This window comes from Aplidium turbinatum, chromosome 1, assembly GCF_918807975.1.
Source record: "Aplidium turbinatum chromosome 1, kaAplTurb1.1, whole genome shotgun sequence".
Taxonomy (NCBI): Eukaryota; Metazoa; Chordata; class Ascidiacea; order Aplousobranchia; family Polyclinidae; genus Aplidium; species Aplidium turbinatum.
In genome coordinates this window covers 34,965,373-35,109,551 of record NC_137472.1, presented here as the reverse complement: position 1 = coordinate 35,109,551, position 144,179 = coordinate 34,965,373, and the positions used below count along the sequence as shown (strand labels likewise).

Genomic DNA, 144,179 nt, shown 5'->3' with positions numbered 1-144,179 from the left:
TGCTAGGCTACTATGCGAACTCCTTTTTTGTGAAATTGAGGAGAGGCGATCACTAATCAAGTTGCATTTTGATAAATAGCCTAGGCCTAAAAGTGAAGCAGATAAAAAATATTAAAAAATACTTAAAATAATTTTGTAAAGCCAGTCAAAGGGTTTGATTAGTTTAATTGAAACCGCTTTTGATGTCGTCGTCGTCAAAAACAACTTTCAAAAACACAAAAGAGGTTTAGCCTAGCCCTAGCCTACAGCAGGACAAGTATAAGGGAGTTACCAACAAACCGATGTCATGCCAACATTGTTTGTATCTGGGTATCTTACGCAGGAAAGAGGAAATTAACTTTCTCAAAATTTGAGTTGAATTGTTTTTGCTTTGTCTGAAATCGCACCTTTGTCATTGTCATGAAAAACTTTTGCAAACCACTCATTCTTCCCTGCTTTTGGCGTTTTTTAACTCTGCCATCTTTTTCGTCCATCTACCTCAAAATAGTAGGCTTGATCTTGAATCAAATTCAGAAAGCGGTAGCATATTATCTATGTTGACGTACAAGCAGTCACTGATAGTGATAGTTTGATGTAGTAGCAATTGTCTTCAATATTGGTCTTAACTTTGTTGTAGGCCTACAGCGAGACGACTCGCTCAAGCAATCAGCAGAATGTGGCTTGTAACTTACACTAGAAAGCGACCAAGTAGGCTAGCTAGGCTACAACAGCTAAAACATTACGTATATTCATCGCAGTCTCCTACCGAATAAGGATTTTCTTTTGGTTCGGTAAGTCATCATAATCCATCGTCGGTTTGTTCCCCACTAGTGGGGGTGGCCGATTGTTTCCGCGCAGCAATTGTTTTTATCCCTTTTCTCCATTTCGCCCTGTTCCTTGCATCTTCCTCCTTCAGTCCGATTTTTTTTAATTCATCCTTTACTTGTTGTTTCCACGTTCTTCTTGGACGACCGCGTTTCCTCTTCCCATCCACCTTTAGATCTAGTGCCTTTCTAAGAAATCTTCCTTCCTTCCTCCTTCTCACATGTCCATACCATCTTACTCCATTTGCCCTTGCCATTTGGTCTATGGTCTCTCTCATCTCTAGTATATCCAACAATTCTTCAGTCCTTTTTTCCCTTCTCGTTTTCACCCCACACATTGCTCTCACCATTGACCTTTCCGTTCTTCTCAGGATTGCCAGTTCACTCTCTCTCAATACCCATGTCTCGCTACCATATAGCATTGCAGGCCGCACACAGCTCCGATATACTTTTCCTTTCATCCTTAGTGAAATTTTTCTGCCATACAACATTTCCCCACATTCCCTGAACTTTGCCCAGCCCAATCTTGCCCTTGTTGTCACCGCTGCTTCACATCCACCACTTCCATCTATCCGATCACCCAGATAACAGAAGTCTGTCACTGTTTCGATGCCATGGCAGAACTCATCATCATGGCCTTCCACTTTATTCCTTCCTTTACTGCATTTCCCACAAACAAAACACTTCGCCAATCTTGTTGCGGCTCTCTTGACATTAGCACATCTTGCATGTACCCACTTTCCACATTCCTTGCATTGCATTGAATTTCTCATCACTCTCTTGCCACATATTCCACAGGGATCTACTTTGCTCTCAACAACTGTTCCTTCTGCTCCACTCACCATCACTTTTGTTTTTTCAAGATTCACCTTCATACCCTTGGTTTCAAATGCTTCTTTCCATTTCTCAAACTTTCTCTCCAGTCCCTCCATACTATTACTTGTCAAGACCAGGTCGTCTGCATACAAAATTTCACTCAATAAGCCCTCCCTCACTCCTTCAGTTACAACGTCAACCACAATAGCAAATATCAGAGGTGACAAAACTGATCCTTGGTGTACACCAACCTTCACAAAAAACTCGTTTGAATAATTTGATCCAACTCTCACTTTTGTTCTTGCATACATAGACATCACAGCTCTCACTAATACCTCTGGTATACCTCTTTACCTCATTGCCCACTCCATCACTTTCCTTGGTACTCTGTCAAATGCCTTTTCTAAGTCGACGAAACACATATATAGTTTTCTTTGCTTCTCTCGGTATTCCTCCTGCATTCTTCTCAATATAAACAGAGCATCCACTGTACCTTTTCCTGGCATAAATCCAAACTGCATATCATTTAATTTCACCAATGTTCTCAACCTCTTTTCTAGTATTCGCTCCACTATTTTCATTCCATGCTCTAGTAGTTTTACACCTCTATATGCACTGCAACTTCTCACATCCCCTTTTCTCTTGAACAGTGGAACAACAGTACTATGCTTCCACTCATCCGGCATTCCCTCTCCATCTAATACCCTTTGGCTAAGTTGTAGCATTACTTCAATTCCCAACTCTCCACTTGCTTTTATCATCTCTACGCTCACTTCTGATGGACCGGCTGCTTTATGCAGTTTCATTTGCCCCATTGCCTTCACCACTTCATCACGAGTCACCTTTCCCACTGGACCCTCCACCAGATCAACCTCTGTCATATGATCCCATAAATTCTCCTTATTCATAACATTTTCCATATGTTCCTTCCACACTTCTCCTCTGCTTTCCGGGCTGAAATGCAACTTCCCATCTCCACTCCTTATACATCTTCCCCCTACAATATCTTTCCCATCCTTTTTCATTTGCTTTATGAGTCTGAATACTTTGTTTTGGCTTTCCCCCATTTTATTAAGTTCTTCCTCAGCACCATTCTTCATAGCTCTTGCAACAACCCTCTTTGCCTTCTTTTTCATACTCTTATACTTCTTTTTATTCTCTTCTGACCCATGTTTGCGCCACTGCTTGTATGCATCTCTTTTCTGTGAAATCGCATGCTTCACCTCTTCATCCCACCACCATGTGTCTCCACGATCCCTCCTAACTTTCTTTTTCCCACATACTTCATCACATGCTGCTAGGACACCTTTCTGAAATGAAGCCCACAAGTCCTGCGCACTTATGTTTACCAGCTCTTTTGCTCTTTTCACAAACTTAATTCTCGTTTCTTTTTCCTCCAGTTTCCACACATTTCTCACAAAAACTCGTTCTTACTTCACAATTTTTTTCACTTTTTTCATATTTAAGTCTCCTACTACTAGTCTATGCTGCAACTCCCACGGAATTACTTTCACATTCTTCAAGTACTTTCTCTGTTCCTGCCCAACCACAATAAAATTAATTTCTGACTCATGTCCTCCTGAGCTGTAAGTCACCTTCCTTTTCTCTTTCTTTTTAAACCATGTGTTGGTAATACAAAGTTTCCTTTCATCACAAAATTCAAGTAGCATTCTTCCTTCCATGTTTCTCTCCCCAAAACCATACCCTCCATGAATGCCCTCGAACCCATTTGCTTGTTTTCCAACATGTCCATTAAAATCTCCTAATCCAAACATCAACTCTTTTGAACTCCGTAAATCCCATTCCTCTGCCAAAACATCATAAAAACTTTCCTTTTCTAAGTAATCCCTACCACTTTGAGGTGCATATGCACAGATTAGCCTCACTACCTCCTCTTCAAAAGCAAGTACCATTGTCATCACTCTGTCACTCCTTCTTCTAACTTCTATTACTTTCTCACACAATTCCTCTTTTACCAAGAAACCAACACCACCGATTCCCGTGTTATTTCCTAACCACCATAACTTATATCTCCTCCCATTGGCACCTAAAAACCGCGCTGACTGTCAACTCCATCTTACTTCTTCTAGGCAACATATATCCACCCTTCTTTTTGTTAAGTGTTGTAGCCTATTTCCAGACGTTTAATATAAAATAAACAATAAAAACACTAGTAGCCAACCAAGTGAGAAATCCATTTACCTCTTGTACTTACTGACTTATGTGCACAAAAACAACTCAATATATAGTAAGAAAGAAACGCAAAACAATCAACTGAGGAACGTGGTACAGAACGCTTAATTGATTACACGCGCAATGCGGTGGTAATCAATTCCAGCGTCTGTACCAGAAAACGCTGAATGTTATTATGTAGTGAGGCAGGCCACAAGACCTGCCTCAATAGTCTATGTAAATTGCAGCAACAAATTGCCAACCAAGAACAACGTCATCAAGATCAAATTCAACTCATCCAATCAAATGCCAACCAACAACTTGCCAAACAAGAACAACATCAACAAGAACAAGAAAGGCGCCACCAAGAACAACTACGAGAAATACGAGCCCAAACTGCGAGATCACAGCCAACAACAATACAACAGCAGGTATCTTTACCTAAGTTTGTAACGTTCAATGCCACCACTGAACTGTGGGCAGACTATTGGAAGAGGTTTAACACGTTTGTAGCGGCACATTCAGTCGCACAAGACAAAATGCCGCAGGTTTTTCTCACCAATCCAAGCATCGGGGGATGAGAAGATAAGGTTTTCATTATACTAAGCCAGTGGTTCTCAACCGGGGTGCCATTTACGTTTCGCAAGGGTGCCGCAAGTTATTAGAGTAGCGTTATCAAATATGCCCGCCAGACATTAAAAGGATTTGCACTAAAACTCAGCGCAAATTTTGCACTGACTTTGTTTGAAGCGAACTTCATTAAATCATACATGATATGATACGGAGCTGTAGTTAGTTTTGTTTTTGCAAAAACTCATTTCAAAGTTATTTTTATTTAGTGCAGAAACTTTTTGGTTTGGTTGTGGGTGCCGCCAAATTATATGGTTGTTTGCAGGGTGCCGTAAGCCGAAAAAGGTTGAGAACCACTGATGTACTAAGCCTTCGGCACAAACGGTAGCCTATCTGGTACGGTACGGTATCTCAACACAATCTTGAAATTCTCGAAATTGAATTGACAAATTTACCAAGTCAAGGCCGAACTCAAGAGCAACAGATTTAAGCACATCTTTAATTTCTTCGTCGGTGACAGTAAATTTGGTGAAAGGTGAAAGATTGGTATATTTTTAGAACAAAAGAAACTGTCTTTGTGTTTTGTTTTTTGTAATATTATCACTGCCCATTTTGTTGTTTATCACTGCATAGCCTAATTTCGGTTTAGGCTATTAGGCTACTGCACAAAATGGTTATCACTGGTCACAGCGGTAACCATATATCTCCGTGGGAAAGTTGTAGGATAAAATTCCCAAATCCTCGTCTGTATGCGATGACCGAAAGAAAACACTCTTCTGAAAAAGTCCTTTCACGAAGTGTATTTCAAGAGAGCACAGCAACACGGGCTGTTAAAAATAGCACGCAACACGTTACGCACTAACGCACAAAACAACTTGTCATCAACAAGACATATTTCCGGATAAAGAACGGAAATTTCGTCTAGCGCAGTGGTTCTCAACCTTTTTTCTTTCGTGGCTCATTTTCGTCGCACAAAAATTCTTATGGCCCAATAATTGTTTATGCAAGAAAAAGCTGCAAAATAGATTTAAAAACAAAAAAAAAACAGCAGGAAATGTTCCAAAACATATTATAAGTTACCGTGCATCAACGAGATGCGTGCTCCTGAACGTTATTGACCAACTTGTAGTTACAATAGTTCTCAACATTTATGCCGCATTCCTTCTTTGAAAGACACAACTATTGTCAATTTCTTCCCACAATAATTCACAAAAAAATGCTAAAAACAGATCTGCACAAATTTCAGTGGGCTACCGCTTTCAGTTAGGCTATGACTTCATGGTAATCACAAAGTGGTCTATTACATCATAAAGTGTTGTAAAAACTCGACGTTGATCTAAAAGAGTGGTTCTTAACCTTTACTAACCTGCCGAACCCTTACACTAATCTGCAAGCTTTCGTTGAACCCAAATTTTCGCTGAGTCACAAAAAACAAAATCTACCACGTCTGTATCAATGAGACTTCTATTGTTGTTTTTTCTGTGACCAATAGTGAGATTCGAGGCTTTGTCTCGAAAACAGCAATTCTCATGTCATTTTCGCATGCAAGCCGGTTTCGTTTTTTTGCTTTGACACATAGCCGTATGAGCCAGGGGGGGCAGCCGCCCCCCTGTTGTTTCAAAACGTCGCGAATTCGGGCAAAATCTTGAAATTATTAGGGCAAAAATTGCTATATAAAGCGCTACAAAATTGCATAAATTAAGAAAAACTATAAATTAGTATCTTTTATCTATCAAACTAAGTACAGCCTCTTATTTGCACAAGAAATGTGCCGCAAAATTTTCATTTGGCACACCCATATTGATATATTGTATTGCATGGTGATCAAACTGCAGTACGAAATGCATTTAACCAACTGCATCATGCCAATTTGGGCAACCACCAAAATATGTCTCTAATACTTTTGTGAAACTGCCCAAATCAAAACGCAAAATTTGCTATATAGCTAATTTTATTAATTTTCACAAATGCATCGTGTTGATTTGGGCAGCTGAAAGCATGAAATTATTTGATGAAACTGATTAGTCTGTTTATGCAACTGCCCAAATTAGCGTGAGGCAGTTTCCCCAAAATGAACAAATTCATTAATTTTCCCATTTACATAACTATATCGTTTAGATTTGGGCAACAAAAAAATATGAAATTGCAGTATCTGATCATAGTCTATTTATAAAACTGCCCAAATTGGCATGATGCAGTTGCCTCGGCATCAACATTTACAAAGTCTTTAAATTTTTTCATAATATCCATAAATGCATCATCTTGATTTGGGCAACTACAAAATATGAATTTATATAAATCTGGTAAATACTTTTATAAAACAATTCGGGTGGGGAGGTCACAGTACTTTTTCAACCATAAACGAACATAGCTAAGCAACACCACAACATTTAACAAAAACATGTTATACCTTTTAAAAGTAATGTTAAGGTGTTGCTTAGCTTTGTTTGGTTACTTTTATAAAAGGTTCTGCTACTATTCGGCGAGAGCCTTTTTCGGCGAGTTCCCTATTCGGCGATTTTTTGAAAATCCAACGACGCCTTCTGCAAATCCGATGATTGAATATTATTCAATATTCAGACATTGAATCAATGTAAATACGTACTGCTAGGTTATTTGGGTTCTTTGAATCCTACGTCACCGTCTGTATGCAAACTTAGAATATATCAAGCTTAATTATTTTTGTCATCAAATTACCTAGCCTAACTATATTTTTAGAAGTAGTGCTGCCAGACCTTTTTATTTTTATACTAAAATTCGTATCATCAAAACTACTTTAATTGATTGAACAACGTTTATTTGAACAGAAGTAGTATGTCTGTGTTTTATTACATTTAATCATAATTTCTCTATTGTTATGTACTTTTTTCTGAATCTGCATGGTCCCCCTGAGCCGGTCTCCTGCAATGTTTATTTTTTGAGTCTTTTATGACATCACAACTGAATATTTAAGTGGCGTTGTTTATTATTTGTGGTGTGTAAAACAATATTTGTTACTCCTACTTACCATGCCAAAGTGCAGAAGCATCGAGCAATGCACAAGCAAGGTATCTTCAAAGATGAATTCAGTTGTTCTATTTTGATTACTTTGGTAAGAAATTCTAGCTAGCTGGTGATCAGTGGCGTAGCCAGGGGGGTGGGTGGGTATTGCAAAGAGCGAGTTTTGCCATTACCAAACATTCAAATATCTCAGCCAGGAATTAACAACAAGAAAACATAGAAAATTGTAGCTTTATTTCCGAAAAATGCCGAAGAAAACATGATCTTATCTGTTAGATTTTCAACAGGTCCTTGAAAGGCCTGCCTTTCGTTTTACCGCATTACTCCCGTTAATTTGTGTATTCGCCACCTAGCGTCGTTTCCCCTTCATTGTTATGTTATCGCTCTTTGCAAATGGCAACACTCACCACGAGATTGTCTATGGAACTTTCGAGACGTTTTCGTTTTTGCTGCTAGTGAGTGCTAGTTTGCCAGCTAGCCGAACTTGTTAGTTACTGTAGTTTGTGACTGAAAGTTGATTGATTCATGTTTATGCTTTGTTAGCTGCTTCTCTGTTATGTATTTCTACAGGACTTAAGTTTGACAACTGCTATGGTAATACTTATTTGCGTGTAGGCTGAATTCCATATTTGCAGCTTGCTATCTCTCAAAGTTCAACTTACTGGTGAGCGTACTTGTGATGTAATAATGTTTTTTGTAGCTGAATGTTGACTGTCTACCGTAAACAAACGTAACGTATCTCTGATGTGCGTAAATTGTTGTTAGGCTATAATACTTCAAACTTAAATATTGCAGAGTCAATCACTATAGAATCCTTCGCGTACAAGTGCATCATTTGGCATTACTGATCCGGTCATACTACCGGTACGTTCATTATTCTGAATTGTATGATTGATTGATTTGTGTCGTGAATTGTGGATTTATGTTTACTACTGAATTATTGACCAATAATTTGTCAGCCTAATGGAAATTAATTCTCGTAAACCGATCTTAACTAGGCCAAGTGAATTGCCACGTTTCTTTGTTTTTTAATGATTATTGACCTAGCGTTATGGTTGTACGGTACGGTAGCCTACGTAATAATTGTGTAAGGTAACATCGCGAATTTATTTATTCAGTGCGTCATTGGCCAACCTGTGGAACTTGTGTACCGTACAGTGGATTGAGAACTGTTTGTCAACAAATTTGGTACGTTTATCAGTTCGACTGTTGTGCTTGCTGAATTGTGACTAGTGTCTTATGTTGTGTTATTTCTTGACAGAAAAACCGTATAAACTTCATTGCTGCGAAGCAGTCATTGGAAACCGAGTGATTTCTTCAAGTTGGCGTGCTTTAACAGTGCTCAGTCCTGCCGGGTGGATTAGGAAAATCGTGACGTCACCGGCGCAATTAACTACCGCACCTGTTGTGTTCGCGTCGCACACAACATCGTTTTTCAAATTTGGCATCAAAGCTTGACCATCTTTGAACTGAAGCTGATTTCGTCAATTGTACTGAACTGCTGATCTTCACCAACCTGACGATCAAATTTGCGTTTACTTACCAAGTTCCCATTAGTGTTACGTGACATCTCTCATTTGCTGAAGTTAGCTTATGCTGTTACGAAGCGGATTTGCATACACAGTTATGGATTCCAAAGCCGAAGCTATTCAACAAGCAGCTGTAGCTTTGAGAGACAGCTACAAGCGTGGTGAACAGCTGATGAGCAAACGTGAAAACCTCACAGAAGTACAGATTATCCTGTTAGAAATTGATAAAAATTATGCTTCTTTAATGGCGCTTTGTGTCGATGTCCCTGACAATGAACAAATTCCAGGAGGTCTTTCAACCAAACGGGATTACATTCAAGGTAAAGAAGAATTTGCTGATAGAGCCAAACAGTGGTTCACGGAATGCGAGAGGACAGACACTAAAACTCCTCCACTACGTTCACATCACTCGTCCTTGCGTACCCATTCTCACCGCTCCAAATCCGGAAGCATTCGGTCATCGAGTACAACGTACAGTTTGCGTCAACGTGAAGCACATGCCAAATTGGAACTAGCTCGTTTGACAAAACAACAGAATGATGCCAGGCGACGAGAGGAAGAAGAACTAGTTCGCATGGAACAGGAGAAAGCTCAGATGGAACAGGATAAAGCTCGCTTGTTCGCTCGCATGGAACAGGAGAAAGCTCAGATGGAACAGGATAAAGCTCGCTTGTTCGCTCAGTTGGAACAGGATAAAGCTCGGTTGGAGCAGGATAAAGCTCGCTTTGAACGTGAGAGAGCCGAAGCTGAAGACCTGCGTCAAATTAAAGCTGCCGAAACTGAAGCCGCACTCTGGCAAGATGATTCTTCTTCGGTTATCAATATTGGATCAATGACACCCGTACGATTGCCACAGCAAACCTTCACTCACAAAAACACACACCTGGAACCTCTGCGTCACGGTGATGAGCGGCACAAACAAGAACCAACTGCAACATCTGCAAGAATGCCAGACCAAAAGGTAAATTACCCTTGTTATTATACTAGCCGACAACCTGATCTTTCAGAACGACTTCTACCTAAACCAGATGTTAAGAAATTCTTTGGTGACCCACTCGATTTCTGGGCTTTCTGGCACCGTTTTAAGTCCCATATTTCTGATTGGTTGACACCCGACAGGAAGATGTCTTACCTCATGCAGCACTGCTGTGATGCAGTCTGTGAACAAATAAGGCACCTTGCCGACAGCAGCGAAGGTCACAACTGCTATGATGAAGCGTGGGAAGAATTGAAACGGAGGTATGGCCAACCTCACGTTATTGCGCATGCTTGCGAGGAACGCTTGAGAGCTGTTACCAGAATTTCTCACCACGAACCCGAACAATTGGAGAAGTTGTCCGTCCTGTTGAAAAGATGTTGTTCATCATTGAGCTCAAACACCGAAGCTTCGAACTTGGATACCGTGCAGTTTATCACCTGCCTTGCAAATAAGCTGCCAGTGTCTTTGAAAGAAAAGTGGGTAATTGAAGCTCTGAAAATCAATGATGACACTGGAAAAGTGGCTGGATTCCAACACTTTGCTGACTTCATAACGAACGAATCTAGGATTGCCAATTCAATCTATGGCGTGAAACTCTTTTCATCAAATGTCGACAAACTTAACAAGCCTGACACCAAAGGGAAACAAAAGGCTGCACTGTTTAACGTAGTGACAAAACCTACTGAAAGATCTGGACAGCTCCGAATTGGCAACAAGCGACTCATACAATGTATCCTGTGCGATAATACACATTATTTGCAACACTGCAAAGAGTTCAAAGCCCAATCCGTCACTGAACGTGAGCAATTTGTAAGGAACAACAAATTGTGCTTAAACTGTCTTGGACCAGATCACATACGTGCCGACTGCAGAAGCCGAGGTAAATGCACTGAATGCGGAAGCTCATCACATCATTCTCTTTTACATCGGTATCTGGTCACAACTGGAGAACAAATCCAGAGACGACACCCTAATCCCATTGCTAATAGAAGAAATGATAGCCAGCCAGATGATCCCGTAAGAAGACCATCAGAAAGGAACACAAATAAAGTTGTAGAAACCTTCCATTCCAGAACAAGCAACGCGGCAACTTACTTGGACATCGTTCCCGTACGTGTGACAGGAGAAGGAAAGGTAATACATACTGTACTTATGCTCTCCTAGATTCTGGTTCAAACCGCACCTTTTGTGAACAAAAACTTGTAGAGATGCTTGAACTGAAACCTGAGCCATCTGGTGACTTCCAGGTGCAAACACTGTCTTCGAGTGGACCATATTCCTTTAATTCTTCAACTGTATCGTTGAAAGTTCTACCAGTAAGTTGGCGGCGAAGTGCAAGAACTGACAGATGTGATCGTCGTTGACAAGATACCTACCAAGCCAACTCCAGCGCCTTCTCCGGAGTATCTGCAAACGCACAAGCACCTCCAAGGCATTGACTTGAAGCAACTGGACCATGGTACAGTTACACTGTTGATCGGAAATGATCATGCTGTCGCCCACCGATGCATTGAAAGCCGCTTTGCACCTAACCCGAAGCAAGGACCTGATGCAGTCAGGACACCCTTAGGCTGGTTGCTTAGAGGTACTCGTCCGAAGGAGAAAGGCTTAGGCAATTTCGATACTGAATCCGACATTTCAAATTTTCTTGTCCGTGACACGAAGCAGAACCCTGCTGACCAAGCATCAAGGGGCATGACGGCCAAAGCCTTGATGAATTCTGGGATGTGGCTCAATGGCCCAGATTTTCTGAAGAAACCCCCAGAAGAATGGCCCAATCAAACCGCTCAGAAACCACAATCTGAAGATATCTTTGCTGCTTACAAACCAAAGAGGAAAATCGAAACCTTTACCATTTCTACAACTGAAAGCCAAGAAACAAACAGGCTAATCTCCTACTTCTCATCTCTGCGCCGACTGAAACTATCAGTAGCCTGGTTCCTGAGATTCAAATCGTACTTACTGATGCGCATGAAGAACGAAACCCAGATTACACTGAAAGGACCAATCAGTGTGCCAGAACTTGATGAGGCAGAAATTGAGTTAATCAAATACGAGCAGCGTCAGAGTTTTCCAGCCTGGATCAAATCTCTATCCAAAGGAAAACATCCAAACATGCCCAAAGCCAAGAGGATCCCACTCGAAAAACTCAGCCCTGTCCTAATGAAAGATGTTCTACGTGTTGGCGGAAGAATCGACAGATCCGACTTACCGTTCGAAACGCGACATCCTGCTATCATAGCTCCAGAGCGCCACCTAACGGACTTGATAATTGAACATTGTTATACCAACGAATCGAAGCACATGGGTGAAAGCCATACACTGAACAATATTAACCGAAAATACTGGATAGTTAATGCCAAAGTTGCGGTTAAAAGGGTACTTGCAAGATGCCTGCCTTGCCGGCGAAGGACCGCAAAACCTAGACAACAGCTCATGGCAGAACTGCCAGAAGCAAGGTTACAAATGTCACAGCCACCATTCTCACAGACTGGCGTTGACTTTTTTGGGCCGCTAAATGTCCGAAACAGACGAAGTGACATTAAGAGATACGGCTGCCTTTTCACATGTCTCACAACTAGAGCCATTCACTTGGAAGTGGCACCAGACCTGACAACTGGCGCATTCATAAATGCCCTACGGCGTTTCATAGCTCGCAGAGGCCCCATCAAGAAAATCTTCTCTGACAATGGAACCAACTTTGTGGGTTGTAAAAGAATCTTGAAGCAAGCCATCGATGAGTGGAATCAGAACCAGATCCACCAGAGCCTTCGACAACAAGGAATAGAATGGTCATTCAACCCCCCAACAGCCAGCCATATGGGTGGAGCCTGGGAGAGAATGATTCGCACAGTACGTCAAATTCTTATGAACATCTTACCAAAACAACCACTCGATGATGACACATTGCACACGTTACTTCTTGAAGTGGAAGACATCGTCAATTCAAGACCACTCACCGATGTGAAGCTGGAAGTTGATGGCGACTTACCTCTTACACCTAACCACTTGTTGAAGTTGAATTCTTCAGCGAATTTACCGCCAATGTTAAGCTGCGACAGAGATGGCTACCGACCAAGTGATCGATATCGCCATGTGCAGTTTCTGGCGGACACCTTTTGGAAGCAGTGGGTTAAGGAATACCCACGATCTGTGATGTCAAGAACGAAATGGCTTCACAGAAAGGAAAATATCCGAAGAGGAGACATCGTCCTTTTGATTGATGACTCTGCTCCCGGACAACGATGGCCACTAGGCAAAGTAATTGAAACATTTCCTGATCGTCACGGAGTTGTTCGTTCCGTAGAAGTGAAGACTGCAACCGGATCTCTGAAGAGACCAATATCCAAACTTTGTGTAATTGTCCAAAGGGAAGAAGATGATCCAGATGAAGATGAGACACCAATAGACACCGTTGAGATTTTGCTGGAAGATCAGAGCGATGAGGAAGAGACTAAAGACTGAACTGTTACATAACAATAGACTGTTGAAAAACTTTTATTCATGAAAAGAATGACCCAGTTTGGCCCTTCTTTGGCCCGGGAGTGTTAGATTTTCAACAGGTCCTTGAAAGGCCTGCCTTTCGTTTTACCGCATTACTCCCGTTAATTTGTGTATTCGCCACCTAGCGTCGTTTCCCCTTCATTGTTATGTTATCGCTCTTTGCAAATGGCAACACTCACCACGAGATTGTCTATGGAACTTTCGAGACGTTTTCGTTTTTGCTGCTAGTTTGCCAGCTAGCCGAACTTGTTAGTTACTGTAGTTTGTGACTGAAAGTTGATTGATTGATGTTTATGCTTTGTTAGCTGCTTCTCTGTTATGTATTTCTACAGGACTTAAGTTTGACAACTGCTATGGTAATACTTATTTGCGTGTAGGCTGAATTCCATATTTGCAGCTTGCTATCTCTCAAAGTTCAACTTACTGGTGAGCGTACTTGTGATGTAATAATGTTTTTTGTAGCTGAATGTTGACTGTCTACCGTAAACAAACGTAACGTATCTCTGATGTGCGTAAATTGTTGTTAGGCTATAATACTTCAAACTTAAATATTGCAGAGTCAATCACTATAGAATCCTTCGCGTACAAGTGCATCATTTGGCATTACTGATCCGGTCATACTACCGGTACGTTCATTATTCTGAATTGTATGATTGATTGATTTGTGTCGTGAATTGTGGATTTATGTTTACTACTGAATTATTGACCAATAATTTGTCAGCCTAATGGAAATTAATTCTCGTAAACCGATCTTAACTAGGCCAAGTGAATTGCCACGTTTCTTTGTTTTTTAATGATTATTGACCTAGCGTTATGGTTGTACGGTACGGTAGCCTACGTAATAATTGTGTAAGGTAACATCGCGAATTTATTTATTCAGTGCGTCATTGGCCAACCTGTGGAACTTGTGTACCGTACAGTGGATTGAGAACTGTTTGTCAACAAATTTGGTACGTTTATCAGTTCGACTGTTGTGCTTGCTGAATTGTGACTAGTGTCTTATGTTGTGTTATTTCTTGACAGAAAAACCGTATAAACTTCATTGCTGCGAAGCAGTCATTGGAAACCGAGTGATTTCTTCAAGTTGGCGTGCTTTAACAGTGCTCAGTCCTGCCGGGTGGATTAGGAAAATCGTGACGTCACCGGCGCAATTAACTACCGCACCTGTTGTGTTCGCGTCGCACACAACATTATCCTTTTGCTATGCCACCGCACAGTACCATTATACAGGAATATTCATAACCACATTTTTGTTGAAAATACTCTCAGAATGCACCAAATTCAAAGTAATTTTTCAAAATTTTGTTGGGGAGGCCCCCCAGACTTCCCGCTGCTGGATGTCGCCATAACCGAAACACGCCATCAAAACCCCCCCTTTCAAAATTACTGGCTACGCCACTGCTAGTGATCTTGTTATGTTATTTTTGATACAGAACATGAAAACAGGTGTTCTTAGCTGAATTTGGGGCGCTGATTTCAAATATGAAGTCAGATTTTCTCTATCACGTCACGTTTCTGAGATACCGACATGAACCAAATTTTGCTATTTTCAGCATATAGCAAAAAATTCGAGCGCTAAAACAATCATAAAAAGTCAATAAGGATAAAAAAGTTACCGACCATTCAACAAGAACGTAAACAATCAAAAGCAGTCAACAGTAATGTAAACAGCAATGTAAACTTCAGTAGGTGATCAGGGGCATAGCCAGGGAGGGGGAGAGAGGCACCATTGTCCCGCCGAATTGTAAAAAGCTGATTGATTAAGAGTGGTCTTCTTTCATACAACAAAGATGCCTCCATTTCCACATCTGTGTTCTCCTCACTGCTCATCGGTTTATCGCTAAATAAGAACTCCTCATTTCTTACTGGAGGAAGCGGAATAGCAATATCAGTACCATGGATAACGGGTAGAAGAGCTGAAGGGCAAACTGGATATTCAATCTTAGACTTGTTTTTGCTTGAAAACCTTTGATGTTGGTCATGCAAAAGTAGCCTAACAGTCTGAGTGATGGTTACTTTGCTCACGCCATATCATTGGCACAGCAAAAGACACAGCCTTCCTTTTACCATCAAGCCATAACAGAAAGCCTGTTCTGCACCGATTGCAGCAAATGTGTGGGGCCCAGCTCTTGTCTTGGTCACTGACTTGACATCCAAAGTAGTGCTTGTACACAAACTTGACTCTGGTGGAGAGCTTCATAGTGTGGGAAAGTGGAGTGTATTCTCCACATATGTAACAAAACTTGTCTGGATGGTTCAAGCAAGCTCGCCTTGAGCTGCTTGGTCGAGAACTCATACTTCTTGCAGTCTCTATTGCTGACTAAGTTAGTAAAAAGTATACAATAACCTGAAAAAATACAGCTTGAATGAACTGAAAAATGAATTAACAGCTTGAATGAACTGACGATGCACTGAATAAGTGCGAAATATATTTCTGTAACATCTACTGACAACTGATCCCTGTTACCTTAGCAATTGAGGTTTTAGCTTTCTAGATATGGAACAGGAATCGTTTCAGAATAAGACTAGGTCAGAAAGCGAGGCAGACTCCGACGCAGCTCAGCATCAGCCAAGAGCAGTTAGCTACTGAAAAAATACATTGTGAAAATTATGCCTCCAAACACAATAGTCTACTAAGCTTAACCAAATACATTAGTTGCGCATAACTGCAACACAAACGCCGCAACAACCTCAAAACCAATGATACAATCACTTGATGTAATACTTAGAACTGAATGTAACCAGCTGTCCATTATGACAGATTATGATGTCACAAAAGCAAAAAGCCAAAGGTTATTATTACGTCATTATTTACCTTTGTTGGAGACAATTAACTGTAGAAAAATTGATTTTTTTTGCTAAGAAACGAACAAAAGTGTAATTATCTTGAAATCCTGACGTGATAGGAAAATTCTGACTTCAGATTCGAGCTCAGTACACCTGAATTACCTAGAAAAGGTTGTTAGACTAGGTTGTAAAATTTTCTTGTTGACCTGTGTGTTCCAGACAATTGTTCACCTAATCAAACGTCATATAAAAACCGTTCAAGTCTACTGAATCTTACGTCATGGAAATTCCTAAAACATGAGCCAAAATTGCACAATCGTTCGTAAGACTTGTGTCAAACCTGTTTAAACCTGTTTCAGTTGAAACCTGTTTAAACATGAAATATTGCGTCACACTACTGCTGACGTGCCTTTGAGTTATCACAAATTTTTCTGATTCATTCTCGAAGTTGTTTGTTGGAAGTCGGTCGCACATTTAACTGGTTTATTTGGTGCTTGCTAGCTGGACAAATTCTCCGTCTTTTATCCAAGTAATCTGTATCGTAGTGACAGTTTTTAGAGGTGTACGGCATTGTATCTCGATTTCGATAGCCGCGGGCTAATTTTACAGGAATACACTTATTGAATAGACGTTTCAAGGAGTGTTTCTTTTTCGGTCGATACATACAGACGAACGGATTCGGGAATCTTATGTTACAATTTTCCCACGAAGAGATTATGGTTTACCGTTGTGACCATAAAAAATAAAAGACGAGTTCTTGTCAGTTGGTAGGTCAAGAAGAAATTAAAGCATAAAAAAATAAAAGACGATTTTTGTTAGCTGGTAGGCCAAGAAGCACTTGAAGGCATAAAAATAAACGACGTGTTTGTTGTCAGCTAGTGCAGAAGAAATACTTAGAAGTACAAGAAATAATAAAAGAAGATTTGTTGGTTGGTAGTCTACACTCTTACAGAAGCAAAGAAAAGTAAAGACATTTCTTCTCAGTTTGGTACTGAAGAAAAATAACTTTGACATTCATTGGCAAGAAAGAAGATTAAAGACAATCCATCTGTGCTTGTAGATTCAAGTGGAAGAATCCAAGCAAGTTTTGTGGACTTTAGGACTTCATGCCCGTACAGCTACGGTATCGTGCATTTAAATTCTTTTTTGTATTTTTACGGTCTTGGCAGTTAAGTTTTTTATAACTACTGTAGCCTAATAATTTTGTGTGTTTGTGTAACTTATTTTTTTTAATTGTTAAATTTAGCCCCAACATTTAATATGTCTACACTCGGTGGCGACAGGGACTCGACCGCCGTAGACTCGACTGAGTTTAAGCCTGATGATGTTCTTTGCGGTCGGGCAGGCCATTCTGGGGAGGGACCCAGTAACGATGAGGCTAAGTCAGTTCGAGAAGCCCGGCATCTTAGACGGGATATTTTGACTCAAATTGGGGAACTTTCTGTAGCCCTAGGTTCTTTGAGTGATAAGCAGGAACTGTTAATTTTTAGATCTAAGTTCTCTACTTTAGAAGAGGAATTACGGCATTTCCATGCTCTTTTGATTAAAATTTTTAACTCTGCAATCTTGCCAGAACTTCGTGATAGGGTAGATCCCGAATTTAACTCGTTAAAAAATAACTTTGAACAAAAAGAAAGTGAGTTCTTAGATATGTTGGATGCTGACATACATCCTGAGGATAGCGCCTCAAATGTAAGCACTAGGATGTCTAGGACTTCGTCTCGGATAGTGGCACAAACTAACCTACAGCTAAGACGAGAGGAGCTCCAGATCCAAGCTGAGGCCGAAGCAAGAGCTGCTGAGGCCATCGCGAGAGCTGAGGCCATACGAGCTGAGGCTGCCGTGAGAGCTGCTGAGGCTGTACGAGCAGAGGCGCCGCGAGAGCGGAGGCCGAAGCGAGAGCTGCTGAAGCCGCCGCGAAAGCCGAAGCGAGAGCTGCTGAGTTCGCACTCAAAGACGCTCAGTTGAGGGCTGAACAACGTAAAGAGGTAGTTTTAGCTGAATATCGATCAGAGGCGGGCTCCCGGCGTAGCTCTAAGAAGAGCTCTTCTAGGCATTCCAGAAATGAACATCAATCGCAGTTTAATTTACATAACCTTTTCCAAACGCCCGTTCAACCTGTGAGTGGACCAGGGCAATCCACACGTTTTTCAGCTGTTTCAGGAGGTCTCGGGGCCGCGGCTAAGGGTCTTCCGAATGCTGTAGAGCCAAGGTCTGTGAATTACAACCGAACTCCTCCCCCAGAGCGTACAGGTCACGGGGCCGCCATTAGCAGTAATGCTTTGCCCCCTTCAAAGTTTTCTGCGCCGCTAGTTGTGGATCGCCCAGCTACACGTAATTTGGGTGGTTGTGAGAGGCGTATCGCGTCTCCTGATTTTAACGTTTGTGAGGATCGTGATCGGGCTGTGCATGTGACTGAGCCCCATCAGCCGCTTAAGGGATATAGCTTGTTTTCTCCCGCTAAATCGAGTTCTCAACAGCAGGATTGCTTTTTTGAATACCAAAATAGTAGGACGTTTTTCGATAAGGCGGCCTTGATTGGTTACGATGGTAATAATATGCCATTTATCTTCTTTAAAAATCGTGTTACGGCCTTAATGGCAGCTTCGCCCTTTAAGGGGACTTGTTTGACTTTGTTACAAGCAGCTTGTGTTAGAACAGCTGCGCAAACGATTGCTAATTTGGTTTCTGACACCCCTGGCTTGTCAGAGGAAGACAGGATAGAAATGTCGTTAGCTCGCTTGTCCCAGCGTTTTGGGGTTCGTGGAGGTCTTTTCGCAGAACCAGAAATTAGAAAGTATCGCTATGGTAGCAAATTGACTTCGACCTCTTCCAGTGATCTGAATAAGTTTAAAGATGAATTATCGCAGTGTTTGCTTTACGCGCAAGCTTATGGTCAGCGTGACAAATTGGAAGGACGTTTTGTTTTGGATTTGGCTAAGCGACTCCCGTTTGACGCTAAGCAGCATTATCTTGACTTTTTAGGTGATCAGTATGGTGGCACTAATGAGCCTACTTTTCAGAGTTTGTTCGATTTTGTTGTACGAGAGGAAACGCGTAAGTCGACTGATTTTAGCATTATGCTAATGGGCGATTCTGGTGAGTCGCAGCATTTTAAAAAGTTTGGCAAAGGAAAATTGCCTTCATGTCCGGTTAGGCAGACGTCCGTAAAACCCCATGATGATGTGATGTCAGGGAGTTCGCAGTACTCGACTGTTGTTGGCGCACCGCGCGGTGGTGAGGCTAGACGTAAAGACCTGCCGGCATGCGTTTGTTGTTCGTCACGTGGTCAAGTTGAATATCATTTTTTGTCTAATTGTAAAGAATTTTTGCGCTTGACACCTAAAGATCGGAGAGATGTCATTGTGAAAGCTGGCAAATGCTTGAATTGTTTGCGCCAGCATATGGTTAGGGATTGCGTTCATGCAAATAACTGTCGTAAGTGTGGGCCTAACAACGATAGGAAACACTATTTTCTTCTGCATGATTTTTATGTGACGTCACGTGATTCTCTGGATTCGGTTGGGAAAGATGATGCTCGTGCCAGAGTTCCTGTGCGTAATGTTAAGATTGGAAATGTTAAAGCAGCTTTAACCGCGTTACTGCTGCTCGTGTTTTGAATCCAATGACTGGCAAATCGAAGTTGGTGTATTGTCAGCATGATCCTGGTTCGCAGTTGACGTTTGTTTCGAGTGATTTGGTGTGTGAACTTGATCTTAAACCGTACGATAAAGCGTCGTTTAAAATGGATACCCTGGCTGGTCAGAAAGCTACTTGTGCTGACCTTGTTAAACTCAACATCCAGTCGTTAGAGACAGATGAACTGTTTTGTGATATAACTTCGGTGGTTAACCCAGCTTGGGCTGACGATGTTAAAACTTTACCGCATAAACAAGATTTAAATGGTTTCCGTCATTTTCATGACGTGAATATGTTTCATTTGAATGATTGTAGTACCGTACTGTAGATGTACTGATTGGCAACGACAACGCTTATTTGATGTGTGCAAAAGAAGAGCGTGTTGGTGAAAATCGTAGTGAACCGCATGCTTTACTCACTCCTCTCGGCTGGTTGGCTTGTGGTGGTAAGTCACCCTTAGATGAAAGCGTTGCTAACGTGTGCAGAGTGCAGACGTCTTCAGAGTCGGATGTCATCTCTGGCTTTCAGCGTAAAATTGAGTCTCGCGATATGGAAATAGCAGACCTGAATAAAGTCATTCAGGATTTGACCTTGCAAAATGAAACCTGTGAATTGTCTCGCAATGACATTTTGGCTAGAGAACTTGTTAAACCGAATATTGAGTTGAAAGATGGTCGATTTGAGATACCTGTTCCGTTGAAGGAAGATATTGATCTACCTAACAATTTTGTGTTGGCGTCAGATAGAGTTGCTGCTTTAAGGAAGAAGGCTTTAAAACAACCTGAACTTCGTGATTTCCTTACTGACACCATGAAAGATCTTAAATCAAATGGCTATATTGAGCGTACTGGTGAAGCAGGAAATGTCAAGGGATTTGAATGGTATTTACCTTACTTTGTTACGTCACAATTAAAAAAGCGCATTGTTTACGATGGCAAGTCTGAATTTCGAGGAACTTGTGTTAATGATGTAATGTTTTCGGGTCCTGACTTGTTAAACCCTCTGGTAGATGTCTTGGCTAGATTTCGGCTTGGTAGATTTGGTCTCATGGCTGATGTGACTAAATGCTTCTTTCAAATAAAGTTACCTGAGTCGCAAAGGGATTTGTTTCGTATATTGTGGTTTGAAGATGATGACCTTGAAAATGGTAGGATGGTACCATTTCGTTTTTGTGTACACCCTTGGGGAATAAAGAGTAGCCCGTATATCGCTTGCTTGGCTATAAAGAAAATGATCGAGCAGAATCCCAGCAGTGCTGGTGAATTGACTCTCTGCAATATTGCAAATAATATGTACATGGATGATTTTATATTTTCGGCTGATAGCTTAGAGGAAGCTTAGCAAATCACTCATGAATCAATTGCTTTGTTTGATAGCCGTGGGTTTAAACTTGTTAAGTGGAGTGCTAACAAGGAGGCTATGATTGTCTTGTCAAATTTGGATAATGAGATGCTTTCACCTTTGATTCGTGACATTGACTTTCAGACTGAAAATATGACTTTGCCATCAGCGAAGACATTGGGTTGTGTGTGGCAAACCGAGTCTGACGAGATGCGTATCGCATGTTCCTTAAAGCCCTTAGCTAAACACACGCGCCGAAGTATGCTCAGTTAGCTTGGACAAAATTTTGATCCGCTAGGCTTTGGAGCGCCATTTTTTTCTAAAAGCACGCCTTATACTTCAGCAATTGGCGATAGACAAGTTTGATTGGGACACCGAGGTCCCTGATAGCTTTGTTAAAGAGTGGGAGTCGTGGCTTCGCTCTTTGGACCTGCTTAAGGATTTTTCGTTACCGAGATGGTATTTTGCAAACTCTGGTGTGTGCAGTCCGGATGATATTGTTTCATATCAATTGCATGGGTTTAGTGATGCTTCGAATCAAGCTTTCTCTTCTGTTGTTTACTTACGTAGACTGGTTAACGGAGTTCCGAGTGTGTCTTTCGTTCTGGGTAAATCTACCATTGTTGTAAAAAATCAGTTTTCTTGGCCGATAGCTAGGAAAGAGCTTGTTGCCGCTTTGAATACAGCAAGACTCGTGAAGCAGGCCTACGAGGCATTGAAGATGCCCGACTGCCTTAAGTATTTTTGGTGTGATTCTCGTACTGTGTTGCAGTGGGTTAAAAACCCTGATTTACGTATGAATAAGTTTATTACGCGTCGAGTTGAGCATATTTTATTGTTGTCTGGAGCCCAGGATTGGCATTTTTTCCCTACCGATATGAACCCAGCTGATGTTGGCACAAGGCCAAATCTTATTACAAAGAAAGAATTTCGAGAGTTGTGGTTAAATGGTTCTAGTCTTCTCTATCAGTGTGAGGAAATTCCATCTGTAGAAAATGCCACTCCAGTACCTGTCCATAGCCTATATCTTCGTGACGAAAAGGAGTCGCTTGACGTTGGACAGGGTGGTCTTCACAGATTGATCGAGGCCGCACCTTCTTTGTATGTTATGAAAAAGAGAATCGCTTATTTGGTTGCTTTTGTTGAATTTTTGTTCTGTAAAACGAGAAAGCGTAGCTTTGTGAAGCCAAAACTGGATGCATCTTATCTTAACAGTGCTTCAGAGTTGGCTGTGAAGTTTGTTCAGAAGAGCGTGTATGGCGATGTGGTACATTTAATGACCAAACGATCGCCGGATGCCCTTGAGGAAGTGATAAAGCGAGGTAGTGTTGGCGCTTCGCAACGTGAGAAGGAACGCTTGAAAGAATTACGTTCACTTAAAAAGTACAGACCTTGCGTAGATGACGCTGGTGTAATCCGCATTGAAGGGCGCTTAAGTAATTCTCCCGAGATCTCTCTTGAAGCAAAGCATCCGATTGTTTTGCCTTCGAAGCACCCCTTCACTAGGCTTGTTGTACTGTCGCATCATAATGGAAATGCGCACTGTGGAGTACAGCACACTTTGTTGTCTACGCGACAGAAGTTTTGGATCGCTAATGGTAATGCCTCCGTGAAGAGGTATCTTAATGATTGTGGTGTATGTGCGATTGAGAAAGCACGGCCTATAAGGCAGCTCATGTCTGATTTACCTTTGTCTCGCACAACTGCGCATAGGAAACCCTTTTTTGATTGCGGCTTAGACTATCTTGGACCTTTAACGTTTGTTGAAGGTAGAAGTCACAAAAAAGCTTGGGGACTCTTGTTCACATGTATGGCATCTCGCGCTATTCATGTTGAGCTGGTTACGTCATTGTCGCTGAGTGATTTTTTACTTGCCTTTACAAGGTTTACAGATTTACGTGGGCAGGTTAATGCTATCTATTCCGATAATGGAAGTACCTTTCAGGCAGCATCTAAGAAGTTACCCGAGTTGATAGAATCAGCTGAATTTCACAACGCCCTGAGACAGAGAGAGATAAACTGGGAATTTATACCTCCGTATGCTCCGGCGCAAGGTGGCGCCTGGGAGGCAATGGTTAAACAATTTAAAATTGCATTTTTTCACATTTTGGACTCTTCAAGTCGTAAGCCCAATTTTATTGAACTGCTTACGTACACAGGCAGTGCCGTTCGGATCGTGAACGAACGCCCTTTGGTACCTTTGAGTGACGACCCTAGGGATTTTACTGTCATCACCCCTGCCTCACTTTTAACCCCATACTTAGACCCATACTGTGCTGTTGGGCAACCACATGATCGTGACCAATTAAGAAGGGATTATCGGTTCAATTTGTCACTTTCTCAGCAGTTTTGGAGTAAATGGATCGATTTTTACTTGCCAGGTCTTCAGGGCCGGAAAAAATAGCTAAAAATGGCCGAGAATTCGGAGCCTGGTCAACTTGTAGTGGTGGGTTCTCTTCAAGACATTGGTAAACGTGGGAAGTATCAACTTGGGAGGGTGCATGAGGTAGTTCCACAAATTAGGAAAGGGAAGCCTGTGGTTCGTAGAGCTAAAGTTGCCGTCTGCAACTATGATGAGAGTACGGGGAAAGTGAAAGTAGACTATGTGTTGAGGGATATTTCGTGCCTCGCCCCCGTAAAGAACACCTAAGTGTTAGGGTTTGAGCCTGGTTTTGTCTGCGGTGGCCGACACTTGTCTGAGCCCAGAACAGCCGGTTATTATCGCAACCATTGTATATAGCGTCATTTTTTGCGTGTACCTACTACCTATGGTACCAATTTCATGTATCGTCGTGTTTATTCTTATTGCTGTTCATTCTTTGCATGCCCTTTGTATTTGCGTATTAACTTAAACGTGAGTGATTCAAACAATTTGTGTATCATGTGTTTTTATTCATTGGCTCACAATTGTCGTCAATTCTTTTTTAGTTATGCCATGTCAGACTGTCATAACTAGGGGCCGCTATGTTCCAGACAATTGTTCACCAAATCAAACGTCATATAAAAACCGTTCAAGTCTACTGAATCTTACGTCATGGAAATTCCTAAAACATGAGCCAAAATTGCACCATCGTTCGTAAGACTTGTGTCAAACCTGTTTAAACCTTTCAGTTGAAACCTGTTTAAACATGAAATATTGCGTCACACTACTGCTGACGTGCCTTTGAGTTATCACAAATTTTTCTGATTCATTCTCGAAGTTGTTTGTTGGAAGTCGGTCGCACATTTAACTGGTTTATTTGGTGCTTGCTAGCTGGACAAATTCTCCGTCTTTTATCCAAGCAATCTGTATCGTAGTGACAGTTTTTAGAGGTGTACGGCATTGCATCTCGATTTCGATAGCCGCGGGCTAATTTTACAGGAATACACTTATTGAATAGACGTTTCAAGGAGTGTTTCTTTTTCGGTCGATACATACAGACGAACGGATTCGGGAATCTTATGTTACAATTTTCCCACGAAGAGATTATGGTTTACCGTTGTGACCACAGTGATAATCACATAGATTGACCTCAAAGAGCAGCAAGTAGTAGGCTAAACAAACAACCAAAAGTGTAACAATCAATTCACCTGCTGTAAATTGTAAGGTCTACGCTTGCCTGGTTTGTTCATTTGTTTGTATTCCATCAGTGCAGTCATGTTGTATTTTGTTTGCTGCTTAAAAAATTTCCAGAATGACTATTGGTTTTAGCTCTGATGACATCGTAAACATATTGGTTTCGTACTGGATTGGTATGTGAACAAGTTGATGATACAACAGCATATTTCACAGATTGCTGAACACTCTTCATTTACTTCTGATCCGATTTGCAGTAGGCTACGCAAAATGCTATAGCATGAAACAACAGTAGGAGGTTTTTGGACTCGTTGCATTCATTCATTTTTTGGATTCATTGTTTTTTTTTATAGTGGCGTAAATGTACTTTTATACATCAATTATGTTTTAATGTGAGTGTAGCCTACATTTTGTATTATTAAGTTATTGTAAAATCGAATTTTGTATATCTTTTAGTCGGTATTTTATTTTGTTAATCTTTCTGTAGTAGTAGTAATGTGACGACCCTACTGATGTATAGCACTGGATAGAGTTTCCAATCCCGTAGTTATAGATGTTTCCCTGTGCCGATGTTTCTCATGTTCCCCTATAGATTTGTGAAGTTTCCCTGTGCCGATGGTTGAGACTTTTCAAGAACTCCAATAATTCTGTGAGCAAATCAAAAACGCGATTCATCACTTTCCTCCTCGACCTCCATCGTACTTCAGTGTGGTTCAAAAATGTTTTCAAAAATTCTGGCGTTCGCACCGAACCCCTGAAACAGCTTCGTCGAACTCCAGGGGTTCCATCGAACCCTGGTTAAGAACCACTGATCTAAAAATGTGTGCTCAGTCATAAATAAATTAACCATTTCAATTATTTAGATAAATTTACATTTGATTTACATTTCTTCCCAATTTCTTGTAGTTGCTTAAATTCAAAGTTCGTATATTATGCAACAGACGGCATTGATTACATCACGCCACCAAAGTTATTATTTCAATAATTTCAGTAGAATGGAAATTACCATTCTGCAGCAAATTACAGCAGCACCCATGGGCTCCGTTAGAGGGGAGACCGCGGGGGTGATTACCCCCCACCAATTGGAGTGGGGGGTAACTAATGCAAAATTACCCCCCACTAATGAAGAGATAGAATTTTAATATTTATATTTTTTCTACTTTTATGGTTTATTTTCATTTTTTTATTTTGTTGCACAACTTTTTAGTAGTTTGCTTGGAAACTCCGACTCGCAAGACAACGCAAATATGCAATAGAGACCTGCATAATGCTATGGGAATTGTTCAGGAGCTAAGTAGTTTGCAAAATCAGTCTGGCAAGTTCAAAATCGCCCTGCAGGAGGAATCCCACCATGGCTTGCTCACTTTGTGCCAAACAAGATGGCTGACACGTGTACCGGCCATTTCTTCAGTGTTGTCAAACTACCAAGCCTTGCTAAACACACTTCAAAATTTCAACAATGTGAAATCATTAGTCCTTTATTCCCAATTATTGCAAGGCAACACATACTTTGCATTGCAGTTTTGCCAAGTTTTATTCAAACCACTTGAAAAAATAACTGGCCTGTTGCAGATCAAGTCTTATACCATCAGCGACATGATGGAGCTGGTTGACAACGAAAAAGTTAATTACCAGAGTCTTAGAAATGAAGAACAATTTATGCAGTTATAAAAGGAATCTGAGCAGCAAGTATACTATCTATAAATTTCTTTGGCTTAGCTAAAGTCCAAATTTAAAGAAAGCGCTGTGAGCAAAGTGCTTCCCATGACCTCGCTTCTCATTACAAAAGGCAGTTCTATGCATCTATTGACAGCATAGTGCAAGGCCTCACCCACCGCTTCAATGGCGAAGAAATTAAAACTCACCAAATGCTTGAAGTTTTATTATCTGGCACAGTCAACGACAGTGCTTGTACAGCATTAGAACGATATATGGCTTGGACGTGAAAATTTTGGGCCAAGATTTAAGCCACTTCCATCAGAAATTTGGGCCGATCAAGTATGTGTGCGATGTTCGAAACAAGTTAATAGGACTTAGGTCTATTATTGTCAAAGAGTTTTATGCCAGTGTGGAAAAACTTGTAAAATTGCTATTGGTCAATGGCCCTTCTTCTGCAGAAGCTGAAAGATCGTTTAGCTCGCTACGCCGCTTAAAAACATGGCTCCGAAGCACAATGACTGCTTCAAGACTCTTTTATTGCCATGTGCCATGCCCATTAAATGTATTTGGATGAACTAAGTGTAGATGAAATCTGCAAAGAATTTTTTTTCAACAATGCACAAAGATTTAAAGTCTTTGGCGACTTCTGACTGTTCTGCTTAGAATAGAAGCAGAGTGCACACAGTGTTTTGTATGAGTTGAGGTGTTCGTTTATAATGTTATTTCTTTGTTGTCTTTGTGAGATTTTGGCACAAGGTATTAGGCTACCTGGGTGTTATGGCATTTTTGTTTAGTGTTATTTCTTATACGGCGCAGATGGTAGGCCTTCCTGTAGTATCGATCAAGATGTCTCCTTATTTTCAGTTTTTGTAAAAGTTAATGCATTTTAGCTTCTTCTTTTTTCTGAGTTGAATGTAGGCCTAACCCTAGATGCTTAAACGTTTCATTTCACTGTGGATGTTATGGCACAGGTTGTCGTGCTGTATTCATGTAATTATAAATTAAGTTTTATCGATTACAGCTTTGACCTCAACGCTTTTGGCCTTTTAAATCTAACCTTTTAGCGTCTGAAATGCAAAATTTGGAGGACTTGAGCCAAGGAAGAATACAAAAAGGGATTTTGCGTACGTCCCCTCTTCCTGTCAAAATTGTCTTAAAACTTTAAAACAAATGTGGCAAATGTTAAAAAGCGTTTGTTCGTGATTTCAGATTCGTTGAAAGAATTTTTCGATTTTAAATCGTGCTAAAAGGCAAAAATTTTGCGTCTTTCGCGCGAAACATGCAGCCTAAGATGCTGTATGAGAAACTGAAGCTTTCAGTAATGCAAACGAGGTCTGGGGAGCGACCTTCCAGAAGTATATGTGATGCGATAATCCAATAAGCCCCCTGTCGATGTCAAAACATCGTTCCGCCCCTGCTTAAATTACCCCCCCCCCCTGCTTAAATTACCCCCCCCCCACCCTCAGGAAGTGTCCGGAGCCCCTGGCAGCACCACTCATTGTTGCAATAATCAAAACAATCAAACAAAACACACAAGTGTAAAATTAACTATAGTAACACAAATGAAACTAAATTTTTCACTAACGCTCGCAAATTTTTAAATAGGTCTGTGGCCCACCGGAAAATCTTTCCATGGCCCACTAGTGAACCATGGCCCACCGGTTGAGAACCGCTGGTCTAGCTAGTACGCAAAGCAGAACTGTTTAATATCGGACCAGCTTTCTCATCGACAATCTACAGAATGACGAAACTCATTGCTACATTTCAAACGCACACAACTCGCTTTTGTGACGTATTGGTCAGATAGTTGGGTGAGTGATTTCACACGAGGTGAATCTGTCTGACGCAATATTTCATAATTCACACAAGTTAGATCTGGCTGATGCAATATTTCTTAATTCAAGATGATGTAAGAGTTCCTCGTTTACAGAAATATTCCATGACGTAGACGCCAGGTAAATTATAAACGTTAAAGGTTTTATGTTTTATCTGGGGAACGATTGTCCGTAACAATCACTGCGCCTTAGAATTAACTGTGGAATTACTACAACTAACATTAGCCGACATGTGAATGCTTCAGAAATTTAGAAAAAGAGGTTGCCTGAAAACATTATTGAAATTGGAATTAGGTCTAAATCTAACTTTAATGCAAGTTTTGCTTCTTCTCGGTTAGCCTATAACTTCAGATGTAAAATATTGTACGTAAATTGGCTTATAAATTAATAATTGTATAAACAGTTTTGTTCAGTGGCGTAGCAAGGAATTTAAAAAAAAAAAAGGGGGGGGGTTCGACGAGCGAAGCCCGACAGCGTGTTTGCCTAAGACTACACCCAGGGGCGGGGGGTCTGGGAGGATCCCCCAGAAAATTTTAAAAATTACTTTGAATTTGGTGCAATCGGAGAGAATTTTCAAATGTGGGTATGAATATTCCTTTAAAATGGTGCTGTCCGGTGGCATAACAAAATAATAAGATCATGTTTTCTTCGGCATTTTTCGGAAATAAAGCTAAGTCTCTATTGTTTTCTTGTTGCTAACTCCTGGCTGAGATATTTAAATGTTTGATATTGGCAAAACTCGCTCTTTTAATGCAGTTTCATTTAAAATTTGGCAAACTTTGTTTTAGAGATATAAAAAGACTGAAAGCATCATTCTTAATATCGTGACGTCACCCGCGTGCCAAAGGGGGGTTGAAACCCCCTCCCCCTGGCTACGCCACTGCTTTTGTTGACCGTTTCACTCGCCTGGCCCGCCTGTGAAAATTTGAGTCATTTTTTGTCCTCGAGTCAAAAAATTGACCACCCCTGCGCCTGCATTATAGCCAACTGTGACTAGATCATTAATAGTTCTGTGATTTGTTTCTTTTTTTTTTTATAAAGAAAACATAGTTAAAGTGCCCCTGACAGGTGGGATCCAAGTATAGTAACTTTTTAAAGCATTTTTTAACGCAGAATTACACTTAGCGAACTTTTTAATCTTAACCTCGTAGCTCGACTGGTTAGGGCGTAATTTAATCAAACGACTGCTCCGCAGCGCCACCACAAGCGAAACTCCATATTTCACTGCTCTGGGACGACTTTGGTGGTATTACGTCATCCTAAGTGGACGTCGTTAGCAACGGATGAAACAAACGCTTCCTAGATGTAAAATTGGTGGATCACAGTTTGGTCGGAGTTGGTACAAGCGGTTGCTTTTTTCGAAGATTTATTGTTTTTTGCAGTTTAATAAAACTGTACTGGATACGTTCCTACAAAACCTAAAATATACTTTAAGTGAAAAATGAAGAAATCGTACGAATCATCATTCATATTTAATTCATCATCACTATTCAAAAATAAATAAAAGTTCTCCCTCTCTCTCATAATGTGCCTTCAGTTGGCAATTGAAATCCTGTGTAACGGCCATCTGGATCTGGAAAATTGTTTCGGATTCGCCAAACAATGCATGACGGCATCACAATCCGATTGTTGCTTCCGAGAGCATCACCTTGTAGTATACACTCCAACACATGCCTGTAGGCATTTTTACTTTAGTGGTATTAACAAAATCATCTTCAGTGAAGTGAACATATACGACTAGTTTTGTACGGCCCATCCCACTTTCGAACACTTGAAGAAAACTTTGATCATTTTCTTCTCAGTACCTTGTTTTGTGGGAAAATGGAAAAAGAAAGCACACGGTCTTTGTCACTGACAATGTCACATAAACAGCAATTTGTAGGCATTGCCTCAACCATAAATCAAAGGTGCTGTTTGTGAAATACTGTTGTTACACTGCAAATGGCTATAGCCAGATTAGGACAAATAAAAAAGTATGAAAATTGTAGCCCTATGAAACTGCAATTTCAATTGAATTGAGATGCTGTTTGATAAAAGTAAACTCAACCTATTTGATCGAAACCTGATAGCCTAGTAATAATAAGTTCACTTTTTCATTTCGGTAATTCTTAATTTGCGCATGCTTTAGAATTTAGATCAACAGAGTCCTACACATTCACGTTTTGCAGTAGCCGTACCATACTTTACCAAGTCATCACAGAGAAAGAATGTATCCTTCCCGCTTACTGTGACGTCACAGCGGTGTTGCCGTTTTTATTTTCGCAATTGAATGAGTGCCAGATTCGCCGATGTCAACGAAAGTTTGCAAGCGTGTAACTTAGTAGCCTGTTGATATTTTTTACGATTTGCTGGTCAGAAAAGTTTGTTAGTGTCATCTTTTTGGTGTTTTAGGTAAATTTAGCGAATTTATTTTCCTGTCAGAGGCACTTTAAGCGCTTGTGACTTCAACGGTTGGTATTTTTAAACCAGATGAATTATAGAATTGCACTTGCAGACGGGAGTTGGTTAGCTTGACCTAGGCCTACTTGTTTCGCTGGCCGGTTTGAAAGATTTTATAAATAAGTAGTCTCAAACCAAAGCTTCATGTTGAGCAGCCTAGTCATCGACAGGAGTTCAGATCTCAGGCTCTCTTAAAATGCGAAGCGCATGCAAGGTTTAAGTTAGTAGCCTACTTAGGCTAATAAATCCAAACTATGGTTTGACTCACCACCCGAAACAAGAGTTCAATTGACAGCAAGATGTTTGCTTCGTGATAGGTCATTTCCTTGTAAGGTATTGGATTGTCCTAATCCATACGTCTACCATAAAATACTAACAATGCAACCTCATGTAGGTCTAGCTCTAGACAGCAGCTTGTAGAGTGTAGCCTAGACTACAAGGCACTAAAGTTTGTTCTTAATAGCCTACGGATCAGTAATCTTTTGCATGGGCTAAACAAGAAACTAACGTTGCAATATTTTATTATTTACACCAATTTATATGTAATAATTGCGATCCCATTCTGTATTTCGGATATGAAAGAACAATTTACAACGACACATCGTTACGTTATGAGTTGGCTATGACGTTATCAAGTTCTAAAAGCTATCTTGTAACTTTGACAGTATTAATTTAATAATTTTACAAAAACTCTCTTCAAATTGAATTTCATAAACAGTTTAACACTTAATCTGGTCAATAGCTACCCTTCCATGCCCTGGTGGTACTCAACTCATCCATGTGAGGTTTGCAGTAGTTGATGTTGATTTGTATCAGGGATGCCTGATTTACATTGCTGTTGTGTAGTTTGCCAAGTATGGAATTTTGAAACTTGACCAAGACCAGTTTAAATTATACCTAATATGGCCTTTTTCTTAAATTTGGCCATAAAATTAGCTTTTTAAATTTTATTGTTATATTTTAAAGAAGATTTATCTTTTGTTTTGTTTTTGCTTACTACAATCCTCAACAAATTTATTTCTGAATAGGCCTGCTGTTGTACAAAAACTAGTTTCAATAATCTATTTTCTTCAGGCATACAGATCACATAACATTGCATTGTCTGACATCTGTCAAAAAGACGTGTAATTTTATGTGACGCAATAGGAATAAACCATAAAGATTGCATGTGATGAGGAAGAGTTAAGATTTAATAAAGCAATGAAATGTCTTGCGACATAAAATAACTATCAATTTCCAATCCAATCATCATTAATGATCATAGTTTTCATCAAAAAATAAATAAAAAACAATGGTGAAATATCTTGCAACGTAGGCTAGGCCTATATTGATGAAAAAATTAGTCAAGAATAATTTGCAAAGCATGAAAACTGAACAAAGTGACTACGTTTTGGTTTTACACCGTAAAAAAAACATCTGCCAACTGTGATCTATAAGCATACTGACAACAAAAAGGAGAAGCAACAAAGCGAAGATTAATTTGTCACAGAATCATTAGTCAAGGCATGACGTCATCGTATATGTCTTGACTGTTATGAACAGAACATTATTCGAAAAAAAACAAAATAGAAATAAGTCTCTCCTCTCAAGAAAGTCCTGTGAAGGCTACGCCACTGCAAATGATAATCTGCTTGTAAAATTTGCGGTTCAGCGTGGGCAATAGGCTTCCATTTGTTGTTTAGGCTAACTGACTTTGAAATCTCAAATCCAAATAAAGTATAAATGACAAAATGTTGTTTGGTAATGAGTTGATAAAGCTGCTAACTGAGTGTTCTTGTGGCATGGCGATAATTTTTTGGACGAATTGGGTTAGGATCGTGCAGTTCAATGTAGCTCGGAATATTGTCTCTATCATCCATGTTCCCAAAAGGCATCCCTTTAAAAATATCAACAAGTAAGTCCATTAGCCTGTTGGGCGTTTGACAGCATTAACCTACGCTAAATCTAAATTTATGCAAAAGGATTTTGTAGCAAGATGTGCGCCAACGTTTATCTCTGCTATTCATCAAAGTACCCGACCACGATAATTCAGTTGGTTAAGCGCGTGACTTTAAGAACAAAGAAACTTCGAGATCAAGTGACGCTGGTTCTCAGCGGTATTGTGCGGATGAATAAGTCACTGATTTCAACAAACCCTTCAAATTTCACGTTCGAAATTTCAACAAACGTAAATTTCACTCTATAAACCTCCGTGACCAAGCGAAACTGCCAGGATTAAGCTGTCCAAGAAGCTTTCTCAGTCCGAGGATAAAGGTTCTCACAATCAATCATTCAGGTAGCAAAATAAGTTTTAAAATTCTTTGAAAGTTTCCCCACCTTTTTCTACAGTTTAGTATACAAGGTATAGCCTTATTCGTCTCATACCTTTATCTCCATCAGGACAGGAAATTTAATATGTTAACTCAATGCAGTTGAGTGCGTAATGTAGGCCTATTTACTTCAGAATAATACATTTGTACGGTTTTTTTCATGCAGACATATGGACAAATTTCCGCATGCACTCGTATCCGATGTCTCCGCCAGGTTGATACAGTGTGATGTAGGGAGTGAAAAAAACGGCTAAAAATTACATTTTCATTACTTTGTTTTTTTAAGGGGCAGTGGGACACATGACCAAGCGCCTCTGGGATCAGCTACTATGTTGATTATTACAAGTTAAAAATAATAAAGTAATAAACAAAGTTGGTAAGTCAAATTTGAGGCAAAGTAAAAACCGCCCCACCATTTCAGATCCGGGCTTTTCCGCAGATAACAGATTTTTCCTTGCGGCCACCTTTGTCCTGCAAGCAATGATTTGCTTATCCCTGCTTATAATCTTATCTGTGGATTTCATTGTAATAACTTTTGTTGTAATAATTTCCTGATCACTTTTGTTTAATTACTTGAAAAAAATAACAAACTATCGGACAAATAAAAGTAGTAAATATGTACGGAGGCCATCGATTGCTCATAGGCTTACAGCCTTACACCATAATCGTTTATAAAATTGAAAAACAATCATTCTTTTACCCACCTAGCAAAACCAGGTTAAAGTCACGTGGAAATTTTGCCTCAGTTTAAACGTTCTTATTAGTTATTACGACATGCTTTTTGAGTTATTTCACCGCACTTAACGTGATGTTCACGGTACAAAGATATTTACGTATAAAGGGGAAAACTACAAGATTCCCCATGGGCCCACTTTCCCTGAAATAGTAGTTATGGCTGAAACTTTGAAGTACAAGCGGATGTCTGTAAAGGAGATGATCAGGTTTGAATGCTTTATTTACACAGAGCAACAGATTTGTAACACAATGATAGCGTTTCTATGATGCTATTTTTATTCAACTTTGTCAAGTCACAATCACACCAGACAGCAAGCCAGTCGTTTTTGTTTTTTTTATTTGATTCAACTATTTGCTGACTGGGACATTATCACACCACATTCAATCACATAATTAAAACTTGCTAGGTTTGCTTCGTAATGATATAAAAGTTCAAGAAAAACACTCACCAATCGTGATTGGATGTTGACTCGCGACCGAACGAGCAACGAATCTCTCATTCTGAAACGTTTTGGGTCTCGTGCGAGATGCTTGTGATGACGAATCATTTAAAATACGCTTTGCTATCATCACTTTCAACCTAAACAACATTTCTTCAACAATAGGTAGGTAGCCTGCAGAAGTTGTGCATGTGGGTAACTTAGGTGAACAAATCACTATATTATCTAAGAAATATTAACCGTTTATTTCGTGTGAGATGTTCAGCAGTTTCTGATTCCAAGGTAGCCTACTGTATATATGAGGGGCTATTTTATAAACACTACAGTAATTTTAAGACTTCATTCTGAACCTTAAAATTTTAGCCTACGCCAAAGCGGTGCATAATCTTGATTTCATCCTTGCAGTTTTGTGCATCCCACTTAAGTTTTTCCTTAGGAAATTACCAACCAAAGTCCCACGTTCAAAAAATTAGATACAAAGTACCAGTCTTACCTTCGGTTCAAAGAAAATATTTTTAAGCCCATCACCAGAACAAGTACCAAAAATAGAACACAAAAGAATAAAAGTACACGGCTAAACGTGCTCAAATTCCCTTGAACATTTACATCTATGCATGCACTTTGAGATATATCTAAAAAACAAAAAAGTGAAGATATAACCTACATTGTAGTCTTTTGTAAAGGAAACAAAAAAACAACAACGTATGTTTTAACCACGACATGGCCTACTTTTAATTTTGAAATTTCAAAACCTCACACAGTGATTCAAAAATAATTAAACTCTACAAAACATTTCGCCTAGTTACAAAGAAAACGAGATTCAGGAAATCCGGTGAGGAGGTTGTTGAGTTGAAATTTCCCAGTTGAGCTTTGTACGGGGTGTTAAAATTTATTGTTTTTTTTTGTATGTTTCTATATGGACTATCTTTTTCTTTTTTGTCAATATTTTTAAAAATGATAATGTAGTTTCGGGGAGAGTTCGCTTTCTTATACCAAAGACAGGCAAGACACAACAATACAATAGGATTGAGCATTATGACAATATATTTTACATACTTACAAATAAAAAATGATTTTTAAAAATGATTTTTTTAAACTATTGATTTGTGTTATAATATTTTTTTTAGAAAGACTTATAGACCGAGAGCCTACGACAGAAGATTTCACCCCATAAGGTACAAAAGGTTTGACCCCTTGAAGTTACTGGGGTCAACCATGTCACTCACAAAAAGTATGGAAGATTGACTGCACCGGGTGGATCTGGACGCTAGAGCCCCCTAAAAACCCAAAAAGGGGGTTAATTTCACCCCATAAGGTACATGGACCAAACTTGGTGAATACGAAGTTTTATGTCAGGACATCACAAAAATATCAAATCTAACAATATTTTCGAGTGGAAAGGTGATGTAAAACCCCCCGAAAGTGACCCCCCGGGGGGTTAATTTCACCCCATAAGGTACATGGACCAAAGTTGGTCAAAACGAAGTCTTATGTCAGGACATCACAAAAATATCAAATCTAACAATATTTTCGGGTGGAAAGGTGATGTAAGATGCCTTCAAAGTGACTTCCCTTAATGTGACCCCCTCGGAAGGTGTATTTCACCCCATAAAGTACATGGACCAAACTTGGTCAAAATGAAGTCTTATGTCAGGACATCACAAAAATATCAAATCTAACAATATTTTCGGGTGGAAAGGTGATGTAAGATGACTTCAAAGTGACTTCCCTTAATGTGACCCCCTCGGAAGGTGTATTTCACCCCATAAAGTACATGGACCAAACTTGGTCAAAACGAAGTCTTATGTCAGGACATCACAAAAATATCAAATCTAACAATTTTGGAGGAAACATAATGTAAGACTCCCCTAAAGTGACCCCCCAGAGGGTTAATTGCACACCATAAGGTAGGCTACATGGACTAAAGTAGGTTAAATCGAAGTCTTATTTCACGGCATAACAAAAATATCAAATCTAACAATATTTTCGGGTGGAAAGGTGATGTAAGATGTCATCAAAGTAACCCCCAGAGGGTTTATTTCATCATAGAGTACATGGACCAAACGTGGTCAAAACGAAGTCTTATAGGTCCTAGGACACCACAAAATATCAAATCTAACAATACTCTCAGTTGGGAAGATGATAAAAGACCTACCCAAAAGTGAATCTCCTCCTATAGTTTAATTTACTTCATTCCTTACTCGAACCAACCTTGGTGTAACGGAAGTGCTATGCCAGGACAGTACCAATGGATTAAATCTAAAAATATTTTTATATAGGTTTTGGTGAAATACATTCACAAGCTGTCCCATGATGCATGAAATGGAACTATAGCCTACTTTACAAAAAGTTTTTGTATAAATCATATTCAGTCAATCGAAAAAAGGCAACAGGACATGACAATACATGGCTTTGTAACACCAAAAACAGAAAGTACATGAGAAGCATATAGGCTACAGTCATGGGCACCGATCGCTCTCTAAGATTGGTGGGGACATTTACTAGGAAAGAAAGGGCAGACGAGCGAAGCGAGCTGAAAGATTGGGGTCTGTTCAACAAACAAACAAATAGGCCTACAGTAGATAGGCTACAAGTCTAATGCGATGTATTTTAATTGTCAGTGTCAGCATTGGACAGCAGAAGCCCAAAAACTGCAACTCGGCAACGAGTCTCCGTCGAATTAAAAACGAAGTCCTTGGTTGATCCTTGGCTTGTAATGAAGGTTGATCGAATTCAAAACTTTATTGTGCGCATAGCAGACCATTGCATGATTTGGCCGTTTCTGTGTCATGGTAGATCGTAACAAAGTTTTGATACGTCGCAAAGTTGAAAATGAGCGTTCAGCTGAACACGAGCGGGCTGGTGATATGAGCAAAAGTTCCACTTGCGGAAACATTTGCCGAACAGCGGATGGTATCTTCTTGAATATCATTCGAAAATCTTGTGCAAGGGACTTTGTGTCAAAGAACTGAAGATAATCGTCTACCAAATGTCATTGTAGCTTTCCACTAAAGAGTGATTCTTGTAGAATTTTGTAGTGCTCAAGATCGGTCGACTTGAAATAGTCAGTAAGATTTTGCTGCGAGCTGTCAATGACTGCAAAATACTCTGACCGATCGACCTTGAAGTTTAAGAGGTTGACCATGGCCATGTCCATACTGAAGACGATTTGGAACGTGACAAGTCTTTTAAAAATTGGGTAGGGCAAGAGTTTTTTCAATTGAAAAAAAGCTGCCTGCCAGCCTTCCAACTGCTGATTTTCCTATATACAATTTTTTTGCCAAACCGGTAAAGACATTTCAGCAGCTCTTAACCTCAATGTAATAATAACTGAAAAAATAGCTTTTTTCTTATGCAAAAGTAACACACTTACTGCACTACATGCTTGTACGACTCTTTCAAAGTAATTCTAAAACTTTGCACTGTGTGGCCCTGTCGTAACCAAATTAAATACAATTTGCAAGTTACACCAGGGTTTCTCTGCCTAATAAAACATTTCTACTACGGTTGGGGCTTCCTCGCATAAAATAAAAATGTTCTCCCCTCCTTTCAATATATTTTAAACGTTTGACTGGTAAAATTGTGACATTCGGGTAATATTTTCCCTTTTACGTTACAAAAATAATGTAAAAAGATGATGGGGACATGTAAAAAGATGGTGGAGACATGTAAAAAGATGGTGGGGACATGTCCCCACTGTCCTATAGGGATCGGCGCCCGTGGCTACAGTAGCCAGAAAATTGATCCAAGATCTTGATACGACCACTAAATGTTGACTTAATTGAACAACTGACTATCCAAATAAGACGAAGAATAAGACGAAGAAAGTGAAAGCGACAGCAGTGACAATGAAGAATAAAGAAACGACCGTTTACATTTACACAAACAATCTCTGTTTATGAATGAACAGTTACAATAACTGATTAGAGACATGAAGCAAATAGCATTAAACAAAAATTTACTACATTGGGTTTATTGGGTTATTTATTGTAGCAGCTGGAAAATGTTCATAACTGCCTGAATTAACGTTCCAAATGGTTCACTTCGAAACGTTTTGATTTGGATAGTCAGTTGTTCGATTAATTCAACATTTAGTGGTCGTATCAAGATCTTCGATCAATTTTCTGGCTACTGTTGCCTATATGCTTCTCATGTACTTTCTGTTTTTGGTGTTACAAAGCCATGTATTGTCATGTCCTGTTGCCTTTTTTCGATTGACTGAACATGATTTATGCAAAAACTTTTTGTAAAGTAGACTATAGTTCCATTTCATGCATCATGGGACAGCTTGTGAATGTATTTCACCAAAACCTGAATAAAAATATTTTTAGAGTTAATCCATTGGTACTGTCCTGGCATAGCACTTCCGTTACACCAAGGTTGGTTCGAGTAAGGAATGAAGTAAATTAAACTATAGGAGGAGATTCACTTTTGGGTAGGTCTTTTATCATCTTCCCAACTGAGAGTATTGTTAGATTTGATATTTTGTGGTGTCTTATAAGACTTCGTTTTGGCCACGTTTGGTCCATGTACTCTATGATGAAATAAACCCTCTGGGGGTTACTTTGATGACATCTTACATCACCTTTCCACCCGAAAATATTGTTAGATTTGATATTTTTTTTATGCCGTGAAGTAAGACTTCGATTTAACCGTGATCCATGATTTAACCTACTTTAGTCCATGTAGCCTACCTTATGGTGTGCAATTAATCCCCTGGGGGGTCATTTTAGGGGAGTCTTACATTATCTTTCCTCCCAAAACTATTGTTAGATTTGATATTTTTGTGATGTCCTGACATAAGACTTCGTTTTGACCAAGTTTGGTCCATGTACTTTATGGGGTGAAATACACCTTCCGAGGGGGTCACATTAAGGTAAGTCACTTTGAAGTCATCTTACATCACCTTTCCACCCGAAAATATTGTTAGATTTGATATTTTTGTGATGTCCTGACATAAGACTTCATTTTGACCAAGTTTGGTCCATGTACTTTATGGGGTGAAATAAACCTTCCGAGGGGGTCACATTAAGGGAAGTCACTTTGAAGGCATCTTACATCACCTTTCCACCCGAAAATATTGTTAGATTTGATATTTTTGTGATGTCCTGACATAAGGCTTCGTTTTGGCCAACTTTGGTTTATGTACCTTATGGGGTGAAATTAACCCCCCGGGGGTCACTTTCGGGGGGGTTTTACATCACCTTTCCACTCGAAAATATTGTTAGATTTGATATTTTTGTGATATCCTGACATAGAACTTCGTTTTCACCAAGTTTGGTTTATGTACCTTATGGGGTGAAATTAACCCCCTTTTTGGGCTTTTTAGGGGGCTCTAGCGTCCAGATCCACCCGGCGCGGTCAATCTTCCATACTTTTTGTGAGTGACATGGTTGACCCCAGTAACTTCAAGGGGTCAAACCTTTTGTACCTTATGGGGTGAAATCTTCTGTCGTAGGCTCCCAGACTGTTAGGTTACTTTTACAATGATATAGTCAAGTGGTCAATACAATGTATCATAGTCAAGAAAATATGATAATAATATAATAAATATATAATTATGTATAATAAATAAGACAATACATATCAAAGTCAAGAAATCGTTTGTGCCACAATAGAAAAAAGCGGCATCAAACCAAAGCTTGGAACTCCAATGACAACTTCTATCAATGTTGGTAAAACCAAGATAGTGCTAGTGCACGGAGCTAGTGTTAAAAATGAACAATGTGAAATACTTGGACCATTCTTAAAAAAAACTTTTAGTTAGTTTGAGGACGAACATTCCTCAGTCAACATCCGCAATGCGCAGTTAATGTCGATGTCAAACTGCTTTAACATTGCATGGGAGAATGTATGATGATATTTGAAATTTGTTGCCAAAGGCATGTGCGTTTTTGTGTTGTTCATCGGTGTTCTTCAATCATATTCCACTCCTTGACAAACTAATAAATAAATCATTAACATGATCATGTACTTCAAAAATTTGTTAAAAATTTTAAATTAAGCTTTTACCTTTTTGACAAAAAAAGTATTTTTTTGAGCTGCAATCACCGGCCTGCCAGTTTCGATTGAACAAAGGACTTGGTTTTCCATCGGAAATAGTGACAAACAACAAGCAAGTTCCTCTTCCTGCTGTTTTAAAAAATCCTCGGGGAATTGGTTGTTCTAGCAACCAGTTGCTATACCCAGCTTTTTCGTTACCTTTCTTGGTCGGAATTAGAGTACCATCCATCCAAACCCATTTAGTATCTGCTTTGCGTGTTCCACCAAGCCAATAACCAAAGAAACTAATGTTCTGTGGAGATCGAAAAGACTTTTCAAGTGAAGCTAGTTGAGTTGTGATGATTCCTTGAACTAAACTGCTCTTTATTAATAAAAGCGACTTTCCTCGTGCTTTGCAATAATTGTCCGCTTCTTTAAATGTGGAAAGCTGGGTGTGCAACGTAAATTCTTTGTCATTAACACAAATTTTTGCGTCTGAAAGTATAAGAGTAAAAAAATTTGTCACAAGAACGTCGGGTAGGTAGGCTATTATTTGTATACGTTCTCCATCTTGAAAAGACTAAAATTGCATTGATGTCGGAATTAGTTACATAAAATCAAGTGACATGTACGTACCTTCGTATTGACTCTGCACCGATTGGGAAAATAAATTTATCGTTGATATAAAAATAATAAATCTATGTCCCATTTTCAACTGTTCTATGTCAAAACTGCTCACATCACTGCACATAAAGTAGTGATTTGACATCAAAGAAAATCATGATACGCGTCAAATTATATAGTCATAACGGTATTTCTGCCTCACAGCACAATTAATATAAAGACAAAACAAACAACTGTTTTCAGATACTTTTTTATGCTCTGCTTGACAATGTTATTTGTTAGATTTTACAGTAGCCTACGCTACGTATGTTGTATATGAACTCACAAAGAGTAAATACACCTAAGTACATCAGTTAGAAATTTTGCTTAACCTTACAATAACTAATCAATCCTTTTCGATCCTCAATCAAAATTCAGCAGTGAAAACGTGTTTAACCTCTCTGCTAACTTCGTGTCAGCACTTTGTCAGGCCTATCCAGACTAAATGAGGAAAAGCAGTGCTATGACTCGTGCATTCTTAGAACGAGGAAGAAACGGTCACATTGGTTTAACAGGTCAGTCAGCAGTTTAGCCAATTTTTCTTTTGAAACGGTTTCTATCAGATAGCTTGATCAAACCAAGAACAATGCAAAAGGTGTAAAAAATTATTATTTTTTGTAATTTATCTAAAAAAATGCAAAACGGAAAATGACCAAAATTTAGTGCAATTTCTCCCCAATATTTTTGAAAGCCGGAAAATGATATGATTAGATTACTGTCTGTACGGAGAAAATGAGTGGGAGTAATTTTCAATGATTCAACAATAAAAGGCATGTTTTTCAATTTGTGTTTGTTAGTAGGCCCAAACGTATCTTTTGGTGAAGTTTTTACAACTTTCTTGTAAATGTTTATAACAAAATTACTTTTGGTAAAAATCGTGGTGTGTTTTTATTTCTGTAACTTCAGCCAACAATAATAATTTATCTCATTTCGTTTGTTACTGTCCAATAACTTGGTTTCAAATTTAAACTATTCTCTTTGACAAATTTTCTGCATTGTCATAACCTTGCTTATCAAAACCCTCGGGACACTTAGCCTACCAATCATCATTTAAAGTTCTCAAGGAAACCAGAATGTTTCTCAATTTTTCGCAAATTGCAATTCGATTAGTTTCGAATGCCAAATCTTTGCTGGAGAAAGGCAAAGTCTTTTATGTTTGTTTGATAGATTTTGAAATTAATAGACAGATATACTGTATTCTTGAAACTGTCCGTATTTTTGCAGTGCGATCAAACAACTTGGAAGCAAAAATCTACTAAGATTATTTTGTAAGGCTTGCTTGCTCTCATCCACAACTGTGAAACTGCAGCGAGAAAATTTAATGATTGTTAAAAAATCGGTATCAGTGGACAGTGGTGCATATCCATGTTGTCTTGAGCGGGAATCTCAAACAAGAGTGAAACTCTGGTGTTTTTCATTTCCATTTTTGTTCAATCGGGGTCGTGACTTGACAAATCTCCACATCTCCAAAATTGTTGTAAATTTCAAAAGAACGTGCAACACATGAGATCTCCAAAAGCAGAACGAAACATAAAATTTAAAGTGGGTATAAATCTGCATAAGGATTACCAATTAGGCCTACTTTAATCTCACCTGAGTTCAAAATAAAAACAACATTTTGATTAGCTATTTGAACAAAACGAAATTTTACTTCCACTCGAATTTCCTTTCTACTAATTTTGCTGCAAGCTATTATTTTTGTACATAATTACGTTTTGTATTCCTTTTTTTCTTTTAATTTCGTTGTGATATATTATAGTAAGATTTCGTTTTATCTTCCCTGTCCCGATAGTCCCAATTGTTTTCATCTGGTCTGTCAGATAGCTTCACTCTGTCAATCTCGGTGACGGCCTGCGTCAGCGGTTCAAAGCTTCTACAAGCATGTAAAACTGCCAGAATGAAGCTTTCAAAAATACAGTATAGTCCAGAATAGAGTTTTCTTGGCCTGGCCTGACAGCTAACTTGGCCTACCTCTTATTGTAAACATGAGTTTTCACGAAAGACGGAAAGTTTAGTAAAAATATGTAGGCTATGTCTGTAAGATTCTGAAGATAAATGGATGTTATCAAAGATTAGAAAATTTTGTGTTCACGATAGCCTTTAGCCAATTTGTATTATTAACTCAAGTTAGAGCGCATCAGAAAAAAATTAAATCAAAGAGAAAGGAGGTGAAAATGTGCCGCCTAAGAACAAATTGCCATAGTTCTCACATATTAACTTATTTTTTCACGAAACCCTGCTTGTTGATAAAGACTCTAGTATCGAAGAAGTACCTAGAAAACATTACACTTCCAGCACAAACTGCCGCTATATTTTGACCTGGCGGTAGCCCATTTTACACAGCTGCTGTGTAAAATGGGCTACCTATACTGTATAATATGGAACACCAAATCTGTTAGAAGAAAATCAACTGTTTCTTGTCTAATGTTGATTCAATTAACTATCTAGTCCTGAAATATACAAAAATAATTTAATAATTAAAGATTTTAATCAAAACAAGAAACTGGAAACACATCACGCAGTGTAAAAGTTGATACAAAAATAGCAAAAAAATGTTATTGCGTATTGTCGCTGAACTATAACTTTGCCTGAGTTAGATCACCATAGGCCTCATGTGCCCATTCTTGGTCCTGGTTTTTATATGTACATTTTTATTAAACTTTGTTATAAATATTGCCTCACTGCCAGTGGTGTAATATGGGCCACTAGCCCATAGCTACAACACAACACCACGTGGTCCGTATTACACAACAGCACGACCTTTGGCAATTTCTCATTTTCCAAATAAATACAAACATACCACTTAAAAGCTTTTTGCAACACTACGTTCTGTGAATGTTTTAAGCTTTCAACCATTTTTTCTACGCGCACTAGCTCCAACGCTATAACTTATTTGCGTCCAAGCAAAAATTATAACAACTCCGACCAAAACCCAATCACCGAGCTGCTGCATTCACGCAAACAAAATTTTCCATCAAACTTTGGGTTTCCATCTTTGTCGTCAAGCTTTCTTTGAAGTTGTTAAGGAACGGTGATCACAAGCCCTTTTCAAATACGCAAACCAAGGGTGGACCATATTACCAACTGGCCCATAATACCCTACTTTCCCCAATATAAAAATCAGTAAAATACATTTTTTCTAGAGGTGTTTGTACATAAACACGACCTTTTATTACTTGCTGTTTAGACCAGAGGTCACCAAACTACGGCCCGCGGGCCGGAACCGGCCCGCGAACTGATTTCATCCGGCCGCCACGTGCTGCGGAAATAACAGCTGCATTACAACTGTTAAGGAAAAAAGTGAAAAAGTTTTTTGTTAAAATTGTTCGTTCTTATAGTTCGTTGTTGTGTGTTAAATTTGTACATTTTTCCACCAGGCAGATAACATGTTGGTGTTCTGTTTTTATCATTAGGCCACCACAAATGGGGACAGCCTAGGCCAAATTTGGAAAGATGTAATGTTTTTTCAAGAGCACGATGCCCTGTAGTGTATCACAGCAGGGGATAACTTTTCCAGCAACCTTTCGATGTGTATCACAACTTTGCTATTCCACCGTTGACTTTGTTATTTATTGTGCTCAATTCAAGTCAATGAAGATTCTAAATAGTTGTATATCTTTTCGCAATTTGCATACGACCCGCAGCGGTTAATCTCGCAGCAATCCAGCCCTCAGAGAAAAAAGTTTGGTGACCCCTGGTTTAGACTATACAGAACGATTAGACTACTAAGCTGGTTTACAATATTAATCTACTGTTTCAACCACGCTAGTTACAAATTAAACGATTGTAGAGCACTTATAGCAGTGGTTCCCAAAGTAGCCCTTTGGGTGGCGATCCAAACGTGGGTCACGACGGGTAAAATAATAAGTCATGCAGGGACGATCCAAATCTACAAAAATAGAATTATTGTAAATTTATTACTCAGATTGTTCGTGTTTTCAGCTTCTTCAAATCTTGTAGGCTCCACTTTATTCTAGCCTATTCGAGCAAATATACGCAGACTTTGGGTCTGATTTACAACATCTCCTATTTCACTCCAACATGAGATAACCTTTTTGTGGCAAAGTCTTGCGTCGTGTGGTAAATCTACAAAAAGAGTCATGCAAAACCATCGCCCTGATTTTTGGTTCCAAAACATGTAGTGGATGCTCAAACTATGGTACTCGACGACATCTTCGCTGCAGTGAGGGCAAGGAAGAAATCAAAATATTATCATTTTCTTTGAAAACCGGTTGGTCACAGCGGTAAACCATAATCTCTTCGTGGGAAAATTGTAACATAAGATTCCGGATCCGTTCGTCTGTATGTAATGACCGAAAAAGAAACAGTCCTTTGAAACGTCTATTCAAATTTGTATTTCTGTAAAATTAGCCACCTGGCTGTCGAAATTGGGATGCAACACCGTACACCACTAAAACTTGTCACTACAACAAACTACTTAGATAAAAGACGGAAATTTTATCCAGCTGGCAAGCACTAAGCAAACAGTTAAATATGCCTCCAACTTTCAAGCAACCATTTTACGAATGACTAGAATAATTTGCGATATCTCAAACTCACGTAAACAGTAACTGTGACACAATAATGAAAAGCATTGTCACGCAATTCAAACAGGTGTTCAAAGGTGGTGATGCAATGTTTCATCAGGTCTTACGAACGATGGTGCAATATTTGGACATTTTCTAGCAATTTCCATGACGTAAGATGCCAGCTAGGTTAAGTAGACCATAACGGTTTTTATATGACGTTTGATTTGGTGAAAATTGTCCGTAACACCGGTCTGCCTTTAAAGAAAAGCTTACAACTCTAGAAGATGAAACTGGATCATGAACTGCTGCCTTTTTATCAATGAATGATCACCTACTTAGAAGAATGGAATCAAATTGCAATTGACATTTTTTATGTCATCAACCCCGTCCTGGTAGAGCATTTGGAAAACCTTATCACCAAGTTCATTGGTTACATTCCCAAGAAAAACTCGCATATCAGCTGTCGGTCAAAAATCTTATTTTAGTGCTGAAATTGTCTATAACCTGCAAGTTATTTGCTGGTTATATTAGGTCGCAAGATATTATTGACAAAACTCAGATTGGGGTTTCGCTCAAACACGTTTGGGATCCACTGACTTAGAGTACTGTAAACACGTTGTAGGCTATTTGCAATGGCAGGACAACAAACAACTTTTTGTCATATTTCGCTTACTAAAACACAAGAAAGGAAAATGAGTTGAGCACCTCTGCCGCAGATATCGGGAACCTTTAGATTGTTCAGCTTGCCAAAACAATACCTCACTCTCTCAATGAATAGTGAACATGCAATCAAACAACTATGCGATGAGAATGATAAAGGCTTCGAGCGTTTACTATTCGACGCAGAAATGCGATGCTGTCTAAGATATAATTTTTTGCAAAATTTTATTTACTTCGTAGCCTAATACTGTCCTAGAAATTCTGCATGGTTGCGGCCCTGCCGAGGAAGCTCCAATAAGACTTCAAGAAAAGATATCGCTTACTCGTCAAGCAATTTTATCAAATGTATTAAATTAAATTTATTCGTTTTGACTAATGAAATGAATTTTAAATGTAAAAATTGCACTGTTTAGGACGAATATGAATTCATGTTTGTGTAATAGGCTATCATTGAAACTTTGCTTTTTTGTATTCTCTAGGCTACCTTGCGAAAGCTTGAATGCAGAGAAAAGAACATAATTGTAAGCCTACTGTACATTATTGTTACAGTAATTATTTATTACTGTAATCATCAAGTCGGCTGCATAGCCGGCTGCATAGCTGCATAGCATAGCTGCATAGTCGGCTGCATAGCATAGCCATAATCAGGTCGGCTGCACAGCAGAGTGGTGAGAACCTTGGAACGGCAATCGAAAGGGTGCCGGTTCGACACCGCTCGAGCATGCAGCTGTGTCTGTGGCAGTACACTTAAAGGCATGCCTGAAGGTGGACACGAAGATTGGCTTCCTTGCCTTCCCGTCCACTTAATCTAAATCTTCAACCACCGGGTGTAAGCCTGGATACGACAAACAAAAACTTTAATCATGCTTAACGTTTATAAACACAGACACGCAAAAAAAAGAAATATAAGTTTGATTCCAAGAAATATTTCGATAGGAAATCGACGTGGCAATAGACTCATTCAGAGATATTTCAGAGAGTGGAATTTCTGTGGAAGAGCTTAAAACACTATAACAAGATTTCAAAATGGTTGGTTGGTTTTGAATCTTTATCCTCGGACTGACAAAGCCTGAGGTTATTCCTGGTAGTTTCGCATACTTGTAGAGGTATTTGACACATGACAGGTTACCGAGATTGACAGAGTGAAATTTCCGATTGTTGAAGTGTTGTTGTCGCGAAATTGTTCCATCTATTAGATGCCGCTGAATGGAGAGCAGTCCTTAGAATGCGTTGCTCAAGCGCACACCTCAAGACTGGAACCAGCGCCGCTTGATTTTGAAACTTCTTCGTTCACGAAGTCACGTGCTAACCAACAGAGATATCGGGGAGGACAAAAGCTAAACAACTATAGCCACTCTTTCGAAGTTTAATGATTTAATTCGTATCCATCCTTTTATTTCGAAACCAAATAAAAATACACTCATTTATTGGATCGGATCAAAATTATTATCTTTTTACAGCTCATACTTTGCGAAGCATGTGTTTAACATGCTATCTTGCCAAAAAAATTGTGTTTCGTGTTTTTCCTATAAAATCGTCCATTTGCCTCGGAGGCATAAATGCATAACCGGTTACTTGGCGTTGAGATCAGATTGATCGAAACACTTTTGACACTCAGTGCTTTGTCTAATTATAGGTTTAGCCTTTGTTAGTGGAGCTCAAAGTCACTGTAGCCTACAAGAAAAGGAACAGATTGCAGATAGCTAATAAACACGATGTAAGGGATTAATAAAATTATCAAAGTGAAAAAGATTGTGGCAAGTAGGACTTTTAGGGTGGAAGGCACATGTTGTGCATTTAACAGTGTAATGGTCAACTGAAGATAGAATGTTATTGCGAAATTCAAGCACAAAAAATAATTTTTAGCCCTCAGAAGATCAAATCAAAGTTTTGTCATTTTATGTTTAAGCGTGGACTGTTAGGCTTGTACAAGATGATTGATTCCAAAGTCAGCCATATTTTTGTTACTTGCAGCGTCGAAAACAACTCTGTTTTTGATGCTTTTGACTTCATGTGGCCTGCAGCAGTTGAAGCTACAGCCAGAAAGGAAGCACAAAAAGTTTAAAGTGGAGTGAGTGATTAGCAATTACATTCAAAATTAAATGATTGCATTCATAGTTAAAAAACTATTTCGGCTACTGTTATTAAATTAATAAGACAACGCAGCCTAAAACCAACACAGTACGTACGTTGCTATACCGTACCTATAGGCCAACAAATACTCCCTAACATAAAAGGAGATTGAAAGCTGTAACTTCGTCTTGATAGATAGTACACTTCAAATAAGCTTAAATATAACAAATAGCAATTTGATTAGCCTACTAGCAACAAAGGGGAAACTTGTGTCACGTAGCGGTAGACCTATAAGCAGCTTTGTGGTAGAATTGTTTTTAACACATAATCCGTGACATACTTATAACAACGGCAAAAAGAGATAAGAAGATTGTAGACTACTTGAAAATTAGTCGTTTTGTTTGTCTTTTCCTCTCAGAACATATTGTTATTATTATTGTATGTTGCACCAAGATATAACGGAAGACATACCACCTATAGGGCCTAGGTGTCACTGTCACTGCTTTGAGACTAAAGTATTTGTTTTTGTTTTTCGACCGCGTGTAGGGATCCCGACCAGCTGCAGCAGTCTGGCCAGGATGCAGTAGAGCAGGCTATTTTTAGAAAACCTTTTCTAGCCCTGTCCTCAGACTACGGAAGCGGACAGAGCATTCCTAAAGAGGCCTGCTCGGTCTCTCAGGGAGCTGCCGAATTTCACTGCTGCTCTAGATTCAGTGGAAAACAACCATACGGCCTGAGCCCCTGTGTGTGGGATCATGGCTACAGATCAGGTGTATCCACACCATCTGGTTTGCCGTTCTTCCATCGCCACCGGACTTCTTGATCCAAAAATATGACTTGCGCGTGATTGCGTTTTAAATGAGAGAAGGTGGCACAGCACAGGACTCCACTCTTCCGTCTAAGGCCTCAGAATCCAATCAATACATGGCCAGGACAATTGGGTAAAGCATGAGATGCAGCAGGATGACCATAACGTCTTACGTGTCACATCATGCTCTTGGCACGTCCGGTAACTTCGATACTGGGTGACGCCTTCCTGTCCGTTGAACTACGCCAACCATGAGTTTCTTTCGTACAGTCTGCCACACTCCCAGGTTTTGAATAAAGGGACAAGCTTAATAATGCTATTTGACCCATGGGGCCCTGTCAGGTATTACTGCTTTGGGCCTGAGCAGACCTGGGAGTGAGGGGACTTGATGGGAGTGAGCAGACTTGGGAGTAAGGGGTAACTCCATATTCTCCATAACTTCGGAGTTGCCACACCGAGTCTTTCCCATCGGTTGCAGTTTTAATGCCATGCCTAGGACAATGTACAGTAGACCTATAGTAATTTACACATTTCTCTAGGCTATTTATCTAAAATTTAGTTCCAGAATTTTGTACAAATGTATAGCTATCATTCACTCATGTTGTGGATAACTAAGGTAGACCTATCACTTTATCAACTGTATATTGTTGTCACTGTAGATTAATGTTATGTTAAAAAATAATGTATACAGTATATAGTTTATGCATTTTATTATTTATTTGAAATGTAGCCTATTTACAAATATTGTTTCAAGGTATCAAATTAAACAGACTTATTTCATTTTTTAGAACAAAATGTGAATGATTACTCAATTCTCATGATCATGTGACAGTGTGACACACCTAATAAGAGCGCACAAGTAATTTACTTGGAAAAATGGCATTGTCCAAACCTTGTTTTTTGATTTTGTTGCTTGGTATTTTGGTAATATTTGGGGGAGCAATTGCCCTGGTGGTTATTTTTTCCAACAAAAATGACTTTTCCGTTTCTTCTGAAGAAACAGTTGAAATTACCGACGAAGAAAGTGTGGTGTTATTAGATGATGATGATGAAAAAGATAGCTACAAAAAGATCAACAGAGGTAAAATTGGGTCACGTGAAGAGTGCCGGGGTTGGTTAAGAAGTGAAAACGAACATTGGGAGTTTGCTGGAAGATATGGAAGAAGCCTAATAGCCACAAGAGAAACAATTTCAGCACAATCGGGTAACAGAATAATTCGGAACGCTTATTGGTTGACTGGTGACCGTGATAAAGATATTGAAGCGATGGATGACATTCGATTAAACGCGTGTATGGGAAAGATACCGGTTATAGTGATAAAGATGCGTCCTAGTGATGGACTAAGATTAAGTGGCGAAGCTTCCTCGTGGGAGTTTTATAAACCTGCTTCTACCGTTCTAACATGGAATGGTTATGACGCACTTCTGAACAAGATTATTCAAAAATTGGTTGGAATGCCAGCTATCATAGTATTGGAACCTGATTTACTTATGTTTGCATTTGATTTAAAAAACCAACAAAACAGATGGATAAACAAAAATTACGAAGAGGAATTTTTGAAAAGAGCTCACCGTGTTATCAAGTAAGACTAGGATAAATTAAATTGATAATTATAATAATGATAATATTTCTTTTGCTTATGGCTGTATTAGTTACTGTCAAACTATAAGGCATATGACGAAGAAAACTTGAAAGTTGTAAGCAGATTTACAAGCTTTTATAAATTTTTGTAATCTAGTTGATCCAAAAATAGCGGATTTTTAACAGTTGCACCCTTGTGGAAATATCTATTTAGCCTACAGAGCCAACAAGTCAGAAGTGGCAGTTCAAAATATTTCTGGCCAAACGTGAAGAAATGTAACCTAGAACGAAACTGATTTAAATAATGCCAACAAGCCAACGTGCTTAAAATAGTGGCATTGCCTGCAGTGGGAAGTTGCCAACTGTTTCCATTTTTTTCTGACGTAGGCCTACCGTAGGCTACTTTACTTTGTATTTCTACTGCCATAGTATGCCAGCAATACGTTGGATATAAAGTCACTGCTGCAGGTTTTTTTTCATACACGATGTGATTCGGGTAGGCCAGTACAGTACTATTCTTCGATAGGCATTGTTTCGATAGTAGGTTACAAAATTAAACAAATTCCAAAGCAAAAATTGTATGCTACTGCTAGTGCTGTACGGTACGCCAAGATTCACGATTGACCAAATGCGCCCAATCTTTGGAACACCGCTAATTGAAAGTGTAGGTGTAGTAGAGTGAAATGCCTAAATTATTATATTATATTAAATAAATCAAATATAGTTATCACTATCTGAAGCCTTTACAAATTGTTTTTGCTTAGCATTGAGCACTTTTTTGTAGTATTGATAGTTTTCATTGTTTTATTATATTAAATATGTATTAGTGGAGAGCTTGCTTGTTGAAAGTTTTGAATGAATTCTAATCAAGATTTCTCACCCTTTCTGTGCGCCGCATCTCAATGGAATGGGCATGTTTACACTGGCAACTATTTCTTTTCAGGCGTCTCAGCGATGCTTGGGTTTATGTAGATGCTGGGAATGCTGCCTACCTCAGTGAAAACATACAACATGTTGATCAAATGGCTAAGAGCTTGCTTCGATTGCCTGGGCTGCGAGGTAAGTAATGTTGAAGTTCATTAAATTTGAATGTGTAAAGTTGAATTTAAAACTTTTTCCTCTAACAGCGTTTCAAAAAACTAACAACAATCTTTCAGCGATAGCTATTAGGCTATCAATAAACTTAGGCTACTTTGTTCTATTTTGTGCAAAAGCTGTCAATATGATGAACATACTTTTTTGAAATGTCTAAAGTATGACTTTTTGTAGTTGTACACCAATAACTTTTTTAAGCATGGTCCATCGGTCAATAGTCATATACTGATATAAGCTAATCAATGAAGAAATTAAATGAAGGATTAAGACTGATACAGTGAAATTAAACTTAGGATACAGTAGTTTGCACGATCCATAGGGCTAAAAACTCCAAACCACTGTTTGAATCATTCTACTTGCTTGAGATCTTGTGGGTTTAAGCGGTTACCGTACGATTTTAAGCGGAATGTCTCACTGCAAAAAAACTAATTGAAACAACATGAGTTCAAAATACAATATTTAAAATTTAGTATTTATTTTAAATCAATATTTTTACATTGATACAGGCAAAAAGTTACACGGGCAGTATTTAAAATAGCATGACTTTCTGTCAACGTGTAAACAAGGTGATTAACTCTGTGTTAATTTTATTTAAAACACTAACACAGGTCACTAAATGCAAGACTGGTTTGGTCATATTCTTTGAACACGTCACCTAACAAGTGTCTTTATGCATACTCCATGCTATGACATGCTTTCAATCGTTACGGGAACGCCTTGTTTCGTAGTTACTGAGATAATTGCTTCATTGAAAGGTTGTCAAAAGTAATATACATTATTGTGGGTTTTAAAAAAATGCAAGGTTTCGTAAACTCTTGCTTCCTGCGACAAACGTTAAACCACCTTTCTAGGCTTGTTATAACAGAAACCTTTTTTTTTTCATTTTAAAAGTGTTGAATGCGGAACATGTTTCCTTTATTACGTATCTCTTCTTTTCTTGAAGTTAAAATATAGGATTTCACTAATGTGGTTAAACTGCTTTCGTTTATCAACAGCAAGCGGCTTTGGGACAAAAAGAAAATTAGGCTAACAGATTTTCGTTTCTAAAATGAAAACAGAGCCTTTGTCTCTTGGATGGCAAAACAATAACAATGTTACACCCGCTAAGGTTACTTTGTTTTGTTTGTCTATGATTCAACAAAACAAAACAATACAACCCAGTTATAATTAGGTAGGGCTACCATACGTCCTCTTTTAAGAGGTTTTGTCCTCTTTTTTCAAGAAAAATAAATTGTCCTCCGAGGACACTAAAAAATGCTCAAATATCCTCTTTTTTGACAGTTTGGGTTTTCATGCTTATATTTTCAACGGGATTATATTGCTTGATGACGTTTCAGCGACGGCTTGTAGGCCATTTGTTTTCTAAACATTATAGGCCTACCAATGTAACATGCTGATTTATAAATTCTACAAGAAATTGGCGCATTTTATTGAACTGTTGTTGAACGTTCATTGTCTGCTTCACTGTAAGATTTTAAATGACACTTTAAAAGTCATGCTCACACTTTCACAAAAAAATGTTCTTTTACCTACATACGTTTTATATTGATAGGCCTACAACACTGGTAGACGTTGTTGATTACCAACTCAGTTTGGTTCGTTTGTTACTTGAAACAAATCGAAACAAATGTCTAAAGTGCATGTGTATAACCCCTAACCTACAGCAAAACAAATCGTGGCATGGATAGGCCTACAGTTTTGCAAGGAAAGGAACAGCCTTTTAGTTTGTTTTTTTGTTTTTCATATCTTTATCCTGCATTGCGGGAAAGCGGGCTTGAGCGCTATGCATCGGTGTACGCCTTCCGACGTACACCTGACCCACGCTGCAGCCGACGCAATGTCTGTTTCCGGTTGTCTACTCTACTTATGACTTAAATTTGGTAGCCTACTACCCATTACTCGAAATCGATCACTGGGTAGAGGCAATAACGGTAGGCCTAATGTGCAGCCTACTGTTTTAGTCATACTTCTTGCAAATAATTTAACAATTTTGTTAAGGCTGACCATTCCTTGTTGAAAAAAGTTAAGGCTTGACATGGAGGTCGTGCCTGATTTGTCACATTTTGCAGATTTTTGTGATCATTGCTGTCTGACTGAAACTGTCTAAAAATTAGGTATTTTTTCACTTTTTGCTAACTCTTAAAAATATAAAATCATTTGGAAGCACTAGAAATGAGAAAAATAAGTTAAACGTTCAGTCAAATCTGTTTTCTTCTTTTTTTTTGGTAACTTTTGCTGCGTAGGCCTATACTGTAATGATTTAAAAGCATGTAAAAGATTCTTCAAGTGTAAAATTCTACTTGCTGGCAAAACGTGTCCTCTTTTTAGGCGATGAAAATATGGTACGCCTATAATTAGGTTACTTAAGTGATACAGAATAATTCTTCTATTATTGTGATTATTTGATGATATGTTCGGGCTTATCCAGGTTATTCTTAAGCAAGCAAAAATTACAAAAACAAATTGTGTTAGCCTAGCGCAGGGGTCACCAAACTTTTTTTCTGAGGGTCGGGTTGCTGCGAGATTAACAGCTGCGGGCCGGATGCAAATTGCGAAAAGATATACAACTATTTAGAATCTCCATTGACTTGAATTGAGCACAATAACTAACAAAGTCAACGGTGGAATAGCAAAGTGTTGATGAAAATCGAAAGGTTGCTGGAAAAGTTATCCCCTGCTGTGATGCCCTACAGGGCATCGTGCTCTTGAAAAAACATTACATCTTTCCAAATTTGGCCTAGGCTGTCCCCATTTGTGGTGGCCTAATGATAAAAACAGAACACCAACATGTAGGCTGTCTGGTGGAAAAATATACAAATGATTTCCGCAGCACGTGGCGGGCCGGATAAAATCAGTTCGCTGGCCGGTTCCGGCCCGCGGGCCGTAGTTTGGTGACCCCTGGCCTAGCGTATCATTCTATCTATAGAAAATAACTTTCCTTTAGTTAAAATTATAATCGGAAAACTACAAAAGAGACAGTTTTACTTTGTGTTAGCTATCAACAGCAACATATTACACGCTTTTTGAGAAGGATTTGTCTCTTGAGGCTGGTGTTTCAATTTGTTGTCTAGGATTGTGATATTGCATAGCCTATGTAACTTATATATTTTTACTTGATTATATTCTTCACATTTGAGAGTGCGCTTGTTAAACTTATTTCTTACGTTAGTTTCTTATGTGGAACTGGTAAGAAAAAAAGAAACTAGTTTTAACGTAGATGAAAGCAGATGTGTAGGAAAAAGGTTGAACACTGTTGCCTTACTGTACTTATGCGTTCATGAGCATTGCATGGAAGTTACGTGTTTGATTTGTAAAGATCTGCTGCTCAATGGCGTCGAAAATAACAAATATATTTGCAATCTAACTTCAAATTGAAGATTTAAGATTTAGGTCATATTTTTATGGTTATGAGTTAATACTAAAATTGTGTAGGTTCTTAGTCAAAGCACCTTTCTAAGAAAAAGTTTCAATTATGAACTCATTGGATTTTTTTCGATAATCTGCACCATATAGTTCAATACGTGGTTTGCTGTGGCTTTGCGAAACTTTAACTTCTCTCAATCAAAAGTTTAACATCTGTCTTGAATTATTTTTAATATCAGGTTTTTCGCTGAATTCGATGCATTTTGTCAATCAAAGCTACAATGAATTCATTGCTCGACGGCTCCACTGCAGGACAGGGCTTCACTACATTGTAGATACAAGCAGAAATGGGGGTCCGTTTTCGAGACAGGCAATTCGTGACATTCAACAATGTTATTATGACCCGCCGAATATAAAAAAAGTAAGTTATGTGTAATTTTTGTGAAACTAAATGCCGCGCTAAGCAATCAACCGCTCTTCAAATTCTAACAAAATGTATCATAAATGCAGAGATGTACGTACACGCCACAAATTCTACGCCGCATACTTGCGGCGTAGACTTTTTGTTTACGCTAACGCTTGCGGCAACATTTTTTTGGATAGTTTGCGCTTGAGGCTACGCCGTAAAGTTTTCGCGTTTTTTTAGCGCATAGCGTCAACGCATACTTTTTAATGTATTTTTTTTTCGCTACAACACGCCAACACCTTCCAGCGCTGCAGTTAAAAAAAGGTTTTCAATGGGCAAAGACATATTGGAACCAAAACACAGCAAAATGTCAGATGAACACTTTCAGATGCTTGTGTTTCTTTGTGGAAATTCAAAATAAAACTTGTTTGTTTCGAGTGGTTTATACCGTGTGAATGTTTGGCACCTAGCAAACAAAATTAGTTTACGCTAGTGTATGCGCTAACGCTGACGCCGCCAACTTTTTTTACAAGTTACGTTGACGCATACGGCGTATGGTTTTTCGAACGTTTGCGTTTACGCTGACGGCGTCAATATTTTTTGTATTCGCGTACATCACTGCATAAATGTTATTGAACTTGGAATAAACTCTGGGTCTATTTGCTTATTGCGATTACCAAGTACCAAATAGGTTACTTTGCTTGGCTAAGTGAAATGGCTTAAAGTTATTTTTTGTTAGCCATGGTTACTTTATTGGTGTACAAAAAAAATACTATTTTTTTTACACTTCGTGTAATTTTTTACTTTTGTCGTATCCAGGCTTGAATTTTGTGTACGAAGGTTTAGTTTAAAGTTTGGCGTGTGGGGTTTAGGTGGTCGGATAGTGTTCGCTAAGCACTACCGATGTGCGACTCCTAGCTCAGAAGGGGCGATGTTATAACCTAATTATCTCTTCTAGAGTGCACTGCCTATTAATACCACACAGAAGGAAGCATTGTAGAGGTTAATATAATTGAAAGTAAACCAAGGTAGACAGGGTAACACACACAGTATGCTAATATTAATTGACAATAGAATCAATGCCCCGGATAATACAGTAGTCCAGGTTCAACCTTGTAGCCATGTTCCGAATATCATTTCTTTTTGGTCTTCTTTTTGGATGGTTTTCTTTTACGTCCTGCCGCTGAGTCGTTGTTGTCAAAAGCGTTATGCTGAATATTGTTCCGCGAGCCGCGTTCAGCCTTGGCGACCTCTAGCGGACGCAGACTCTTCAGACGCAGACAGTATTGTAAAGAGGAACGCCACATCACTTGGCGCCAGATTATCAGATCAGTTTTTTTCGACCACTGCGCCGCGGCACACTAGTGTGCCATGTGAGATCGTCAGGTGTGCCGTGTGAAATTATCCAAATTCACCTAATTGGTCTAAAAAAAAATTTTGAAAATGTTTCCACTTACCAAGAAATGGCAAGATGTTCACACTGCTGCACTATGTGAGATCATTAGTAAACATCTGAAAATTCTCAAGGAGAAGATGTCATGTTATTTCTCTTCAGCCTCTAGGCTACTGATAGCCTTGACTGGGTTACTGGGTTAGAGACCCATACAGCTTACCAGTTTTTGGAAAGAATATGAGTTTGCAGGAGCAGGAGGAACTAACTGAACTGAGACAAAATCGTGGTCTGCAGCTAAGCTTTGCTGATCTACTTTTGGAGAGTTTTTGGTTGACTGCTGCCAAGGAGTTCCCCATTTTGGCAAACAAAGCTATTGTGACATTGCTCCCACTTTCCACGACATATCTGTGTGAGGTGAGCTTCTCGAGCCTGACAGCCATCAAAACTAAAAACAGAGAGCAAGTGAAAGCTGTTGAGGAAGAGCTTCGTCTGTGTCTTTCTTCAGTTCCTGCCAGGATATCAGCTCTGTGTTTATCCAAACAGGCACAAGTTTCACACTGAGTCAGTGAAATGCACTGAGATTGACATTTTGTACATGTAACTCTTCATATTTCTCAGTGTAGAACAATGAAATCTTTCCCAAATTTAACACCGGTCGAAAATCAAAATCACAACAGCTTCGCGTTTGTCTTTTGCAATTTCTGCCCGAATATCAACTTTGTGATCATTCAAACAGGCCCAGATATCGTACTGACAAAAACTAAAAGTAAATGAATTGTTGTTGTGTTGTTTATTTTAATGCATCATTATAAAACTTCGTTTAGTGTTCCGTCACATTATTTTAATGCATAGAGTGTTCCGTGGCTCAAAAAAAGGTTGAAAAACACTGGATTAGATCATGAGTTGGTGAAATGATCAAACATCGATATGCTTCTTGGCGTGCCTTTTCGATGAAGATGCTGGTAGCTCGGACTGATGCGTTTGCAGAACTCTTTGTACCACTCTTGTTTGTAGCACTAGTTTTCTTTCAAATTATGCGACTCTGGATATGCGGCCAAAACTATAGGTGTTGTAGGTTGATCGTTTAACATGCAGAAAATAGGTAAAATGCAATTAGGCTATCGACCGGGTTGTTGCCCAAGTCTACCCTGGTGATGACGTTGTAGTTAAGTTCGAATGGTTCAAACATAAAACAATGACTTATCGTACAATAATAAAAATGATGCTCACAAACTTACTCAAAACAACAGCATGACGGCTGCTGGGTTAACAATAATTGAGGCTGCTTAGAGTGAAAACTACTACACAGAAATGTTGCTAACAACTGCAAACATACAAAAAATTAAACGAATCAACTGCTACAGCATGATGTGTTACAGTGTATGTTTCATAGCAATGAAATGTAGTATGTGTACAATGATTAGAGAAGCAAAGAAGCCAATCGTCGTATTCAACTTCAAGCTATTCATTGAGTGTCTTGTCAAGGCGCAGTGGCACACTTTCTATAAGTGTCTAACTGATGTTTTTTCAAGCGTCATGTAGTAGGTGCTTTATTGCGACAGACCGACAGCAGCACTTTTGACGCTTTTATGTTTTTTCAAGTTATTCTCATTTTAAATTTATCTGAACTACATTTTATGATAGAGCAACTTACTTAGCCTACATCTCATCGTGCAATAACAGTCTATTTTAAAAACTATAGTTTATCATCATTTTTCAAAATTTTAAAGAAACCAAGTAACTTGCTGAAAACAAAGATGACGTCATTCATACAAATCAAAACCATTTTCTAATTTATACCTCTAATCAGTATTTTTGAAAGTTAATAGCCTACCCTTTGTGCATAGTTTCATGTATTTTTCCAACCAATCAATCGTAGTTTACTTTGAGATCTGCTTCATTTGCCAATGAATACGCTAACGGTTTTATCATCATAACACGAAGGATTTTCTTAGTTTTCCACACTGCAGCTTTAGGTTGTTGGTTTCAAGAAATAAGATTTTATATTAACGCGAAACATTTGTTCCTATCCATCTCACCGTTCATTAACGCTTGCAGGGACAATCTCCTGGCTTTTCATGGGGAACTAGAACTTCTGTTCTTGCCCCTCGACAAAAACGATGGATCAGTCAACTTGGCTCGTCAGCGCCAGTCAGCGGTTATGTACCTCCATCACAACAGCCACTAACCACAACTACGGTTGCTCAAGTTGTCCACCGTAACGACCCAAACTGGGAATTGAATAATCGCAACAACCGATTGAACGACGAAAGAAACAACAGACTCAATAACGGGAAGAACGACGGTTATGATCGGCCACAGCCCAGTGTCACAACTACAGAAGCTACGGAAGACACATTTGTTGAAGTTGAAAGCGAGCAAACAATCCGAAGCGTAACAGTTGCATCGGAGTATCTCAGAACGTTTAGGTCAAATTTGAGAAGTTGTATGAGTAAAAAGTCAACCACATCTGCGCACGACGCGAACGTTTGGATCAAGGCTCCTGGCGAAGCAGATGGAAGGTTATACAAGTACGGAACATATCATTCCTGCCTTTTAGGACACTCAGTTGAATGCAGCGACCAATGTCAAATGTTTATTCAAGAACCTTCTTCAAACTGCCAATGTGGCAAACCAAATCGGAACACAGTGTTACCAAAATCAACCCATTCCCCATTTCCTATTGCTAATTTTCCGTTAAAATAACACAAGTAGGCGATGTGCTTCTATAACTTCTCAGCAGGCTCAATTAAAAATAAATTTTAATTTTAGCTAAAATCTGATCAGCGGGCCGATATTGGTTGTGCTTTCTCCCGTTGCTTAACTTGAAGATTTTCGACTGCATACGCTGCAATAAATCATATCAGTAGTTTTACTATAACGACGGATACTTTCAAAACAAAAATAAACCAAGCAAATGTATTTTGTCTGGATGATATGCTTATAGGTAACGGAGTTCAGAAACGTAATGGGTCAGAAACTCTACTGCAGTGTAGTCCATAGGTGTAGGAGCCAGGGATGCAATGCAACCTCACCCCCAAACTTTTCAATTAGTCAAAAATTTGGGATAATTTGATAACTTTTAGCACGTTTTAAAAATTTCATTTAAGATTGGTCTTATTTTCAGATTTTTGCTCAAATAGTGGCTATGCAAATGTCAAATAAAGTGCAACTGCACCCTTAACCTTACAATTGGTCGAAAATTTATTAAAAATTTTGGCAAGAACTTTCCGCATGTTTCAAATTTTCATTAAGATTGAACTTATTTTTTAATCTTTTACTCAAATAGGCTAATCAAAATTATATTTTTATGTTGAGTTTAATGCATGCAAAATTACAATAACCCACTGAAATTAAGGTTTGGGGGGGGGGCTGTCAATTCAACTTTTTTGTATCAACAGTTGTATCTCTAAAACCACTGAGGCTGCGACTGCGAGATTTCTTGACTTTTCCTAACTTTTATTCACCTCTATTGAGCTGAAATTTTGAGCGAATAAAGGTTATAAATTGAGAGATATAAGGCATTTCTCAGCACATCCTCTGAAATATTTCATATTCTAGTGTTCAAAATTTTCCCACCAGCTGGATGAAAGTAATTAATTTGGCCCATGTCTCGTTAATCCTAACTGTTTCACAGCTTAAAGGGAATTGGCTGTATGTAAAATTATGTAAAAAAAATTTAGTCACAACATTGCAATGCATGCAATTGATTGAGTTTCGCTTTTAGCAGCATTGTGGAATTCGTCATAGCACAGAACTAGGGAACTGTGTTCCGAAAGCTCGTGTAATTCGGTATTGCCACCAAGAACTCGCAGCATCAGGTTAATACAGATCGCCAGAATCTACACTGTGAAGATTGCAATGCATGTTCTTCATTACTCTACCAAAAAACAATGTGTAAACTCACGCTACAATTACAGTCATAAGTCACCTCATCATTTCAACATACTGTATATGAGCAGTTCTAAAATTCACATAGTTTTAATTTTCGGATATGCTCAGCGTGAATAATTTCACAAAGTGAATCCCAAATTTTGAAACCGTGCCTTAAAAAATAACAGAGATGTCACTTTTAAAGCATAAGAAGAATCGACAACCTCCCCCTCAAACTGAGCAAGACTCCAGGAGCCCAACCTTCTAAGGGTTAAGTTGTAAGAGTTAAGAAATAAATGTGCAGTTTGTTGAGAGTTTGAAAAATTTGAGCAGAAAATATCCAAATGTTAACAAATTTTATGAAAAGTATATCCCAAACCAATGTGCTCCAATATTGAAAGTAATGCTTCTAACATATAACTTACAAAATCAATATGCTCAGTAGAAATTGTAGCCTGCAAGTTTAGATTTGAATTTGAAATAGTTAATTTAAAATAGTTGTACAGTGGTTAAGATAAGATTTGAAATAACTTTTCAACTTATTTTTAACATCTGAAAATATCCAAATGCTTGCAAATTTTATGAAAAATATTGACTTCGAAAGTGATGCTTTAAACAACTTACAGTGTCAAAATACTCCTAGCTGAAAATGTAGTCTACAAGTTTAGTTTATAAAATTTTAGAAATCCCTTTCAACTTGTTAAGATTTTATCTCATTATGAAAATTTGTATTTTGAAGCACATGTAGGCCTATTATGATCTTATTGATGAGATCTTTTTATGTATTGAGTTATTTGTATTGCTATGGTGCTTTCGCATTATTTAGGCAATAAGCCTTGGTGATTGACAAATTATATTTACTGTATATAGACTACCAGACAATTGGGAGCAGCGTATAATTTTTAATCAGGTGGTCTATGCTTTGTTGCAAAACCTATTTGGGCGCATTTAATTATATTTGTGCAAGAACTTTTTCCCACCCCCAAAAACTAACTTTCCCTACGCCTTTGGTGTAATCTAAATAAGCTAAGCTATGAAACTAGAGCTGCAAATAAGAGTACAGATTAATTATTTGAGATGGCTTATGAACTACAGAAAAATAAGGCTTATGCAAAGCTTTATTTCTATAAACTACGAACGTTTTCGGCCATACTCAAACTAGCCCTTCTCAAGTAACGAAAAGCTTTGCAGTTTCATTCTTGTGCATTTCGTTTTTCAAGTCATTGTATAGATTAGTTATTTCAATGTAGATGTTATTGTAAAATCAGTTATTTTCGTTACTTGAGAAGGGCTAACTTGAGTATGGCCGAAAACGTTCGTAGTTTATAATTTTATGTTCACTCTAATATATTATGTTAAATGCCGTGTGGTTGTTTGGTTTTATCTGTCTATGGTTAAAGAAAATCACCTCTCTACCAAAATTGCTTTATTTCTGTTTTCCATTTTTTAAGCTCACTAAAAAAACACAGCAAGTTTTATCGACTTTCTCGTTACCTACGTTGATCAGCACGAGATTCCCCAACCCCAAAGCTTTTGTGAGCCAGCATCTGACAGCGAGCAGTAGTTTTAGGGACCACTGTAAAATGTTGAGCACTTAAAAACAGCACTAAGAGACTTTAAAAATGATTAAGAAATGATTAATATTTTAATTTTAATTTTCTAGGCAATTGTTTGCAGCAACTAATTAACATCCTTTTGTGTTGCCGGTACATTACTTAGTAGTCTTAGTCATTTCGTGCAGCGCTTACGTCATGTTAAACATTCATTTGCTTACAAATCTCTTTCGCACAAATATAAGATGTAAAGTTAGTCCGACAAACGAAAAGCAGGAATGAGTGCGATGCCTCCTGTAAGCAGGTATCACGCTAGATGTTACTACAAATAAATGCAGACAGGGCCGTTGAGAGGATAGTTTGGGCCTGATACCGAAGAGATCTTCAGTTCCTAAGTCAAGATGCAAGTTAGTTTCTTTAAGTTCCAGGTTCCTCTAGAAAATTTTCGGGCCCTGAAATCATCTCGGGCTCTGGTACAAAAGTAGCCTACCCCCAAGGACCCTTCTATCAAGGCTACTAAATGCAAAAGGTCTAAAAACGGCAAAAGTGTTTCATACGAAGAATGGCAATGTTTTAAAAGTTGCGCTTCGATTGAATTCACCTTTGTATTTAACAAACGGTAAAGTTTTGCGCAACTGTTTTCGTAGCTCAGAAGCGTTTGAGTTGAGGAATTACTATTTTAAGAAATTAAGTTTGAGTTGAGTAAAAGTACTCTGAGTTCGATTTCGCAACATTACAAAACTACTACATAAAAGGCCTCGAATAAACATTTTTCACTGACTAATTGTGAGTTTCTCAAATAGCTCATAGTGCATTATCAAGAAAAAAAGAACAAATTTGTAGTTTAATATACAGTAGCAACAATGCATAGGCTGTAAAAGAAGGGCCATAAAAATGTACCGTTTACAGCTGTTTTAATGAAAGAAGTAGCAAAACTAATTTAAGTGGTAAAAAAAAGAAAACTGGTTAGGTAAAACCAGCAAACAACGATACAGCATTGTCGAAATGTATTCATCTTGTCATTCATGGCCATCCCAGCGATCACAAACAACATAAACACCATTGAACAGGATAATTGCTGCTCCACAAAATGTTTAATACATTTCCTCATTCAATTGCTTAAATAAAAGTTGCTTGGGCAAAGATTAACTGGCCCCTACTAGCGTCACAATGTGTTTTTTTTTTCTGACGTGCTAAAAAGACACACTCTGCCCAGTATAATGCAAGTAGAACTCACAAGCAAATGTTTTTCAAAAATTTGCTTTTTTTAAAGCAAAACAAAATTAACAACAAGTCTGTAAAATTTATTGCAAAAGTTACAGTTTTTTTTTAAGGTGCTGTTCACTTACTAAGTTAAAACAGTGTCCCATACGATGATTCATCTTTCCAAAATTTTGAGAAAGAAATTATGTGTGGTTAACAGAACGCAAGAAACATATCAAACTTTGAAATGTTTTCAGTCGATAAATGGTGTCAATGTTACAAATTTAAGAAAAGTAGGTCAATTACCCAATGTAGTGGTAAGTTAATATTTTCTTGATTAAATAAAAAAGTGGCCATAATTTTTCTTGAAACACACTATTTTATCGATAGGCTATCGGTATGTGTATCAATTGGTCAATAGCTTTAGAAAACTGATTTTTAGATATTTTTCGAAATAAAGCAGCAAAAATATAGCATAAAAAAGTATTTTTGTAACTTGATCTTTTATCCTATGTTTCGTGACGTTGAATTAATGTCAAAACAAACAGTTTGTTACCTGAGTAGTGAGTATTTCCACGCTTGATGGCTTCATGAGGTTCATTCAATCTAGGACAGGTTTGTGATACTTTTTAGCTAACATGTTTTAAGTTAACAATATTTATTTTGGCTGAAAATTTACTAGCGTTATATAGACCAAAGTTCCAAGAGACAACGGAAAGTTTCTGCTGTTGAAAAAATGATTTAATTTTGTTTTTGAGCAAGTGATGTACCTGTATAATCCCTTCGGAAAATCAAAAGAATGTCGGTTTGATAAAGACTGTTGAATCGAAAACCATAACAAACAAGCTCCGCTGAAAGGATGCACGGATATGACCCAGACGCAAACGTTGAATCAGATGTTGAATCAAGGTAAAAAACGAAGGTTTGCTGTCTGGGTATGACGCCTGGCTGGTTGTTAGGCTATTTAAGTAACGACAATATTTGTCGCACATTCATTCCATACATATATTGCAAGCAATGCATGTCATCTGTAGCTTCTGTCTCGTGCTCTGACACTTGACAAGACAATCCCACGAATAGTATGTTCTTTTAATAGCTTTTTTGTGTTATCATTTTTGTAATTTCCGCTACTTTTTACCTATATCATGTCTAGAATTATAATTTTCAAACCTTCTGTGGTTCTTTTTCCTTTCATACGTCCGTCAAATACACCGTTCAATGCATAGGCGTAGCCAGGGGGGCGAAAGGGGCCATGGCCTCCCCCCAAATTTCCACATTTTGAATTCCGAAGTGGAATCTTTTGTTGAAAATATAATATAATTTGTATAAATTTATATCGTTTTCCAAGACATCTGGCTATTAACACCCCCCAGGACTTGTTTTAGACACACAGAAAGACACCAATGAATTTTGAAAATCGTAAATCGCGCAAAGTTTACGCGATTTACGCTTCTTTTAACTAATCTGTGGAAGCAATTTCAGAATCGCTTACTATGTTGGGTTTTTGTGTAGCTGAGTTTTTTGTGTTCTCTAATTTTAGCTGCAGTTTTTGCCCGTTTGTTTGTAACAGCTACGCTAAGTTAATAGCTGTTTATCTGTTAATAAATTTCATACAAATATTACCCTGAAAGTGTTTCCAGAAAGCGCTATAATTCATTATTTGAGTGTAATTTTGCAAAAATTTTTCACCACCCTCCACCACCTTTATTGCTTCCCTTGCTTAACCCACCAGGATACGCCAGTGCAAATCAGGTGGCGATGTCTTAAATCAAACACTTTGTCGTTCTCTTCAATTCATCAAATATTTGCCCCCCCCCCCCAAATTTTTTTCTGGCTACGCCACTGGTTCAATGTGTTAACATTTCTCCGTAAACTACATTTTGTATGCAGGTCTTTCTTTTTGTGATCCATATCAGACATCTCATCACACGATTTCTTGCAAATACTTTTTCGCCTGTGACGTTGTGTTTCCATATTTTTTTCCATCTTCTTTTTGAGTATAGGCCTATCATTACTTTTTTTTCCAAAAAGCGGCTAAGTCTGCTTGATAAGCGACGAACCGCAGTTTCTTCTGAGTGTCAGTTAAGCGATCTCACAACTCCTCGCTTGCCTGGTTCCAGTCACAAACTTCATGTGATTCATTTATAATTTGTAGAGTTACCGGCAAAGATAGAAATAACTAAAAATTATTCCTTCTGAAAGAAGCTAGTAATTGAATGTTATAACTTTAGCTTTGAATACAAGTACCAGTTATAACCTCATACTTCACCAGCAAAAAGTAAAAGTTCTATCGGGTTATATAGTTTACAAGAAAGAACACAGAAAGAGACGCTTGCAGAAATGTTTATTTGGGTGCAGTCACGGGTATAGTATCATGCTCTCAGCTGTAAATTATGCTTTATGAATGCGAAGTGTGGCCAGATGTGGCAACAGTGTTGGGCGCGATAACTCATTTTTAAGTTAAGCGATAACGATAATCGATAAACGAAAAATGCCTAAAGCGATAACGATAAACGATGAATCAACAAAAAGTTAAGCGATAACGATAAACGATAAATTATCGCCGATAATGTCCGATAACAATAATTTTTTTTTCTTGATTAGCGCTGCCCCATCCCATGCAGCACGAACTGTTTTCATCAACATGCCGAAAAATCGAACATAATATATTGTAAAGGGACAAAACTTTTTGTAAGTAATGCATAAATAGAATCGCAATAGCGGCAGTGGGTATCGAATCTTCAACCTCTTGATCCAGAATCAAACCACTGAGGTAACCGCCGTGCTTATAATTATACCTTCAGATACCAGTTGGATGCTTTTATCAATTGAGTTACACTGCCGCTTACGTGCAGTAGGCAAAATAATTAAATCAAATGAAAATACCATAAAAAATTCCAAACTTTGTATTTTGTTTTCTGCTTAAAGGGCTGTTTACAGCAAAGTCAGCAATAATTAAAAAAATTCCCAAAAACGCAAAATGCTTGAAAATTTATCAGTAATCGCGTTATTGGTAGTAGGCCCTAAAAATGTGCATACTGTGAAATCCATCAAGCTTGTCAAATTAGTCGTGTTTGTTTAAGAACAATAACATAATTATCGTAATTTACTGATAATTTCAGATAATTTTTTTTTTTGTTTTCTTTGTGAACACCATCATTAAAGCAATGGCAAAACGCTCAGTTGTTGAGATAAGAATTACAATGTAGGCACTGTATTAGTGGGAATAAAAATATTTGATTGAGGTAGGATATGTCGCACAGGTAGGCTACAGTAAATGAGAAAGGTTATACTGTATTTAGCATAATTTTACCACGCAACTCGATCCGCCTATTGTCATGCAAAAACTACTACAAGATGCAAAAAATGTGATGTCGGTCTGCATGTTAAATGCTTCAAGCAATATCATATTTCGCAATGACTTGTTTCAGTGATGTTGTGTTACTTTGCTAATTTTCATCTTCATATTTTTTGAACTTTCATTTCAATAAAATGCTCGATGACAATAATGACATGACAAGACATGAACAAGACATTTCCCATTTATCACTTTGAGCGATAAGTAAAATGTAATAACGCTTAAGCATTACGCACAAGAAACTTGTGAAATCTGATAACGGATTTGCCTAGCGTCTTATATATAGGACGGCTTTTTTCTCAAAACGTACAAACACAATTAGAAAAAAAATAATTGTGATATGTTTTTTAGGTCATAATTATGCAATAGGCCTATTTAAATTTTCCGAAAATTTTTTTAAGTACTTTCACTTTCGGCACAAATGGGTTAACTTTTTAAGTTAAATGGCACTTACGAATTCGGTTATTATTTTTGGATTAAAGTTATAACGCTAAGCTAGAAAAAATCGATCTTACAGTCTATAACCGATCTTGTGTTGTTATTGTGTGTGAATTTTGTCTTTTAATCTGAGTTTGTGACGTAACCGCACGTCTCAAGGCAAGTTCTTGCAATTTTAGTTAATCTACTCATCTAAAGATTTAATGCGCTTAAAACAGTAAGTTTCGTGTTTTGACGAGAGAGATTTTATTTTTTTACGACAATTACTAAAAACTAACACTTCCAACGAAAAAAGAAAACACAAGAATAAAATAGTTGATCGTGAGGTGGCGCGAAAGACCATGTTTCCGATGTAAAAGCGGCCTCGTATTGCGACACTTTCACAAACCACTTGCCAATTTCCTTCGCTTCGCATCAAAGGAATCTGTACCGCCTGTGCGCTTACATTTTAATTGTAAAATTCACTCGCGATTGACCATTGCAGCAAAACAACAAGAGACTTGTTGCATGCATTTCATTGCAGTGCAATTTGCAACTCTAAAAATTATTGTGTTGTCAGGGCCATCGCTGCAGGGGGGCGTGCCCCCTCCCCTGATAACGACCTGTGCACACACACTTCAGGCACTGAAGAAGAACTGGTTTTAATTTTAGTTTTATTAACTAGGTGGCTAGTAAAAGTATTACTTTTCATGATCTTTCCACTTGTGTGTTGATCCGAAATAAAATTTATCGGCGATTAATTATCGGCGATAATCAAATATTGCCTTTGACGATAACGATAAACGATAACTGAAAAAATAACTAAGCGATAACGATAAGCGATAAAAATTTATCGCCGATAATTATCGCCGATGAATTATCGGCGATAATGCCCATCACTGTGTGGCAAGGTAGCAATTATTTCACAATAGATATATAGGTTGGCTACATTTTGTGTTTTCATGCAGAATCGCATAAAACCTTTGATCGAAACTGCTATAAGGCTACTACGTTAAAGAAACTATGCGTGCTACGAGTAAAATTACTTACTTTCACTGCAATAGGCCAGTTTTTGCTTATAAATAGCCTTGATTTGGAGCTTGACATCAGATGGGAGCAGTCTGATGATTAAGCGAATGTTTGCAGTTAATTTTGGTCTACTGTAACACGAAAGCTCAACGTCCTCCCTTCTGAATTAACTTGACATTTTGTAACTTTACGCTACGACTAAGCACACCCTTGCGATTTTCTTGCGGCACACAGTTTGGGAAAGCGTGGCCTAGACAGCGTTAAATGGGTAAACGGTATTTTTAGGCATCTTTAGGCTATAGCTTACAATGCAGTTTTTTGTGTGACTTCGTTCTGGAGATGTAATCTTTTAGCCATTACAGGTGTAGAGGTTTGTACAATTGTGAAGCATCAATAGAAAGTTGCTAACAATGCCTGATGCAGATATTGTCGATGTTTTGAACATGGAAAATGATTCTGATAATCTGAATAAATTTTGTGAAGGCATTTTAAACTACGTAAAGAAAACCGCAAAACAAGGAAATCTATCCAGCGTATTTTCAAGCATCGAGGAGTATTGTGCCTCTCATCCTAAATATGCAATAAATATTGGGAGTAAAAAAGCAAAAATTTTAGATTCGTTAGTTCTCGAACGCCAACCAAATGCTGTCTTAGAGCTGGGAACATTCTTTGGATATGGTGCTCTCACACTAGCAAGACTACTGAAACCCGATGCAATGGTTTATTCTGTAGAAATGACATCCACATTTGCGGCTGTAGCAAAACAGATTGTGGAATTTTCTGGAATGACGAATAAAATCAAAATAATTGTAGGAAAGAGTCATGAAGTCCTATCAAACTTTTCATTATATGCAGAAGTTTCATCATTTGATTTTGTGCTCATTGATCATTGGAAAACGCAATACAAACCAGATCTGATTCTGCTTGAGCAGTTGGGATTGATCAAAAATGGAAGTGTGGTTGTTGCTGATAATGTTAAATTTCCAGGAGTTCCCGGTTACTTGGAATACGTCCGTGACAATCCCAGATATCATTGCACGAACATCCCAACAAAACTGACTTACTTTGACAACGAAGATGCATTAGAAAAATCTGTTTATCTTGGTTAGATGGGCTACTTTGACCTATAGCACATTAGTTGGAAGCATTGACTAATTACATTGATTTTGTTTTGTTATTTGTGTGTCTTGTACTATGCATTTACTACAATGAAAATTGTAGCCTATATATCGCACAGTACATTCGCAATTTGTTGTACTTATCACTGTAATCATCATCATCATCAGTTAATAAGGCCATCATTATCAAATTTCGTAGGCCTGTAAGCACCCAAGGCACTTACTTTTTAATAATATTTTTTTTATTTTTTTGTAAGAAATCCATGCCCTATCCAAAGTCACTTGCTGTAATAATGCTCAAAATAGTTTTGAAAGCCTGGAACAAGTGGTGAATGTAGGTTCAGGTATTTGCTTGTATTGGAGGGTCTCCGATTCAGCTACCTAGCTTTATATTGGATAAGTATTCAGGTTATTTTGCATACGGAAACTTTTTCGAAGCAATTTTTACCACATAACTTGATCAAACCAAAAACAATGTCAAACTGAATTTTTCATGCCATAAAGGCTAAAAACTATAAAATATTTCTACTTAGTTTAAAAAAAACTATAAATTGGCAACTCTGTCTCTTGTAAAATCTAGCAATCGCCATTGTTGAGTTTTATAACACAAAAAAAAACAGTCAGCTTAACTGCCACTTTGGAGAAGGGCCGGTTTACGCGTTGTAGCCTGTTCTATTGCCTGTTTCATACTATTAACCAGTTTACCTCCTTTCTTTCGCAGTTGTAGCCTGACGGGTAGGTTATACATTCTCAAAATGTTATTACAAAAAAAGGTGTAAGCCGATATTGATTGGTGATGTAAATTCCAAAGTGTGAAACTTGACAACCGTGCCCAGGCATGAAACCACGTGGGCCTGGGCCCACCTACTTTATTTTCAGGGTGGGCCTGGCTCACCCTCTTTTGAAAGCCAAATTTCTTTAAAAAGGTAGCGAAAACGGTGAATCAAAGAGGGAGTTGCGAAAAAAGGTCTTCACTCGTTTAATACACACTAGTTTGATTACCTTTGATGGATCAATGATGAAATCCAATCTTCAAACTTTTCTGTTGAACCCACTATTGATGGGCAGCACGTGTGGGTGTGGTTGTGTGTAATTGGTGGAGCAATCAATCAATGTAACTATTTTCTATTGTTAAAACAATGACATCATTACATATGCATTTACTGTAGGCCTATAATGCTGCAGATTATTAGGCTACTCCCAGGTTGGTATTATAGGCTAACTGTGTGTGTATTGTTGCCTTTTATTTGTGTGTACATCGCCATACTTTGTAGGCTACAGCGCCATAGATAGAGCAATTTACAATTTTTTTGGCCAAATTTGGCCCAAAAATAGTAAAATTTCGCTTGTTGGCACGAAAGGAAATCATGGTAACACAATCCAGATGTCGGATTGACTTTGACTGCTGTGCCTTTGGGCCCACCTACTTTTAATATGGTTCCTCCATGCCTGAGCGTGCCCCAATTGCAGCCGTCTTTACAAAAAACCATTTACAGACAGCGTTTTAAACTTTTGATGGGTTATCGACAAACTGATAATAACTGCTATTATCTAAAAAATGCGTGTTTGAATAACTCCCATACAAAAATTGGAAAGCTATTTTTAGGCCTTCATGTACACCAATTAATTACAACCAATACTTCTCGCAAGGACGACAATAACGCAGTAAGGTAGGCTACCGTGTGCTGCCAAAGCGCACTCCTCCATCAAATTTTGCCTTATGTTTCCAAACCTAAATTCACTACTACAGTAAGTTTTAATAATGCACTGAAATGTAAAATGTAAATCATTAGCTATATTACGTTTACTTCTTTAGCGTAAATGCTAAAATTTACTTTGCATGCGCTGACTTAAGATGCTAACTACAGTCAATAGCAGAAAGCTATATGCCCATTTGGAGGCATAGCACTGGGCTAAATTTTTAGCTGTGTAGAAAATTCTTCGAATTATTGCACTTTGATGAATCTGTTTTAAATAGCATGTTACGTCGTAAGTTTTTAATTGCGGTATGTAAATATTTTGAAAGCTGCGTGAGTTTCGCTATTTATTTTGTCATAAACTTACGTTGTGTGTGACCTACGTTATTAACTTAAACCAGTGTAATAGGATTTTCGTTTGTTATAAAGCTTTGGTGGAAAGTTTGCTTTGTTGCTCAACCGGCCTCGCAGTTTGAGGTGTAGGCTACTCTAGTTTTTGGCATACCAATTTTTTATTTTACTTAGGCCCAGTGTTGTACGCGTCATTGAAATAATTTGACGGCGTCAGCGTCAGCGCGAATTGCCTAAAAACTTTACGGCGTAAAGGACTGCGTAAGCTCTTAAAGAAATTGACGGCGTCAGCGTCAGCGCAAATTTCTAGCGCTATTTTTTGCCAGCGTCTCATAAAACGGAAATATTTCAACCAAGTTCAGGCTAACAATAGCTATAAATAAAGAGCAGGTACGGTATTATGTTTTGAGACTGTATTGTAATTAACTGCTCAGCCTATATAGGGTAGACTGGGGTAAGAAGCCCTCCTTAAGCAAAAATACGCACCAATCTTCACATTCACTATTTACTGAATCATTCACCAACTTAACATAAAGGCACAATGCAACTAAACAAGTTGCCCATAAAAGCAAAGATGAAATTTTTGAACGAAGCACAAAATATGACAAAATTAAAAATTAATAAAAGGAGCGTTTTACCCCTGCGCTGGGGCAAAAAGCCTATGGGGTAGGCGTTTTACCCCACCAAGCTTTATGAGCCAGAAATGATCTCAAACAGAGAATTAGTTTGTTGTAACGTTGCCAGTTTAAGTAAATTTAATCTACAGTAACAATGTTCACATTATGCTCCCTACCAAAATCTAACATTTGCCAACTTTAGAGCCCATGTTTCATTATTTCCAGGCTAAAAAAACAAGAAAATATTTTATTTCTATGCTGATATCTTTATGATTTAAATGCATTCAGAATTCGACATATCTACACATTTTGCAGAAAGTTATTTGTACTGAAAAGATACTTAATCTAACAAACATCAGCACTGTAGCTATGTCTACATAATAGGCTATGCTATGTAGCCTACAATAAGTTTAAAAAGTATTGTTGAACTAGAATTCATCATCTGAGCTGCAGTTTTGGCAGACATAAACACGTTCACCAGAGGTGCATTCTTCATGTGCCCAATGCTTACACATGCTGCATTGCATCCACTTTTCTCCTGGCCTACTGTTAGAAAACGGCTCCCCATATACTAAGCAAGGCCATCTCTCATGATCTAAATCATCAGCAACAACGTTTTCTTCTCTTTAGCTTTCTTTTAGCTGCCCTATGCATGGACACAGTCTTCTTTTGGTTTCTTGAAAGTTTGCTAGTAGCAAGCCTGTAAAATCTTTTTGTAAAGAGAATATGTGATTAATTGTGCTTGCTCTGATGTAGGCTACGCTTTCGTTTGGGCTTAGCACTCGATGTGGCATGTGTGGGTGTGCACAGCTAAAAAAATCACGTTTTGCTCTTACAATGTCTTCTCTCATAAAATCAGTTGATGAACTTGACGGCACATTATGATGAAAGGTTGAATCAGTAGGCCTACCATGTTGGCTTTCCAAGAACCCTTCATTTTGCTGTCTTCCCAAGGACTTATCACTTTGCTGCTTTACCTGGAACCCTTCACTTGGCTGCTTTGTCAAGGACCCATCACGTGGCTACTTTTCTTGAGACTCATCAATTTGCTGCTTTTCGGAAGACTCATCACTTTGTTGGTTTCCCTGAGACCCGTCAATTTTCTGCTTTTCCAAGTATCCATCACTTTGCTGGTTTATCAGAGACCCATCACTGTGCTGTTTTCCTGGAACCCTTCACTTAGCTACTTTTCTTGAGACTGTGTAATGGCTACATTTTGTGTGTATGGTGTGGTGGTGGGGTAACGATATCAATGGCATTTTCTTATGAAAACTTCACAGCTTTAAGCATTTTATGGCTATGATGTCCATCCAGAATAATAATGTGTCTTCTTTTGATGGTTTTAGCAATTGCACAAAAGTGATTCAACTATGCCATGAAGCTATCTTCGACAGTCCATCCACTCTTAGTGCAATGTCCAATTGCTCCAAGAGGTTTGTTATTCATAGGAGAATCTGCCATGCGCTTTCGCAGTAATATGAAAATGGGTGATGTGTAAGAGCCAGCTGCATTAGTTGCACAAATGACTGTGACAGTTTTTCCTCTTTCTCCACTCGTTATTATCCCCACTCCTCTTGATTTTTTCGTCGCAATTATTTTGGTTGGCTTATAAACATTCGATATGCCAGTCTCATCCATGTTCCACACAATAAGAGGTAAAAAGCCTACCATAGGCGTTTTACCCCAATGGCATATTCTCCATGGTAGGCTTTTTACCCCAATGGCATATGCTTTAAATTTTCGAAGTTTTTCTAAGGCATCTGCAGCTAATAAGGCCCGGCCAGTAATAAGGCCCACCTCCTGGATCTCCGTTGTTACAAATCTTTTAAACAAAATTGGAAGCTCTGATTGCTGCTATGGTGAATTTAGACTAACTGGTAAAGTTTCACAGCCTAAAATTGAGAACTTTTTGAGTTACGGAAACTTGAAGTTTGGGGGACTGAAATTGAGTGGTTTTATTAATTTTCACATATTTTAGACTGTTCTGCAGTTAACAAACCGCTTTGACTTCCGTTTTTTTGCATTTTATGTGAAAGATATGTGCATGCTGATGCAGTAAAACCAATAAATTTGAACTTTTTTTCTAATTAAAGCAAGACTGATAATGATGATCAGACTAGGCTAATTTTAGTAATGAGGCCCATGGGCCCCTGGGGTAACGTTGTGCACCCCTGGTTAAGAAAGTGAGGGTTAAAGGCTTGAGTGACCTAAAAAATTCTTGTTACACCATTAATCCAATTTGTTATTGCAATGAAATATCATAATTTCAGAATCAAAATACTTTATCATCCCTACCATATCTAAAAACACCATGTCGCTTTTTAAAAAATGGAGCATGGGGCGGGGGAGGGAATACTTGTCTCTATGTATTTAATTATTAGTTATGTGCCTGTGTTGTCGATTAGAATTTGTTTTGTGGTGTTGTTATAGTGAAAATACACCTTTGCCAATCACTTTTGGTGCTAATTCAAACCGGGCCTTATTCACAACACGTGCATCTAATAAGGCCCGCTTGAGATTTTTTTTATTTTTTTTATATTTTACAACCCCTTTTACTTAGAAACTTGTTTCATAGATATGTTGTTTAGATAGACCCAAAGTATCCTCATTCCAAGTTTCGTTCAAAATTATGCAGTATTTAGAAAAGTATTGAGGTTTGAAAATTAGCGGGCCTTATTAGCTGCAGGTGCCTTACTACCTTAAAAACTTGGATAAAACTATCGTTAGCTATCCCTGGAATTAGCAACTGACTGCTCCGTAACAAAATATCAAGGTGCGTTCTTCTTTCTGAGAAGAGCAGTACTTCATTTCCTGATTTAAATTTTTATAAAAAATCAAGCAAAACCAACCATTTTGGTCTACACTTTTCTTGCGTCAAGTCGGCTTCCTTTAACACGCGTTTAATGATTACCCACAATGCACTCATACACATGGTGGTAGTATTTATTTATTTACACAACTCTGTAAGGAGAAATTTAGGGTAGGCTTTTTACCCCGGGTGGGCTTTTTACCCCAGTCTACCCTAATTAGTTATTTCCTTGCAGAAAAACAAGCATTTCAAAACGTTTGTCTGACAATCTGCTGCGTTTGAGACGCATATTCAGGGGCGCCGGAACAATTTTTGACTGGAGGGGCAGGAGTATGAAAAAAGGGCACTTTTGTTGCTGAAAGGCCAATTTTTTTAAGTTTTAAGATAAAATGCTCATCTATCAGCTCATTATCGAGTAATGATACAAGCGTCCGCTATACAAAGAACAATGGCACAGAAGGGCATCATGCTATTTTATAATGATGTAATATAACTTACTGTGATGAAGAATTTTGTGTCGTGAATATTATTTTGAGGCAAAAATAGAACATTATAATTAGGCTAAAAGCGAATAGCATAAATTGTTATATTGCAAAGTGTGCAGTAGCTTACATGACCTTAAAAGGGCACTATTGCCCCCTCTTCCCTCCCCACCCACAGAAATTTGAGGGCAGGGGGCATCCGCTCCCCTGCTCCCCCTCCGCTTCCGGCGCCCCTGCGCATATTGTCCTTTCCAAGTGAAAACATGCGTTCCATAGCAGCGCTGGTTGGTATTGGTGTGTTGTACTTCAAAAACAAGTTGAAAACGTTTAGTCGGAAAGATATCACTGTTCCAAGCGTGCTGTGATAGTTTAGCATGTATAAATGTTTTAACGAGGTCCACTGCACCAACATCGCTCTTTTCAGGGGCATAGAGCTCTTGAAATAAAGTATATTCAACGTCCGCGATGCCATTCATGGATTTTTCGCTTTCAGTCTCTGATCCCTCGTTCTCAATACATGGGCAATCACCATTTGGCGAACTTCTTCCGCATGTATTCCAGGGAGCTATTCCAACCAATGCAAAAACTGGTAATTCGGATGAGTCACGCTGGCCAGAATACATTGTGAAACTCTTATTGTGAAACGAGATTTTCCATGAAAACAAAAAATGACGCTTAGCGCTTGACGCTTAAAATCGGCAAAATAGTTGACGGCGCTATCACTTCCGTCAACTGAAAAATAAATTGACGGCGCTAGCCTCAGCGTCAGCAAAAAGTTGACGCCGTCAAATGACGCCGTCAAATTGACGGCGTCAACGTACAACACTGCTTAGGCCTATTAACCCTTAAAGTCTGGTGTTAAGTTTCTCAGAAGAGACTAATTGAGGCATTTCTGAAGCAACAGCTCTAAAAATGAAGAAACAAAAAAAATTATGCACGTTTTTTTTTCCCCCGCCAGACCCTATAATAATGCTGTTTAAGGGTTAATTGTTGTTAAAAATACAAATATTTTACAGAAAGTGTTCTTACATCAAGTGGAGCCAGTGTAGGCTACAGTAAGGAAGCGCCCATGCGATTTCAACCAACTTTATCGATGATAAACTGTTTTGTTTTGATCAACAACGCACGACTACAAAATAATTGACACGGCGAGAAGAACACAATAAACACAGCCAGGTCAGAGACTTGGGGTGGCGATGCACCCGAAAGGGTAGTCCACCAGCTTAGGTCGCGGTGGTCAGGCTGGGGAGTCTAGCTATCTGTGGAAGAAAAGTGTGAATCAAAAATTTTATCCAACTTGTCGGAAAAATTTAAAATAGTGGAGCGGGTAGAGAGAAAAGTTTAGCTTTCCTCCAACACAAATAGTTCTGTCCACGACGGGCGGCCAGATGTGTGAGGTGACTGGTACCGACAGTAGTTTTATAGCCGGGCAGCGCCCATGTCGCCATCACGTGACCGTAACACAGGTACGTTTGACTCCTATACCTACCTATATATGTCTGCCCGTAGGCAGAGCGGATACACTCTGGGGTCTCCCAGAAACAACAGAAGCTAGTCCGGCAGCCCGTGACGTATTTGTAACATCATAAGGTACAAAAGGTTTGAGTGTTTTATCAACCTTGCCCCACTGTGGGATGTTCAGAAACCCACATCCGAGGTTTCACTGCTGGGGCGTTTGGGGGCTACGGCCCGGTGAAAAACCTATTTTGGGGGTCAAAAAACATCATAAAGTACAAGAAAAAAACCTACGCCAGATTTTATGCCTTCACTTGTAGACTTTGGAACAAGTCGATCTGGGTGCCCCAGGTGGGGCATTCCCGAATAAGGGGCCCCCAAAGTTGGGGCAAAATACGTAAAAATAACATCATAAGGTACAAAGATGAAACTTCTTTCATCAGTTCGGGCATGTTCTACTGAGTACGAAACAACTTTTCTTATGGCCCCAAGGTGGGGCTTAACCTCATTTTAGGGGTAAAACCCCTAAAATTCACAAAATTAACATCATAAGGTACATGGATGAAACCAAGTGTAGGTGATAGTACCTCACTTACGGATTTCAGAGCATTAAAATTTGGTCGCCCCAGGTGAGGCATTCCCGAATAAGGAGCCCCCAAAGTTGGGGCAAAATACGTAAAAATAACATCATAAGGTACAAAGATGGAACTTGTATCATCAGTTAGGGCATGTTCTACTGAGTTCGAAACAACTTTTCTTATGGCCCCAAGGTGGGGCTTAACCTCATTTTGGGGGAACAACCCCTAAAATTCACAAAATTAACATCATAAGGTACATGGATGAAACCAAGTGTAGGTGATAGTACCTCACTTACGGATTTCAGAACATTAAAATTTGGTCGCCTCAGGTGGGGCATTTCCGAATAAGGAGCCTCCAAAGTTGGGGCAAAATACGTAAAAATAACATCATAAGATACAAAGATGGAACTTGTATCATCAGTTGGGACGCGTTCCACCGAGTTCGAAAAAACTTTTCTTATGGCTCCAAGGTGGGGCTTAACCTCATCTTAGGATATACAACCCCCAAATTCAAGGTTGTAGCCTATTTGGATGAAACCAAGTGTTTGTAAAACGTCAAAAATTTTTTGGTTCAGCTGAGGATTTTTCCTAGCACAAAGACTGATACCGGATGCGAAAGTCATAATTCCATAATAAGCAACTGCGCTATAATTTAATATTTTACTGGTTGAAGACTGTAGTGTACAGTAGCATACAATGTGATAATGATTTGGCGCAACAGGCATGCTTTCGTCATAGACTATTAAGTGTTACTCTGTATGACAACATGATGATATTATGCTACTCTTGTGGTTATATTTCGTAAAAGACAAGAGTCGAAGACAATAATAGCGCATAGAGAACTCCACGTGCTGTTTCTGAAATTCTCATACTGACTGCCGGTTAACCTGCGCCATTAGAAATGTAAGATTTAGGATTATAGGTTAAAGATTTTGAATCTTGCCAGTGTGTAGTGCCGGTTCCAGTAGCCTACCATTTTAGTTCTACTCAATAGAAAAGGTTAATTTGATGAAGATATTTACAACAAACTAAAAGCTAAGCTACATCTCAGGTGAGCAGACAGCATTAGTAGCACAGAAGCATCTGGCTGATGCAAAAAGTAGAATTCGACCACGACAACTACCGGTAGTAACCAGTTTACAAGGGCTATCAAATAATAAAGTTTTAGTCTTCAATTGTTTAGAATACCGGTAGCGTAGTCTACGTTTTGAGTTCCTACCAAGAATTTTCAAGGAAAACCGAAACAGGAGAAAATGGCAAGACTGCCCAGTACTGGTATGGATACTTAAAACTTGTCAAGACGTACCTCCTCTTTGCTCGGAGTATTCATTCTGCAAATCATCAGTTATTGTTTGTGCACTGCATAGGAGAGATGTCAGGCGTGTTCTTCATTTTCAACCAACCAAATTATGCAAGATGGATTTTGCGACTGCAGGATAACATGCTAAAAATGAAAGAAACTCACCCTGGAATAAGTGATCTGTTTTCACCCTGGAATAAGGCATCTTGTCCGTAAAGAGAACTGAAAAAAACTTCAATGGATGTGCTGTTGATCAAACTTTGGAGCAAACAATCAATGCAGAATCCGTCAATCGACTCACTGGGATTACGTCTTTCACCAATTCAATTTGTGCCAGACAGAGATGGGCACTTACCCACTTTATGCGCCAAACGATCCTTCCTCACTTCTATGAAGATCTGGGGATGACATCAGCAGAAAAAGCATCATTCGACCTTCATCCTTCAAGCATCGATAGAGATTGCAGACATTTGGATAAACTAATGCAAAAAGTAAGCAATACAGTTAATCCATTTAGTACAGGCTTCGATGTATCCTTTCTATTCAATATTAGCACAGGAAAAGCAGTGGCTCCTGCCACTTCAAATTTTCTTTTGAATGTTTTTCAAAAAGGAACTGAGGATAGAAACAAATTTATTAGTCAATGCCACCAGGACGCTAGCACCTTCAACAAGCCAATACGTAAAAACAAAATCTGCAACTTTGCTTCTGAAGCTGCCGTTGTCAAAAGCATAACCCGCGAAGGCAAATTTTCTCACTTGAGAATGGAACGCAATTTGATTGGAAGGCTTCTATGTTTAGCAGTAGATCACAAGGTAGACATGGAATTGATGCTGACTTACTCCTTCACACCAGTACCACTGTCTTTGTGCCATATGGATGCAACGATGAAATCAACCCAAAAGTCAATGCTTTTGAAGGCTCTTTAAAAGAAAATTGAAAGTACAGATCCGCCTTTTGTTGACTGCACGTTGATCGATGGTATGTTTCTTCTTCACACTCTTGGATATTTGCCGATGACGTTCGGAGGTGTTGCAAAGACGACTTTGAAGAAATTGTGCAGACACAGTGGGAAAACAATACACGTTGTTTTCTATAGAACTGTATCGCCGTCCATCAAAGATGCCCAGCGAGATCGCCGAGCAATTCATGACTTCCGCGATCAGCAATACGTCATCGAAGGGGAGGCCATGAAACGACCTGTTAATTTTGCAGCCGCAATGAGGAATGACAACTTCAAGCAAGCATTGGTGTATTTTCTTGTTAATTCTTGGAAATCAGATGAGTGTTCAAGCTTCCTCGACTTAAAAGTTCTTTATGCTACACTTGATGAAAAATGTTATGTTTATCGAAAAGATGGCGAAAAAATGTTGTCTGGTGAAGAGGAGTCCTTGTTATGCTACCACGAAGAAGCAGATACGCGCCTAATGTACCACATCGTCACCGCATGCCAAGATGTGAAAAATGTGGTAGTCCGCTCTAATGACACGGATGTTCTGATTATACTGTTGGGAAATTTGTCGTTCGTACAAAAAGACGTAAACATATGGATGGAAGTTAGTGTAGGCTACAGGCAAACAATACTCTGAGATATATTGATGTATCAAAGCTTGGCAGTACTCTATCTCCAGACATGCTTTGGTCGCTTCCCGGTTTTCATTGCTTTACAAGCTGTGATTATACAGCTGCTTTTTTGGGTAAAGGGAAGGCTCGACCCCTTAATATATTGTAGAAATATGTGCATGCTCAACATGTCTTTGCTGCTTTGGGATATTCGAAAAATCTTGATGAAACCATTGAAAAGGGCATTGAAAAATTTGTGTGCCAGATGTATGGATGTAAAAGTGGTCATTGCCTTAATGAATTACGATTTTAAAAAATCATTGAGACATACAAACCGAAAGGTTCCAATCCATTGCGACGACTGAAAGGTTCAGATGGAAGCAACTTTCCCCGTGCAAAACTGTGCTCCATCAGAAAATACTCAGAGCGAATTACATTTGTGGCATTTAGAATTATGTTGCCGAAAAAGGAAGCTTTTTCCAGACACCAGTTGAAAGCGGCTGGCGTTTGGAAGATGGTAAATTCACTCCAGCTTGGTTCCATGGAGATCCAGTTCCGTCCACGCTGAATAACGTTCTGCAAAGTGAGAAGGGTTTGGACCAAGACGGAACAGAATCAGATGATGAAACAACAGAAACGGATGAATGTGACTTTTCTGACGACGAACCTGCAGACCTTTAATGAATAAATGTTTTTGCCTTTCTCCACCTCAAGCATAAATAAATTGTCGGCTATAGCCTACATAAGCAACTTTTTACCTTTATTCTTGTAAACATGTGGATAGAGTATGATTTGAACTTGTAGGCTATTAATTTTACGGTTTCCACCAGAACTCACGAAACCACATGGAACAAACTGTTACGATTAATCTTTTCACATGGCTGCAAACCGGGGCCAATGGTGCATAGCCTACTCAAGAGAGATTATGCAGGAGGCATGCTTTTTCAAGAAGCCTTTTGACTTGATGAACAGGGCATACGTTTTCAAATAGTTCAATGTGCATCTTTTCGTTCTAGTGTAGCCTATAGTTTAACGTTTCTTTCGCACGCCTTCCAGGTTTCGTTATTTTGTAGCGAGCAATTTTTCCATTCCTTTCAGCACAAATCACATGTTATTCGAGAAGTCCTCTCAGTTGTTTAAATGAGACCACATAGTGTGATTTGTTTCTGTTCAGTGTTTAGCCTGAGAGAAACTTAAATGTAGGTAGGCCTACGTACAATCAGGGGCGGATTTTCAAACTAAATTAGCCCGGGAATTTAAAAATAATAACGGTCCAATTCTATCAAAATAGATTTAGCATAAAAATGCTCGTTTCACAAACAATTTATTTCATTTCAGAAAAAGTCTTTCATCGGTAATATGATGTAGGCTATAAAATTAGACATTGTACGTATTTGTACAGCAAGCTTCGATTTGTAGGCCTAACTTGAATCAATGTCAGTGTTATTCAAACAAACAATAAGGATATAGCGCTACGACTATTATATTTCAAATAAAATTTTCTTTTGTAGCCTACATAAAACAGGACAGTCAGGGCCGGATTTAGCTGATGGGGGGCCCGGGGCACTTTTAGATCGGGGGACCCCCATGCGAAAAACCATCTCTACGTCTACAGTAGCATCAGTCCAGTACTGCACAGCATTTTGCAGACTTTAAAGGCCAAAAGGAAAAAATATATAACAAAATCACATTTTTTTTCACATAGGGGAGCCCTTCAAAAGTCGGGGTCCCGAGGCAACTGCCCCCCCTAAATCCGGGCCTGAGGACAGTGACCCTCTGACCGGCCAACCGGGAACGTTCTCGAATTCCCACTAGGCTAATGATTAGCCGCCAATCCACCCCTGTGTACAACATCTATTTTCATTGTGATAAATTTTAACCTAATAAGCAAATGTTATGCTGTGTATATAATATATCTTACATACTTCGTTGATTTTCCAAAATATTTGCAGACGTTTTGAAATATAAACGAGAGACACTATTGGTTTTATATGGTTTTATACCTTATGATGTTAATTTTGTGAGTTTTTGGGGTTGTATCCTAAGATGAGGTTAAGCCCCACCTTGGAGCCATAAGAAAAGTTTTTTTCGAACTCGGTGGAACGCGTCCCAACTGATGATACAAGTTCCATCTTTGTGCCTTATGATGTTATTTTTACGTATTTTGCCCCAACTTTGGGGGCTCCTTATTCAGGAATGCCCCACCCGGGGCGACCAAATTTTAATGTTCTGAAATCCGTAAGTGAGGTACTATCACCTGCACTTGGTTTCATCCATGTACCTTATAATGTTAATTTTGTGAATTTTAGGGGTTTTACCCCCAAAATGAGGTTAAGCCCCACCTTGGGGCCATAAGAAAAGTTGTTTCGAACTCAGTGGAACATGCCCTAACTGATGAAACAAAGTTCTATCTTTGTACTCTATGATGTTATTTTTACGTATTTTGCCCCAACTTTGGGGGCTCCTTATTCGGGAATGCCCCACCTGGGGCGATCAAATTTTAATGCTCTGAAATCCGTAAGTGAGGTACTATCACCTGCACTTGGTTTCATCCATGTACCTTATGATGTTAATTTTGTGAATTTTAGGGGTTTTACCCCTAAAATGAGGTTAAGCCCCACCTTGGGGCCATAAGAAAAGTTGTTTCGTACTCAGTGGAACATGCCCCAACTGATGAAAGAAGTTTCATCTTTGTACCTTATGATGTTATTTTTACGTATTTTGCCCCAACTTTGGGGGCCCCTTATTCTGAAATGCCCCACCTGGGGCACCCAGATCGACTTGTTCCAAAGTCTACAAGTGAAGGCATAAAATCTGGTATAGGTTTTGTTGTACCTTATGATGTTTTTTTGACCCCCAAAATGGGTTTTTCACCGGGCCGTAGGCCCCAAACGCCCCAGCAGTGAAACCTCGGATGTGGGTTTCTGAACATCCCACAGTGGGGCAAGGTTGATAAAACACTCAAACCTTTTGTACCTTATGATGTTACAAATACGTCACGGGCTGCCGGACCATAAGCTATAAGGAAAATTTAAATTCTTGTGGGAGACAAAAATTAAATAAAATCTGGAGCGAAGGTTCAATTAATTGGTGTAAAAAAAGGTAGATAGGAATATATTGTATATTCTACGTACGGTACTGGAAAAGTGCAGACGTTGAACTAACGAGTACGGATGTGCACTGGCCAGACGTTGGGGCAGATTCGCCAAGCTGGGTCGGGGTTTTAGCGATCGAAACGCAGATATGATTAGGCTCCATTACCAAGAAAAATATAAAATAGTGAAAGGAAACTTTGAAGGTTGCATCGACTTGATTGGGAAATTGTGTTTATCGATGTGTTAAAAGCAACGCGAGGTTGATCGTAGCAGAAAAGAGCAGCACATCAAGGCAAGGCACTGTGTGATATTCCAAAATATTGAAAGATGAGAATGCAGCTCCAGAGTTGTTTAATGATATTATGTAATTGATAAATGATATGAGTCTATTCACAATATGCAATAAATACTTAATTCATTCATTTACTTTTTTATTGATGATGATTGTATTCTTCATTAGGCTGCAGCTTGCTGATGAAACGACGATTGTTTATGGGCTAGATAAATTGATAATTAATGAAACAATGGATTTAACGTACGATGACGTCACACAATTACTGGCAATATATTATATACTTTACCTACTGGAGAAGCGTAGACGTTGAACCAACGAGAACGGATGTGCACTGGCCAGGGGGACTAGCGATCGAAGAGCAGACATGACGGCTACGTTACCAGGAAATATATAGAGTAGTGAGATGAAACTTGGTCAGGGAATTGTTTTTATCATAAAATCATGAATTTTGCAACATACGCCAACGATCCAGATCACGTCAGTGGTCCCCATTTATGAGGTCCACCTTGCAGAAACGTTCTTTCTTTTTAGGGTAACTTGTTTCACTATCAGTGAAAGCTAAGGTCGTTTTTTTTATAAGCCACTTTCACTTGATGCCGAACCAGGATGAAGTGATGAAAAGAGTATTGCCTTCATTTGGCAACTTCTAAAACGAACTAAATCATTCGATGTTACTTGCAGTCAAACAGTGTTGTATATCGCTCAAAAAATCTGTATTCCATCTTTGCACAGACACAATGTGTACGATCGGATACATTTCCAACATTCAAATCATTAAAATATCCCCTGTAGATGGAGATAACACTTCTTAATCGATTGATGCTTCATCCAGCGTTGTAGCTGTATATCGAGACACTTAACCGAGTGAAAATATGCCCTTGTTGTGACTGTGCGACTTCTAAAACACTCAAGTAAACAACTTCATGAAAGATGCACCGACTTGGCACCGACTGCGAGTGGCATGAAAGTTCTATCTGAACGCGACGGTACAATATGATCGTGCTATTTATACATGTTAATAGTGCGGTTCTCGTTCATCTTATATAAATTAGATTGAAAAAAATTAAAATGAAGTTAATTAAAAGAAAAATGCAATCATTGACAGTGCTGGCTTTTGTGGCAAATAACAACCTTGACACAAGGCTCCGAATACGTGATTTCATAGTTGCAGTACCTTTTTATGGGTCGCGCCACAAACAAGTGATTACGGTTTCCTTGTGAAGTCGAGTAGAGCACCATAACAATGTCAAACAATCATCCTTTTAGCGAACCAGTAATCAATACCTTGCGCCTGGGAATTGCCTTGGCCTCAACCAGACCAATGAAATGCATTGCTTTGAGGCGTACGGCAAACATAACAGCGCTATCATTCTACAAACAGATTACTGAAAACTCATTTTAAAGAAACTCTGGATTCATGCTTTGTGAAGTAACAGTGAACAAGATTTTGGATACGAAACAAATATGCTCGGCTGAAGATAATGGTGATTCTGAATATGAAGAATAAAAGCCAGACCTCGTTATCAAAAGTTCAGTGAATAATTAAATATCTATACAAATCACGAAACCAGATAATCTCATATCCTTTGACTTCGGTAACTAAACAGCCATATCACGATGTTAGTTTTAGGAGAGTACGAGTTGATAAGGCCTGAATGTATCCATCACGCATATTAAGACATCCATGGTATACACAATACTAACAACATTTATAATATCAAACTACAATGCTGGTGACTTAGTAAGCATGAACTATTTGCAAACAAAAATGTGCCTAGAACATGATTTGTACCAAAACAAGAATCACATACAAAAAAAATAATCTCATAAGCAAACTAAAACAATTTACAAAACGTTACTGCATCAGGAACAGGTTGTGTGTGTTAGCTCGCAATAATGTGGACAAATAATTTAGTTGGAATTTGCATATTTTGTAAAAAAAAATAGCAGTGGGTGTAAAAACAAAACATAACTGTGAAAATGCAAATCGACGAGTTTTCATTTAAAACATTAAATCTCTGTTTGGCAAAGCAGACACAGGCTCGCATGGGTCTGAACATCAGACGAGAGTTTACAGTTCTTCTTTGAGACCTAAAGCTTCATCAAATTCAACCTCATCGTCTTCTTCGGAAAGTTTCCCGAAGAAATCTGTCAAGGTTTCCGGAGGAGCAGCATTGACTTCATCCACAGATACAGTTCCACTGGCATCGGTGTCCAATTTATTGAAGAATTCTTTGACGAACTGAGCAAAGATATTGCAATTTCAGCATTGCATTTTTGGGATATTCATCATTAGGCTAAGTTAATAGTATGACTAATAGTCCTGGTTACCCAGACGGCAAAATCCGTCATTTTGACGTTGATTCAACGTTTGCAGATCAGTGTAATCAGTGTAAAAATGACAGATTTTGTTGTCTGGGTAGTTAATACTCAGATAGTCGACAAAAAGCACATAGCGGAATTGTCATTTCCGTTAGTCAAGTTAACTACCCACAAAATAAATCATCATTTACTGTGGAAAACTAGTTTTAGGTTATATTTGACTACAGACAATACGATGGCTGTTCGATTCCCATCAAGATCTACACCGAATGAGGTAAAAGAAAAGCCCCTCTGTCCTGGTGAATAAAGGTTTATACGGAGAAGAATATTACAATGAACATCAACGGTTCGCTGTGGCAAACAATGCTGTGGGATGCTGATTCGGCCTTTACAGCCTCGTTATCGGCTGCCACCCATGTTACACCTATATGGTCAGCGAAAAGCAAATGCTAGTAGTGCATGTGAGTGCTAAATCTTCTCCTGACATCCAAGTGTCACTTTTGTTTATTATTTAACTAATCTTGCTTCTATTAGAACCAGACCATGTAAGGCTAACTGCACCTTTGAAAAATTCAAAGCAAGTTAATAATAATACGCAACCTTTTCATTAACTGATGAAGAACCATCCACCAATATGACGTCCTTCATAGCTTCATACGATATAGCATCCACTTCATCAAACAGTTCAAATAATAGCGAATCTCTAAACAACGCAAAGTATACTGACGGTTAAATTGAAGCTGACAAAATGACACAAGAAATCCAAATGATCAGTTCCTTGAGCAGCAAGGAGTTACCTGTGTCGATAAGCTTCCTCTACAAACTTGTAATTGGACAAAGCGGCATGCTCAGGTATGTTGGCCGAGTCATCCTGACACGAAGAAGAGTTCGGCAATTCCCGCAAATGCTGCCACCAAAAGTTAATGGCAAGATTTCGTGTGCCCTTGGAATTGACTTGATGGAACCACCTGAAAGTACAAAGTCACCAAACTTCAGACGTTGAATCAATGTAAAAACGACTGATTTGCCGTTTGGGTCGTCACTACCGTGACTTATATTGTAGCATGGAGGCGAAAGTGAAAAAATTAGTAAAAACGTGTCAGACAAGCAACAACTTTAGTCGAAACTTGAGCTCGAGTGCTTTTAATCAACAACAGAGAACGACATGCCAGCTCGCAATCAAAGCAAATATCACAGTTTAGACTTAACAGCTCCTAAATCATGGGTTCTATTGCACCCCAGACAACTGTAAACTTTGTGTATTAAACAAACAACACAAACAGTGCTGACCGGAAAGGAATAAAAATACAATCTCCAGCAGCTATGGTGGCGTTGTACCAGGGGATCTGTGATAAGGATGGGTACTTGTGCATGTCAACACTGTCAACGTTTACAGAGGAATAGCCGCCCTTCTTGTTGTCGATTGGAACTATGTCATCGTGTTTCTGTAAAGTAGTTGAGACAAACGTTTGAAAAAAACAACTGAAGTAAACGTCGTAGATTATAACTAGTTAATAAAGCCAGATTAAACAGTACTGCTTGTTCCTAGATTTGATTTCAGGCAGTGTTTTTTGACCTTTATCCTAAATGACACCACTTTGAAATGACCAACCAGTTCTTACACCCCCTTATCGAATGGATAAAAAGTAATACTCGCCAACAATTTAGAATGTGGATTAAAAGCTAAGTGAACGAGCATCAGCTTTTTTGGCCATTGGTATGCGTGGTCTCTGTGATGTAGATGACAATCAATTCAGTGGCTGCTCGACACCTGCTCAAACATCTAAATTCTAGATAGACCGATTCGACGCCACTGGTAATAGGGTAAAAAGGCAGAGTCCTTTGACCCTTGGAGAGGCGAAGAAGATGAAGGTTTCAAGAAGAGGAGCGAAATTGAAATAAAAATTTAGCTACAAAAATTCAAACCTTGTCAATCAACACGAGGTCTTTTGTTCCATCATAAATGCAGTTAAGGTTATCCATTCCATCATTGTGCAGAACCGACTTGGTTCCACCAGAGGAAAACCACATCACTGCAGTGCTGAGGACATCGGTGAAGCCTCCGCAAAGTAAAGACTTTGGCAGAAAGAGCTCCTCTGTTAAGGTACACGGCAGTGAAACCAACGCATTTTTGTTGTTGTTTTGAGCAATGAGTTAGTGGTTTACTGATACAACTCCATGTCATAAACTAAGCCAGAAAACAAAAAGAATATTCTTTTAAAACTCAATATAAGCTATAGCTTCAAAAAAAAAAAAGTGATGACCGATATGAGTAAACACAATGCTCACAAACCAACTCACCTGCCATCGGGTTTGTTGGATTGATATCAGAGACCAAGTAAATGTCAGACTTTTCGTATTTATTGAGAAACTTTTCAAAGCTCATAGAATAGGCCTCTTTGCTCCTGTTTTCTTTTTTCCCTTCTTCAGCTTCAATTTTCCAACTTCCATATTTAGACCTTGGACACAGTTTTTACTTAAATGTGTTTCTAAGTAAGACTGTTATAAAAGATTGTAGAAATACGATCAAAATAATAACCTAATTTAATTCTTAACTTTACGACCACGAACTTACATCCATGTGGCAAAAGCGTGAACAAAATAAAAAGCCATTTGCATAAAATTTTCAAAATAAAGAACTGATAAGAATCGCTTCAGGTTAAAAAAAAAACTTCAGTTCAAGTCAGATCGACAAAGTGATTGAAAATGTATTTTTCTCACTAACTTCAAATATACATCGCTTTGCCAGTTCGAATATCCAGGGAATTTTTTAGCAACGCCTCGAAACACAACCGGCTTGCCAGGCAGAGCGTAGTCGTTGTGGAATTGAATCGGATCAGGCCAAGTCTCCCTGACTTCGATGTTCAAAGGAGCCATGTGAGATCCCAGAGGTTGTAGATGGCCAGGTGGCTCGCTGCAAGTCATAAGATTGAAGACTGATTGCCGAGAATTTGAAATTCAGAACGCACTCGGAACGATCCAACACATCACATTTCTAAGTTTGCTTCCAGATCGCGAAAGGCAATTAAACCATGGATCACAAAATTGGATGATTTGCAGCTAAACTTTAAAATATATACAATCGAACTAAACACTATAACAATAGAAAAGAAACAAAATGCAGCTAGAATATTTACCTTTTAGTCGCGAGGTCTGCTTCTATGGAAGAAAGGTAATCATAAAAAAGTTGCAAATCTTTCTGAGTGGCAGCGAGCAGTTCAGATTGGGATAGTTCATTATCACTGTTCTTGTCGATTTTACGAAAAAAGCTTTCAAGTACCTGAAAAAAAAAACAAAAAAAAAACGTTGGTGCAGGAATTCTTCGCAGCTTTTTTCTATGAAGATGAAAATCACAAACAAACAAGTAAATGGGACCAACTGACAATTCATCATGATATAATATTATGTGCCGTGATAATCACCGCGTTGTTGCTTGGTTTCGGTTGCTCATGTCGAAAAACAACAATAAGCGTTACATTAAACAAATGTTATTTTATCTGAATCTGAGCATAAACAAAAGCAGTATCTGCGTGCCTTTGTATTTGAAATGGATAGCTGCTACATCATGAAAACTAACACATACTGCTACTAATGACTACACTAATATCCTGCTACTTCATGAAAACTAAAATGTTAGTGGGGAGGGTACGTTGTCAAACCATAATTCATAATTCAAGTTTAGTAAAGTTGTTTCACCTTCTCTGGATTCAAACTACTGGCTGTAACTTGAAAAAAGTCAAGGGATGAGTGAAGACAATGCTAAACTAAAATCAATATTTTGAATTAATATTAACAAAAAACAACACTGGAACTAGCAAATTTTTGTACATTTATCTCACGCTTTACCAGAAATACTTAAGCCACAGCCACACACATAAAGCACCAAATGGCACATTGCAAAAAGAAAGTCTATAACTAGAACAATGGCTAAATGGACCTGAATTAATCAAAGTTGCTGCAAGTAGCTCTAAGCGTCTGGCTAGCAAGCATTACCTTTACGTCGTAAAGTCCTGGCGCGTCATCCTCAAAGAAGTTTATAAAAGATGTGAACTCTATGGTGGAAGTGGACGAGTCAAGGATGTCCATCAAGTAAGATCTAACAAAGATGTCGGTTAGATACACAAAATAAACGCGTGTCAGAAAACTGAATGTTTGACCGATGGAATGTCTTGGGTGCGGTACCATGTCAAGCTGCATTCGGTCTTGAGCAAGAAGAAAAGGTAATCTTCTCCTCTCCAAAACGATTAGTTTCATAAACCATTGTCTTGGATGAGGTGAGGAAACTTTAGCAACAAACTGGAGCTACACTTTGAAGAGCCAACAAACCATGCAGCTAGCGGGTGACAAGTTTCTGCCAGACAAACCTGAGTTGAGTTGCCTCTGAGTTGAGCTTTATGCTGGAAAGTGGAATGTACGGAGGTAAGTCGGCGACTGATTGCGGGCAAGTATCGTTGTATGGCAGGAAAGGAATTCTGGCCCACCATAAGTTAATGGCTAGATTCCTCGTTTGCGACGAAGTGACTTGATGATGCCACCTGACCATGTGCAAGAAAAGTTATACTTGGAACAAATTAAAAATTAATCGATAACATCAGCAACACTGCAACAGCGTTAAATTCCAAAAAAAAAAAAAATGATCAAAATGCGATACTTTATGAAGAAAAAGTAAATGACAGAGGATGAGAGACCGAGGTTAAATTGAAAATGTGCTGTAAGGATAAACAACATGTCTAGTATTGGCTTGAAGGGAGATCCAAAAGGCCGTGACTGATAACGGAAAACGATTTTGAAAACAACAGGTCAAGTCAAGTGCAAGCGAGGAAAACAAGAAGACAAAAAATCGGTTCTGAAAATCGAGCTGTGGCGAATTACATTGCTAACAATTTTCTTCTTATAACCACTGCTAGCAAAGCAAATAATTGATTGACTTTCAGAAATTATCGAATCATTTGGTGAAGGTCGAGATCTCTGTGGCATGAATTAGCAGCGTGATACTTATCAGCCCAGCTCCATGGGCGAAGCACTGGTGCCTTTCGCTCTCAATTCTCGTTACACTCGGCTGCCGAGAAACCAACTGACCACTGACACCGAAAAACTCAAATCGTGTTTGTAACCTAACGTCTTTGGAAGGACACATAAAGACATGTCTGAAGGTGGACACGAAAATAGGCTTCCTTGCTTTCCAGTCCACTTGATATAAATTTTCAAGCACCGGGGTGACCGGATGGAAGCCTAGATACAATAAAACACATATAGCAAGAAAGCAGATTAAGTCCCTAAGAACTCAACAAGATACGTTCGAACTTACTTGTACGGAATATAGAAGCAGTCTCCGGGCTTCATTGTTGCTTTGTACCAAGGAGCTTTCGACAACGTTGGATATTTGTACATGTCGACGCTATCCACGTCAACAGAAGAGTAATGGCCTTCAGGGTGGTCAATTGGAATCAAGTCGTCATGTTTCTAAAAACCGACTTCTCATCAGAACCATAAACACTGTGTGTTGGGCTTCTTTTTTTCGCTACCAACAAGCAATATTATGCGTTCTACATGCATTCTATTACATCGGTACATCATTAGATATCGGTAAGTCTGCATAATAATAATATTTAATAATACGTCGATTTTCAATGACGTTAAGAAACGGATGGTGAAATCTATTTGATTGCGACTGAATCCACGATTTTCATTTTTCAAAGTCGAGTTGTCAAAAAACTGAAGCGTTGAGTGAAATAACAAAATTTAAAATTCAATCCAAGGTTCATTAAAATGTGTTAATTATGCTGGTAAGACGTTAGACGTATCGACTCAAGCGACGTTACCTTGTCGAACAAAATCAACTCCTTGACGCCGTCGTACAAACAATTGACGTTTTCCAAATCGTCGTTATGCAAAACTGACTTGGTGCCACCAGAAGAAAACCACATGACCGAATTGATGATGACGTCAGTGTAGCCTCCGCACGACATGCACTTTGGGATGAATACCTCCCCTGAACACGACAGATCAAATAAAATTGACAAAAATCGTTTAGAAGGTATCAGTAAAAAAGCTGGTGACCTAAAACAAAGTGAATATGGTACCAACTTGCGATTGGATTAGATGGAACAATATCAGCAATAAGGTACATGTTGGAATTGTTGTATCTGTCCAGAAACTGCGCGTAGGACATGTCAAGTGGCGGTGCCTTACGAGTCTCCTTCTTGAGTGGCTCAGCCTGAACCTCCCATTCACCATATTGCTGTCTGCAAGAGATTGAATTTCATTACAAATGCGGCCAAAAATCGTCAATGACACATACGCTACAACAAAAACAATTGCCACAAAAGCGCCGATAACATTTTCTTCAGCTTAGGAATAAGAGTTTGTTAGATAATAACGTTTTTATTTCTTCCTAAAAACAAAAAACTTACTTCAAATACTGATCGTTTCTGAAGGCTTCAAAGCTTGGGAACGACTTCGCAACTCCACGTAGCAACACAGGCTTGCTTGCTTTCACGTATTTCTCAAAGAACTCAAGAGGATTGATGTCATCTTGGACTTCCACCTGCATCGGCTTCACATGTGATCCCAACGGCTGCATGTGACCGGGAGGATCCTGGCCATCCGCAAGGACACATAATAAAGTTGAAAGACTATAAACTAAATATAACAGAAACATGAAATCTCTTGGTATCGCTCCCTGTAATTAGTCATTGCATGAAAATAACATCACGGAATAGTTCGGTTACAATCGCGGACAGCAAAAGATGTCCTTTTAACATTGATTCAACGTCTGCAGAAGTTAAAAAGACATATTTTACTAGGTAGGACATTCCATTCACACCAACACATCAAAACATTTGTAAAAAGTGAGATTTTGGACATGTTAAAACCGGCACAAGTAAATCGAATCTTCAAGTTGTTTGGAGAAAACGGTATATAACTCTACAAGTTGATTGCAAATAGCCGATCGTAAGGTAACGTTTTGTAAAAAATAAATGAACACAAAAAATACGTTTACGGTTTAGCCGTAAACCCGCGACACAATTCAACGAAGGACAGACGATTGAACTGCCACCAGCTTGTGCGCTAAGTAATTAACATGAAGGCAGAATACTGAATCGGAATAAAATTACTTTTCTGTGACTGAGCTCCATTCGGTATTTTACGACGGCCGGTGGCAGTAAGCAATCATTCAGCGACGACTGAAACATGGATGGCAAGAGCAGTTTTAACGCAAGGATGAAGCTAAAACTATTGCTCTGTCGACGTCGCATAGACCAGTGGTCTCCAACCTGTGGGTCGCGACCCCAAGTGGGGTCGTCTTAACTTTTCCTGGGGTCGCCACAACTCACCATAGGCTATTCAATTTGTTACCGTTTCAATTCATTACCGAAAAAAAGACTGATACTTTTTTGTTCTAGTTCGCAACCTTTGCCTGTGTTTTGGAGTACAGCTTGCTACCTCGTGTCACAAATAAACCATTGTGGTGCAATAATAAAAAAACGGAATAGTTGCGACAAGTAGGACAGAGCAAAAGCATTTGCGATGCTAGTTTAGACTAACTTTTTATTATTCAAGGTGACTCCAGAACGAGCGAATAGTTATTTTTGCAAGTGTAGTGTGCAACACTGCAACATTTCATCGGCTGTTTATGGTTTGCTTTGCAGCTAGTAATGGTAATTTGTAGCTAGTAAGTATAGCTAAATATTATACAAAAGTGGCAGCAAAAAATACCAGAAAAATATCATATGACGAGGTTTTTTTAAAACTTGGTTTCACTGAATTTAATGGCAAACCAAAGTGTGTAATCTGTCTTAAAGTTTAGCGGGTTTAACATAATGTATTAAACACAAAACAAAATATATAACATCATAACTCACGTTTTCGACACGTAGGTGTGTCCTCATCAGGGATTCAATTTGCAATATACGTAAATGAAAAATTGTAAGATAAATTTGACATTGCACTACAACTGTAACGACACTCTGGATTGAAAAGCACCTTTTCAGTCCGGAGTGTCGTTACAGACAGTGCAAAGTCAAATTTTTCTTACGATTTTGGGAAAAACAAAATGGGGTCGCATGTAAATGTTGAAAATCATTTTCATGTAATTTGGGGTCGCTTCTTAAAAAGGTTGGAGACCACTGGCATAGACTACGACACATTAAAGCATGTTGACAATCCGTTCATATGCTAATTGACAATAGTCTTGATATTTTAATTGCAATAGAAAAACGTTTTCTTTATCGATAAAAACATCATCATCATTAAGTTCCTTCCTCGTACTGAGGCTTGGATACAATGCGCAATATGTTCTCGCAATTGTTCTCGCCCATGAGCAGTTCTTACTGCACTTTCATAACTTAATTTTGTCCATTTAGTGATATTTGTTGTCCAAATCATTCATTTATGATGAACACATAAAAACCTAAAAATCTTGTTTACTCATTGCTGTCATTATCAAGACAAAGCCATTCGATAAAAAAGCAACATAAATAAAACCCCAATATGGCAGAAGCCATCACCTATAATTCCAGCTAGGAAACGATCGGTCTAAGTGGTGCATAGAAAGGTACATTCAGCATTAATTGGTATATTCGAGTCTTGCATTATTGCACAAACTTTGTAGTTTTGGACAGACTACACCACTAAGAAAACGAGAATAAGCGATAGAGAAACTTTTACAAGGAATAAATTAAAGGTGCGTTTCACAGAAACCACGTGTAGTTGAATTGGCCCATTGACGCACAGTGGCACGCCGGGTACAGTTAACCTTTTTCATGTTGTACCAGGTCTTGATATTTTTTGTAAATTTTACGGCAACCGCTTCTCAACAGTTGCATGTTCAATGTCCATTCCACTCTTTATTGAATGGTAATCTGTGAGATTACGATTTTAATTGAATGGTGAAGGCCTTAATTTTTATAAAGAATGTAGAATTTGTAAAAGGCCATGAGCGGGTGAAATTTCTCTGTTAGCCTGTGGTCCATTGACATTAAAAATGCAAAACTAAGTGAAAAGTCCAATACAGTTTTTTCAGGTGCGTTAAAGATATGAGCAAAATTAAACTACAAAAAGAGTGTAAAACAAAGCTATACACAAATCACAATAAACTCAGAAGACCAATGCACAAGAGTCATGCAAACCTCGCCAGGGTAAGAAACAACTTTTGGAATGGCAACATGCACAGCGCCACTTCCAAATACGTTATGAATGTTCAAAATTAACTTGATTTTTGGCTACGTCTTGATAAGTATGGAAGCTAATTGTTAGTGGAAATATCGAATTATAAAAAAAATCAAACTATTTTCAAAATGGCCGTCCAACATCATAACTTACTTTATCGCTATGACAAGTGATACGAAAAAAGAACACGGTCAGCCAACACAGGCACAGTTATGAAACTGTTGTTAAAGATTATAGCGACAAGATTAGCAAACAAATTAGAATATATTTAGTTTAAACGTTGACTGAAGTAAATATTAAACATGCAAATACAATTTGAATAGTTTCTTAGTATTAATGCAGCACCAGAACATAAATGCTCATGAGATACACAAGTCGTAGCATTTCCATGGTGCAGTTTGGTTTGACCAAAAAAGGAAAAATACGCCTGGCGATGTTGTAAAGTGTGGGAACACGTTCCCATGTTCCCGAAAAATATTGACAACGTAGTATTCAAACGAAATTTGAAAGTTGGTTCAAACAAGAGTAATAAGGTCAATAAGCCTAGTGCAGCGTTGTTCAAAATAACTGATTTTCTCATTAAATGTACCAGCCAGATAGAAGTTACTTTTTTTAAATCGTTTCAAGGTCTATATGTACTATAAGTTGTTCGTAAAAACAACGTAAAACAACTTTTGCCAGCTGGACATATTCTTAGCAGCCAGGAAGGTCCACCGCTTTATCATCAAGTTTCATATGAAGCGATGTAAAATAAATGAGAAACCGTCATAGAAACATATTTAAACGTCGTATCAACTCAAAGTTCACCATGCATGATTAAAGCATGTCCCTTGCAAAGAGTAAATCGTAAACTCCTACAAGATATTTCAAGCTGTGTTTTCTACAACTGTAAAAAATTGAGATGGGCTGATAGTAAAAAGACAATAGGAAAATAGAAAGGCAAATTGAATGAATACATAATAACTTATTAATTTTGATAGGCATTTCTGAAGACTAAAACTCAACTTTTCAAGTTAACTTTTAACCCTCAAGCGCAGCTTATTGAGTAACATATCACACGCTTTACTAGACAAAAGAATAAAAATGCAGTAAGTTCTGTTCTCATTCATGAAATATAATATACAATACAACAACATACACATTATAATTCAACAACACAATTTATCTTTCTCAATGTACTATCCACTAAAGCTTTTAAAAACACCAAAAATATTCTACACAAATATAGTCGGCGGTGAATTTACATGAAGCTTCAACACATTCTGCGCTTCCCAACCTGTGACAGTCAGTTTGTGATGTATTGGAGGAAAAACTAAAGACAACCAACATGAACGTCACAAAGGCCTGCTATCTGTTGTTGTGTTCGCCGGCGACGTTGATTGATCCAGTTGGCTTGGAAGTGTATCCTCAGGACTTCCATTGCAAGGAACCAACTCAACAGATCCCTCCACTTCTCTTGGAGGACTATCAGGAGGATCAGGAAAACCATCAATTTGCTTGGAAAGGGTGTCCGGTTTTGAGGAGCACATTTCCATCATGTTTAAAGATCCTCTCAGGACGTCACGTACCTGCAAAATATTCATCTGCCAATTATTAACACACCAGGTGAGAAACCACTTTTTCTTGTAGATGTGTTTTAGCCATAGCGATCTGCAGTACATACAGTACACACAACACAGGCCTTGCCAATGTGCGAACTGGAGACTTGACTGGGGGCCGACGAAATTTCGATTTTGAACACTTAGCCAAATTTATTTTATATCCCTATGAAATAATAATTTTGACAATCCAAATTTTCCAAGTGTGATCACTCAATCTCAAATCACTGCAAAACTCTAAGTCCTAATTTTACTTTTAAAATATGACAACTATTTTCCCATTGCCAGTATTGCCAGATGCTTTTTGGATTTCCAGCACAAGTCCATATTTTGTATGGTGACAATAGCACAAAAGTAGCTCAAAATTACACAAAATATACACAAAGAATGCTACTCAAAATTTCTTAAATTTTATATATCAAATGCTACTCAAAATATCGACTTATACTGGCAATTTTAATTGCTATCAAGCGTATTTTGATCGGCCTCCAGTCAAATTTGAAGCTTGTACGTTAGAATGGTTTGTGCATATAGGTCGTCATGATTTTAACCTAAGAAACTTAATGCAAGAAGTGAAATTCATCAAAATATCGGTTTTGGCAAATTAAAGAAGAACAAAAACATAACTGCCGTGTCACTTCATCATTGGATCGTTTCTTAAAATTTTGCCTTGACGAAAACCTACGAGCAAAAGGAAAAAGTCTTTGAATGCTGAATATTCAATCCCCAGTGAAAGATTCAGTAAAACAACTCCGTATGCACTCTGTAAGTCATATTTTAACAATAGCAAACAAGTCCTAAATTAACGCAATAACCTGTTTCAGATTTGCAAGAGCAACAAGGGGTTCCGCATTCTTGAGAGGGGGGAACACCCGACCTGTATTTTCTGACGCAGTTTCCTCAGAAACATCAGACGATAGATCGGGATCTGGAAGCATTTTTAAAAAATGCGGCTGCAGCAGTCGAATACTGGCGTCTATTTTGTCTGAACAAAACTGGCACTGCTCTTGCAAGTCATTGAGCTGGTGCCTTAAATCCGCTACATCATATTCGTCTAGTCTATTCTGAAAAATAAGTTTGAAATATACTTTTAGCTCGAATACTCGCTATTTTCAAAATAAAGTTTTGTAAACAAGGCTCAAAGCATATCCAGTCCAAAATTAACAACTTCGCACATCCCAGGTGACTTTTCATGGATGCAAAGGTTTATGTATACGTGTAATAATGTCATGTCCTTCTTCCTACATATTATTACTCATGCTAAAGGTCATCAAATTTCGGCCAATGTTATTTAAACATCATAAGGTGGCTAGGTCTGATCGTTTACAATGTAAATGAACCTTGGTCTTGAGACCAGCGGGCTTAGGTCGAAGCATCTTGACATCAGAAGCTTGGACAGATGGATGGCTTGGCTGAAGTGCATCTGCAATTTGCAACGCACCGTTTAAGCATTTAAGCAACATTGTTTCATGATGATTCGATAAGTGTTTAATTAGTATCGCACTGCACAGGCAGCAAAACCTGTCATTTTCACAATGATTCAACGTAGAATGTGAAAGCGAGAGATTTTACTGAATGGGTGCAATCGGTTTTGAAAAAACAAAAAAACAGCCAGTTATTTCATAATGAATTAGTAACGTGTGGAAGAATCAAACTGTGACAGTTGAATAGTACAAGAACATCTTACTTCCTTCTGTCCTGGCCATCGGCTGTGACGAGGGAAACAAACTCTTTACATTCCTGAAAGATATAACGTTCACCATTGCACAAGGGACTGACCTCAATTCAGACATTGCATCTTACAACGAAATCAAATCTAAGTCTTAAAATACCATCCAGCCTTCAAGCTCATCAGAGTTTCACTTCGTCTTTGAGCCTAGTTATAAACGAGGATGAAATAAAGCCTGTGTAATTTCTCAGCATGTTTAGATCATTTATGGAAAGTATCGCAATATCTCGAGTGGAAGCAAAAGGAGAAAATGTACCGCTGGTGATGGAAGAATCTAAGACATGCATTAGAAAGCTTCTTGCACCTAATCTCCCAATAATTTTTAGCAATGCATTTGCAATGTACTGTTTATCTTATGTGTGAAAAAGTACGTATTTTTTTTCTGAGAATACGCATTGTTATGGTGCGACACACGTCAAAAAAGCAATTTATACACGCTTATTGCTTATACTTTTATTTTCTTATTCATCAGATGAACTCTTGCTAGAGAAGTGAGCTCTACTCTTCAGTATTGTTATTCAGTTTGTCTGACAACAACAAGATAGGTCTTCTTTTTCATGACTCTGCGTGTTCCTTCTACCTATATTACTAATAAAACAATCAAATTCATGAAGTGCACACAGAGTTTTGCAACTCTCCGAGTATCCCAAGTACACGGTTGAGTTGCCATGCCAACAAATAAACCACGGACAGCGACGAAAGGCAAAGTTGTTTTCAGAAAAATATTTACACAAAAAACTTTTTTTTCGGTATTTAAACCACTTAAGGGCTTTACTTTACGATTAACCAATGAAAATTTTCTTCATTAATTACTTTGAAAAGCTTGAAATTTTATTTTTGAAGAAGGCTTTCTTTTTGTCGACATTTTGAAACTCGTTCGACGAAACGTCTTTCTGCATTGCGATAGGTTGGAGCCTGGTTGGTGGTTTGTTGACCTGAAAACAAAAACGACTTAATATCGCAGTGACGACAAGTGGGAAAGTCTTCTAACGACTTAGTGCATGATCAAGCAGCAAGATACCACAATTTAACAAAAAGATTCTATTTTTTTTTTAAATACAAAAATACTTAAATGATGAATCTCGAAATAGTAGCCGCATTTCTTCAATCTCACTTTTCAGCTAAAGTTGCAACTTTTACATCATTTCAACGCTGCTGGACGTCGATGTGAAAGCTGGCCAACTTTTGCTGCGTAAGTTGGCGACTTCTCGAAGTATATCAGTCGTTTTTTACATTGATTCAACGTCTGTAAACGTGCATACATAATCATGCAAAATACGACTGATTTGTTGTCTAGGAAGCTATCGCCATCATCATGATGAAGATATCAGAAACGAACAACAAGCTACCGACCTGTGGATTCCTGTAGTACATAGCGAGTTTGAGCAGGTCATAAATATCTTCAATGGGTGGGTACTTCATAAGCAAACGCATGCATGTGCAGTACTCGGCGTCCAACACTAAAAGGATTCAATGCAGCATGTCAGAGAGATCTTGTTTTTTCTCTAATATTCTTCCATATTGAGTTTTCGATGTTGAAACTCACAAACTAATCAACTTCAAAAGCACGTGATGACAAAGTTGTTTGTGCTTCGTGGTCGATTAAAAACCACAGTGGAACCCAAAATTTTTGTTAAGTAGCGGCAATTGCGGGAGTGATAACTAGAAACTTTAATAATGAATTCAATCTCAGATGGTCAAAATGTACAAGAGCGACATAATTTTCTGATATAAAGATTGTAGTTGTAATGGTAATCTGCATGTACTACATACTGATCATAGCTGAGATATAATTTGACGACCAAATTGAACTGATTTGTAGAAAATCTAATGAAGTTTAAGCCACCACGTTGCAAAAGCTTCAATCATAATGTGGCCCATGAGCTTCAATAATGAAAGAATACGATGAGTCTTAGCAGTGAATAAAATCGTTTCATAAGTTTTAACCATTTATCATCAACTGCGTTGCGTTATTCGGATTCCTTTTCAGCCAGCAAATCTAGCTCTTTATGAAAAAAGGACATGGTTATTGGTTAGCCAGATTTAGCGGCAATACATCGAACAGCAGCTCACTTACATTCCTGTCTGATATTAAACATCATGGCAACAAAGATGTAATCGACAAGATCGAGGGTTCGGCTGTCGGCGAATAGAGCATCCCACAAGACAAGCAAGTCCCACAAGACAAATTCACGACCAAACAGCAGACGAATCCAACGCCTGAAAGAAAATGCATTTCAACGTGGGATAAGAAAAACTAAGCTAGTTCGTGGCTTGTTGAAAGAATACGACGGAATATAAAAGATAAAAAACATAAATTTTAGTGAAAAAGGAGCGTTTTTCCTGGCTATTAGCCCAGCCTTATGGGCGAAACACGACGTCTGTCGCAGTCAATTCTTACTACAATTGGCTGCTGAGAAACATAAATCTTATGTTTAAAAGTCAGTGCTTAAACTTAGAGCACTGCGATAACAGGATAAGTCTACCGGTATTCGCCGTGGCAGCGAATGTTGTTTGAACTGCTCGGTGATGGTATGTGGAGTTACCGGTAGTCACTGCCACTAAGTTATCACGGAACCTACTGGGTTATTCGAGAAGGAAATGAGACTAACAATAGAAATTCACATTTGAATGGAAAAGTGTATCGCATTACTTATTGGCAAGTCAACTTGTATCAGCTTTCACACCATTCTTTTAAATTGTATAACCTACAGAGTGCCTCTGAGTATTGCTTCAAAGCAGGAAGTTAAAGAATAGCCACCTAGGTCTGCTCGCTGAAAGAAACACAAACCTAATTTGGAATTCACAATAAGCTTTTGAAATATAATTGACCATCGACATTGGAAAAAGGTTATAAAAATACGCTAACAAACTTGCACCCAATTACGAACTATTTCTAATAAAGTCACGAAGGAAATTTATCTGAAAAGTCACGATCTAATTCCGTGTTCTACCATTGAACCACAGTCAATAGTGTCAGCTGTTCCAACACAAAGCTTTCATGATCATTGAACAACTTAAAAACATTTTTTTGTTATAAGCGACACAGGAATACGTACAGTCCGTAGACTTGAGGAATGATTTCCAATCTATTGAGGTGCTGAAAAAGTTCACCGTCGTAGTGTGCAAGGAGACTGCCATGAATGCGGTTCAACTTGTTTGTGATGGCCAGAGGTGGACTGCCCGCGTTTGTCTGCAAGACAATATCTCTGTAACAACCGACAGTCGATGGAGATGTAAAACGAGCAATTGACCTGGCAGTCAGCATAAGGCTAAGTCCTCGCGAACACAGTGCACTGTAGTGAGCATTCACTCAGCGTTGTGCTGCTGGCCAAGTACATCACTCCTTCTGCATACTGTATATCCTTAGCGATGGTTGGTTTGTTTGCTTTTTCTACAATGATAAGTATTCAATCGATTATTAGCAAAACCAGCGGTCAAAAGTCTGTGGCATGAATTAGTGGTGATACAGCATACTGATGAACCCTAGCCCGGGTTCATCAGTGGGTCTGCTACTATTCGGTGAGTCCGATTCGGTGAGAGCCTTTTCGGCGAGAGCCTTTTTCGGTGAGAGCCTTATTCGGTAATTTTTTTGAATTTTTTTTTGAAAATTATCGGGTACCGTAGCGTAATTATCATTGCCGCTTTTACATCGTTTTAATGTCGCTAAACGTTGAAATAAGACCCTAACCCGTAACCTTAACCCCTACCCTTAACCCTATAACGGCAATGATAATTAGGCTACGGTACCAAATAATTTAAAAAAAAAATCACCGAATAGGGCTCTCACCGAATAGGGAACTCACCGAATCGGACTCACCGAAACGGGCCATTCCGGATGAACCCAGCCTCATGGGTGAAGCACGTGTCTACAGCTGTCAATTCTTACTGCTGTCGACCGCCAACAAATACAACTGAGTTACTAGTAAATGCAAATTTAAAAGTCTATCTTTCTGGGCGTTGATGGACATTAAGAAACATGGAGAATGGAGATCGACAGACTGGAATGTTATGGAAATATGATGTGTTGTGAAAGAGCAACGCCATAAGAGAAAAAATCAATTGAAAGAGAGAATGGTAACTGTTGGGAAGAGGAAATAAGCGGAACTAAACCAAATCACCTGGAGGATGAAAACGAAGTGAATTAGCTGTTTTCAGAAGTGAAATACCACTGCAGTGAGACAACATAAGTGAAAATCAGAAGAAAAAACGTGGGAAGAGATTGAGAAGCATGACGTCAGTACACGAAATGCAAATGAGAAGCTGCAATGGAAATATAATGACGTAACGGAGAAATAGCTGATGTTTTATTCATGTATGACCGCGTCGGGAGACATAGCACCCATGAAAAAGATATTGATGATTAATAAAATTTACTTCTGGTATATAACTAGGGGCGTGAGACCAGAGGGGGGGGTACCCAAAAAATAGTATATCTAATTTTATTTTGATAGATATACTAAATCTAGGCTGTATACCAAATTTTAGGTCAAAATATTGAAAAACCATTCATTAGGGGCAAAAAATGTGATTTTTGACCCCAGCGAGGGAATTTTTTTTATAAAAATTAATTTTGGATATAAAATCTGACACAGTTGAGAGAATCAGTTGATTTAAAAGTGTATTCCCACTCATTTTTCAGCAATGAATTCATTTTTGGTGGTTAAAATCATCTATCTCATGTAGAAAGTGGCCAAAACTTGATTTGTCTTTCAAAAATACTAAAAAAATACCCCTTGAAAAAAAATTATTGTAAAAATCTTCTTGCTGTGCCCCCCACATCCCAATTCCAGTATTTTAAGCCCTCGTGTAAGATGGTCAGAATAAATGCAAACATTTTGGTGCAAGAAAAAGTGAAAAAGCTCTTGAAATGGCCAAATGGGACCATTTTTAGTACTAGCGAAAAAAAATGGTACCATTTTTACTGCAGGCAAAAGTTTCGAGAAAATTACCAAAATTATTTACCATTCTCATTTATTTTGACAGATTGTTAATATTCTAAGCTTTTGAGTAGTATGGCTCCTACATCTACTGATTATGTATTTTGTTTCAATGATAAGCTGCCACTGAAGTATGAAATTGTGTTTGGAGTTATTGACAAATCCAAGAATGGGCCTCCATCTGGGCCGCAAGAAACCAAAATACGGAAGGAAGTTATGATATGTATGACCAAGTCCTTATTGGATATTTGGAAGAAGGCATTTGGAGATGGTGACTTGCTTCTGCCCTATGCACTGGTTAGAAGAGAGCTTGTTAGCCTCTTGACAGACTTTCATAATTCAGTAACTTTCTTACTAGTTGCGCGTGATTGCTGTAGAAAAACCGTACTCCCATCGATTCTTAGCGAAGAATTCACCTTTGTTACGCTGATTCGATGTCATCGATCGTAGAAACAACGTAAAAATCGAAAGTTTTCCTGCTTGAATGGAAGCTAATGATATCATACAGTATTTTCATTTTCTAGATGTGCGGGAAATTATACTCTTGCAACAATTGTTCGTGCTATGAGAATGAATGAATGAGAATGGTAAATAATTTTGGTAATTTTCTCGAAACTTTTGCCTGCAGTAAAAATGGTACCATTTTTTTCGCTAGTGCTAAAAATGGTACCATTTGGCCATTTCAAGAGCTTTTTCACTTTTTCTTGCACCAAAATGTTTGCATTTCTTCTGACCATCTCACACGAGGGCTTAAAATACTGGAATTGGGATGTGGGGGGCACAGCAAGAAGATTTTTACAATAATTTTTTTTCGAGGGGTATTTTTTTAGTATTTTTGGAAGAAAAATCAAGTTTTGGCCACTTTCTACATGAGATAGATGATTTTAACCACCAAAAATGAATTCATTGCTGAAAAATGAGTAGGAATACACTTTTAAATCAACTGATTCTCTCAACTGTGTCAGATTTTATATCCAAAATTAATTTTTATGAAAAAAATTCCCTCGCTGGGGTCAAAAATCACATTTTTTGCCCCTAATGAATGGTTTTTCAATATTTTGACCTAAAATTTGGTATACAGCCTAGATTTAGTATATCTATCAAAACAAAATTGGATATACTATTTTTTGGGTACCCCCCCCCCCTCTGGTCTCACGCCCCTAGTATAACTGTATTTGATTGACTTAACTTCTGCGGACTTCAAAAGAATCGAATAATAATTGTCCTGCTTCACGGAATCGCATTCAACAGAACAACATTTAGACGGGAATTGAAATTATACATTGACCGTGGCTTGCCTCTAGTGATTGAAAAGGCACGGTTCGAATAGGTTTCGTTTCGTTTTCATTCGAACTCTTTTCATTCTCGTTGTCTTTACATTCCTTGGTAACGGAATACCACGCGTTCGTTGCATCCATGACTTGACAAAACATAGAACTGCAAAAGAGTTTGTTAAAAACTGAAGACGCGTCATGATTTCCACATATGATTGACACTTTTATTTGTGACGTCTAAACATAATTACAACAAATGCTCAGCAACAAGGCAAGTGCTCATTGCTGCAAACTTCACATGTGTTTGGAATATTCAACGGAACCAGGCAGTGAGCGTCGAAACTTGGTATTGCACCAGCATCATATACGCAATGTTCAAATGGTGTTTTGAAACAAATGCAATAACTAGAAACAGTCAATCACATTTATTGCAAGACTTTGTGTTCACTCAGCATTTTGCAAGTAATTTGGTAAATGTTGCCCTTTCTTACGTGGTAAAAACTACAAGTGCATAGTGTGTAGCCAATTTTTAAATCTCGGAGTTTCGGCTTACAAACGTTAAATTACTAAGGTGAAACGTCAAGTACAACGACTTTGCATGATACCCCAAAAGGTAAAACCAGTCTTTTTTCGATTCAACAATAGACCAGTATCGAAAACAAGAGTGTTTTTAGTGCTTGGGTTGTCACACTTACTAAGCATCGTGCTCCAGATATTCTTCATTCAGCACTGCCAAGATGACGTCACTGAAAAGTTGTATATCAACATAATTCAATTTGTTCGAAAGTGAAATGGTGGACTTGTGGTAAGTTTACGACTTGGATCTAGGTGGTCAAAGACTGGAATCAAGTGGATAAGAAAGTGAGGAAGCCAATCTTGGTGACCAGTTTCAAGTATGCCACAAGTCCACCACAGCACTCAGCTTTGAAATGGTTTGAAACAGATGATGACATTACAAAAGAAAGATTAAGCAATAGGACAAAAGAGTCGCCATTACCAAAACATGGCGTCCAAAGCGGGCTCATAGAATATTGTTGTTATACCGTAACTTGTTGATTGAGCTTTTACAAGATAAACTATATACGATAAAGTTTAAAAGATGTAAAAAAATAATCTACGTCAGCGCTATGGCGTGTGTTAGAAGTATGCCGCCGTCTTTAGTGTTAAAATCTCGTACAAATACAGTGTTGTTGCTGCGTATTAATGATCACTTATAGTCTGCTAACCAGACTTCAGCACAACGTCCAGTAAAATGAAGATATGAAAACTAAAGTTACTTTAAACAAGACTAACGGTAGTGTTCCCATTTCTCGGACCTGTCCTGCACCTTGAAGGTCACAATGAAGAACAAATATCAACGGCGCTAGAAGCTCGTGCATCCCTTGTCGATAAGAGAGGGTGGAATGCTCACGAGCGTAGCAGAACAAAATGTTTGCCATCAACGTTTGTATTCTTTCATGATGAAAGAGGTCGATTTCTGGACATCTGAATAATGCAACAAATCATCACAGGATCACCAATACTGGGCGAGTGGAGCTCTTTTATGTGTTTCCAAGCGACAAATTCTGATAGATTTCTTACATAAGAGTGTTATGTACGAAACAGAACACGTAAGCATTGTAGATGGACAGCAAAAGTAAATTAATCTATAGTGAACAAAAATAAGTACAAACTGTATGAATATTTTAACGAATGTGATGACGCAAATTTCTACGTAAAAAGAACAGGAACTTAAATCAGTTGACTAAAAGAAAGAACATTTTAAATTCTTGGCTACATATTTTACAATACTGAGATGTAAAGAGGCAGTCAAGTGAGGCATTGGATATGAAAAAGAGGGTGGGTAATCACCCAAATAAAATAGCGATTGCTGGTTAGCATGTAATTTGCAGCAGACACTGAACTGATAAAAAAAAAGGTAAAAACTTGTCAACTCACGTCCTTTGTACATCCCTATCAATGGTTGTCTTCAGCTCGTTGTTATTGAAATATTGCAACCAAGGGCTCTGCAAGAAATTTTACAAAGGTAAGTACGCAACCGCCAACAGAAATAGTGATTAAAAGTAATGCAGCAGAACCAGTGCAAGAATTGATAGTGATGAGTCATCATGATCACGTGTCTATAGCTATCTTTTTCTACACTACACAGCTATACTACACAGCACGAGAGCCGAACATATTGTAAAAACTGTTGCCTTAACTGCTGTCACATACACTGTCGCTTTGAGAAAGGGGGTTTGCCTGTTCAAGATCTCCCATTTGTGAGCTATCATGTGGGTCTGCAGCGTGTCTTTCCTTAACGACGTTGTAGTCGTTGCGACATTTTGCTGTTTCTGTGATCCAGTTGTCAACGTCTTCAGTGAGACATCCAAGGAATACCTAAAAAATATCTAAGACGGTGATGGGTGGCAGGGAAAAGCAATCACAGCCAGTAAATCAGTCCTTTTCTACATCAACTCTATATAAAATGATATCAACTCGACAAAAACAATTTTGTTTAATTACCTCAGTTCAGTTGTAAAACATGTTTTATATTGATCACAGCCTTCCTTTGCTCATGCATTAACCAAAGTAATCGAAAACAAAGCATTTTATAAATGGGTCTCACCCTCCAACAAACACTGCGAAAATGACAACTTCGCAGACTGTCTTGGAACGTCTTTGATTTCAACTTGGCCAGCAATCCTTCATCGCTCCCATGGTCACCAAAGTAAGCTTCCCATTCATCAAGGTAATTCTTCAACCCGTGGTCAACGGAGCCGTCAGTGGACACTTTGTCCTGCGTTTCCACATTTTGTTCTTCGCTGCTTTCTTTTGAAATGTCATCACAATCGTCAAAAACGACGTTTTTCTGACTTTCTTCGACTAAATCTTCCATGGCAAGAGCAACTTCATTTTACGTCATTTTAACCAAAACTTTTCTGCACATATTTACAAGAGATATAAAAATTGACAGAAAGCGAGCGTCAAACGCAATGTGTTTCACCCGCCTGATCGACCCACGTTAATGGGACCACCTGGCACATCAAACCCGATTTGCCTTGGTCCCAGCGTGACCCAATCAAATAGAGTGAACATTTTTAAACTAATGATTACATAGTTGCATACATTACATGTGGCTAAAAGGATTGTTCGCAATTACCAACATACAATACAGATTAAAGCACAAACAATTTGGAATTCTCTCATCCTTGAAGAAATACATCACTAAAAACCAACATACAAAATAAATTGCGATTATAAGCGTATATGACGTATAACCATATACCAACTAGCTTACAATTTTCAGAAATACACAGTCAATATTTTGTTAAATAACTCAAATATCAGTTATAACAGTTCATGGTTTCGTTATGGAAAGGTTTGTCCATTATCAAAAGATTTAATGTTGCGTATAACCAAATACAGCAGGTAAAGTGAGTTGTCAGCTTTAATTTCCACGTTTGAAAGTGAATTTAAAGAGCAGTTTCAGTGAACTTTAAAATAACGAATACTCTGCATCTTTTCCAGCAAACTAGACATTCTGTTTTAAGAAGCTCAATATTAACCAACCTTTATGCATTGTAGAAGGATACCGCTGTTCCCTAACACACACAAAGTGCAACTGTATGACCAATATAGAGCATGGCGAACAATATAAAGTGGCGAAACGATGATGGGAACAAACAATGAACAAACTACTTTCGAAATTCAAGTACAGAAAGTAGGCCATCAGATCGTATGTAATCAATACCCATTCACTCGGGGTGGCCTATTCTAATCTAGAACATAAGATTTTAGATATTGATGGTCAAAACATAGCATCAAGTGCATTTACATAGTAAGCATATAAGCTCATAAGCATTAGAACTGTTCACTCGGAAACGCCTTCCAACCCTTCAATTTTCATTTATTCACGATATTACTCCACGATGGTACATTATAAAAGACTAACTGCTTACAAATCAATACTTCCCGTGTTTGAAGTTGCCTGCTGTATACAAAACAATATTTTTCGGGGCATTCTACAACTAAAAACAACTTGAAACCAAGTTTAAGTCACCACAGAAGACTCCAAGAACATTCCTAAAATAGCGAAGATTCTAAGCTGTGCTTTCTAATGTGAAACAACAATTGAAAACTTACATGACAATAAAGGTACCGGAAAATGGTTATTAAACCTATTTATAGTTATGAATGATATAGCGAGGCACACATGCACTGCACTATCTGCTAATGAACCCATCTGGTGGTTGCATTGTTATTCATATTGGTTCAAACAGTGGATTTTACATATGAAAAGGCAACTTTATCTTATCATCTGTTTACTGACGTGCAGTAAGTTTCATTGTGTTGTTTAAAAAAATTTAGCCACACAAAACCGAAATGGTCTCTTGCGAAGGCTACAAAAACACCACGACCCTGAAGTGCTGATTACACCCACCCAGTCAACCATTGATTTTTTTACATTGATTCATTGATAAGACGTTGTTAGACGTTGAATGAGCGTTAAAAAGGCTAGTTGAACAAAGTGCACTTTACAGAATGAGCAATGTCTTTCGAGAAACCTTCTTACCGGCATGATTAGTTCAATGAAAGACATCCGCAAAAGAAATTATGATGATCAATAAAAACATACACCTCTTTATTTCGTTCATTAATGCAAAGAGAGACAACCACCAAATGAAGCTTTGCTCAAAAACTTCCACTGGGTTCACACTTACCCTTGATAATCATACTCCAGGGATTATGTTAAGCCCAGCTCGCCACCAAGCAAGTGTTTCCATTTTTTCATCATTGCAACACACAGCGACATTTCAAGAATGTGAAATAGAAACGTCTGCTAGCCTGGACAATGGACATGTCACTTCATAGACCATATTACGGTAAACAATGATTTGGCACGATTTAAAGCTTTGAAAATCACCAAAACATGCAATAAGTTGAACAATGAACATGCGATTAAGAAGTTGAACTTCCTGAAACATAACCTAAGAAAATAGAAACTGAAAATTTATGTCAAAATATGATATAGCCTGACTAGAGCTTAGTTAGCAGAACGGAGAAAAGGTTTTAGTCTATAAACACCACAAAGGCACCCATAAATACAATTCCTTAATTCATCTTCAAAGCTTATCCTTTCAATACAATGCTCAAAATAACCATATTATGATGGATACTGACTGAGACAGATACATGACGTACCTGCAACATCGACCACATTCAATTTCAAAAGATACAAAAAGTAATTCTGAAATTGACAAATATAATAAATATATTTGAGTATTGCTGAATAAGTGAATACTTTTCACCGTGACGAAATCAACTTTTTGTTTCGATATTGAAATTTATCAATCTATGTTGCTCACGGCTATCAACATCATCTTAGCAATGGGAATGTTAGAAGTAGGTTGGAAAATCTCCTTGATAAAATTTACAGCTCAGCCAATAAGTCAGGCCTTTTTCACATCGATTCAATGTCTGCAAACGTTTAAATAAATCAGTTCTTTTCTACGTTGATTTAACGTGTGCCGACGTTGAGTCAATGCAAATAGAGATTGATTTGTTGGGTGAGAAAGAAGCTTTAACAAACGTACAGCAATTTTAATGTACAATTTGATTACTTACCAAGACAGAAAGCGATATTAAAAGCCACATTAAAGTGGTTCATATTAAAATACAATACGGTACTACAGTAGTTTAATTGATTACAATAGTTATATATACGAACAAATATTTTTGTCGGACAGTTTACAAAACTTTTTTACAAATTTCCATTTTTGATCCAACGGTTCCCAGCTTCCTTCCTCAATCCTGCAAACAAAAATAACTGTGTCGGTTCACTACAGTAGCCTACAGTCAGAGCAAACAAAAAGAACAGGGGTTCGAACACAAAAGTCAACTCCATAATCCTTTAAGATCCCAGACAGCGAAATCCGTCATTTTAACATTTTGACGAATTTTGCTATCTGGGAGACACCGGATAACGAACGCTTCACAAACGATGAAAACTGACGCTTCGCAAACGATGATGCAAGCAGAAAAAAAACGACTTTATCGGGTTAGTTGATTTTGCAATCTCGATGGCAATGTTGTAGAAAATCTGATATTATAAAAATTTGAGCGTGTATTCAAATTGCAAAGTCGTTCAAAAACTATTCACATCAGTGACATTAAGGCGAAGAGTTTATAAGACCAATAAGTCTAAGGATCTCATTTTACCCTTTAATAGAACTTTGCCAAATGTCACTCACATCTTTCATCTTTGCCATATCTAGCAGTGTTCCTATCATGCGGTCCCTCTTGGATTTGGCAGAAGGCAGGGAGTAAGCAAGTTGTTCAACCGAATAATCGCTTTCGAGCAACAAAGCCAAGTGTTGTGCTGTGACCCCAGTTTCCAACACTTTCACCAAATACTGTTCGGGTGAAAATGGATGCCCTTCGACCCTTGTAAACTTCCCAGAGCGACGACCTGCTCTTGGTCCAGTCCCACCATCCGCTGAATATGTTTAGCAAATGGTGTTTAAATCATGAAAATCAACTAAGACTTGGCCACATTCTCCAATAACAACCAAAACTTTATGTATATGTGTAGTTTACGTCACGGTTGTACTTTTTATATTTACTCATTTTTTTAAATTTACATATAGTTTGTTCATTTTTAAGATTGTCAAAAGTAGTTTATTTTCTAGAGAAAAGTTTGGACAGGTTTTACTTTCGCATCTGCCCACAAGCACAACACGTGCTGCTTTTCCAATGTTGTATCACAAAGCAGACATACAAGTCACAACTGGACTCTTTTTCAGCTTATTGCTCATTCAAGAAAAGGAGCCTCCTCAGGAGCAAAATGGTTGCACCGCCTGATCAATCAAATCAAATAATAAAAAGCCAAAAATGTAAGTACCAGAATTATGTTCAGCACACCTTTCGAAAATTAAACTGAAGATGAAAACGGTTTAGTTTTCGAAACGTTTGCTGAACATGAGTTTAGTCACCTCAGTGTCTACATTTTGGGATCTTTATTTTTTGATTGGGTTCCTCCTATTGTTCGAATTGTAAACTAAAATAAGCTAGAACTTGAAAAATTGCCAATCTTGCCAATACGTTTTATGGCATCATGCGATAAACTGATAATGCGCAATACAACTGATAAAACTTCTATTTAGAACAACATCAATCTTGGAAATGAAAAAAATGGTAAGTTCTCCTTGATATTTGTGAATGCAAGAATACTCAGGTAGCAAATCAGACGCCGAATAAATGTAAAGAAAGACTGATTTGCTGGCTAGTCTAGTCAGACATCGCAAATAATCTCACCTGCTGTCAACGCTGTGTCTTTATTGGTGTAATTAGCTTTGCCGCCAAAGGTTGGCTGCACCATGCTTCCACCTTCAGCAGTTACATTCATTTTCTCCGCGTTGTCTTTGTAGGCTGAAGTACAAAGAATAAGCTGACTCGATTGATAATCATGTTATTAACTATGCTAACTGTTAATAAAGCACGTAGACGATAAATGATGTGATTTGAACAAAGAAAAGATTAGATAGCACCGAATTGTAAACAATTAAGTATATATAACCACCGCGGCTTGAACTTACACGAAGAGACGAAGCTGACGTATGTGAAGTTCGCCCACGCAAGAATAGGCCAAGCTCAAGATTTTAGGAATTTCGGTAATGCTGCTATTTGTTAAAAAATCACCCAAAGCAACAAGATTGCAGAATAGCTAAGCCTGGTCAATGAATGAAGATACGTTTAGCGATGTTTAGAATCACTGAATTTACCATAAGAAAGCACGTTTACTCACTTGTACTGGTACTTTTCATATTCACAGGTCCTGTGGTTCCAGCTGCTAAACATTTGATTTCAGAGTCTCTGATGCGAAACTTATTGTTCACTTGCTTTTTGCGATTCATCCCTGGAAGAAGTAACTGGCTGTTAGACCATGATGCAAATTTAGCTTAAAAGTATCAAACCTAGGAATTTAATCTCCGTGTTCATCTTCGTGCATTCAGAAATTTAGGGGCTAAAACAAGCAATTTTCAAATCATTGATCAAATCGTTCACAACTGCGAACATTATTGACACGTCTGCTAAACTTCAGATTAAACTTATCCAAAAAAAATACCTTAAATAACGAAATGAGTCCGTTAATGTTACAGTAACACATTATAACTTCAAAAATTTATAATCATAAAATTAGATTAGACTTAGAATTAGAGCTCGACCGATATATCGGTCAGCCGATATGTATCGGCCGATATATTGTATCGGCTATTTTTCGCCGATAAACATCGGCCAGCAAAAGCACACTCAAAACCCGGAATGGCCCGTTTCGGTGAGTCCGATTCGGTGAGTCCAATCCCTTAACGGGGGATTTTTTAATTTTTTTTTTTTTTTTAATTATTGGGTACCGTAGCCTAATTATCATTGCCGTTTTAGGGTTATGGGTTAGGGTTTAGGGTTAGGGGTTAGAGGTTAGGAACTCACCGAATCGGACTCACCGAATAGTAACAGACCCCTCAAAACCAGCCATACATGCCTTTAGAAGAAACACAAGTTGCTCAAACGTGCTTGCATAGCACGAACAAATGTTGCGAGAATATAATTTCCCACCCATTCTAGTGCGCGCATCTAGAAAATGTTAATACTGTATCCCTTAGCTTCCATTCAAGCAGGAAAAATTTCGAGTTTTACGTTGCTTGAACGATTGATGATATTGAATCAGTGCAACAAAGGTGAATTTTTCGCTAAGAATCGATGGGAGTACCCGTGTACTTCTACCCTAACCACGCGCAACTTATTTCAAAGTCTTACGTCACAATGTCTGGCTTTGATCTCTGAGTGATATTCATAAGGCAAGATTCGTTACAAAATTAGATCATACGAGTAGGAACAAAATTCGTCAAGTTTTGGTATTACAGTAAAAAAGAAAAGGCCCAGGGAAAATTAACTTTCGCTCACATGACAAGGCTTTCATCAGACCAACGACGTGCGCTCAAAGAGTTAAAGCGCCGTGTAGTTGCAATACGCCGCATAACTGATTAACTTCCACCGAACGAGGTCGTGTGGATTTTTGCGTCACAATGCTCTGGGCACGAGTCGGGAAACTTCTACACTACCGCACTACTATTTTCTGCTTTGCAAAGTTTCACTGGGCTTTTTTCTTTAGGTATATTTGTGCGTGTTATGCGAGCGGAAGTAAAGTTTCCATGGGCCTTTTCTTTCTTACTGTAATACCAAAACTTAACAAATTTTGCTACATCTTGCTGTAGTAGCCTACTCGTATAATCTAATTTTGTAACCAACCTTGCCAGCCTTGCCTTATCAATATTACTCAAAGATCAAAGCCAGACATTGTGACGTAAGACTTGAACTAAGTTGCGCGTGCTCCCATCGATTCTTAGCGAAGAATTCACCTTTGTTACGCTGATTCAATGTCATCAATCGTTAAAGCAACGTAAAAATCGAAAGTTTTTCTGCTTGAATGAAATCTAAGGGATACAGTATTCACATTTTCTAGATGCGCGCTATAGTGCATGGAAATTATATTCCCACAATCGCAACAATTGTTCGTGCTATGCAATGACGATTTGTATCGCTAGTTCCTGTGTTATTTCTCGGCGGACAAATATGACCGATCTAGATGGTGCTTCCCACGGACATCACATGCTGTGATGGCGGACATATCCGCGGTGTCCGCCGTGAATTTCGAGGCCTGTATTTCATTTTAGCTGCAGGGCGCGAGAACTTGGCTGCCGGAAAGAAGCTTTTTGTAGGCGTAGGCGATGCTTGGTCCCCGGAAAAATAAAGGAGTTTAGAAGCCTGCAACTTGCAAGCTACATATTCAAGTCAACTGATCACAAGAGTTGCTCCCAACCTTGACGATTCGCAATTTCAACACGAAAAGAATAGATGTTTTACTAACAAAAAATAACAATATTTAGATTTACACTAGATTACTAGAACCTCGTGTAATACTGTAATAGCATACCTTCAATTACTTGCGTGCGTGTCCCACTTTCACCGTTGGGAAAAGCTCGTTCGAAGATTTTATGGAAATCTGATGGAAATGCTGGATGTTGAGGTCCAACCACCGTCGTCTTCCCCGTAGGCTCAGCTTTATTATTGAATGGTTGTTGATTACCAGAGGTGTGGATATTTGTTACGGTAACATTGCCTGCAGATACAAGATGTGTGACTTTCCAGAAAGTAATCTTACTTTTATTCTTCCGACATTGCCAATAAAGCAAGGGTTTTCATCAAAGCAGAGCACAGCTTACGACTTAGCAAACATAGCCGAAATGTCAGACAAAACGTTAACACAATCACAGGCAACAAAAATGCAAGCTAGATGTCACTTATATCCAGGGTTGGAAGTAACGACTAGTTGTCACTATTCGATAGCGTTATTCGTTGCTTTCTGAATATCGAATGCTTATACCCCCATTCCTTTTAAAAATATATATCGAATGCGCGTTATTCAATGCTTTTTTATGCAAGCAACGAAATCATTATTCGTTTTTCGCTAATCGATATTTAGGAGAACTGCTGAATCATTTTTTGTTGTTCACTTACTTCGTCGTCAAAACGAATTTACGAGATTGAGGGCGGAATTCAGAAACCAGACTTAAGGCGGCTTAAGTCTGTCTGGACAAAAGTCTGCGTTAAGCGTCGATTTTGCGATGCAGAAAGCAGACTTACGCTTTAACAAGGCTTATACTCGGCTTAAAAGCCGAAAGATATAAGCCACCTGCGGAGGTGGTTTAAGCCTCTGCTGAAGGAAAAAGTGTTTGGCTAATACTGGAGGTATTGAAAGTAGGAGGTTTGTTACAGCATTTTTTTTTTTAAATAGACCGTCTGGTGCAAAGGCCACTAGACTTTTTTGATAGTTTTTAATGTGAAGCAGGTGTGCCTGTTATCTTAGCTTGGTTGCAGGCAGAGTTTCGGTCTGACAGTTGGCTTGATTGTTGAATAACGAGACTTCTTTCAGACGCCGACAATAGTAGCTTACTAGTGTTATTGCTGGTGGTGTAAATTTTGAAATGCCTATTTTGTGTTGTTGAATAACCAGACGCTGACACGCAGTTTAGTAATACTGCTTGTAACATCACTTTTGCAAACATACAATTGTGATTGGTCATACTTTTTCCTTTGTCTGCAATGCCAGGAAAAAGCAAGTCTATTAACTATCTTACATTTGACAGTTTTCAGACTAAAGGGAGTCTATGCGCCCGCCCTTTTAGTCATAAACTGGCAACAGTATTCCTACAATTGTACTATTTTTAACTTTCAAGGCATCAAAAATAACCTGAGTTATCTGATTCTTTCAAATTGATGAATTATTGCAAACGAAAGCAATGTGCGTATTGGCATAACGTTATCTTAACGTTGTTTCAGTGATTAATGAGTATTACTTGCTTGTAAAGGAAATTTTTGTGCCAGATCTGTTGCGTCATGGATTACTTGGCATCTACGTTAACGAACGACTTACTGATGCAACTACAACGTTTCTACTTCAACGTCACAAAAAACGACTTTTTTCTAGTTGTAGGTTTAAATAGCACAACATTGCATTATTTGTTGATTTAGCATGAATATAGCTCAGCTATACGCAAACACTTCTTCGCGTCAGTTAACTATCGCTAAGATATGAACTACTGCTTTAAATTCAGTGAGCAACTTGATGAGCGAGTTTACTGCGCTTTTAGATAGACATAGTTTATACAAATTCCCGTAACCCTTTGATGTAAATTGCATTATCATTTCTTATTTCAATAAAAATACCAAGAGGATTTAATTACAACGATTCTGAACGCCAACTGCTTATTGACCTCATCAAAGACTTTCCAGTGGTGGAAAATAAATAAAAAAATGAGAAAAAAGCCTTTCCAAAATAATCAAGCGAGGAATGATTTAACTAAAGTTTTTAACACGAACAGCTCTACTGAAAGGACCACCCAGAGAGCAAAACCCGTTATATTTACATTGATTCAACGTCTGCAGGCGTTGAATCAATGTAAAAATGACGAATCTTGCTGTCTGGGCACAGATCAGCTGAAAAAGCTAGGGTTAGTTAATCCTTCTGAAACATGGCGTTATTGACACAGGTTTTGGTTTGATACTTAGGTCACAGTATATTTTTGCATATAATTGTATTTTCGTTTTCTCACAAATTTGCAAACCGTTGCTTTTAGGCAACTCTTCGATGAAGAGTATGCAAATATTCACATCGAAAGGCCTGTTCGCGATCATGCCGATCCTTTTAATCAACTTAACGACAAGCAGTTTTGTCAACGTTTCCGTTTTAGCAAAACTGCAACTATGGAACTCTTTGAATTGTTTAAAAATGACGAAACGTTGACAGCCCGATCGCATGCAATACCGCCCATACTGCAGCTATTGATAAGCCTTCGATTTTTTGCAACTGGCCATTTCCAGAGAAGCGATGGCGACTTGGCCGGGGTTAGTCAAAGTTCTGTTTGCAGAATTGTAGCGCGTATTTCTCGGTGCATACCCATTGTCACCCAATAGGATTCCATCAATTTCTCCTTTCTCAAATTTATCTCGAATGGTGCTGTTGTCAAAAATCCGCGCATCATGTGTCAATCCTGGCCATGATTGTGCAAGCAAAGTCAAAACTTTCCTATTTAGGCATCAAAAATAACTTGAGTAACCTGATTCTTTCAAATTTATGAATTATTGTAAACGAAAGCCATGTGCATATTGGCATAACGTTGTTTTACGTTGTTTCATTGTTAAATGAGTATTCCTTGCTTGTGAATGAACTTTTTGTGCTAGATCTGTTGCATCATGGATTACTTGGCATCTACGTTAGTTAACGAACGACTTACTGATGCAACTATAACGTATTTCAACATCATAAAAAAGTGCTTTTTTCTAGTTGTGAGTTTAAAGCACAACATTGCCTTATTTGGTGGTTCAGCAGGAATGTAGCTCAGCTTTACAGCCTTCAGTTTCACGCTTCATTACCTCAACCAAAGAGTTGCTATAGCAATTTCTCTTTCGCGCGAAAACAAAGAGGCTTAATACGGTCTTATATAAGTCGCGTGTAAGTCGAGTTTCTGCATCGCAAATAAGCTTCTCGTATAAGCCTGACCTATATAAGTCTGACTTACGCATAACACTGACTTATTTTGAGACGCAAATCTGAATTCCGCCCTTAGTTTTCGGATTACTATCCGACCTAGTCCCCTTCCGATTTTTGAACTTTAAAGGATTAAGGAAAATTTTGCGGCAACACAGTTCAGAAAAACCATGCCAGTGAGACAGTGTTGTTCAGGATCCGGATCTTTGGAGCCTGATCCTGCCGGATTTGAAGAAATTTTTTGGATCCGGATTGGATTGGATTCAATTTTTCCCAAGCTGGATCCGGAGCCGGATTATCCGAATCCGAATCTGTTTAACTTTGTTTAGTTACGTTTTAATAAATCGAATGACATAAATTCAATGTAGTTGCTGTTCTTCGTTTTTGGGAAGCTAGCCTCCGTAGATTTGGCAGCACTAGTCTGATACCGATGTACGGTACTCGCAGTCTGTCGCAGTCAGCAGAAGCAAACCAGCAACTAAGCAAAGGCAGGCACGCCACGCTAAGAGGTTGATGAAAGTAGCCTACCTCGGTACTAGAAAGTGCTGGCCGGTGCCCAGCAGAAGCTAAAAAGTTTGCCATAGTAGATCTCCTGTTGCTGTGCAGTATACTATTATGCTTTTGACTTGACCTTTTAGATTATATTCACATTATCAACTGTTGATGCTTTACTTGTACTCAACTCTGTGATTAGGTCTGAGGAAGAATAGTTTTCTGAACGACTTACATTTCTGTATGGTTCATGGAAGTGAGCATGTGATTAGTGACAATTCATTATACACTGATCTTATAATGACATTTGTATCATTATATTCAAAAACAGTATGCTTTTGATAAGTGTGTGCAACTGTGCATGCTTACACTGTTATTTTCTTTGTTTTTATATTGTCGTTATTGTTGTGTTTCAGATTGATTACTGGTAGGCTGAGTGCTACTTTAATATCAGTATAAATTCATTATGCTGCAATTGAGATAAGGATGGTAGGATAAGAAAAAAATGTTAGTGTAACATATGTCTGCTATACAGTAAGTATAATGCTAGTTTTCGGATATTCGGATCTGGATTGGATATTGCTTTTCCTATTATTTTTGGATCAGGATTAGATTCGGATATTTCTAACAAATTTCGGATTGGATTATCAAATTTCAATATCCGCACAACACTGCAATGAGAGTCGTTAACAGAGTCGTTAACTGTTGCCAACCTTGTTATCCCGCAAGTTTGGGCTTGTTTTTTTCGAGTTTGCGTACCTTTTTTTCAGTTTGCGGGTTGCTTGTTTTTTGGCCAGTCAAACTTTTTTTAACTTGTGTTTGACACTGAAATTGCGAGGTTGTTATTGTAGTCAACATTGTATCCCTTCTTTTCAAGATAATTATTTCTTGGAATGGCGTAAACAAATGTCATTCTTGAAATAAACATGATGTATGGACTGCAAAGATTGTATTTAAAATTTTGAACTGCTAAACTGCGTGCTTTATGCTAATTGGTGTTGGTTGTAAATTATTGGAATTGATTTGCCTATTTTGGGCTTGTTTTTTAGATTCAATTGCTTGTTTTCAAAAAACAACCTGGCATCACTGGTCTTTAAATACGCAAATGTAATATTTTTAGTAATTGCTAATTATTGCTTTTTTTAAGTATCGATAGTGCAAAGTCATTGCTTTTTTGGACACTATCGAATAGTGAAATAGTCATTGCTTTTTGACTAACGACTTCCAACCCTGCTTATATCCCTAAGGCAACCAAAGGACCAGGTTAGTAAAACGTTGGTAAAGTGCATCGTTTCTAGCACTAGTTGCTACGTTCATCTGATGAAATTGAAAGTAAAATTAACAACAAACAAGATGGTTTATTGCTTCACTGACGTTTCGCGCACCATGACAATGCGCATCCTCAGAGCGAATAACATACAAAATAAAATTTCACCAGGTTATATACTGCAGTGCGATTGAAGGCAAGAAAAAATAAAACAGGCAATATTTTAAAAAAATTGGCCAATGATGTGTGAGCGGTTACTTTTCACGTTAAATTACGTAAAAACTTCCAACAATAAACATAAAAATTCGAAGCAGTGACGACCAACAGAAAAAATTGCGATTGACGGCAAGAGAAATAGAACACAATGTTTTAAAGATTGGCTAATGATGTGTGGTTACTTTCGACATTAAATTACGTAAAAAACTTCCAACAATAAACATAAATTCGAAGCACTGAAGACCACTAGAAATTCGAGACAAAATTAGATTGCAATAACGTTTCCAACTGTGTTTAAGTAGGCTTGAAGCCTGCATGTCGAGACAATAATGATTTATAAGGTTTTGGTAAAAAGTTTCCGTCGTTCCGGTTGAGTACATTGCAAAGTTTGGATGTAATGTTGATGAAGCAACTTTCTGCGGTGGTGCGTTGATAATATTTATATACTTTCATTTTCCAAAATTTTTGTTTCTGACCAGTTAATTTTGTGATCCTCTTCTAGCATGTGTGAACAAAGGGCTGACTTTTCATGTTCCATATTTTTGACAGCTCTGCGATGTTCTTTGACCCGGGAATTTATACTACGTTCAGTTTGGCCAAAACGTCAGTTTGGCGCAAAACGTCAGTGAAGCAACAAACCATCTTGTTTGTTGTTAATTTTACTTTCAATTTCATCAGATGAACGTAGCAACTAGTGCTAGAAACGATAATTGTCCTGATGAACAACCAAACTTTTCAGTATTCAAGTAAAGTGCATATTAATAAAAACACTAAAAAAAAATCAACACAGTGTTTGAAAAAACAGTACTTGTTTCTTATATGGATAACGAACCTCAAATTGCATAAAAAATCACATTACATATATAATTAGATGTTAATATCAACAAATGTCACACTGTTATCATGCCGGGTCGCTGTGACTGAGCTACATTATGACACTTGTTAAACTGATTAACTAGGAAAAAACAAATGAAATGAAAACCTTCAGAAAATTAAAAGCAACACAGATATATATAAAATACCTGGAGAAGTTGTATTTACAAACGGAAAGCCTTTAAACATATCATGGAATCCTGGGGGGAGTGGTGCATTTTTGATCACTGTAACATTAGGGCCTGACTGGGTGGTGTAAGCACTTTCTCCTAAAAAAACAAACAAAACAAACAGTTATGCCCAAATCATTGACAGAATATAAAAGCAATGGTCCATTCAAGCATACTATACATAAGCCACTTCATCACATTATCCATACAAAGATTAGAAATTTATTCTGATTCACTTTTATGCTAAGCGAATAAAAAGTGTCAGTAGTAGCACACTACAATGAAATGCAAATAATTTTTTTTTAGTTGTCTATGCAATCTGAGTGGCAGTGTAATCACAAATTATTTTGCTTTGTTATGCAATGGCAAATTTTTTAGATTCACATAAAATCACATGCAATCATACATGATACATCATAAACCGATGATTATGGTTTATTTATTGGTCATGGAAATTTTCATTCTCATCCAAACAAAGTCATTTTGGAAGTTTAAAAAAGCTTTAAAAGCTTAGCTCCTAAAAGCTTTAAAAATTATCCTTGCACAGGTTTTAAACTACTGAAAAATGCGTAAACTTTCCATTTGTTTTTGAAACATTGTTGCTTCTAAATTATTCCATCCAAAACTGTTACTGAACAAAGAGCAACCTTTGAAGTGTGTTGCTCAAATACAGATGTTAAAAAGTAAAATCATCATGGATTGATCTCTCCATTTCTTTGATCGCAAGGTCAGGCCTTAAGGAATATCAAAGCATCATCATTCATGAAGTTGTAACCATCTCAAATAAGAAAACAATAAATTTTATACAGTGCACGCAAAGAAATGTTTTCACAATGATATTTAAATATTGTTTTCATCACATTGTAATGGCTTGCTGTGAAAACCTTCAAAGCAGCTGCTTGTGCACACAGAAACACACCACGCTTTATCTTAGTCAAAGCCGAAGCGAAGCCTTCTCTACATCAATTTTTTTCCCTATTTATCCACCCAAAAACAAAAAATACAAGCACAAAAAGTTCAGAAAATTTACATCAACGAGCTGTTAAAAATAGCTGTCATGACGATTACATGGTTCAGTCTCAGTGACACTGGTGGACTGGTGGTTGGTAGAACTGGTAAAGGTTCTGTCTATCTCATGAACATTTTATTTGCACAATTTCAGTAAACATTTTATATATATGTGGGCACTGGGCATTGTAGAAAATTTGAGGGATTTCTCATTTATTACCAGGGAAAAATACTTGAAATTGGAATTGAATTAAGGCAACAAATATCAACGCTTTGTTGTATGCCAGATGGATATTGGTTTAATTTGCTGTCATATTGGTAACTGGTAACAACTGTTTCAAGCAAAAGGCATTGAGTGGATGGTTGGTCAACACTACAGTCATGATAGCATATTATAGGCTATGACCAGGGAAGAAGCATAGCAATATAATTTAATGCTTCAATAATATATACCGGTACAGATTTCTTGGCAAAAATCAAAACCGCAATAAAAAAATTAATCAAACTTTTTTGAACATTGGAAATACATAAATGGATATAAAACACTTATCCTTAGCCTGCTGAATGACTTTTTGTTTAGGCACAATCCTATCATCATCATTAAAATATATCCAACATTGCAGTGAAAGGTTTCTGAGCAGCCGATTGTAGCATCGAATAGACAGCAATAGACACGTGTTTCGCCCATGAGGCTGGGCTCATCAGTATCGCACCGTATTCTTGCCACTTGGGGTTGGAATACGGTGCGATACTGATGAGCCCAGCCTCATGGGCGAAACACGTGTCTATCGCTGTCTATTTGATGCTACAATCGGCTGCCCAGAAACTTATCGTTTATTGGAGGTCTGTATGGCTAGCGTGGAAGCTACACCGTTATGGTTAGCGAAGCGTTACTGCTGCTCGCTGTACTAGCGAGTGATCAGCCTTGTGCTGATGGCCGGGAAGAACACCCCTTCTTCACATTGCAGTGAAATTTTGGCATTGCCCTTAGTGGACAAGTCAAGGTAAGTTTTTACACTTTGCCAAAGATATGAGTACAATAGATACATAGTTGCATGTACTTAAAGCATTTAGTTGTTGTAGTCTACAGGTAACATACCTTCTTTTAGAATTATTTTAGAATATTATATCTTATCATAAAATGAATGCATGTCGGAAAGCTGAAATATGAGCTAAATGAAATGCATCTTGAATGGTTGGATCATGAGGTAAGAATAGATGAAGAATATGTCAGAAGAAGAATGAGACAATTGAAAGTTGGGTAAGCGAGGAAGGTCGTTAACAAAATTGAAAAACTGTGTGGCAGAAGATATGGAAACAATAGGAGTGAAAAAGGATGCTGTTGACAAAGTGATGTGAAGGACTGCAATGTGCACCAGTGATTCCACTTGAAGTGGGAATAGTCACAAAAAGATCTAAGAATAATTATCTTTCCGAGAATTGTTAAAACACAGATCACAAAAGAAAAACAGACACATACAGTAGGCGATATAATACAAATGGGTAAGCAACTGTCTCTAAATAAGAATTTAACGGTGCTCATTAAACTGGTTGTGTGCAAACAAAAAAACATGTTATTAATAAGACATCAATTATGGTAAATAAACAAACCAACTAATCACATACCACTTTCTTGGTTTTGTGGAATTGGCTTTGTATCACTTTGAGTAGTCATGAAGATCAGTTTTACATAAGGTTCTAACCTTCAATTAAAATTACAACAAACTTTCACAAAAACTCAACTATATATGTACGGTACTGGTAATGTAAAAATTCATAAGTTTATACTTGGCAGTAAATCTTTATGACAATAAACAAAGTGCAATTGAATTCATAAAAGGTAGCCTATCTGATAGGCTAGTTAATAGGCCTATATAATTAATTCAAAACAACAGCATAGATGGCTCAACCAGTTGTGGCCCACAAAACTCCATCCACATTTGTGATAAATGATCAATTTTTAACAGAAGTGCCTATTGTTGCTAAAAATCCACACACGTCACACATCAGAGACTCCAGAGTATATATAATTTTCCTGAGGTGGATGAGGTTTTTGTGATCACGTGCTCAGATTCGCACACCTTTTTGTGATAACTAGTATACAGACGAATTTGGTTAATCATATCAGCCATTTGCCAGACCTTTTGATATCATATGATTATCCGATACATACGTTTAACCAATTTATGCAAGAAAAGAGGTTTATTGCAATCAGGCGTTATTGTTGGAAATGTGTGTGTGCTAACTCGGTTGCATTGGGCTTCACAACTATGTGGTTAAATCCTACAACTGTTTACAAATGTAATTCAACTCTGAAGAGTTTATTAGTGCTTTGTTACGCAACACAGTGCATTACCAGCATCGGTTGTACGATGAAAGCATTTTCCAGCAAACTTCAAAAATTGGACTCTTCTTATCTTTAACAATCTTTGTGATGTGTTTCTCGGCGGTCGAGTGCAGCAGGAACTCAGCGATAGACACGTGTTTCGCCCATGAGGCTGGGCTCATCAGTACCGCACCACTAGTTCCTGCCACATAGTGTGGAGGCTACACCGGTATGGTTAGCGAAACACAATGCTCGCTGTTCTATAGTGAGTAGTCAGGTAGTGCTGACGCCAGGAAGAAGATCGCTCCTTTTCAACAATCTTTGTGATGTCACAAGATGAACTTTTGAAAACCTGCATCTTTGTTTCAAGGGTGCTATTTTTTTATCTGTAGTGGCGAATGGCAAATGACAAAGAAGTATGGAAGACCATGATTGCCGTATCAGAAGACCTGTATCAGATCAGGCACATAATCATCATCAGTGGTATGATAATTTCGATTGTCTGTTCTTTTGCCTTAACAAAGTTCAGCTGTGCAAGGATTAAATCTTTGTGGAGCCATGTCTTGTACATGAGATCACAGAATTACAGTCGCTTGTTTTTCTTTTAATGGCATGAAGCTATTGCTACCACATTTGATAGCTATATAGCTTCTGAGGCTATGGACGGTCCTGTGTTCACTTAAGTTAAGCATGAAGTTTTTTTTCACCAACTTACTCTTCCTTTAATAGCCTCGTAACTCGCCACTTTCTATGTCAAATTGGATATGCTCATCTAAAGTGTCTGCATATAAGATTCCACAAAACCTCTGTTCATGACAGGTTGGAAGCAATTTTTTTTCTTTTGACAAACTTATTCAATTCAAAGTGGCTCATTCAATATTAGCGCTTTTTCGCTCCTCCCAGACTTTGTCTTTTGTGTTGTATTTTTAGTTGTAAAAAGGTAAAGGTGCTGTCACGATTTCTTTCTATCTCTTACCAGGAAAAAGACTTGGAAAGGTTCAATGACGTAGTTTAATGGGTTAAACCGAAAAGCAGTCAATTAAATGCCGAATAGTTCTACTAGTGAAATGATAATCTAACTTCTTGAAGGACTCTAACGAACGGCTTCTCAAATAACTCTAATTTCGAACACAATTTATATCAGCACCAATTCTCATCTACTTGTATTCAATTACTTCAAATTTCAATCAACAAAAATTTCTGCACCTTTTACCAACCCACAACTCATAACACAACTCTCATAATCAACTCATAATAATAATAAAAATTACACAAATTACACCACTACTTATAGAAGATTTGTTCGGTCTAATAACTTCGAGAAGGTTACGTAATGTCACATTGTTCTGTCAAGCTGCATTAAACGTCAACAAGCAGAAGCTCAAAGAAGTTTAAAGAATATCACGTAGGATAGAAGATTCTTACATAATAAATATTTCGCAATTGGACATCTACTGGTAAACATCCTTATGACGTCATGACAAACGACGCTCAGAAATTATGGAAAACAACCGAACATTCCAGATTTGCATGCTTACAGATGATTCTGGAAACACGTTACATAAATACAGATTTCTTATTCAAAGGTTACTTCAGGTCAATACCCGATAATAACACATCGCTCAAAATTCCATGATGAAAACAGCACATTCTGTCAAGACGCAAAGTAGCCCGACGCGAGGCCTTGCACATTGATTGTGACAGGTGCCCATACTTGATCCAAGCATTGGGAAATGAGAAGATAAGGTTCTCATTATACTAAGCCTTTGGCACAAATGAGATTAGGGTGGCCAGTTCCTTTCTCTCAGCCGCCTTTCCTTCAGCAACTATGCTCACCCAATTTATTACACCCTGGGTAGAGGTGAGCAAAATTCTTCAACAACCAATTTTTAGTTGTAGCCTACCATACTTTATATTATATAGTAGCCTACCTACCATATATTGCCAAAATGAGCACTAACTCAATAACTTAATATTTTATTCTATGTTTTCAGAAAAAAGATTTATTTTTACAAATATACTTTTATTTTTATACTCTTTCAATTGTGAGTAATAATGAATAATTGTTTAAGTTATGGAATTAAGTAATTTGATTCATTTTCTAGGTGAATGTTCGTTTACCAAAAAGAAAATGACAAAATTTGTCAAGTAAAATTGTACTATGCAATCTTTACTGCATAACTGCTCTCGTTCATAATCTTTAGCATTTTGGTTATGCCATCTTGTACTGTATCTAGTATTGAGTTCATGTTCATGCAAGTTCATGCAAGTACTGGCCGCCTCCACTAACGTTGACATTCACCACATCTTGTAACTTGTACAGTATATAACGTATGTAGCCCACTATTGTATGATGTATTGCATACCTATCTCTACTGACAGTTATATTCTATTTTATATGGTGTCTCCAGCCCCAGGTGTTTTTTGTTTAATTTTTAGTGTTATGTTGTGCCTTTATAAGATATGTATGCTCTAGGTAGTATTGACTCGTTTTTCTTGGTGTTTTTGTCTCTTGTTTATGACTTCCTTGTTGGTATTCTATTTCTTTTTTTATTTATTTAATATTGCTACGTAAGTTATGAAGGTGAAAAAGCGGGAGCAAGTCTTTTAGGCGCTGACAGTTAGGCGCTGGTCTAATAGGCGCGCACACTGTGGCGTCTGGATATTTAGGTGCGGAGCACTGTGGCGCGCGGTTATTTAGGTGCTATTCCTAGTAAAGTCTGTAGATTGTATCAGCTTGCCAGAAAATTATATCCTGACTTCCGTGAGTGAAGCTGCTTAAACCGGCAATGCTTTTCACACAAAATGTTATATTGAACAGAAAAATATATTGTTGTTTTATTGATTTATTACTGTTTTATTTGTTGTTAGTCCAGGTTTGCGTTGGTGAAAGCTTTATCAATAAATCATTCAAGCTTCCGAACATTATTGAGTTCATTTTTAGTTAACTCTTTCGCGACCACGGACGTATACACACGTCTTGGGATTTTTGCCATGATGAGTGATGACCAATGAACATTTTTAGTTAACTCTTTCGACATTTTTAGTTAACTCTTTCGCGACCACGGACGTATACACACGTCTTGGGATTTTTGCCATGATGACCAAGGAAGTATCCCCAAGTATCCCTACGTCCAAGGTTGAAAGGTAGCCTATTTCAAGCAAAAAAAATGTAAATGATGGCAGATAAAATTTTTCTCATGTGCAGAATTGTTTTGGCATTCGATTAAACTACATATATTTTCATATTATTGTATCATGCTTGGGTAGTTAGGATTATAATGAAGTAGGCTACACTTTTCTGCCAATTTTTAATTTTTTTTAGAAATTAGAAAAAATACCGTGTGGAAAGTTGCTAGTTGTACATTGAATGTTTTAAATTTTATTGCAAAGCTTTGCATCTTCGGATAGCTGAAGATGTATGCTTTTATTTGATGTCAATATTGTGCGTCTATGTCGATCACATGAGATGTTTTTACGGCGTAAATACAACAGATTTGTGTGAAAAATGTCTGGTACTATTTAGATTAAACGTCTTGACCTCGGTGGTTGCGAAAGAGTCAAATAATAACTACACTAAACATCAGTAAAAAAAATATCATACCGTGGCCTATATTGAAGCGGGTGGTTAAAATCTTATTACATGTAAACTAAAACATTACATGTAAACTAATAGGAAAATCTATCTAATAGTTTTTAATGTAGGCTACAGTTTTTCAGGCTATAGCTTAACCGCTTTGGACATCTCAAGTTTGTACACACTATAGCATTAATTAATCAAAGTTGTGCGCTTTTAAACATTTTAAAAGTCATTTAACAAACAAGCACTGGTTTACTGTTGACCTAGTCAAGAAAAGCATTTATGTTGAAAAATAGCCTACCTGAATACACTATTACTCAGCGCTGCCACTAAGCATTACTCAGCAACTTCACTCACTGAAGCCATGACCAACAACGCACACGCATTAACAAAACAAATTTTTTTCCTGTTCAATATAACATTTTGTGTGAAAAGCATTGCCCTACGCCCCTACCTGCCAAGCTGATACAATCTACAGACTTTACTAGGAATAGCACCTAAATGACCGGGCACCACAGTGCTCCGCGCCTAAATATCCAGACGCCACAGTGTGCGCGCCTATTAGACCAGCGCCTAACTGTCAGCGCCTAAAAGACGTGGACCCGAAAAAGCACTGCTGTGCTTGCAACATCATTATTATTATTATTATAATGTGACTGACCTTACATTTGATAAACATTGGTAGTACATTTGATAAACATAATACCCTCGAGCACAGTGGCGTAGCCAAGGGGGGATTTTGGGGCTTACAACCCCCCCCCCCTTTGGCACGCGTGTGACGCCACGATATTGAGAATGATGCTTTCAGTCTAAAAAAAAATTGCCTAATTTTAAACAAAATTGCATTAAAAGAGCGAGTTTTGCCAATACCAAACATTCAAACATCTCAGCCAGGAATTAGCAACAAGAAAACACAGAGACTTAGCTTTATTTCCGAAAAAATGCCGAAGAAAACATGATCTTATCCTTTTGCTATGCTACCGGACAGCACCATTTTACAGGAATATTCGTACCCACATTTTTGTTGAAAATGCTCTCAGAATGCATCAAATTCAAAGTAATTTTTCAAAATTTTTTGGGGGAGGCCCCCAGACCCCCCGCTGTTGGGTGGTCAAAACCCCCCTTTCAAAATTCCTGGCTACGCTACTGCTTGAGCAGATAACATTGTGCTCAAGTTAACATCGTATCTGGTGACCAATGATCATAGCCTTAGGGTCAAATGCAGAAAGGTAGCTCAAAATAAGCCTAGCTTAACGCCAAGCTCTTCTCAGGCAAGCGGAGTTTTAGTCAAGCTCGGTTTAAAACTTGAGCGCGATGCAGAAACTAATTTGCAAGGTCGCTTGGCCAAGCCACTCTTTAAGCTGCGCTTCATAATAAAACTGGTTTTAAGCCACGTTTTTGACGCAAAGTGTGACGTCACTCGACTTGCCATGGTGATTTTCAGGGATGTCAGATTGGAATAATTGATTCCAGATCTGGAATCAAAACGAACTGTCTAGTAGGGAAAAAAAATGTCTGGAATCTGGAATAATTTTTAGAAGCAAATTGGGATGGTCTAGACAAGTCTAGATTGTTTTGATAATTGTATATTTTTCATTGCATTTAGTAGCTGTAGCGCGTGCGCGTAACTTTCTGCCCTAGTTCCGTCTCTTTGTTTGAAACTTTGTTGCTAAATTGCACGCTCTCTGGCGCGAAAGCCTGCCTGTCACGTAAGTCGGTTGGCTGACAGGACTTTCAGCACACTAGCACTGGGCTATATTTCCATGTAGCCTACAGTATGTTAAGTTTACTTTTAGTCTGTTATGTTTTTAGGTTGTTACAGTAGCTATTGTTGAGTATTTATTGATTTTCATATTTTGTTGCATTGAAGAAGTTAGATAAGAATTAGTTCAAAAATCCAAGGGTAGCCTACCGTACGTGAAGTTTATTGTAGGAAGAATATGGCTCTACGCTATTGTCCAAAGAAAGTGTACTCTCAAAAATATAGACCTGAGTGGCAGAGGGACTTGAGATTTAATGTCCATATTAATATTGTGTAGCTGTGGATGAACATACTGTGTTTTGATATCGAAGACTTTTATACGGATTATGTAATTTTAATCATATTAGTTGGTATTTCATTGCACAGCAGCACAGTCAATGCTATTCGTTGTAGTGAACTCTAATTCGTAGTAGTAAATTCTTGGAGGCCCATTTCAACATAAAGATTGTTACCACTACTTATTGTATATTTACAACATACACTGCATATTTAATGGTATTTTGTTTTAGACTTAAAATGAAATGTCTAGAATATATTTGGAATAATTTAGAATGAAACTGGCATGCAATCTGGAAGGGAAGGCTACAACTAATCTGACAACCCTGGTGATTTTTGACAAAGCATGTTGACAGCAACTAGCAAGCATGTAGTGGTAGACAACAATTTGTAGGCTACAAGTAGCAGTTGTTTTTTAACAACATTGTAACTGAAAAATAACAGTGAACCAAAACTATCTGGAGGTTTGTCAAGGGGCTAAATAGGGAGGGGTAGGCTATTAATAAAAATTAAAAGTATTATTGAAGTCTACAAAATGGCGAGAGAGAGATGATTCTTTATGAGAGCCAAAAAATCAACTAGCAAGTATGAACAAACAGCAACTTGTACAAGTACTGTAGAGTTTTTTCTTTGATATCTACAGAACTTCGTTGATAAAAAATGGTTGTAGAAAGGCAGAGCCTCATCTTACTGAATGTATAGCCATAAAATAGCTTACCTGCATGCTGTACTACAGCCTCTGCAGGTATACTTCGGAAATAGTTTTTACAACAAAAACATAAAATTGCCGAAGTGATAAGCATTGGTTAATCATGCATCCAATATTTTGTTTGCTAGCAAGAGGAGGATAACAAACGTTTGTTTATTTTTTACCAGAAAACGGTTTACTTTTTAGCAATAACATACGGTACTTTATGGATACATTAGACTTGCTTGAAAGATTCATTGAAGATGAAGAACCAATGGTTAACTTATCACGCAGGATGATTAGGGATGCACAAAATCCATTTGATTATTACGATGATGACCAGCTTCATGCACGCTACAAATTTAGCAAAGCTGTTGTAGTAGAACTGTGCCAGCAACTATCCGATAGTTTCACAGAGCGAAGTCAATCCCTCTCACCAATGCTACAGTTGCTTGTTACCTTAAGATTCTATGCAACTGGACATTTTAAACTGAGTGATAATGGTGACTTGATTCAATGTCACCTAACGACTGTATGCCGTACAGTCAGGCCCGTAGCCAGCCGAGGGCCAGGGGGGGCTTGCCCCCCTGGCAAAATCCAAACATTCTCGAGCAACAGCTACAGATATAATGACTTTGCCCATTTAAATTTTTTCGTCCCCCCCTAAAAAAATTTGGGCTCCCCTTGCTCTGCAGTCTGGCTACGGCCCTGCGTACAGTAAAAAAAGTTTCAGCGTATATTGTTGCAAGGAAAAACACATACATAAAGTTTCCATCATCGCCAGCAGAAATTCTAAATACCAAACAGAAGTTTTATGGTATTGCCTATTTTCCTTGTGTGATAGATGCAATTGGTGAAAACACTGAAATTTTCTGGAACAGGAAAGGCTATTTCTCAATAAATACCCAGTGCATTGTTGATGCAGAATTATGCATTACAAATATTTTCGCATCATGGCCAGGAACTTCCACCGAACACACAACTTCACCGGAATCCTTTGAAATCCAGTTTGCAAAATGCTTAAGTCAAGATCTGCCGCTGTTAAGTCGCCATTTTTGGCGACTTAAATTGGTGGCTCAAAACCTGAAATGAAACGAGTTTTAAGCTAAGCTTAAAGTAAGAATAGTTTCTGCAGCGCAAAACTCGGCTCAAGCCACTATTTAAGCCCGGCTTGCTTAAAACTAGTTTTGAGCTACCTTTCTGCCAGGGATATCTAAAGTAGGGGATACGAAGGCTTTTATTACGCCTGACAATAGAAGGGCTTTTGTTTATCGTAATTAGTCTGCGTTTATCGTAAAATGACAATTGGCACCGATAGTAGTTTAATAAATCTTGTTATGATAACTTGAATTGCGCTATTAGAATCAGGCCTGGATATTCACAGCATGCTCATGGTTGCTTGTTAATTCAACTACCCATATATTTGCGTTACATCCAGCCTGCTGCAAAGGCTTTGTTAAAAAAAACAGCTTACCGGTAACTTTTCAACTGTGTTTGTAAACAAGTATTCTTTAACTATGCTCTACGTAACATTTGCTAACTGTCCTCTGTAGCTCATTGTACCAGCTGCACTACAAAACTTTCTACGATTTTAAAAAGAACCACATGTTTAAAGCACTACAAACTACCGCCCTGGTAGTGTCATGAGAATAAGGCAATCGCTGCGAGCCTTCATATCCCCTTCTCTAGATATCCCTGCTTTCTGCATTCGACCCTTAGAGTTAGAGGCTATGATTACTATACCGGAACATACCGGTAGGTGCCACTATACAATACATACTGTCACCACTAATTCTGTTAACGATTTCATACAGTTGCAGATTTTCAGCCTACACAATAATATTTCACTATTTGTGAACCCACATATCAGTCTGTCATGATTGTCGTGCATCATTTTGCGCTCCATTTAGTTTGGCTGTAATTGGGCAACGTTGACTGAATGATCTTGAAGACAGTAACACACATAGCGAAAACCCTTGCAAGCATATGAAGGACTTATCTATTAAATTACAAGGAAGTGGCTATTTTTCCACATTCAGGTGTTGCCAGAGTTAAGATTAAAGTTAGGAAGGGTTAAGGTAAGGTTGGAGTTTAAAATAAGATTAGAGTTTTGATCTCACCAGGACTCAAAAAATTTCCAAAATACAAGTTTTTGTTTTCAACAGCTTTAAAATTTTCTCAAATTAGGGTAGAATTCCTTATCTGGCAACACTATTGAGGCTATTATTACACTATATAGTGTAAATATAGCCACAGCCTAAATACAAAGCAGTACAGTAAATGTCATTCGTTCAGAATTAAATTTGTCGATCAATCAAACAACAATATCCCCCAAAAATAAATAAACAGAGGAAATGATAAAGTGTGCAACATTTTTTGTTACTTGTTTGAATATTGTTGGCAATTTTCGTTTAAAACACTCCTGAAAAAGACTGAAGGTTTGCAGTTGTATTTAAGGCAGTTTTTTCGACAGTTTTTGCATGACTAAAAATTAAGTTCACTTCCTGTTTATATGGTAGTGTTGCCGAATGCCCATAGTTTTAGCTTGATCAAAAAAAATAGCACCTGTTGTGCCACACTGCCAATGCAGGGTTGGCAGCCGTGGTCCAAAAAGTTTGAAAACCGCTGGCTTTGGCTATAGTATAGACCAGTGTTTCTTAAACAGGTGAATGGTTCACCCCAGGGTGAATAAAATTTTTGCAGGGGTGAACCAACCAACCGGGGTGAATAAGGGTGAACCGTCAGAAATGGATGGATAGCTTGCGAGCAGGGCGGATAATCAAGGTGTTCCACCTGTTCAGTGAACAGGTGAGAATTTCCAAAAACAAAATCCATTCTAAGTTTTTCAATTTTTAATCAAAACTAATTGTTTTTTATAAATTTCAGTATTTTTTATTGTTTGATTCTTTTATAACTTTCAAAAAACTGACTGAAAACTAAAAAGAGAAATGCACTGAAATGTGTGAACTCATCGATGAGAGTGGCATTAGAAGGACTGATTCATCCGCGATTTGAAAAACTGATTGCGAAAGTTCAGGAGCATCCTAGTCACTGGAAAACAATTTTCTGCAGTAAATCGACTACTGAACTGTTGTTTTGTTTGCTTATTGTGATAGTGAAGTTGTTTTGAACTGAGTGTATAAGTAAAAAAATTTGGTGACTGTGTTTTGTAGCTTTATATCTCTGGACTCGAGAAATTGTAGATTGCAATGGTAAAACTTAGCTTGAGTTGATCTTAACAAAAATCGAAACAACCTAAGTCGTTTTGTGCTGTTATATATAGACGAGATAGTTTTATCATACCATGAGACAAGGGTGAATGAAATCTGGAGATAGATGCTAGGGGTGAACAAAACTAAAAAAGTTTAAGAAGCAGTGGTATAGACTACTAAGTTGGTATTGAATTTTTTTTTCAATCTTGTTAGTACCAGGTGCTTGACGTAATTGCGACCCGTGATGAATATTCATTGTTTTCAACCTTGTGCAAAATGTTTTTCTGCTGTAATATTTACGTTTCTTAAAGGGCGGAGAAACCCAAATTAACTTTGCGTTAATTTAAAGTTAATTAACTTCACTTGTTGTGAACAAAAATAATTGATAAATCGTTTTCTACGCAATTACCCAACCGCAGCTTTGATCAGTGATTCTGTTCAATAGCGATTGATGGCTCAATTTTCTTCGCTTTAGCAATACTAGTCCCTCAGCAATAAGTTGCATTATGACGTCAAATCGCTGAGTTCATCTCTGTTTACATAACTAAAACTTTTAAGAAATAATAATAACTTTTAAGTTATAACAATAACGTTTAAGAAATAGCGCCAGTTTCAAGTTGCTGTGAAATAACTGTTCCAGACAATTGTTCACTAAATTAAACGTCATATAAAAACCGTTCAGGTCTACTGAATCTTAGCGTATTACGTCATGGAATTTTTCTCTAAAAAATGAGCCAAGATTGCACCATCGTTCGTAAGACTTGTATCACACCTGTTGAGAATTACTTCACAATGTTTCACTATGACGTCACAGTAAGTGTTTACGTGAGTTTGAGATGTTGCGGTCTATTCTGGTCATTCGTAAAATGGTTGCTTGAAAGTTAGTCGCATATTTAACTGTTTGCTTAGTGCTTGCCAGCTGGACGAAAATTCCGTCTTTATCTAAGTAGTTTGGATTGTAGTGACAGGTTTTTAGTGGTGTATTGCGTTGCACCCATAGCATCTTTTCATAAATTGGGACTAGGTGGGCAAATTTTAAAAAAAGGGCACTTTTAGGGCGAGAGTTTTGTTAAAAAAGGCACTTTTCGCGCGTAAATGATGGGAAAAAGGGCATTTTTTCCCGAGCGTAAACTATGTAAGCTTAAAAATGTAGATTTCTCAAGCAAATTGTGGGTAAAAAGGCATATAACCTAGACCAAGGTGGTCCAAACCCTGGCACGAGGGCCGCATGCGGCCCGCGAACACTTTGTGCATGCCGGAATTATCAGTGCTAAATCCAAGGTATAAAAATACATCTACGTTTTATAAATACATTACATTCGCCACAACCTTAAATAAGTCGCGCATAATCTGGTCAATAGGTAACTATTTGAGGGAACAATGTCGGTTTGTGACGACACAAACGTGCGTTGATATTTTGCTTTTGTTGCTAGCACTTTCTCCGTTATGAACTGAAAGCACTTTCTCCGTTATGAAGCGATTAAAAAGCGACACACGGAACAGAATGGCTGATGAAACCGTGGATGCCTGCTTACGTCTGTCGACCACTGAATTTAAACCAGAGATCGACACTATGCAAACGCAAAAAGCAATAAATTGTTTTGGTTTGCTAATTTGTTGACGTGTTATGTATCGTATCTTTTTTACTAGCTGAAAATCACTTTTTGAGTCGCAAGCAGAGATTAAAAGGTGAGTTATGCGTGCACCAAAACATTAGGTCGATCAGAACAGCAAACTCAGTCCTTTCATTGCAACTGTATTTTGTCAGCGACAAGATTTGTTAATGTTCATAGCCTGCGAAGAGTAAGAATATAGCAAAAACAGATCGAAATCTATAAAAAAGAAGTTCAAAATCGCAACCGAGTTAAGTTTTTATTTAACAACGTTTCTACTTTCATCAACACGTTATCATTTCTCACTATGCGGCCCGTGATGTTTTTCTCAGACCCTAATGTGGCCCTTCATGTTCGCAGTCTTGGACCACCCTGACCTAGACTAAACATTTGAGACCCATAATTGATTCCTATATTCATCCCTGCCCACAATATTTTATAAATAATAATCTAATAAAATTTAATCTAGCGGCATTTAGTTGATATACTTGAATAACTATGATAATAGCCATAAAAGCAACAACGATGATAATACAGTATATGAAACACAACTGCTAAGATATTACAATGAGTCGAATCTTTGCAGAATTAGATGATTCTAAAGAGCTGGTATTTTATTTTAATGAAAATCAGGAAACAAACTTTGGTAATTCAGACATTTAGAATCTCACACAAAATTTGAGGTACGGTACTCACAACACAAATTGATAATTAATCTGCTTGAATGGAACATTATAAGTAAAGTCAAAGGTAGGCTGATAAGTTCTAAATGTATGCTGAAGCTTTCCATTTAGCTGTTCATTCTTTAACTTGGATCTAACTTAAAACAAAAATGAAGTCTTAAAAATTGCCCACCTAGTTTCAAACTAGGTGGGCAAAGAAAGGGCTAGGGGGGCAAGCAAAGGGACTAGGTGGGCAATTGCCCACCTAGTTTATATGTGAAAAGATGCTATGGTTGCACCTCATTTTCGATAGCCGCGGGCTAATTTTACAGAAATACACTTTTTGAATAGACGTTTCAGAAGAGTGTTTCTTTTTCGGTCATTGCATACAGACGAACGGATCTGGGAATCTTATGTTACAATTTTCCTACGAAGAGATTATGGTTTACCGCTGTGACCAATAACAACTATTCAATATCTCCGCAATTCACCTCTATGACGAAATCTTCACGTTAGTTCACCCTTGTAACAAATAGGCTATTGTTGAAATTTGCCCACTTCAAATTGCGTAATTAGCCTACTTGCTTTTTCTTTTATTTTGAAAGTGCTTTATATACCTCCACACAAATAAGTTTTGCCATAAGATAATTATAAGATGACATATAATTCTTATTTCCAAATTCGAAACTCCATTCATTCTAAAAAAAAACGCTAGTTCAAAAATTGGTGTTCTAAATTCTGCAATTCAATCTCACGAAAAAAATACATTCCTTGAGACTCATTTTGCTACCTCGGTGTCATCGAAGCTTAGTTACGCAAGCAGCGGTTCTGCTGTCATCAGGAGATTAGGCTATAAACATTTCAATATAAAAAAAACCTAAAACCCCTGCAACATGTTAAATTTGGAAAAAAAAACGTATCGCATGCAAACATTATAAAGAATATTCATGCTTAGGGGCAGCTCAAAACCTATCAATTTTTGTTGACGTTTTAAATTGGAATGTGGCGAGAAGCGAATCTGAATCAATTTGTGGCACCTATCCGCTACCTTGGGACATAAGTATAAGGTCGCCAATGCAGCTGCTACAATTATTGCTAACATGTAGCACCGTTCCCGCTATTGCTACAAAAACTAGCGGCACTAGAAGGGCGCTGTTGCCAACCTCAGTGAAAGACAAAACTTAAACTTGAAACTCGAAATTCTGATAAGAAATCCATTTTGCATAGCCATAGTCTGATACACTGTCATCAAAATGCTGATATGAGCTAAATATTCCCAATACATTTGAAATGGAATGGTAAACTTCTCTCTCGCCTGTTGTGAGCAACTGCTTTCGTGAAGCCTGTTGTTGATTATCTTGAAGTGTTGTCTGCCCAGTTAGCTCATTGGTTAGGCTAAGCGCTCGACTCAAGATCAAGCAGCGCTTGCTCGGTTCTCAGAGTGTGCGCTTGAGCAACATAGGCTATTTCACGACTGCCCTCCATTCAGCGGCACGTAGTGGATGGAATAATTCTACCGCAGCAAGATTTCAACAATCGGAAACTTCACTTTACCCATCTCGGTAATCGACATTTTCCCAAACTCATCAAATAAAAACTGGTTTTATAAAGAAGAAGTTTACTCATGATTTGAAATCGAAGCTACGGTAGGCTACGTTTTAATTTTTTTTTCGACAACAGAAGAATTTCAATAATTTGTTTGTTTAGCCTACCCAGCTTCATAAAATCAAAATCTACCCAGTAACCTAACGTTGACAAAGGGGTCCAATCCCAGCCAGCAAGCCTATATGGGCCCCACATGGGGACCCATATGGGCTGATGTACGGGCCCCATGTGAGATGCCCATATGGGACCCATACACATTGTGTCCGCGGGCATCACATTGCCCCCATATAGGCTGCCCATATTCATTTATGGGTTGCTCACACTCAACCCACAAATCTAATATGGGCTGCCCATATGTAACCCATAAATCTAATACAGGCTGCCCATATTAGGGGGGGGACTTAGAACGCTTTTTGGCGAAAAACGGTTCTCTAATGGGCTAAAAATATGGACCGAGATATAAAAACTACAACAAGCCCAAATTTATGCCTCTGGAAGATCGTTTACCCCCTTGAACATACCCCTTGAAGATGACCACTTTGAGATTTTGGATATTTTCTTGCAGTGTTGCCATATACTTGCAGCACTGCCTACCTTGTCCATTGTTTCAGAAAGCAGAGCTAATTTGGCAGACTTGAAAATGAATACACTACGGATCCTCTCTGTGGCTAGTGATGTGGAGGCTAAAGATATATATGAAAAGATTGACTTTGTGTTGACTGATCAAACTTCACATAATTTTCAAGTGGACCACACAGTGGCTGAAAAGTTTCAAACAAAAAAACTACCAGATCATGTCTTCTGCAATGTTCATCCAAGCTTGATGTTCAATCGTGAAATAAGTAAGCACTGGGCAAGTTTGGAAAACGCAATTGGAAGAGACAAAATTTATGCAAACTTTCTTGTTAATGCAACCTCATCAGCAAGAAGTGTCACTGAACAAGCTCTTAATTGCATAACAAGGCTAATTAATCATGATTTTGATCACAAACCATGGAATAAAGCCAGAGACTTTGACCTTCACATTGCCCCAAGAAAAAATCTATCAGTAAGCCTCAAAGATAAAAGATTTAATCGTTTGACTTTGTCCTGCGCTATTGTATTGTATCATATGGAAGACGTAGCTGATTTTTTGCGTAAATTTTGTCATGTTTCAAATCAGCTAGCATGCATTGTTAGGTCTTTCCTTGACATCGAATTTTTAGAGGTTATGTTTTGTATTGGAGCTCTTCTGGGTTTACATCTGGTTGAACCTTTTTTGTCACTCACTCTGTCCCAAACTACCACATACTCTAAACTAACACCTGCATTCCATCAACTTTATGAGGATCTGAACAACACAAATCCTGAAAAGCTATTCGATCTTGATAACCCTGCATTCCAATTCGTGTCATCCCATCGTTTTCATGCCACAAAGTACAGCCCAGAAATATGTGCAAGCATTGCACAAGTGACATCCACATACAAAGCACAACTTAAAAGCATGTTACAAGTTCTTCTTCCAGCTATCGCTGAAGCATTCCAGAGACAAAAAGGAAACATTTTTGGATTCGGAGATCATAACCCAAAGGCAAATATATCCTTAGCCCACATGGATGAGGAAAAACTGGAAAAAGTGCCTATCCACAACATTGACTCTGAGAGAAGTGTTGGCTTCATTAACTATGAACTATCTCGCAGAGGGGCCAGAGAACTACCAGCAGCCTCTTCATCACAAGTAAAAAATAAATCCCAAGATCTAATTGAAAGTGTGCCTTCTGGATCTTTCAAAAGTTATACCAAAAAAACCATCCTTATTCCCGAATTGCAGCTAGAGTGGAGAAAACTTCAAGATAATTTGCAGAAAACGATATCAGAAAACAAAATGTCCGCTAATATTGCACTAGACCAAAGACGCCACAAAGATCTTGCAGCTCTCAAATCCTTAGGTGGACCGTTTACTTCACCAATGGAACTCGACAATTACGCAAATTCAAATCAAGCAGAAAGAACCAAGACAGACAGATTGTACAGGGAAATACGTTACGCCAGGGACACATCGTTATCCATTCCTAAAACTAGCGATATTTTTAAGCTGAAAAAAGGACACAAGAAGCTTCCACTTCACACATACATAACAAACTTGAAACTATACCTTGAAAATGTTGTATCAAAGACTGATGTGACAATGGAAGACTTCAGTGAAGCAATCACAACAATTGTGACTGAATCAAAAAAGTAGTGTTTACGTACCACAAACAGTAAAAATTTTAAAAAATTCCAAAACTTTCAACCCCTATGTTCAAGGGGGTAAACGTTATTTTTAAGCGTTAAAAGTAAGATGGTTGGTGTTTTTACATGTTTCTCCATATTTTCAGGGGGTTAAAGCAGAACTTTTGGTCTAAGTCCCCCCCCTACCGCCATATGTATATAAGGTATATAACCAAATCAAATGTAAATTCCAGCGACTGGTTCGCGAGATCGCCCAAGACTTCAAGACCGACCTTCGTTTCCAGAGCAGCGCCGTCATGGCTCTGCAAGAAGCCAGCGAGGCGTACCTTGTCGGCCTGTTCGAAGACACCAACCTGTGCGCGATCCACGCCAAGCGGGTCACCATCATGCCCAAGGACATCCAGCTAGCCCGTCGCATCCGCGGAGAACGCGCTTAAGCGTCGTCCTCGCATCAATTCATTCATTATTAAAATTATTATTATTATTCATTATTATTATTATTATTATTAATTATTATATTATATTATTATTAATTATTATTCATTTATTATTAAAATCATTCGCTCTGCTTTGCCTTTTTGCTTGGCATTGAGCACTTTTTGTAGTATTAATAGTTTTCATTGTTTTAAGGTATATAACCAGGTATATAACTGCAGACAGATGCCAAACTGCAATCAGTGAACTTGCGCAATGCATAGCAAGGTGCCCCCAGTAAAGTGCTCAATCGGCGTAAGCCAAGAGCGTCAACTGGCAGACAGTGCACACGATGTTTATTTTGATCAACAACGCACGAGTAGGTATATAGCTCCATGTGACATTTTCCTATTTGTGGTACGTAAGCACAAAAAATAGTACTACTGCTAACCTTGCCAAAGTGCTCCAACTGCAAGCAGTGAGCTTTGCGCAATGCATAGCAAGGTGCCTCCAGTAATTTTGCTTGTTCAATTTCATTTTGTGTTTGTTTAAAAGATCAACAAAAGTCGTTTGAGACAACTAAAAAATCTCAAAGTCTAGACAAATGCTGATCGAGGTGTAGCCTATATCATATTAGTATGGGTTGCCCACAAACCTTTGAATCACTGTGTGGGTAGCCCATGGTCTGCCCATAAAAAATGTGGGCAGTCCATGGTCTGCGCATAAAAAATGTGGGCAGCCCATGGCCTGCCCATGAAAAATGTGGGTAGCCCATGGTCTGCCCATAAAAAATGTGGGCAGCCCATGGTCTGCCCATAAAAAATGTGGGCAGCCCATGGCCTGCCCATGAAAAATGTGGGTAGCCCATGATCTGCCCATAAAAAATGTGGGCTGCCCATGTTCTGCCCATAAAAAATGTGGGCAGCCCATGGTCTGCCCATAAACAAAGTGGGCAGCCCATGGTCTGCCCATAAACAAAGTGGGAAGCCCATCAATATTTCATGCTTAGCCCATGATCAATAATTTTATGTGGCTAAATTTCTTAAAATGCATTTATATGATCACGCATTTGAAGATTGGAAGTTTTATATTCCACCTTGTCATTTAGCAACACATTCTGCAAGAAAGCCCATATTGGGCGCATATGGCAAAAACAAAAAAACCCACATAAAACCCACATGCCCACAAGCCCATTAAAATAGTATATGGGGCCCATATGGGCTTGCTGGCTGGGATAATAGGCCAGCCTAATCACGTTTTTTTGTCCCATTGCAATAGAGAGAGAGAAAAAACTTTTATTTTGTCTGTTACGAAAGTAATAGCCTATACGGTACAATTATACACAATACGAATAAAACAGCACCATAGCAATCTAGATAGGCTACCACAACAGACAGGAAGCAACGAAAGACTACTATATCAGCCATCGAGTCAACTGCTTCCCTGTTCTTAATGCGACAAATGTCAAGCATCGTCAAATTGTGTTGAAACAAAATAGGCTGATGTTCAGAAAAAAAAGATGTTCTGTGCTGCTGCGATCCTCAAGTGAAGTCCTGTGGTTTTATTGAAATTCTTATTTCGGATGTTTAAAAACAATATAAAAAAAAAAAAAAAACTTTTGAAATCAATAAACTCTTGTAGCAAGGGCGTTTAAACTTCAGTGCAACCAATAAAAGTTCAAGCCAATAATTAGTAGCCTACAAGCAAAAACATTTTCAGTAGGCTACAATACCACAAAAATAATCACACTTTAAAAAAGGTCATAAATAAAATGCCTGAATGACCCTCAATGTGATCTGTTAGGCTGCACGAAACTAGCTCAATGTGACCGTGGAAATTGAGAAAGAAATTAAATAGAATGTAAATGAGAAATAATTGAGGATAAGCGAGTAACACAATAGGTCAATAATGTTTTTTTCAGATGAAATTTAACAAAAGTTAAATCCAGGTAACGTATCATGAACAACTGCCCCCGGACAATTGCCCACCGGACAATTGCCCCCGGACAATTGCCCCCGTACGACAATTGCCCCCCGGACAACTGCCCCTGGATAATCAATACCTAGAGAATACATGACTTGACGTTTGGTCAGTGGCAACATTGTTACTTGTTACAACGAACAAAGGAAAGGCAGGCGGAAGGATTGCAAGACAAATATCAGGCAGATTGATTGATTGATTGATTGATTGAATCTTTATCCTCGGACTGGGAAAGCTTCTTGGAGAGCTTAATCCTGGCAGTTTTGCATACTTGTAGAGGCTTTGAATCACTGATGCAGGCCCAGTCACCGAGATTGACAGAGTGAAGTTTCCGATTGTTGAAGTCTTGTTGCTTGGGAACTATTCCATCCATTAGATGCCGCTGCTCTGAAAATTCGTATGCTTTTAGCTCTGGTTTTGATTCGACCAAATGACGTAGTGAGTGCGTTTGAAACACTTCAGGATACCATGCCAACAGAAGCTGACTCGATCGCAGATTACTTTGAAGATGTCTTCATCGGAAGAAGGCTACGCATCAACAGACGATCACCCTGTTTTTCGATCAGCATATGGAGCATGTATAATCGTATGGTGGAGATCTCCCCGCACAAACAATTCTTTGGAAGGATGGCATAACCACCTTCAAGCTAACAGTACTGCATGTCATCCAAACGTTTCGAAGTTTATGGACGCATTAAAGAGCGAGCAGGCTTTAGCAAACGGTAACAATTTATTAACCAAATGGTTGGAGGATTTCCTGCACCACCGCCCAAAAAACGCTATCAAGACTGTTCAGCTCGCATTACAACCATTGTAGAAGACTATAAAAATCGCAATGTAGCTACTTAAAGTGCCCCTGACAGGTTGGACCCAAGTATAGTAACTTTTCTAAGCATTTCTAGCGCAGAATTATGCTTAACGAACTTTTTAATCTTAACCTCGAAGCTCGACTGGTAAGGGCGAAATTTATACAAAACGACAGTTCCACAGCGCCACCACAGGCGAAACTCCATATTTCACTGCTCTGCGACGACTTTGGTGGTATTACGTCATCGTGGGTGGGCGTCGTTAGCGACGAATAAAACAAATGCTTTCTAGATGTAATTGGTGGATCACAGTTTGGTCGGAGTTGGTACAACCGGTTGCTTTTTTCGAATATTTATTCTTTTTTGCAGTTTAATAAAACTGTACTGGATACGTTCCTACAAAACCTAAAATATACTTGAAGTGAAAAATGAAGAAATCGTACGAATCATCATTCATATTTATTTCATCATCACTATTCATAAATAAATAAAAGTTCTCTCTCTCTCTCTCATAATGTGCCTTCAGTTGGCCATTGAAAACCGGTGTAATAGCCATCTGGACTTTAAAATTGTTTCGGATTTGCCAAACAATGCATGATGGCAGCACAATCCGATTGTTGCTTCCGAGAGTACCACCTTGTAGTATCCACTCCAATACATGCCTGTAAGCGACTAATTACCGATACTGCCTGCAAGGAAATAAAATCACTTTGTTTAGTGTGCATTCTTTAGCGTTTAGGGTATTTTTAGCCTAATGTAGCATCCTTACTCTTTCGATAGGTCTCCGTTTTCTCCTTTCGGTTTATTGCTTTTTCTCCAGTTCTTCCTGCTCCTCATAAAAAAAGTCCTCAGAACTGCAGGATGTAAGTGTGCCTCAAAATGGGTCAAATTGGTAACACAGCTAGATGGGTCTTTCTTCAAAAGTGCTTTCGTCTGTGGCACTTCATGGCAACATACACATTCATTGGGCTGGGACATAGACTCGCACTTGTGGCAAACGCACCACCTACAGTTCCCAGCACGCCTCTCATTGCTGAGAAGATCCAAATCGGGTTTGTGGTGTTAACAAAATCATCTTCATTGAAGTAAAGAGAACATATACGACTAGTTTTGTATGGTCCATCCCACTTTCGAAGACTTGAAGAAAACTTTGACTATTTTCTTCTCAGCACCTTGTTTTGTTTGAAAGCATGAAAATATAACACACGTCTTTGTCAGTGACTCTGTCACATAAACAGCAATTTCCAGGCATTACCTCAACCATAAATTAAGGGTACTGTCTATGAGATACTGCTGTTACACTGCAAATGGCTATAGCCAGATTAGGACAAACAAAAAAATTATCCAAATTGTAGCCCTACAAGAGTTTAGAAAAACTGCAATTTCAATTGAATTGAGATGCTGTTTGATAAAAATAAACTCAATCTATTTGATCTA

The 144,179-nt window shown here is 38.3% G+C and overlaps 5 protein-coding genes and 1 pseudogene across 5 annotated transcripts; 2 read left to right on the top strand and 4 right to left on the bottom strand.

The window, feature by feature from the left end:
- Positions 1 to 31,739: 31,739 nt before the first annotated feature.
- Positions 31,740 to 40,810, bottom strand: LOC145776286 (uncharacterized). Its single transcript, XM_082587691.1, has 5 exons — positions 40,732 to 40,810; positions 40,126 to 40,590; positions 34,607 to 34,745; positions 34,123 to 34,253; positions 31,740 to 32,505 (listed from the first exon to the last, which is right to left on the bottom strand). The coding sequence occupies exons 1-5, from the start codon at positions 40,802 to 40,804 to the stop codon at positions 32,390 to 32,392; spliced, it is 924 nt and encodes a 307-aa protein (XP_082443817.1). The 5' UTR covers positions 40,805 to 40,810; the 3' UTR covers positions 31,740 to 32,389.
- Positions 40,811 to 49,704: 8,894 nt separating this feature from the next.
- LOC145776252 (uncharacterized) lies at positions 49,705 to 59,575 on the top strand. Its single transcript, XM_082587656.1, has 4 exons — positions 49,705 to 50,411; positions 51,354 to 51,469; positions 55,108 to 55,289; positions 58,726 to 59,575. The coding sequence occupies exons 1-4, from the start codon at positions 49,705 to 49,707 to the stop codon at positions 59,371 to 59,373; spliced, it is 1,653 nt and encodes a 550-aa protein (XP_082443782.1). The 3' UTR covers positions 59,374 to 59,575.
- An 8,935-nt stretch (positions 59,576 to 68,510) lies between these two features.
- On the top strand, positions 68,511 to 69,209 carry LOC145765182 (catechol O-methyltransferase pseudogene; annotated as a pseudogene).
- A 14,948-nt stretch (positions 69,210 to 84,157) lies between these two features.
- LOC145776214 (uncharacterized) lies at positions 84,158 to 92,455 on the bottom strand. Its single transcript, XM_082587616.1, has 14 exons — positions 92,196 to 92,455; positions 91,870 to 92,027; positions 91,605 to 91,774; positions 91,091 to 91,245; positions 90,147 to 90,317; positions 89,776 to 89,878; positions 88,920 to 89,062; positions 88,508 to 88,696; positions 88,084 to 88,241; positions 87,709 to 87,878; positions 87,073 to 87,227; positions 86,580 to 86,750; positions 86,383 to 86,485; positions 84,158 to 85,702 (listed from the first exon to the last, which is right to left on the bottom strand). The coding sequence occupies exons 1-14, from the start codon at positions 92,441 to 92,443 to the stop codon at positions 85,532 to 85,534; spliced, it is 2,265 nt and encodes a 754-aa protein (XP_082443742.1). The 5' UTR covers positions 92,444 to 92,455; the 3' UTR covers positions 84,158 to 85,531.
- Positions 92,456 to 96,269: 3,814 nt separating this feature from the next.
- LOC145776231 (TBC1 domain family member 5-like) lies at positions 96,270 to 108,216 on the bottom strand. Its single transcript, XM_082587636.1, has 14 exons — positions 107,103 to 108,216; positions 106,709 to 106,873; positions 106,433 to 106,500; positions 105,788 to 105,979; positions 105,190 to 105,240; positions 104,519 to 104,657; positions 101,340 to 101,473; positions 100,358 to 100,500; positions 99,634 to 99,740; positions 99,094 to 99,215; positions 98,239 to 98,291; positions 97,892 to 97,974; positions 97,367 to 97,615; positions 96,270 to 96,521 (listed from the first exon to the last, which is right to left on the bottom strand). Exons 1-14 carry the CDS (start codon positions 107,370 to 107,372, stop codon positions 96,288 to 96,290), a joined length of 2,010 nt encoding a protein of 669 aa, XP_082443762.1. The 5' UTR covers positions 107,373 to 108,216; the 3' UTR covers positions 96,270 to 96,287.
- Positions 108,217 to 108,366: 150 nt separating this feature from the next.
- On the bottom strand, positions 108,367 to 124,037 carry LOC145776304 (uncharacterized). The gene is made up of 8 exons (XM_082587708.1): positions 123,964 to 124,037; positions 123,234 to 123,310; positions 120,579 to 120,698; positions 114,468 to 114,653; positions 112,281 to 112,391; positions 111,791 to 111,904; positions 110,728 to 110,972; positions 108,367 to 110,287 (listed from the first exon to the last, which is right to left on the bottom strand). The coding sequence occupies exons 1-8, from the start codon at positions 123,987 to 123,989 to the stop codon at positions 110,282 to 110,284; spliced, it is 885 nt and encodes a 294-aa protein (XP_082443834.1). The 5' UTR covers positions 123,990 to 124,037; the 3' UTR covers positions 108,367 to 110,281.
- Positions 124,038 to 144,179: the final 20,142 nt, after the last annotated feature.

What these genes read in the sequence shown, in the direction of transcription:
- LOC145776214 (XM_082587616.1), bottom strand. Translation starts at nt 92,443, where the DNA reads ATGTTTCTGTTATATTTAGTTTATAGTCTTTCAACTTTATTATGTGTC. An exon ending in AGAAACGATCAGTATTTGAA is followed by an intron (nt 92,028 to 92,195) that starts GTAAGTTTTTTG and finishes AATCTCTTGCAG; the next exon opens with ACAGCAATATGGTGAATGGG. An exon ending in CTTCATCAGTTAATGAAAAG is followed by an intron (nt 85,703 to 86,382) that starts GTTGCGTATTAT and finishes ATCTTTGCTCAG; the next exon opens with TTCGTCAAAGAATTCTTCAA.
- LOC145776304 (XM_082587708.1), bottom strand. Translation starts at nt 123,989, where the DNA reads ATGCTTTCATCGTACAACCGATGCTG. An exon ending in TCCACAAAACCAAGAAAGTG is followed by an intron (nt 120,699 to 123,233) that starts GTATGTGATTAG and finishes TTGTTTTTTTAG; the next exon opens with GAGAAAGTGCTTACACCACC. An exon ending in ACGCACGCAAGTAATTGAAG is followed by an intron (nt 112,392 to 114,467) that starts GTATGCTATTAC and finishes TACTTCTTCCAG; the next exon opens with GGATGAATCGCAAAAAGCAA.
- LOC145776286 (XM_082587691.1), bottom strand. Translation starts at nt 40,804, where the DNA reads ATGGGACATAGATTTATTATTTTTATATCAACGATAAATTTATTTTCC. An exon ending in ATACTTTTTTTGTCAAAAAG is followed by an intron (nt 34,746 to 40,125) that starts GTAAAAGCTTAA and finishes TTTGTTTTTTAG; the next exon opens with ATATATCTCAAAGTGCATGC. An exon ending in ATATTTTCTTTGAACCGAAG is followed by an intron (nt 34,254 to 34,606) that starts GTAAGACTGGTA and finishes AATGTTGTTTAG; the next exon opens with GTTGAAAGTGATGATAGCAA.
- LOC145776252 (XM_082587656.1), top strand. Translation starts at nt 49,705, where the DNA reads ATGGCATTGTCCAAACCTTGTTTTTTGATTTTGTTGCTTGGTATTTTG. An exon ending in AGAGCTCACCGTGTTATCAA is followed by an intron (nt 50,412 to 51,353) that starts GTAAGACTAGGA and finishes ATTTCTTTTCAG; the next exon opens with GCGTCTCAGCGATGCTTGGG. An exon ending in TCGATTGCCTGGGCTGCGAG is followed by an intron (nt 51,470 to 55,107) that starts GTAAGTAATGTT and finishes TTTTAATATCAG; the next exon opens with GTTTTTCGCTGAATTCGATG.
- LOC145776231 (XM_082587636.1), bottom strand. Translation starts at nt 107,372, where the DNA reads ATGGAAGATTTAGTCGAAGAAAGTCAGAAAAACGTCGTTTTTGACGAT. An exon ending in CCGCTGGTCTCAAGACCAAG is followed by an intron (nt 97,616 to 97,891) that starts GTTCATTTACAT and finishes CTTATTTTTCAG; the next exon opens with AATAGACTAGACGAATATGA. An exon ending in CTCTTGCAAATCTGAAACAG is followed by an intron (nt 96,522 to 97,366) that starts GTTATTGCGTTA and finishes AATATTTTGCAG; the next exon opens with GTACGTGACGTCCTGAGAGG.